At 44.3% G+C, this 144179-nt stretch overlaps 4 protein-coding genes and 2 pseudogenes across 7 annotated transcripts; 4 read left to right on the top strand and 2 right to left on the bottom strand.

Annotated features, from left to right (window-relative positions):
- Nucleotides 1-13429: 13429 nt before the first annotated feature.
- On the top strand, nucleotides 13430-14216 carry LOC309839956 (small ribosomal subunit protein eS4-like; annotated as a pseudogene). The gene has a single exon. The product of its transcript is annotated as a small ribosomal subunit protein eS4-like (transcript).
- Nucleotides 14217-18306: 4090 nt separating this feature from the next.
- On the top strand, nucleotides 18307-19644 carry LOC309840046 (ubiquilin-1-like; annotated as a pseudogene). The gene has a single exon. The product of its transcript is annotated as a ubiquilin-1-like (transcript).
- A 9885-nt stretch (nucleotides 19645-29529) lies between these two features.
- GNL3L (G protein nucleolar 3 like) lies at nucleotides 29530-55591 on the bottom strand. Its single transcript, XM_082681237.1, has 16 exons — nucleotides 55481-55591; nucleotides 53183-53251; nucleotides 46704-46744; nucleotides 45766-45873; nucleotides 44915-45031; nucleotides 44092-44175; nucleotides 43426-43561; nucleotides 42400-42503; nucleotides 40523-40667; nucleotides 38402-38489; nucleotides 37742-37916; nucleotides 37513-37655; nucleotides 37068-37204; nucleotides 35189-35316; nucleotides 31454-31673; nucleotides 29530-29830 (listed from the first exon to the last, which is right to left on the bottom strand). Exons 2-16 carry the CDS (start codon nucleotides 53199-53201, stop codon nucleotides 29748-29750), a joined length of 1728 nt encoding a protein of 575 aa, XP_082537363.1. The 5' UTR covers nucleotides 53202-53251; nucleotides 55481-55591; the 3' UTR covers nucleotides 29530-29747.
- On the top strand, nucleotides 55095-82893 carry LOC309840045 (uncharacterized protein; the record flags this gene model as incomplete). Its single annotated transcript, XM_082682049.1, has 7 exons — nucleotides 55095-55200; nucleotides 55384-55442; nucleotides 55578-55682; nucleotides 56727-56830; nucleotides 57937-58015; nucleotides 81104-81218; nucleotides 81713-82893. The coding sequence occupies 6 exons, from the start codon at nucleotides 55095-55097 to the stop codon at nucleotides 81152-81154; spliced, it is 504 nt and encodes a 167-aa protein (XP_082538175.1). The 3' UTR covers nucleotides 81155-81218; nucleotides 81713-82893.
- Nucleotides 82894-87920: 5027 nt separating this feature from the next.
- On the top strand, nucleotides 87921-123539 carry FGD1 (FYVE, RhoGEF and PH domain containing 1; the record flags this gene model as incomplete). The annotated part of the gene is made up of 18 exons (XM_082681642.1): nucleotides 87921-88227; nucleotides 104260-104433; nucleotides 104738-104915; nucleotides 105041-105479; nucleotides 106765-106854; nucleotides 107541-107689; nucleotides 109063-109219; nucleotides 109325-109463; nucleotides 114703-114761; nucleotides 114907-115053; nucleotides 115446-115538; nucleotides 115701-115780; nucleotides 119413-119443; nucleotides 119956-120057; nucleotides 120432-120557; nucleotides 120734-120895; nucleotides 121932-122075; nucleotides 122612-123539. The coding sequence occupies 18 exons, from the start codon at nucleotides 87921-87923 to the stop codon at nucleotides 122915-122917; spliced, it is 2883 nt and encodes a 960-aa protein (XP_082537768.1). The 3' UTR covers nucleotides 122918-123539.
- On the bottom strand, nucleotides 123540-128469 carry TSR2 (TSR2 ribosome maturation factor). 2 transcript variants are annotated; one of them, XM_082681643.1, is made up of 5 exons: nucleotides 128380-128469; nucleotides 128126-128216; nucleotides 125481-125572; nucleotides 124751-124924; nucleotides 123540-124508 (listed from the first exon to the last, which is right to left on the bottom strand). In XM_082681643.1, exons 1-5 carry the CDS (start codon nucleotides 128461-128463, stop codon nucleotides 124383-124385), a joined length of 567 nt encoding a protein of 188 aa, XP_082537769.1. In that variant the 5' UTR covers nucleotides 128464-128469; the 3' UTR covers nucleotides 123540-124382. The 2 variants fall into 2 exon arrangements, with proteins under 2 accessions (XP_082537769.1, XP_082537770.1); XM_082681644.1 differs by lacking the exon at nucleotides 128126-128216 and having other exon boundaries at nucleotides 128380-128467.
- Nucleotides 128470-144179: the final 15710 nt, after the last annotated feature.

Below are 144179 nucleotides of genomic sequence, written 5' to 3'. Positions count from 1 at the left end.
AAAAGAAGGAAAACGTAAACCACTGACTGGGAAATAATATTTGCAAATTACATATCCAATGACGACTTGTAGCCAGAACTCACAAAACTCAATGCTAAGAAAATAAGTGACACAATTCATATGTGGGCAAAAGACATGAGCAGACACTTCACAAAAGAGGATTATAGGATGACAGATAAGCAGATAAAAAGATGTTCACCATCATTAGCCATTAGAGAACTAAAAGCTAAAACTATGAGTACCACTACACACCTTTTACGATATCTAAAGTAAACAATTATAACAACACCAAGTGCTGGTGAGGATGGAGCAGAACTACAGTTAGCAGAACTATAACTCTCATACCTGCATAGTGGGTGGGCAAAATGGTAGAGCCACTCTGAAACACAGTTTGTCAGTTTCTTACAAATATAATTCGTATCACAAAAAAAAGGATGAAAGGAAACTTTTAGAGGTGATGGGTAAGTTTATTACCTGATCGTGGTGATCATGGGTGTATGAATATGTCCAAACTCATCAAATTGTATACATTAAATGTGTGCCCTTTTAATATCAATTATAGCTCAATAAAGCTGTAAAAAGTTAAACATAAATGTACCATAAGGACCAGCAATCCTAAACCAAGTATTTGCTCCACAAAAATAACAATTCTGTACCTGCAAAAATCTGTACACAAATGTTTGTAAAAGCTCCATTCATAATCCCCATATATTGGGAACAACCCAAATAGCCTTCAATGAGGGAATGTATAAACAAACTGTGGTATATCCATACAATGGAGTACCACTCCAGAATTAAAAGGAATAAAGCATTGTTACATGGAACAAAATTAACTAATCTCAAAGCTGAGTGAAAATAATAGCTGTTCTCAAAAGTCCTATATTCTATTCTGTGATTCCATTTATATACTGACAGAAAACAGACCAGTGGTTGTCAGGATTTAGGAATAGAGGGGAAACATGAAAACAAAGGGATAACACAGGCAGTTTAAGGGGTAATAGAACTGTTCTGTATTCTGATTGTGTTTGTTTTTAACCAATCTATACATTTGAAAATTAATAAAGGAAACCTCAACTAAAATTAAAGTTGGGAATGACTCTCATGCATGCATTATCACTGGCCATCCTTTGCATGCACTGACCTTGATTTGCATGCCCAACAGGAAGAAGCATAAGTTGCACTCCCAAACAGAAAGTACAACTACTTTAGTATCCTGAAGGAAGAATTTTCCTTGCTCAGCAACAGCCCAACCAATAAGGAATGGGTGCAGCTCAGCCAATGAGAAACCATCACCACCATGAACTCCTACTTTTCTCCAATGAACTTTTATTTAGAGCTGTCCCTCTCAACTACGCCTGCTTCCCTATAAAAGCAGCCTCTTTTCCTTTGTTCTCTGGACATGTCTGTGGTTTGACATAGATTGCATGTCTTAAAGTGCAATTAATTGCTGTTTCCCAAATAAAACCCATTTTGCTGGTAAAATAACTTCTGTTTTATTAGTTTTCAGTTAATACATGTTAAAATTCATATGACAGACAAATCTGAAATCCATGAGGTAGTATGCAAAAAATATATTTTAAGGTAAGTCTTTAAATATTGTACTTTATTATTTTACAGCAGTTTTAGGTTCACAGCAAAATTGAGAGGAAGGTACAAAGATTTCACATTCACCTCCTGTCCCCACACATGCGTAGCTTCCCCCACTTTCAACATCACTCACCCGAATTGTACAGTTGTTATAATTGATTAATCTACATTGACACATTATAATCACCCAAAGTCCATAGTTTACCTTTGGGTTCACTCTTGGTGTCATACAATCTATGAGTTTGGGCAAATGTATAATGCCATGTATCTATTATTATAATATCATACAAAGTATTTTTACTTTCCTAAAAATTCTCTTTGTTCCACCTCTTCATTCCTCCCGCCACCCCAACCCCTGGCATACACTGATCTTTTTACTGTCTTCACAGTAAAAATGGAGACAAATGTTGTCTTTTCCAGAATGTCATAAAATTGGAATCATACAGTATGTAGCCTTTTCAGATTGGCTTCTTTCACTTAGCAATATGCATTTGTTTCCTCCATGTCCTTTTATGATTTGATAGCTCATTTCTTTTTATCATTGAATAATTTCCCACTGTCTGAATGTACCACAGTTTATTTATCCATTCACTTACCAAAGGACATCTTGGTTGCTTCCAAGTTTGGATAATTATGAATAAAGCTGCTATAAACATCCATGTGCGGGCTTTTGTGTGGACAAAATTTTCAACTCCTTTTGGGTAAAAACCAAGGAATGTGCTTGCTGGATTATATGGTAAGAGTATGTTTAGTTTTGTAAGAAACTGCCAATCTGTGTTCCAGATTTGGTCGTCCTAATAGGTGGGAAGTGGTATCTCACTGTTGTTTTAATTTGCATTTTCCTGATGACATAGAATGTAAAGCATCATTTCACATGTTTATTCACTATCTGTGTATCTTCTTTGGTAAAGTATCTGTTAAGGTTTGGGGCCCATTTTTAATCAGGTTGTATGTTTTATTATAGGCGAGTTTTAAGAATTATTGGTATATTTAGGATAACAGTCCTTTATCAGTGGTGTTTTTGTAAATATTTTCTCTGTCTGTGGCTTGCCTCCTATTTTTCTTGGCATCTTTCGCAGAACAGAAGATTTTAATTTTAATAAAGTCTTGTTTATTATTTCTTTCATAGATCATTCCTTTAGTGTTTTATCTAAAAAGTCATCACCATACCAAGGTCATCTAGGTTTTCTACTATGTTATGTTCTAAGAGTTTTATAGGTTTACATTATACAATTCGGTCTATGATCCATGTTGAGTTGATTTTTTTTGAACTGTGTAAGGTCTGTGTCTAGATTCATTTTTATGCATGTGGATATCGAGTTTTTCCAGCACCATTTATTGAAGAGACTCTCTTTGCTCTATTTTATTGCATTTGCTCCTTTGTCAAAGATCAGTTGACTATATTTATGCAGGTCTATTTACGGACTCTCTATTCTGTTCCATTTATCTATTTGTCAGTTCTTTCCCTAATATCTCACTCTTGATGACTGTAGCTTTATTGTAGTTCTTGGAGTCAGATGATGTCAATCCTATAATTTTGTTCTCTCCTTCAATATGTGTTGGCTATCCTGGGTCTTTTAACTCTCCATATAAACTTTTTTTGTCCTTTGGCCAGTGGCTTGCAGGATCTTAGTTCCCCAACCAATATTTGAACCCCAAGTCCTAACCACTGGGCCACCAGGGAATTCCCTATAAACTTTTGAATCAGTTTGTCAATATCCATAAAAAAACGTGCTGGGGGCTTCCCTGGTGGCACAGTGGTTGAGAGTCCGCCTGCCGATGCAGGGGATGTGGGTTCATGCCCCAGTCCGGGAGGATCCCACATGCCGCAGAGTGGCTGGGCCCATGAGCCATGGCTGCTGGGACTGCACGTCCAGAGCCTGTGTTCCGCAATGGGAGAGGCCACAGCAGTGAGAGGCCCGCGTACTGGGGAAAAAAAAAAGTGCTGGGATTTTGATTGGGATTGCATTGAATCTATAGATCAATTTCAGAAGCACTGACATCTTGACAATATTAAATATTCCTACCCATGAACATGGACTCTCTCATCATTTATTTAATTCTCTTTTGATTTCATTAACCAGCATTTTATAATTTTTCTCATATAGATCTTGTACATGTTTTGTTAGATTTATATCTAAATATTTAATTTTGGGGAAGCTAATGTAAATGATATTACATTTCTAATTTCAAATTCAACTTATTTGTTGCTGATATGTAGAAAAGAAATTGATTTTTGTACATTAAAATCTTATTCTGCAACCTTACTATAATCAATTATTAGTCCCAAGAGTTTTTTGTTGATTCTTTCAATTATCTACAAAGACTATCATGTTATCTGAAAACACAATTTTATTTCTTCCTTCCCAATCTGTATACATTTTGTTTCCTTTTCTTGTCTTATTGCATTAGCAAAGACTTTCAGAAATGGAATGGTGAGAGAGGAAATCTTTTCCCTGTACCTGATCATAGTGGGAAAGCTTCAAGTTTCTCACCATTAAGTAGGATGTTAGTGATAGATTTTTTCATAGATAGTCCTTATCAAGTTGATAAAGTTCCCCTCTGTTCCTAATTTACTGAGAGTTTATCAGGAATGAGTGCTGGATTTTGTCAAATGTGTTTTCTGCATCTATTGATATGAACATGTGATTTTCTTTTTTAGTTTGTTGATGTGATGGATTTCATTTATCAATTTTCAAACGTTGAACCAGCCTTGCATACCTGGAATAATTTACACATGGTTGCAGTGTATAATTCTTTTTATACCTTGCCGGATTTGATTTGCTAGTATTTTATTGAGAATTTTTGCATCTGTTAAGCCAATATTAAAAATAAAAGTTAAGATAATAGGGTTCAAAATGGCAGCATAAAAAGAGCCTGAACTTACCTCCTCCCAAGGATACAATAAATATACAGCTATATAAGGATCATTCCACCTGAAAAGAATGTGAGAATTGACTTGAGATGTGGGGGCGAGCAGTCACAGCACTATCCCACCACCTTGCTGAAACTAGGGAATGTCTGTTGTTGCAGCACACACACACACACACACACACACACACACACACACACACACACACCGTTCCCTGGCTGGGGAAGGCGAGTATGACAAGTTGCAGTATTATTCCTCTCCCAGCCTAAAGCCAGCTCAACACTTCCCTGCCACCAGGCTGGGTCTTGCAAATATGAGCAGTTGCAGCATTCTCCTACACCTGGCCTAAAGCTGACATGCACTCAGACAAGGCACTCTACTGCTGTGTTGCTGAAGCCTGCAACTGTATGCAGTCATTTTCCCACTGCCTTTATGAAAAAAGGGAACAAGCCCTGCACCATACACTCTCCAGCTTCCTAGCCAAAGTTGTTGGGCATGTACAATTCACAAAAGGGACAGCACTTGATTGCCTGGCCCTGTTGACCAAGAGGGCTGGCATTCCAGAGCTCCATGGGACTGTAACAATCAGAAAGACAGTTCTCAGCAGGCCACCAACACCAGGGTACTGCACAGACAGCAGACTGAAACACAATCTCAGTCTTCCTGTGAAAAAGGCCTATTTACTTAGCCTGGAACTTCACCCTGAAGTAGAGGCTTCAGGTTTCCCACACATCTAGAGGTTAAGGAGGTGCTCCCAGGGTACATAAGCAGGGAGACACCATCCTTGCCCACCCTCTTGGCCTCACTAATGCTCAACAAGGCTCCCCAGAGTGCAACTTATATACTAGTCAGGAGCCCCAATGTTTGTAGCTGTTACCCAGAGGACACCTCCAGGTCTCCTCATCTGGAAGCCAGCAGAGAATACAATTATGGCTCCACTGGAATGTATATATCTGTGTACTTTAAAAGTACTGCCTGAGGGTCTGGCTTCCAATCAGACTGACACTGGGGTTAAATGAGATTCCTTCCCTTGGAACACTGAGAGGTCTCAGTACATCCTCAACATCAGGGGCATATCAAGAATCAATCAGGTGGTATAGACAACTGCAAAGATTTGTGAGACAACCAAGAGCTAGGACGAGGTTGAATGAGAAGGATCATCACCTACACAAGGTCACTCCTTCAAGAATGAGAGAGGTAGCAATATTGCCTAATACATGGAAATAAACATAGAGATCAAAGCAAAGTGAGGAAACAGAAAAATATGTTCAAAATGAAAGAACGAGACAAAACCCTCAGAAATAGATCTTAATGATATGGGAATAAGTAATATAATTTATAAAGAATAAAAATGGGCTTCCCTGGTGGCACAGTGGTTGAGAATATGCCTGCCAATGCAGGGGACATGGGTTTGAACGCTGGTCCAGGAAGATCCCACATACTGTGGAGTAACTAAGACCGTGAGCCACAACTACTGAGCCTGCATTCTAGAGCCCATGCACCACAACTACTGAAGCCTGCGTGCCTAGAACCTATGTTCTGCAACAAGAGAAGCCACCACAATGAGAAACCCATGCACCACAAAGAAGAGTAAACCCTGCTCATGGCAACTAGAGAAAGCCTGTGCACAGCAATGAAGACCCAATGCAGCCAAAAATAAATAAATAATAATAATAATAAAGAAGTGGTGGCCCCTTAAAAAAAAGAATTCAGGGCTTCCCTGGTGGCGCAGTGGTTGGGTGTCCACCTGCTGATGCAGGGGACATGGGTTCATGCCCCGGTCTGGGGGGGTCCCGCATGCCGAGGAGCGGCTGGGCCTGCGGGCCATGGCTGCTGGGCCTGCGCATCCGGGACCTGTGCTCTGTGGCGGGAGGGGCCATGGCAGTGAGAAGCCCACGTACCGCAAAAAAAAAAAAAAAAAAAAAATTCAAAGTGATGGTCATAAAGATTCTCATTGAACTTGGAGAAGAATGGATGAACACAGTGAGAACTTCAAAAAAATTTATAAAATATAAAAAAGAACCAATCAGAGGTGAAAAACACATAACTGAAATGAAAAATACACTAGAGGGAATCAATGGAAGGTTAGATAATACAGAAGAACAGACCAATGATCTGGAAGACAGGGTAGTGGAAATCATCCAATCAGAACAGCAAAAAGAAAACAGAATTCTGTGGAATGAGGATAGTTTAAGGGAACTCTGGGCAACCTCAGGCATACTAACATTTGCATTATAGGGACCTCCAGAAGGAAAAGAAAGAAAGGGGCAGAAAACTTCTTTGTAGAAATAATGGCTGAAAACTTCCCTAACCTGGGGAAAGAAACAGACATCCAAGTATGGAGAGTCCTAAACAAGATGAACCCAAAGAGATCCACACCAAGACACATTACAATTAAAATGCCAAAAGTTAAAAATAAAGAGAATTTTTAAAGCAACAAGTGTAAAACAACTAGTTACATATAAGTGAACCCCCTTAAGATTATCAGTGAATTTTTCAGCAGAAACTTTGCAGGCCAGGAAGAAGTGGCATGATACATTCAAAGTGCTGAAAGGACAAAACTTACACCAAGACTATTCTATTCAGCAAGGTTATCATTCAGAATTGAAGGAGAAATAGTTTGCCAGACAGGCAAAAACTAAACGAATTCATCACCACTAAACCAGCCTTACAAGAAATGATAAAGGGACTTCTTTAAGCAGAATGGAAGAGTCCATAAATAGAAATAAGAAAATATGCAAAAGAGAAAATCTTGGTAAAAACAAATATATAACAAAGCCACTTATAAAGCTAGCATGAAAGGTAAAAAACAAAAGTAGTAATATCAACTAAAAGTACAATAAGTAGTTGAGGGATACACAAAATAAAAAGATTTAAAATAGGCTGTCAAAAACATTAAAAGGGGGAGTAAGTTAAAATATAGTGCTTTTAGAATGCATTTGAATTTAAGCAACTATCAACTTGAAATAATCTGCTTTATATACAGATTGTTAGATATGAACCTCATGGTAACCAAAAACAAAAAACTTATAATAGATACACAAAAAATAAAGAGAAAGGAATCCAAATATAACACTAAAGAAAATCATCAAACCACAAGGGAAGAGAACAAGAGAAATAGAAAAGAACAGAGAAGAACTGCAAAAAAAACAACCAGAAAACAATGAACAAAACGGCAAAAAGTATATACCTCTCAAAAATTAACTTAAATGTAAATGGACTAAATTATCCAACCAAAAGACATGAAGTGGCTAAATGGATTAAAAAACAAGACCCATATATATGCTGCCTACAAGACACTTACTTCAGATGAAAGGACACACACAGATTGAAAGTTAAAGAATGTAAAAAGATCTTCCATGTAAATGGAAACCAAAAGAAAGCTGGAGTAGCTATACTTATATCAGAGAAAATAGACTTTAAGACAAAGACTGCAATAATATACAAATTAGGTCATTAGATAATGATAAAGGAGTCAATCCAACAGGAGGATACACAGGCATACCTCATTTTATTGCCCTTTGTTTATTGTGCTTTACAGACATTGCATTTTTTACAAATCAAAGTTTCGTGACAACCCTGCATTGTCTGATGATGGTCAGCATTTTTTAGTACTTTTTCAAAGATATAATGCTGTTGCACACAGTAGACTACAGTGTAGTGTAAACATGACATTTATATGCACTGGAAAACCAAAAAATTCATGTGACTCACTTTATTGCAATATTCACTTTATTGAAGTGATCTGGAACCAAGCTCACAGTATTTCCAAGGTATGCCTATAATAATTTTAGATATTTATGCACCCAACATAGGAGCACCTATATACAAAGAAATATTAATAGACCTAAAGGGAGAATAAAAAGCAATACATAATTGTAGAGGGCTTTAATACCCCACTTTTATCAATGGATATATCATCCAGACAGAAAATCAACAAGGAAACATTGACCTTAAATGACAAGATGAATTTAACAAAATATACACAACATTCCATCCAAAAGAAACAGAATACACATTCTTCTCAAGAACACATGGAACATTCTCCAGGATACATCATATGTTAGTGCACAAAACCAGTCTTAATAAATTTAAGGGACTTCCCTGGTGGCATAGTGGTTAAGAATCCACCTGCCAATGCAGGGGCACGGGTTTGATCCCTGGTCCAGGAAGATCCCACATGCTGCGGAGAACCTAAGCCCATGTGCCACAACTGCTGAGCCTGCGCATCACAACTACTGAAGCCTGCATGCTCTAGAGCCCGCGTGCCACAACTACTGAGCCCACGTGCCTAGAGCCCATGCTCTGCAACAAGAGAAGCCACTGCAATAAGAAGCCTGCGCACCAAAACAAAGAATAGCCCCCCTCGCCACAACTAGAGAAAGCCCATACGCAGCAATGAAGACCCCACGTAGCCCAAAAAAATAGATAAATAAAATAACTTAAAAAAATAAATTTAAGAAAATTGAAATCATATCAAGCATCTTCTTGGACTATAGAAATCAATTAGAAGAAGAAAAGTGGAAAATTCACAAATAAGTGGAGATTAAACATGTTACTGAAAAGCCAATGAATAAAAGAAAAATTCAATAGAGAAATAAAAAATGCCTTGAGTCAATGAAAATGGAAATACAACATACCAAAACATATGGGCTACAGCAAAAGGAGTTGCAAGAGGGAAATTCATAGAGATAAATGCCTACATCATAAAATAATAAAAAGCTCAAATAAACAACTTAACTTTATACCTCAAGGAACTAGAAAAAAGAAGAACAAATGAAGCCCAAAGTCAGTAGAAGGAAGGAAATAATAAAGATCAGAGTGGAAATAAATGAAATAGAGACTAAAAGGACAATCAAAAAAATCAATAAAATTAAGAGCTCATTCCTTGAAAAGATAAATAAAATTGACAAAATGTTAGCTGCATTCACCAAGAAAAAAAGAGCAAGTCTCAAATAAAATCAGAAATTATAGAGATGTTACAATTGATACCACAGAAATACAAGGATAATAAGAGACTACTATGAAGAATTATATACCAACAAATTGGACAACCTATAGGAAACTGATAAATTCCTAGAAACATACAACCTACCAAGACTGATTTAGGAAGAAACAGAAAATATAAATAGACCAACCACTCCCAAAACATTAAAAGCCCTGGATTAGATGGCTTCGATGGTGAATTCTACCAAACATTTAAATAATAAATACCAATACTTCTCAAACTCTTCTAAAATATAGGAAATGGAGGGGGCAACACATCTAAATGCATTTTTTGAGACCAACATTACCTTAATCTCAAAATTAGACAAGGACACCAAGAAAAGAAAATTACAGTCCAACATTCCTGAGAGACATAGAATCAAAAATCCTCAACAAAGTATTTGCAAACAAAATTCAGCAACACAATAAAAGAATTGTAACCATAATCAAGTGGAATTTTTCCAGAGATCAGTAATGGTTCAACATCCACAAATCAAACAGTATGCCATACCACAGTAACAAAATGAGTGACAAAAATCATATGATCATCTCAAAAGACAGAAAAGACATTTGACAAATTTCAACATACATTTATGATAAAAACTCTCTCTTAACAAGGTGAGTATAGAGGGAATATATCACAACATAATAAAGGCCATAGAAGACAAGTCCATGGCTAACTTCATGCTCAGTGGTGAAAAACTGAAAGCATTTCCTCTAAGGTCAGAAACAAGACAAAGATGCCCACTCTCTTCACTTTTATTCAACATAATATTGGAAGTCCTAACCACAGCAGTCAGACAAGGAAAAGAAATAAATGGAATCAATATTGAAAATGAATAAGTAGAATTGTCACTGTTTGCAGATGAAATGATACTACATAGGGAAAATCCTAAAGACACCACCTAAAAGGGGTGGGATGAACTGGGAAACTGGGATTGACACATATACACTAATATGTATAAAATAGATAACTAATAAGAACCTGCTGTATAGCACAGGGAACTCTACTCAGTGCTCTGTGGTGACCTAAATGAGAAAGAAATCCCCAAGGAGATATATGTATACATATAGCTGATTCACTTCACTGTACAGCAGAAACTAACACAACATTGTAAAGCAACTATACCCCAATTAAAAAAAAAAACACCTAAAAGTTATTAGAAATAATAAATGAATTCAGTAACGTTGCAGGACACACAATTAATACATAGAAGTCAGTTGCCTTTCTATACAATAATGATGAATTATCAGAAAGAGAAATTAATAAAACAAGCCTATTTACAACTGAATCAAAAAGAATTAAATACCTAGGAATAAACCTAACCAAGAAAGTAAAAGACTCATACTTGGAAAACGAATAGGTATTGATGAAAGAAATTGAAGATGACACAAACGGATGGAAAGATATACCATGTTCATGGATTGGAAGAATTAATATTGTTAGGCAGAACACTCTATGACATAAATCACAGCAAGATCCTTTTTGACCCACCTCCTAGAGAAATGGAAATAAAAACAAAAATAAACAAATGGGACCTAATGAAACTTCAAAGCTTTTGCACAGCAAAGGAAACCATAAACAAGACCAAAAGACAACCCTCAGAATGCAAGAAAATATTTGCAAATGAAGCAACTGAAAAAGGATTAAGCTCCAAAATTTACAAGCAGCTCATGCAGCTCAAGCAGCTCAGTATCAAAAAAAAACAAACAACCCAATCCAAAAATGGGCAGAAAACCTAAATAGACATTTCTCTAAAGAAGATATACAGATTTCCAACAAACACATGAAAGAATGCTCAACATCATTAATCATTAGAGAAATGCAAATCAAAACTAAAATGAGATATCATCTCACACCAGTCAGAATGGCCATCATCAAAAAATCTAGAAACAATAAATGCTGGAGAGGGTGTGGAGAAAAGGGAACACTCTTGCACTGTTGGTGGGAATGTAAATTGATACAGCCACTATGGAGAACAGTATGGAGGTTCCTTAAAACACTAAAAATAGAATTACTATACGACCCAGCAATCCCACTACTAGGCATATACCCTGAGAAAACCATAATACAAAAAGAGTCATGTACCAAAATGTTCATTGCAGCTCTATTTACAATAGCCAGGACATGGAAGCAACCTAAATGTCCATCAACAAATGAATGGATAAAGAAGATGTGGCACATATATACAATGGAATATTACTCAGCCATAAAAAGAAACGAAATTGAGTTATTTGTAGTGAGGTGGATGGACCTAGAGTCTGTCACACAGAGTGAAGTAAGTCAGAAAGAGAAAGACAAATACCATATGCTAACACATATATATTGAATCCAAAAAAAACAAAGGTCATGAAGAACCTAGGGGCAAGATGGGAATAAAGATGCAGACCTACTAGAGAATGGACTTGAGGATATGGGGAGGGGGTAGGGTAAGCTGGGACAAAGTGAGAGAGTGGCATGGACATATATACACTACCAAACGTAAAATAGACAGCTAGTGGGAAGCAGCCACATAGCACAGGGAGATCAGCTTGGTGCTTTGTGACCACCTAGAGGGGTGGTATAGGGAGGGTGGGAGGGAGGGAGATGCAAGAGGGAAGAGATATGGGGATATATGTATATGTATAACTGATTCACTTTGTTATAAAGCAGAAACGAACACACCATTGTAAAGCAATTATACTCCAATAAAGATGTTAAAAAAATAAAATAAAGATAATACACCTAATTTTCAGAGGTGAAGAAAGGATTAAATAAGATAATTCATTAAACATTTTTAGTTTTGTGACTATAAAATAAATAATCCATTAAAAAAACTTTCTGTTATAAATAAATAAATAAATAAAGTGGCAGAGCCCAGAGGTTGGCGGGGGGGGGGGGAAGAATTAATATTGTTAAAATGACCATACTACCCAAGATGATCTACAGATTTGATGCAATCCTTATCAAAGTACCAATGAAATATTTCACTGAACTGGAACAAAGGATCCTACAATTTGTATGGCATCACACACAAACTAAAACCCAAGTAGCCAAAACAGTCTGAAAAAGAAGAAAATGCTGGAGGTATCATGCTCCCTGATTTCAAACTATACTAAAAAGCTACACTAATCAAAACAGTATGGTACTGGCACAAAAACAGACACATATATCAATGGAACAGAATAGGGAGCCCAGAAATAAACCCACATTTATATGGTTAATTAGTCTATGACAAAGGAGGCACAAATATGCAATATGAGAAAGACAGCTTCTTCAATAAATGATATAGTTGGAAAAACTATACAGCCATATGCCAAAAAAAAAAAAATCAAACTGGAGTACTTTTTCATACCATGTATAAAAGTAAACTCAAAATGGATTAAAGACTTAAATGTAACCCCTGAAACCATAAAATTCATAGAAGAATCACAGGCAATACATTCTCTGACATTAATCTTAGCAACGTGTTTTTGGATAGGTCTCCTCAGGCAAAGGAAACAATATGGGACTACATCAAAATAAAAAGCTTTTGCACGGTGAAGGAAACTATCAACAAAATGAAACGGAAATGAGAGATTTTGCAAATGATATATCCAACAAGAGGTTAATATGCAAAATATGAAAATAACTCATACAACTCAACATCAAAAAAACAAACAACCCAAGTAAAAAATGGGCATGGGGGCTTCCCTGGTGGAGCAGTGGTTGAGAATCTGCCTGCTAATGCAGGGGACACGGGTTTGAGCCCTGGTCTGGGAGGATCCCACATGCCGTGGAGCAACTAGGCCCGTGAGCCAAAACTACTGAGCCTGCGCGTCTGGAGCCTGTGCTCCGCAACAAGAGAGGCCGCGATAGTGAGAGGCCCGCACACCGCAATGAAGAGTGGCCCCCGCTTGCCACAACTAGAGAAAGCCCTCGCACAGAAACTAAGACCCAACACAGCAAAAATAAATTAATTTTTAAAAAATGGGCATAGGGCTCTTTACGTGCCTAGTGCAGCCATGGCTCATGGTCCCAAGAAGCACCTGAAGCGTGTAGCAGCTCCAAAGCATTGAATGCTGGATAAACTGACTGGTGTGTTTGCTCCTCGTCCATCTACCAGTCCCCACAAGCTAAGGGAATGTCGCCCCCAATCACCTTCCTAAGGAACAGACTTAAGTATGCCCTAACAGGAGATGAAATAAAGAAGATCTGCATGCAGCGTTTCATTTGGATTGATGGCAAGGTCCGCACTGATATAACCTACTGCTGGTTTTATGGATGTCATCAGCATTGACAAGACTGGAGAGAATTTTCGTCTGATCTATGGCACCAAGAGTCGCTTTGCTGTTCATTGTATTACACTTGAGGAGGCCAAGTATAAGCTGTGTAAAGTGAGAAAGATCTTTGTGGGGACAACAGGAATCCCTCATCGGGTGACCCATGATGCTCCCACCATCCACTACCCTGATCCCCTCATCAAGATGAATGACACCATTCAAATTGATTTGGAGACTGTCAAGATTACTGATTTCATCAAATTTGACACTGGTTACCTGTGCATGGTGACTGGAGGTGCTAACCTGGGAAGAATTGGTGTAATCACTAACCGGGCGAGACATCCTGGTTCTTTAGGTGTAGTTCGTGTGAAAGATGCCAGTGGCAACAGCTTTGCCACCCGGCTCTCCAACATTTTCGTTATTGGCAAAGGCAACAAACCATGGATCTCTCTTCCTCATAGAAAGGGTATCCGCCTTACCATTGCTGAGGAGAGAAACGAGACTGGCGGCCAAACACAGCAGTGAATAAAATGAACTCTAAGTGACATGATTGGAAAAGTCTTTGTACTTAAAGATAATACCACATAAAAAAATGGGCATAGGACCTAAATTGATATTTTTCCAAAGAAGACATACATATGGCCAACAGACACATGAGAAGATGCTCAACATCACTAATCATCAGAGAAATGCAAATCAAAATCACAATGAGATACCACCTCACACATGTCAAAATGGCTATTACCAAAAAGACAACAAAATACAAGTGTTGGTGAAGATGTGGAGAAAAGTGAACACTCCAGCACTGTTGGTAGAAATACAAATTGGTGCAGCCAGTGTGGAAAACAGTATGGAAGTTCCTTGAAATTTAAAAATAGAACTGTCATATAATTCAGCAATTCCACTTCAGGGTATTTACCCAAAGAAAACAAAAATACTAATTCAAAAAGTTATGTGCACTTCATGTTTATTGCAGCATTATTTACAATAGCCAAGATAGTAAAGCAACCTAGGTGTCCATCAATTGACAAATGGATAAAGAAGATATGGTATCTCAATAATTAAAAAAGATTTTTTAATACATTGAATTGGATTGAGTTGGATGGAAATGAAAATAAATCATATCGGGCTTCCCTGGTGGTGCAGTGGTTGTGAGTCCGCCTGCCGATGCAGGGGACGCGGGTACATGCCCCTGTCCAGGAAGATCCCACATGCCGCGGAGCGGCTGGGCCCGTGAGCCATGGCTGCTGAGCCTGCACGTCCGGAGCCTGTGCTCCACAATGGAAGACGCCACAACAGTGAGAGGCCCGCGTATCGCAAAAAGAAAATAATAAAATAAATCATATCAAAATTTGAAGAATAAAGCTAACGCAGTGCTAACATGGCTGTTTCCACATTTGTAATCAACCAGTGTAATCCATCACATCAACAGACTAAACAAGAAACATCAAATAATCATATCAATTGATACAGAAAAGTTTTTGATAAAAATTCAACATCCATTCATGATAAAAAAATAATGCTCAGAATAATAGTGATAGACAGAAATTTTCTTAATTTGACATAGAGAATGTAAAAAAGAAACTATAATGTTAAACAAAATGGTGAAAGACAATGTTTTCCCCTAAGATATGGAATAAGGCAAGAATTCCACTTTCACCACTTCAACATTATACTGGAAGTTCTCACCAGTACAATGGGCAAGAAAACAAAATAAAAATCATATATACTGAAAATATAGAAATAAAACTGTCTAAATTTGCAGAAGGCAAAGTAATCTACATAGAAAATCCCAAGATATTCACATATACAAAACCTAGTACAAATAAGTGAGTTCAGCAAGGTAACAGTATACAAGAAAAACATACAGAAATCAAACATATTTCTACATGCTAGCAATGAACATGTGGAACCTAAAATTAAAAATACAATCCCTAAATTCCTATTACAATTGTTCAAAAAATTAAATAGATGTTAACCTAACAAAACACACACAATACTTGTATGCTGAAAACTACAAAACACTGAAGAAAGAAATCAAAGACTTAATTATGTGGGGACATACCATGTTTAAGCTTTAGAAAGCCTATTATAGTAAAAATGTCAATTATCTCCAATTAATACACAGGGTGAATGGAATTCCTATCAAAACCCCAATGCCCAGAAAGATTTTTTAAATATTGAAAAGAAAATTTAAAATTTTATATGAAAAGCTGGGAAATGAGATGTCTAAAGCTCCAATGTATTCCTGGGAATCAGAGTGCCACATACATATGCAGGTCTGTGTTTATGACTAAGGTTGTGTGTACACTGGGGAAATACCTGAGAAAGCCTTAGGCTCTCACCTCTGCCTGTTAATGAGGCTCTGTACTAGTAGGAAGTTAAGGTTAAGACAGAGTTGTAAACTGCCTGATGAGCTGATAAAAGCATGTCCCCAATAAAGACACAGAGCCCCTCAGAAAAGACAAGGAGTGTTACTATTTCCAGACATTTAAAGAATCTCTGTTGGGGGCTTCCCTGCTGGCACAGTGGTTAAGAATCTGCCTGCCAATGCAGGGGACATGGGTTCGAGCCCTGATCCAGGAAAATCCCACATGCCGCAGAGCAACTAAGTCCATGGGCCACAACTACTGAGCCTGCCCTCTAGAGCCCATGAGCCACAACTACTGAAGCTCGCATGCCTAGAGCCCATGCTCCGCAACAAGAGAAGCCACCACAATGAGAAGCCGAGGCACCGCAATGAAGAGTAGCCCCCACTCGCTGCAACTAGAGAAAGCCCGCGAGCAGCAACAAAGACCTAACTCAGCCAAAAATAAATAAATAAATTTATTTTTTTAAAAAACAGGAATCTCTTTTGGTCATTAGCTAACCACTTTGCTCACCAAGCAGAGACTTCAGTGGTCACAGATGACAAAGAATACAGGCTTTACAAAATTAATTCAGAAAAGACACTAAATTAAAAAAAAACAACAAAGAGCAACAAAACACAGGAAAATGAAAGAATCTGACTTCCAGAGTTGCCACATTTTATATATACATACATACATACACACACATATATGTTACTGAGGTAACATTGATTTATAACATTATATAAGTTTCATGTGTACAACATTATATTTCTAATTCTGTATAGCCTACATGCTCACCACCAAAAATTTATTTTCCATCCGGCACCATACAGTTGAACCCCCTTACCCATTTTGCACTACCCCCCCAATACCACCCCCTCTGATAACCACTACTCTGTTTTCTGTATCTATGTATTTGTTTTTGTGTGGTTTGGTTTGTTCATTTATATACACATTGTATTATTGCAAATGTCCAGTTTTCAACAACAACAAAAAAATGAGGCATGCCAAAAACCAAGAAACTATGGTTCATATACAGGAAAAAAGCAATCAGTTGAAACTGTTCCTAGGGAAGCCCAGAGGGTAGACATAAAGATAAATATATTAAATCAACTGTCTTAAATATGTTCAAAGAGCTTAAGGAAGTTATGTGAATAATGTCTAAATACATAAAGAATATCAATAAAGAGATAAAAATTAAACAAAGGAACAAAATTAAAATTCTGGAGCTGTAACGTTAAATACTGAAATACAAAATTCACTAGAGGGATTCAATAGTAGATTTTGGCAGGAACAAAAAAGAATCATCAAAAAAAGATCAATTAGAGTATCCAATCTGAAGAGCAGAAAGAAAAAAGAATGAAGAAAAATGATCCAGACCTAGGAGACCTGTGGGACAGTAATAAACATATCGACATGTGCATAATCGAAGTTTAAGCAAAAGAGGAGGGAAATGGAGAAAAAGAATATTTGAAAAAATAATAGGGGCTTCCCTGGTGGCACAGTGGTTAAGAATCCACCTGCCAATGCAGGACATAGGTTTGAGCCCTGGTCCAGGAAGATCCCACATGCCGTGGAGCAACTAAGCCCATGCGCCACAACTACTGAGCCTACACTCTAGAGCCTGTGAGCCACAACTACTGAGCCCACGTGCTACAACTACTGAAGCCCATGCGCTTAGACCCTGTGCTCCACAACAAGAGAAGCCACTGCAATGAGAAGCCCACGCACCGCAATGAAGAGTAGCCTCCACTCGCCGCAACTAGAGAAAGCCCACACAGAAACGAAGATCCAACACAGCCAAAAATAAATTAAATAAATAAGTTTTTTTAAAAATAGCTAAAACTTCACAAATTTAATCAAATACATGAATCCATACATCCAAGAACCTCAAGGAACTCCAATGAGTTAAACTCAGAGATCCACACCAAGACATTATAATCACATCACTAAAAGATAAAGACAAGAAGAAAATCTTGAAAGCAATAGGAGATAAATGACTCATCATATATAAGGGGTTCTCAATAAAAATTAACAGCCGATTTCTTATCAGATACAAAGGTGATTACATGTTTAAAGTGCTGAGGGCCTGCACTGGAACCCACATCGAGCTCTGTGCCCCCTAGCCTGCCAGGGCGTCCCTGCGCCCAGTTGTCACTGAGGCAGTGTGCCCCACATTCTTTGCTGCCCCGGCCGACCAGCTCAGGTGTTGCCTGGCTCCCCTTGGCTCGCCCACTCCCTCCTGCACACCTGAGGCACTGCTGTCCCATGGCCAAGAATGGTGAAAGTCTCAGCCCCCCAAGCTCCCAGGACAGTGCCACCACTGCCAAAGGTGCCGGCCCCCCTGCCACCGCTGCCTCCACAGAACCCAACATCACAAAAGTCACCCTGAAGACCCTGAAGAAGAAGGAGTACTTCACAGTGTCCAAGAATAGCTCCACCCCCACAGTTCAAGGAAGAAATCTCTAAATGTTTCAAATCACATACCAACCAACTTGTGTTGATATTTGCTGGAAACGTTTTAAAAGATCAAGATACTTTAAGTCAGCATGGAATTCACAATGGACTTATTGTTCACCTCGTCATCAAAACACAAAACAGACCTCAGGATCATTCAGCTCAGCAAAAACACACCAGTGGAAGCAGTGCTACCACATCATCGGCTCCTAATAGTAACTCCACATTTGGTTCTGCTGCTAGCAACCTTTTTGGTTTAGGTGGCCTTAGAGGACTTGCAGGTCTGAGTAGCTTGGGTTTGAATAGTACCAACTTCTTTGAACTACAAAGCCAGGTGCAGCAGCAACTTGTGTCCAGTCCTGAAATAATGGTCCAGATCATGGAGAATCCCTCTGTCCAGAGCATGCTTTCAAATCCTGACCTGATGAGGCAGTTAATTATGGCCAATCCACAAATGCAGCAGTTGATACAGAGAAATCCAGAAAGTAATTATATGTTGAATAATCCAGATATTATGAGACAAACATTGGAACTTGCCAAGAATCCAGCAATGATGCAGGAAATAATGAGAAACCAGGACCGAGCCTTAACCAACCTAGGAAGCATCCCAGAGGATACTACAATGCTTTATGGTGCATGTACCCAGATATTCAGGAACTAATGCTGAGTGCTGCACAAGAACAGTTTGGTGGTAATCCATTTGCTTCCTTAGTGAGCAATATATCCTCAGGTGAAGGTAGTTAACCTTCCCGTACAGAATATAGAGATCGATTACCCAAAACGTGGGCTCCACAGGCTTCTCAGAATTCATCAGCTTCTGAGGGAGGCACTCAGAAGTGCCTGGGAGGCACTAGTGGTAGTGCTGTCAGTGGCACTGCTGGGCAGAGTTCTGTGCCAAATTTGGGGCCTGGAGTAAGAGCTAGTATGTTCAACACACCAGGAATGCAGAGCTTGTTGCAACAAATAACTGAAAACTCACAACTTATGCAAAATATGTTGTCTGCCCCCTACATGAGAAGCATGATGCAGTCACTAAGCCAGAACCCTGATCTTGCTGCACAGATGCAGACTGCTGATAAGTTATTGGCAATGTCAAACCCTAGAGCAACGCAGGCCTTGTTACAGATTCAGCAGGGTTTATGTCTCTAACAATAGGAAACATCAATGAAATTAAAAGCTGGTTCTTTGAAAAGATAAACAAAATTGATAAACCTTTAGCCAGACTCATCAAGAAAAAAAAAGAGAGAGGGCTCAAATCAAAATTAGAAATGAAAAAGGAGAAATTACAACAGACACCACAGAAATACAAAGGATCATAAGAGACTACTATAAGCAACTATATGCCAATAAAATGGACAACCTAGAAGAAATGGACAAATTCTTAGAAAGGTACAATCTCCCAAGACTGAACCAGGAAGAAGTAGAAAATATGAACAGACCAATCACAAGTACTGAAATTGAAACTGATTTTAAAACTCCCAACAAACAAAAGTCCAGGACCAGATGGCTTCACAGGCAAATTCTATCAAATATTTTGAGAAGAGTTAACACCTATCTTCTGGAATTATTCCAAAAAAACTGCAGAGGAATACTCCCAAGCTCATTCTATGAGGTCGCCATCACCCTGATACCAAAACCAGACAAAGATACCACAGAAAAAGAAAATTACAGGCCAATATCACTAACGAACATAGACATAAAAATCCTCATCAAAATACTAGCAAACCGAATTCAACGATACATTAAAAGGATCAGACAACATGATCAAGTGGGATTTATCCCAGGGATGCAAGGATTTTTCAATATATGCAAATCAATCAGTGTGATACACCATATTAAAAAACCGAATACTAAAAACCATATATGATCATCTCAATAGATACAGAAAAAGATTTTGACAATATTCAACACCCATTTATGATAAAAACTCTGCAGAAAGTGGGCATAGAGAGAACACACCTCAACATAATAAAGGCCATATATGACAAAACTACAGCTAACATCATTCTCAATAGTGAAAAGCTGAAACCATTTCCACTAAGATGAGGAACAAGACAAGGATGTCCACTCTCACCACTTTTATTCAACGTAGTTTTGGAAGTTCTAGTGATGGCAATCAGAGAAGAAAAAGAAATAAAAGGAATTCAAATTGGAAAAGAAGAAGTAAAACTGTCACTGCTTGCAGATGACATGATACTATACATAGAAAATCCTAAAGATGCTATCAGAAAACTACAAGAGCTCATCAATGAATTTGGTAAAGTTGCAGGATACAAAATTAATACACAGAAATCTCTTGCATTTCTATACAATAACAGCAAAAGATCAGAAACAGAACTTAAAGAAACGATCCCATTTACCATTGCATCAAAAAGAATAAAATACCTAGGAATAAACCTACCTAAGGAGACAAAAGACCTGTACTCTGAAAACTATAAGAAGCTGATAAAAGAAATCGAAGATGACACAAACAGATGGAAAGATTGTGTTCTTGGATTGGAAGAATCAATATTGTCAAAATGACTATATTACCCAAAGCAATCTACAGATTCAGTGCAATCCCTATCAAATTACCAATGGCATTTTTCACAGAACTAGATCAAAAAATCTTAAAATTTGTATGGAGACACAAAAGACCCCATATAGCCAAAGCAATCTTGATCTGGAGGAATCCTGCTCCCTGACCTCAGACTATACTACAAAGTTACAGTCATCAAAAGAGTATGGTACTGGCACAAAAATAGAAATATAGATCAATGGAACAGGATAGAAAGCCCAAAGATAAACCCACACACCTATGGTCACCTAATCTAGGACAAAGGAGGCAAAAATATACAATGGAGAAAAGACAGCCTCTTCAATAAATGGTGCTGGGAAAACTGGACAGCTACATGTAAAAGAATGAAATTAGAACACTTCCTAACACCATACACAAAAATAAACTCAAAATGAATTAAGGACTTAAGTCTAAGACCAGATACTATAAACTCTAGAGGAAAAACATAGGCTGGACACTCTTTGACATAAATTGCAGCAATATTTTTTTGGAATCATCTCCTAGAGTAATGGAAACAAAAACGAAAATAAACAAATGAGACCTAATTAAATTTAAAAGCTTTTGCACAGCAAAGGAAACCATAAACAAAGCAAAAAGACAACATATGGAATGGGAGAAAATATTTGAAAACAATGCAACCAGCAAGGGATTAATCTTTAAAATATACAAACAGTTCATACAGCTTAATATCAAAAAAACAAGCAAACAATCCAATCAAATAATGGACAGAAAACCTAAATAGACATTTCTCAAAAAAAGACACACAGATAGCCAAGAAGCACATGAAAAGATGCTCAACATCGCTAATTATTAGAGAAAAGCAAATCAAAACCACAGTGAGGTATCACCTCACACCAGTCAGAATAGCCATCATCAAAAAGTCTACAAACAATAAATGCTGGAGAGGGTGGAGAAAAAGGAACCCTCCTACACTCTTGGCGGGAACGTAAATTGGTACAGCCACTATGGAGAATAGTATGGAAGTTCCTTAAAAGATTAAAAATAGAGTTACCATATGATCCTGCAATCCCACTCCTGGGCATATATCTGGTGAAAATTCTAACTCGAAAAGATACATGCACCCCTATGTAGCACTATTTACAATAACCAAGACGTAGAAGTAATGTAAATGTGTATCAACAGATGAATGGATAAAGAAGATGTGGTATATATATACAATGGAATATTACTCCACCATTAAAATAATAAAATAGGGACTTCCCTGGTGGCGCAGTGGTTAAGAATCCACCTGCCAATGCAGGGGACACGGGTTCAATGCCTGGTCCGGGAAGATCCCACATACCGCAGAGCAACTAAGCCTGTGTGCCACAACTACTGAGCCTGCGCTCTAGAGCCCATGAGCCACAACTACTGAGCCCGTGTGCCACAACTACTGAAGCCCACGCACCTAAAGCCCACGCTCCGCAACAAGAGAAGCCACCACAATGAGAAGCCCGCACACTGCAATGAAGAGTAGCCCCCACTCACCACAACTAGAGAAAGCCCATGAACAGCAATGAAGACCCAACGCAGCCAAAAAAATAAATTAAATAAATAAATTTTTTAAAAAAGAATAATGCCATTTGCAGCAACATGGATGGACCTAGAGATTATTATATTAAGTGAAGTAAGTCAGTCAGAGTAAGACAAATATCATGTGATATCAGTTATCTGTGGAATCTAAAGAAATCATACAAACTTATTTATAAAACAGAAATAGATGTAGGAAACAAACTTATGGTTACCAGAGGGGATAGCGGGGCGGGGGAGATAAATTAGGAGTTTGGGATTAACATATACACAGTACTATATAAAATAGGTAAACAAGGACCTACTGTATAGCACAGGGAACTATATTGAATACCTGTAATAACCCACGATGGAACAGAATCTGAAAAAGAATATATATATATATATATATATGTATAACTGAATCACTTTGCCGTACACCTAAAACTAACACAACATTGTAAATTAACTGTATTTAAATTTTAAAAAAAAGAAAAGAAGGGCTTCCCTGGTGGCGCAGTGGTTGAGAGTCTGCCTGCCGATGCAGGGGACACGGGTTCATGCCCCGGTCTGGGAAGATCCCACATGCTGCGGAGCGGCTGGGCCCATGAGCCATGGCCGCTGAGCCTGCACGTCCAGAGCCTGTGCTCCGCAACGGGAGAGGCCACAACAGTGAGAGACCCGCGTACCACAAAAAAAAAAAAAAAAAGAAAGAAAGAAAACCTTTAAAAAAATCTTGAAGATAGGAACAAATTTAAAAAGAGAACAAAAAAGAAAAATTAAAACAATCTTTATTCACAGAGAACATGATTATCTATGTAGAAAGTATAATGAAATCTAGAAAAAAGCTACTAGAACTAAGTAGGTTTAGCAAGGTTTCAGGATATAGTATCTATATACAGAAACCAATTGTATATGTATATACAATTTTGGCCGTGCCGTGAGGCATGTGGTATCTTAGTTCCCCAACCAGGGATTGAACCCGTGTCCTCTCTGCATTGGGAGTGCACAGTCTTAACCAATGGACCGCCAGGGAAGTCCCACAATTGTATCTTTATATACTAACAGTGAATGACTGGAAATTCACTGCTACAATTGTATTTTTATATACTAGCCGTGAATGACTGGGAATTGAAAATTTTAAAATACCATTTATAATAGCATCCAAAAATATGAAATAAGTGGGGATAAATCTGAAAAAATGTGATAGACCTGTACACTGAAAACTATAAAAAAATATTGCTGAGAAAAATTAAAGGCCTAAATAAATGGAGGAATACATCTTGTTCATGAGCCAAAGACTCAATATTGTTAAGAGGTCAATTCTTCCCCCACTTTAATCTATAGATTCAATGCAATCCCAACCAAATCCCAGCAGACTCTTTTGTAGAAATAGACAAGCTGATTCTAAAATTCATGTGGAAATTCAAAAGACCCCCAAAGAGCCAAAACAATCCTGAGAAACAACAAAATTGAAGGCCTAAGACTATCTGATCTCCCAAATTATTATACAGCTACAGTAATCAAAACAGTGTAATACTGGCATAAAGGTAGACAAATACATCAATGGAACATAACAGAGGGCCCAGAAATAAACCCACGCATATATAGACAATTGATTTTTGACAAAAGCAATGCAATGGAGAAAGGATAGCCTTCTCAACACACACTGCTAGAAAAACTGGGTAACTATATGCTAAAAAAAAAAAAAAAAGAACGTGGTGCCATACCTTGTGCCATATACAAAAATTAACCGCAAATGGCTCATGGACCTAAATGTAAAGCCTAAAACTATAAAACTCATAAAAGGGAACATAGGAGAAAACCTTTGTAATCTTATGTTAGACGAAGATTCCTTAGATATGACACCAAAAGCATATTCCATAGAAGAATAAAATAATAAATTAAACTTCATCAAAGGGAAGGGGGGATGGGATGAACTGGGGGCTTGGGATTCACATATATACACTACTATGTATAAAATAGATAACTAATGAGAACCTACTGTATAGCACAGGGAACTCTATTCAATGCTCTGCGGTGAACTAAACGGGAAGGAAATCTAAAAAAGAGTGGATATATGTATACATATAACTGATTCGCTTTGCTGTACCTCAGAAACTAACACAACATTGTAAAGAAACTATACGCCAATAAAAAAATTTTTTAAGCTTCATCAAAATTTAAAATGTCTTCTCTTCAAAAGACACTGTTTAGATAAAGAATAGAGTTGAGAAAACTGGATATCCACATGCAAAAGAATGAAGTTGGACACTTTCCTTATACCATACATAAAAACTCAAAATAGATCAAAGATCGAAATGTAAGAGCAAAAACTACAACACTTTTAGAAATAAACATAGGCAGAAAGCTTCATGACATTGGATTTGGCAATGATTTTTTGTGTATGACACCAAAAGTACAGGCAACAAAAGAAAAAACTTAACTATATCCAAATTTAAAACTATGCATTGAAGGACACAATCAACAGAATGAAAAGGCAATCCAGGAGATGGGAGTAAATATTTGCAAATCATATCTGATAAGGAGTTAATATGCAGAATATATAAAGAACTTCTACAACTCAACAATAAGAAAATTTTTTAATGGGTGAAGAAGATATACAGATGACCAATAAGCACAAGAAAAGATGCTCAACATCACTAATCATTAGGGAAATGCAAATCAAAATCACATATCACTTCACACCCTTTAGGATGATGAAAGAAAAAGAAGGAAGGGAGGGAAGGAGGGAGGAAAGGAAGGGGAAGAAAGAGAAAGGAAGGGAAGAAAAAGTGTTGGTGAGGATGTGGGGAAACCGGAATCCTAGAGCACTCTTGTTGGGAACATAAGATGGTGCAGTCTCTACAGAAAATAGTATGGCAGTTCCTCAAAAAATTAAAAGTGAGTTACCATATGATCCAGCAATCCCATTCTTGGGTATATACCCTAAAGAATTAAAAGCAGGGACTCAAATAGATATTTGTTTACCCATACTTAAAGCAGCATTATTCACAATAGCCAAAAGGTAAAAGCAACCCAAGTGTCCATCAATGGGTAAATGGATAAACAAAATATGGTGTACACTACAATGGAATATTATTTAGCCTTAAAAAGGAAATTCTGCCACATGCTACAACATGTATGAACCTTGAAGACATTATGCTAAGTGAAATAAGCTAGTCACAGAAGGAGAGATACTGTATGATTCCACTTATATGAGGTACCAAGAGTAATCAAATTCAGAGGCAGAAAGTAGAATGGTGGTTGTCAGGGGCTGCGGGAAGGATGAATTAGTGTTTAGATGGTAGACTTTCAGTTATGCAAGATGAAAGGAGTTCTGAAGATGGATTGTGGTGATGGTTGCACAAATGTGAATAAATTTAATGCCACTCTATACTTAAAAATGGTTAAGATGGTAAATTTTATATGTATTTTACCACAATATTTTTTTAAATTTTAAATGTTTTAAAAGCTTTTTCAGGGGACTTCCCTGATAGTCCAGTGGTTAAGACTCTGGGCTTCCACTGCAGGGGGCAGGGGTTCAATCCCTGGTTGGGGAGCTAAGATCCCGCATGCTGTGTGGCCATAAATGAAAAGCTTTTTCAGAATGAAAAAAGACACTTTTTAAAGAATGAAAAGACAAGCCACAGACTGGAGAAAAAATGTTACAAAACATACATATATCTGATAAAGAATTTTTATCCAATTATATGTAGAATTCTCAAAACTCAATAATAAAATGAGCAACCCAATACAAAATGTGCGAGAGTTGAACATTTTACCAAAGAAGATATTTGGATGGCACATGAAAATACTCTCAAATCATTAGTCAGTAGAAAAATGCAAATCAAAACTACAATGAGATACCACTACATCCTACTAGATTAGCTAATGTCAAAAAACTGACAATGCCAGCTGCTGGAAAATGTGTGGAGAATTTTCACACACTGATGGGAATGCCAAATGGTAGAGCTACTTTGAGAAAGTTTAGCAGTTTCTGAGCCTGTTAAACATATACTTACCATATATCCCAGCAAACCAACTCTAAGTATTTAAAGAAATGAAAACACAAAAAAATCCATGCAAATGTTTACAGCAGGTTTATTTGTAATCACCCAAACCTGCAAACAACCCAATGTCCCTTCAACTGGGGAATGGATAAACTAATGGTGGTACATCCATACAATGGAGTGTAACTCAGATAAGGAACTACTGATAAACCCAATAATGTAGATGAATCTCAAATGTGCTTAGTGAAAGAAGCCAGTCTCAAAAGGCTACATATTGTATAATTCCATCTATATGACATTCTCCAAAAGATAAAACTATAGGGACAAAGAACAAATCAGGGTTGCCAGGAGTTAAGAGGTAGGGAGGTTTTTACTATAAAGTAGCAGGGATGAATTTGACGGGGGAGAGCAGAGGGTAATAGAACTGTTCTATACCTTGATTGTGTTGGTTACACAACTCTATGCATTTTTCAAAGCTTATAGAACTGTACACCAGAGGTTATCTTATTCTAAGTACACCAGAGGTTATTTTATTCTATACCTATAGGCATAAAATAAGCCTACATGCTGTATGATTCTTTTTACATGACATTCACACGAAGGCAAAACTATAGGGACAGAAAAAAGATCGGGGGCTCCCAGAATCTGAGGGTGGGGGTAGGGGTTGACTACAAAGAGTTCCAAGAGTTTTGGGGGTGATGTAAACTATACCTTGATAGTGATGGTAGTTCACTACTGTATACATTTGTCCAAACTCACAGAACTTACACTATAAAGGGTGAACTTTATTGTATATAAATTATACTTAAAAAAAAAAAGCAAGAGGGAAAAGACTCGAAAAATAGCATTGTAAAAAACTTGTGATAGGGCTTCCCTGGTGGCGCAGTGGTTAAGAATCCGCCTGCCAATGCAGGGGACACGGGTTCGAGCCCTGGTCCAGGAAGGTCCCACATGTCGCAGAGCAACTAAGCCTGTGCACCGCAACTACTGAGCCTGTGCTCTAGAGCCCGTGGGCCACAACTACTGAGCCCGCATGCCACAACTACTGAAGCCCGTACACCTGCAGCCTGTGCTCTGCAACAAGAGAAGCCACTGCAAGGAGAAGCCCACACACCACAACGAAGAGTAGCCCCCGCTCACTGCAACTAGAGAAAGCCCACACGCAGCAACAAAGACCCAACTCAGCCATAAATAAATAAATAAATAAATGATTTTTTTAAAAAAAGCAGAAAAAAAACTTGTGATATGCTGTAGAAAATCTGGAATCCCAAATTCTTATCCTGACATGACTACTTTAATTCTTCTGTTTGACTTGGGCCAAATTTTGTTCCCATGATGTTTCTTACTCAACGAGATACCTCTTATTCCTAGTATTTAGTTACCAGTATCTCTTAGGAGTATTAGAAAATATTTTTAAAGTTAAATTATGAATTGCCATGTGGTTATAAAATGGCATTAGCTGTCCTGGTATGCAATTTTTCATTGTAGCACTATTATCTATCAGGAGATTTTGATACGATAGTGTAAAGTAAGTTGGACCCCATTAAAGAGTATTTGGAGTGGCATTTTATCAAGGCCCTATTTTTTAAAGCCAAAAAAAGAGAGAATGTATTTAAAAGACTTGATAACAGAGGCTGGCACACCGTAGGTACTTAATGTTAAGGAGGCAGTACAATGCAGAGGAAAGGGACTGCATAATGTTTTTATCACACCTGGGTTCCAATCCTGGCACCACCACTTAATATGTTGTTTTGGGTACTTCCTGACAACTTTGAGCCTATTTATCTTTCATATGGGGAGACTAACCTCTTACTGGCAGAGCTGTATTGAAGGCTAAAGAAGGTAACAGGTTTTCAGGGTCTGGTTCAGTTTGTGCTCAAGCAGTATGTAATTCTCCCCTCTGGCTGCCCCAGAATGCAGAAGTGGTCTGCACTTCCCTGCCAACCATCCTGCAACCAAGGGCCTATCAGGCCATCACACGGTTCCAGTCTCAGGATTTGAATAGGGTGACAGCAAGAGAGGCAAGGCTAAGAAGTGGCTGTGGATCCACAGATGATGTGGAAGTTTGGGGTGGGGGGCAAAGCCTGCAATCTAACACCCATTCCCTTCAAACATGTCCAGTCTCAGGTAGACTGCTAGGAACTGAGGTCCTATGCATAACCCAAACAACCCCTGGTAAAGTAAGATACTGTGTTTCTGTTGCCATCATTTACCCTAGTCCCTTTCTGAGGGGCCCTGACACTGCCTGGGTCTTTTTCTGATGGAGTATGCTCCCCCAGAAGAGGTGGCTAATATTTTTATGGGGTATAATGTCTTCTAGACACCAGAAAAGGAGTTTGCTGGTATACCCCTGATATAGCAGCTCTTGAGGATGCAGCCTATGAATAAATGATACTGGAACTCTTTTGAATCATGGAATTCAAATGCTGGTGCTGGGTGAGACGGGGTCACACAATGACGGGTCCCAGCCAGAGTGCTTCAGTTCAAGCAATTCCAACTCACAGTCTGCCCAGAAATGCCCCACAGCAGCAACCTACCAAGAGGTACCTTTCTTCCCCTTTGTGTAAACAGGCAGTGCTTACCACACCTCAGCACCAGCCAGGCTTGTGTGTTGTCTTCTTTCCTCTATTCTATCCCTAAACCCTTCCAGAGACTCAGAAGGCTCATCACTGTTCCCCCTACTCCTGCTGCCACCCAAGCGAGGATCTGTGGGCTTGGGTGGGAGGAAGATGCGTGACCTGCAGCCCATTGCAGGGATGGCGTGCTGCTGAGCTTTGTTGTAGACTGGTAAAGAAATCATCACCCCCCCCACCACCGAGGAAGCCCCAGATCTACGAGCAGCCTAGCCTCCAGTTGCATGTTTAGCTCTCCAAGAGCGTTTTGTGAGGGGTCGGCCCTCCAACCAGCCCAACCTATAAGGTGGGGGATAAATTGTTAGCATAAGGGATCTGCTGATAATTTTTTTTTAATTTCTCTTGAAAACAGAGTACAGATTAAATAAGGGTATTGGGTTTGTCAGTTTCAGACACTTGGGACTTTTTTTTCCCGGAGAATGGAGGGAAGGGGGGTTGGGGGAAGGGGCTCTTTTAATTTCAGGGAGAAGCAAACCATTTCATCTGTTATTTCCACTGGAACTGATGCTTGGAGTGGGGGAAGGAGGTGAGATCAGTGGATCAGTCACCAGCACTGTCATCAGCATTGCCAGAGAGGTCAAGGGCGGACATCATGGAATCAGACAGCTTGCTGGCGAGTTTATCTGCAGATGGAGAAAAATGGGCAGTCACTTGGTGGCTGGCTTGCCAACAGGAAGCCTGCAGGAGCTAGCCTACATTTACCTTGGTCTGCACCAAACTCCCAAACTGGCTCCCTAACCGCCCCCTCCCCACCCAACACTAAACAAAACAACTGGTGAGCTAATGGCAGCCACTGCTCAGCCTCACAGGAAGACCCATTTGTCTACCTATGAAATGATCACCCCAAAATAGCTTGTATCTCAGAGTGTCAGAGTACTGAGCTTCAAGTATTTTTCTCTTCCTAGTATCAAAACAGCTGTTTTCTTTTACTGTGTTGAACTTACTAGCACTCTGCCATGACCCTCAAAGCTCTCACGGCAAAGGGGCAGGATGGCAGTAGGGGCTTTGAGCCTGAATGCTCACCTCCATCCTCCAGCCACACCTTATTGTTCCTCAGGATTCCCCTCAGACATCACCTCCTTCTGGAAGCCTTCTCTGATCACCCCTACCCCACCACGACCTCCAGGCTGGGTTAGGTTCCCGCACTGTGCTTTCTATGTCTTCACAGTGATCACTTTGTGTTGCCAATGTCTGTTTTCTCGTCTCCTCCCCACTCCTCAATAAGACCAGCAGTTCAAGAGCAATTCATCTCTGTATTCCCAGGACTCAGCGTGGAATCAGGCCAAGAGCGAATGGTTATGAACATAGTCTAGTTCAAAGAACAGGGCTCATGGGATCAGTCAAATCTAGGTTTGCATTTTGGCCCCATCAAATACCTTGAGTGTGTCACTTAATGTCTCTGGGCCCCAGTTTCCTCACTTAACAAATGAGAATAAGACTTTTGCAATGAGTTAGTGAAAATTAGTATAGCATGAAGACCTAAATGGACCAGCCATACAGCAGACCACCATTGAAATGAAGGGAGAAGTTCTTTTGTGAATTGATGGGGAAATATCTATAATATATATTGAGTGGAAAAATGATGTGGCAAAACTATATGTTCAGGAGACTAGCCTCTGTCTACAAAAAGAGAACAAAGAATATACAGATATTTGCCTGTGTACCTATCTCAGGAATGAGATACAAGAAATTAACTGGTTGCCTCTGGAGGGATGCCTGAAAGACTGCGGGATTGGAAGGAGACATTTTATTGTATATTCTTTTGTACCCTTTGGATTTTGAATATATCGCCTATTGATAAAGTAAACATATATTGATAAAGTAAACATATATAGCCTTAACACATAGAAAGCAGGTGATAAATAAATGGTGGGTATTTGATACATAAAACTAGGCCAGTGGTTCTCCAAGTGTGGTTCCCAGAGGAGCAACATCACCACTAACTGGCAACAAGTTAGAAACACAAATTCTCAGCGCCCTGCCACCCACCCACCCAAGGTCCAACTACTCAGTTAGAAACTCTGGGGGTGGGTCCCAGAAACCTGTGTTTTAATAAGCCCTCCAGGCAATTCTAATACAAGCTAAAGTTTGAGAACCACTGTGCTAGCAGGTAAGTCTCCTAACCCCTCCCTGCCCCCTAACCCTGGCCCGGGGCTGGACACGTGGAGATGCTCATTCAGGAGCCCCTAATTAAGGCCTCAGGTAGGTTCTTTTTGGAGCACAGGGGTGTGGTCAAGTGCCCCTACCTGTACGCTTCTGGAGCTTCTTTTTATTCTTCAGGGCAGATGCCAGAGCCTGGCCCTGCTGCAGGGGGTCTGTCTCCATGATCCTCTGTAGCATCGGGCGGTGGTCCACTGGGCAGACATCCACTGAGCTGTTGTTCCTGGGGTGAAGGTCCACATTGCGCTTAGCCCACCCCATCTGATGACGGTTTGGATTGGTGCAATACCCAGTGAGATCTCCGATCTGGGGAAAGAAAGGACAACAGTGAGGTCTGGGCCCCCAGAGTACCTCCAAAGACTTCTGCAGAGGAGGCAAGGACAGGCTTGCATAAGAACAGGAGCCTTGGAGCCACACAGAACTAATAAGCTTCAAGTCTGGCTCCACCACAGACTAGCAGGTGCTTAGTTATCCTTTCAGCCACAATTTGCTCATCTGTCAAATAAGGGTGGAGAGTAGGTAGCTTGCATGGCTTTTACAAGAATAAAATGAAAAAGCAGAATTACTTGTCAATGACAATTGGTATTCAATGATTCTTTGTTCAAGTGACCCTTCAAGGTCTTACTCAATTTAACAAATATGTTCTGACACCAATTTTGTGCCTAGCTCTGTATGGGGAAATGTTGGAGAAATGGCTCGGATGCAGTCCCACCTTCAGGAAGCAACCAGGCTAAAGAGGAAAAAACCCAACCACACCTCAAGTTAGAATGTAGTAAGTGCCCACCAAAGAAATGCAGCGTAAGTGACAGAGGCTGAGGGGATGGTGGTGGTCAACATACTTCTGCTAATGGAAGGGTCATTCCTGACTGAACACTGGAAAAGCAGAGAGCATACCTGGGCACCCAAAAGGGTGTCTATTTGGCTGTAACAGAAGGTACATGTGGTCAGTAAAAGGTAATATTGAAAGGAAGCTCACTATGTGCCACGTACCTTTCTAAGCATACACATATATGTGTGTGTTATACATATACATACATATGTATATGTATACATGTACTCACACACACCTGTGTATTAACTCATTTAATCCTTGCAACAATGTCTTTGACAAACAAGGCACATAAGGTCACACAGCTAGTAAGCAGTAGAATAAATGAGAACCCAAGCAGTCAGGATTCTGTATGTATGGCTACCTGCTACACAGTGGGTAAAAGGCAAGGCTACCACACTGTACAACTATGGGGTTGCGGGGGTGGGAGGGGGCACCATTTACAACATAGCACTCCTAAATGGAGTTGTGCAATTGAGTGGCCCTACTCAGGGCCCTGAACCTGAGCCTAGAATTTGCAGTATGGAGTAGGGAACTACTGCTGGTCCTTGAGGAAAAATGGTATGTTCTGGGGCTTATGGGCTCAGTGAGAAATATCAGGGGATGGCCTTAAACTCACAACTTTAAACTGATTTTCCTGTAAGCACTGGGGGGACTTTCGAAACTATGTGAAGATGGGAATGGCGTGATTCCTACCACTGCCCCAATGCAGGCCTCATCATTTCTTACAGAGCTCAGGCAACAGTTTCCTTCCTGGACTTCTTACCTCCACTCTGGCTCCTTTCTTTCCAACTTGATTTTTACCCCAGCCACTGGAGTGATAGTTCTAATACATAAACTTGACCATGTTGCTTCCCTGCTTAAGAAACTCTTCCAGATATTATATAGCCATCAAAAATGAACGACAGAGGATTTCCCTGGTGGTCCAGTGGTTAAGAATCCGCCTTCCAATGCAGGGGACGTGGGTTCAATCCCTGGTCGGGGAACTGAGATCTCACATGCCGCGGGGCAACTAAGCCCACGTGCCACAACTACTTAGCCCCCGCATGCCACAACTAGAGAGAAGCCCTCGCGCTGCAACGAAGAACCCACATACCACAGTGAGGATCCCGTGTGCCACAACTAAGACCCGATGCAGCCAAATAAATAATTTTCTTTTTTAAAAATGAAGGACTGTTCTTTAAGTAATCATGTGGAACAATCTACAAGATGAATTTGTAAGTGAAATAAGCAATGTGCAGAACAATAAAAACAGCATACGACTATTTGAATTGAAATAGATCTGTTGGGACTCCCCTGGTGGCTCAGTGGTTAAGAATCCGCCTGCCAATGCAGGGGGCATGGGTTGGAGCCCTGGTCCGGGAAGATCCCACATGCCACGGAGCAACTAAGCCTGTGTGCCACAACTACTGAGCCTGCGCTCTACAGCCCGCAAGACAAATACTGAAGCCTGCACACTTAGAGCCCATGCTCCACAACAAGAGAAACCACTACAGTGAGAAGCCCATGTACTGCAACGAAGAGTAGTCCTCACTCACCACAACTAGAGAAAGCCCACACACAGCAATGAAGACCCAACACAGACATAAATTAATAAATAAATAAAATTTTTTTAAAAAGCATTGAAATAGATCTGTTATCTGCTTTTATATATATATGTATGTATAAAGATGGAGTAGCTCTGAAAGGACACTCAGGAGGGGGCAGGGTGGCTGGGAGAGAGAAGCAGGAGAGAGATTTACTTTTACTGTATACCCTTTACCTTTCCTTTTTTTTTTTGGCCACGCCACACAGCTTGTGGGATCTTAGTTCCCCGACCAGAGATTGAACCCAGGCCCTCAGCAGTGAAAGCGTGGAGTCCTAACCACTGGACCGCCAGGGAATATCCTACCTTTTCAATTTTATACCATGTACCTAATCAAAAAAATATCTTAAATAAACAAAATGGGAAAAAAATTTTAAACCCTTTGCCTCCCCTCCCCCACAAAACATAAACAACTTTCAGTGTTTACCTATTACCCATGGTTTAAAGTCAAACTCAAGGCCTTCAATGATCTGACACCAGATTCATCTTTCCCTGCCTCTACCCTCACTCCAGTCACCTCAGACCACTAGTGATTTCTGCAAAATAACACGCTCTCACCCTTTTGGGTCTTGGCACGCGCACTGGCTGAGCCCCTGACCACAGGTTGCTGCCCCCCTTGCCCAGAGAATTCCTCAACCTTCAAGACGTGGCACAAGCATCAAGGCCCCCTGGAATACTTCCCTGACCCACAAGTAGTATAGGTTAGTTAGGGCCCTTAGATCCATGCTTTTCCAACCTCTGCCCCCAACCCCAGCCTGTGTGTCTCCCATCACAGTGTAGATATCCGTGGTTGAAACCACTAAACTGTGACCTCTCGAAGGGCAGCGATGGGGGACTGGCGGACATAGAGGCTGAAAAAGCCTCCAGAGATCATAGCAGAGCATATCTACTTGATCCTGGGGAGCCATGAAAGGGCAGGTGACCTTTGGGACCTGCCATATGGAACAAATGTCCAGGTGGGAGACAACTGGAAGGTTAGGCTAGGGTTACAGGAATGGTAGGAATAGAAAGAGGCCAAGAGCATCTCTTAAGATTTAGGCAGGAGAAGCCACAGACTTGGTGACTGACTGTATATAGGATCCAGGATACTAGTTAGAAGGAAGGAAGAATCAGGGTTGCCCAGGTTTGTAACTTGAAGAAGCGGGTGGATAGACAGGGATCCTGCTCTCTAGGCTAGAGCTGGGCTGGGAAAGCTACTTGAGAGAGCATGCCTCCTCCTCGGACCTGCCATTGCTTGGCAAAGGATGCACCCTGCCTAGCACCCAGGGAGCCCACAAGGTATGAATGAATAACCCGCATCTCCCCAGTATTATAGGCGGACCTTGTGGGAGCCAGGTGGAAGGGACTGACCATTTCCCAGAGCCCGGGGTAGAGGAGAGTGTTCCCATGAAGAAAGAGAACAGGTACCTTATACACCGTGGTTTTATTTTCCATGGCATCTGCTATTTTCACCATAGGAGAATGGAGCCACTTGATCTCCATTTCGAGCGGGTCCATGTCACCCAACAGCTCATCAGGTTCTCCAGTGGCCAAGCCTTTAACACAATAAATACCACTGTCAGGGCCCTGGCTCCTCCCTGCTACTAGCCCCCTGGTCAGGCCTCAGTGGAAAGGATATGTGGACGCTGCCCAGGGTAGTCAGGAGGGAAGGCTCTTTTATTCCTGCTGGGAGGCCACATGACAAAGGATTCAAGATGTGGGTTTTGCAGTAGGGTACTCGCCTGCTGGGAGCTGGTCTTGGAGCCTCAGCTTCCTCATCTGGAAAATGAGAATGCCACAAGCCCTATAACAAAGGGCTGCTGTGAATTACAGCAGAGGGTACCTGAAATGCACTGGCCTGAGACACTGCTCTGTAAATGGCAGCTACTGGGATTCCCTCCCCAGGACCGGGCCTCTCTCCCTCTCTCTCTGGTGCCTTGCCTAGAGCTGGCCTCCAGTGCAAACCACAAATGTGTCCATTGCCCTGGGCCTCTAATCCCTAATCTTCAAGATTCAACACTAGGGCAACTAGGAAATTCTCACTATTAACCACTCCCTCTTCTCAATTTCCGGGACCTCTATCTTTTGCCAAAGTACATTCTCACTGCCAGAGCCCTGCTTGCCCTCACACACAGCCAGAGTCAAGCATCATCATAAAAATGTGAGCACTAATTCCTCCCAGCTACCCACTTAATAGAAAAGCAAAGTTCAGAAAAAGGGCTGACTTGCCCAAAGCCACATGGGGGTAGGCAAGCCTCTTGTCCTCATTTGTAATCCAAGCACACTAAAAGGCCCAGAGAAGGAAAGCTACTGGCCCTCAAGAGAAACAGGGTAACTAGAAGCCAGGCCAGCCAAGGCTTTCTCCACTACCCCAGAGTGTCCACAGACAGGCCCAGAGATCACCGGGTACCTTCCTTGGGTGGGATAGAGAAGAAAGGAGCCATCAACCAGAGCTGCAGATGGTAGAGTATCTGAAGAGAACAAACTTCCTACAGGAGTTTCTGAAAGTCATACCTCTATACCTCAACAAATAACCATCTTAATAACAGCTAATATTTACCAAGCATGTACTATATGCCAGGCAGTGTTTTTACATATCAAATAAGTCTTCACAACTATCTTATCAGGTGGGTGCTACTGTCCCCATTTTACAGATGACATCATTGGACATGGAGAGCTTAAGAACTTGTACAGCACCACACAGCACTCAAATTTTAATCCAGGCAGTCCATTCTTTTAACCACTTAGATACTGAGTTGGGAGAATCTTCAAAACAAGGCAAGAGAGCTAGTTTGAATGCCACGTCTGCCTGTCAATGACCATGCACCATTTAGCAAATATCACCTTTCTGTGTCTCAGATGCCTCACCTGCCAATGTGGATAAAAGTAAAAATCTAGAAATGGACATGCAATGGCTGTGACAAAACCTGGAGCAAAATGAGAGAAGGGGTTTTTGAGAGGAGTATCTCAGTCCACTCCAGGCCTCAAGAGATGGGGAAAGGAACCTCACACTTCGTAAATACCTCACCATGTTCCAGGTACTTTGCTGATTTTTTTCCTATCTACAAAGAGCCCACAACCAGCTGCCTCCCTACCCCACCCCACCCCCATATTCCCATGACCCAGATTACAATTCTCCACCTTGTGGGAAAAGACATTAAGGTTAAAGCTAGTTAAACAGTTTTCCCCAAGTCAGAGTAGAGCCAGAGCAGGGGGAGGTCAAATGTAGGACCTGTTGTCAGGTCTGTGTGGCTCTACTAGGGCAGGACCAGGTGCCAGGCAGGCCAACCTACTCGCCCTTACTTACATTCCATGGTGTCCTCATTGGCCTGCTCAGTATCCTCAATGTCGAAGACCTCAGTCATCTCCTTAACGATCTCAGCACTGAGATGGGCAGGCAGAGTGTGGGTGGAGGGTGGGAGTGTATAGAAGCTGATCTTCCCGCTGAATTGGGAGGTGGGAAGAAATTGGTGATCTCATTAAGACAACAAATGACCAATCAAAGAGAGAATGAGTTCTCAGGTCAGAAACAGTGAGGGTCAACTAGAAAACCCAGACAGTTGCTTCTGAACAAGAGGTTGAGCTGCTGGATAATCACTGGGCATAAGTTGCCAAGCAGGATGTGACCTGGTGCCTTGGACTTCCCTACCCAAGAAGTTAGGCTGCCCCGCCGCTGCAGTGAACACAGATGATCCCCTTCGTGGAGCCTGACTCCCAGCAGGCTTCACCCTTACACCTAGCCCCCTCCTCACCTCACCCAGTCAGCCAGGACAGCTTTGGCTGCCTGCTCCTGACTGTATATGCCCCCCTTCTTCTTCTTCCCCAAGCGGTGGGCCACTGCAGTCAGAAAGTGCTCAGTGGTCTGGAACCCAGAGACACCGTAATAGCTGGAAATCTGGTGAAGAGAGGAAGAAGAGAAATTATGAGGAAGAACGAAGGGCCCTTGGAGCAGGGTAGGGCATAAGCAAGAGGCCCGCGTACCTCCTCCAGGTTGCAGCGCTGAAGAATGGTCTCCACTGGGGTCACAGGATCCGCCAGCTTCTGCACATGAATGCAGTTGCACAGGATGGTGCCCACCTCCGAGTTGGGTCCTGGGACAATGCCCGGGGCATCCAGCAGCCTGATGAATTTGTCCAGGTAGACCTCCTGCATGAACCTGGGGTGGGAGAGGGGAGATATGAGGACACAGGACGGTGATAAGCCCAGATGTGCCTGGCATCCTCTAGGCTCCAAGCACCCAGTTGAGAGAAGGGGTGGGACAGATGGCACACAGGTGAAGGTGGAGAGATATGGGGTCTGATTCCAGTCTAGCCTCCACCACCGGGGACTGAGCTGCAGGACCACAGGCAAGCTTCTGACTCTCTGAGCCTGTTGCTTCACCGAGGAAGTGGAGCTGCTTATTCAGAGCCCAATCTTGCATGGTGTCGGGAGGCTTCAAGGAGCTAAGTGGGGGAAACACCCAGCTGGGTGCCTGACCCACAGCCAGGGTGTGCCAGGTAAATGAGGGCTATTAGTGAGACTCCCATGCCCAGGGAAGAATCAAAGGCTGGTCCAAGATAAGGGACAGGGGCTGAAGGCGTGGGAGTTGGGGGAATGGTAGGGTGAAGGATCTGTGAAGTGGGGGAGCAGGCAGGTGCTTACTTGGTGACCCCAGGAACGGCTCCCACACTGCACGCACGGCTGCGCTTCAGGCTATTGATCAGGCTGCTCTTCCCAACATTGGGAAGGCCTACAAAGGAGCAGCAGATGGCTCAGGGCAGGAAGGGTCCTCAAGAATATCTGGGACAGCCTGTGTGTGGGAGGCCCAGGCAGGGGCAGTGTGACCAGGCCATGGGGGAGCCAAAAACAGAGCCTGGCCTCCTGCCTTCCCATCCAAGGCCCTGACCAACCCCCTCCATGGTCTTTCTACCCCTCTCCTCCATATGTGAGCAACCTGGCTAGACGTGTCCCTCTTTCTAGATGTGGCACTCACCTCCTACCTACAAACAGCCTGGGAAAGACGCTCAAAGCAAGGCCTCTGTGACAAAATCCAGTGGAGGGTGGACACTGGGAAATGTTGTAAGACAGAATCATCCATCCTGATATATAATTCACCTGGCAGGGGGTGGGGGGAGCTCATCTCCAGATGTCAGTCTCTGAGCAGCTTTCTGCCTGTGGTGCGTGTTTTTTTGTTTGGGCATCTGTGAGCACCTCTCAGCCTATGGATGTCTTTGTCTATTTCTTCCTCACTGGGTCTCTCATTCCCACCATTCTCTTTCTCTGTGTGCTAGAACTTACACATGTACTGCTCCCTCACAGATGTGCCTGTGTATATATCCCTCATGTATAGAAGTCTCTGTATATCTTCTGTCTCTTGGTTGTTCTCATTCTAAATACCACTGCTTTTCCCATTTCTGTCTTTCTCACTCCATCTTTTTCTCTATCACATCTTTCTTTGTCTGTGTATCTCTGTGTATCTAAGCACCTCTTTCTCTGCCGGTTTGTCTCACTGTATCTCATTCTGGCCATTGTCCTTTCTCTCTAATTCTCCCCACCCCACCAATTCTACCTCTTTGTAATTCCCTCTATGTCAGCTCCTCTCAGCTCTTTCTGTACATGTTCCTTCTCTCCATGGGCTTGTCTCTCTACATGTATGTCCTTCCGTACGTGTTCCACTGTGTCTCTTTTTCTCTGTGCCTCCCTAATGCCCTCTGTATCTCTATTTCTCTATATATACATATATATCCGTCTCATCATAGACGTGTATCTGTCTCTGTGACTCTGGGGCGTGACTATGTCTGAGGGTCGAGTGTATCCGGGCACGTGTCTCTCCGTGGCTCTATTTCATTGGGGAGGGGAAGCGGAGTTGGGTGAGTGTATGGGAAGAGCTTGGTCTGCATGTATTTTGCCTCTGGGTCTGTACATGTCTCCATACATGTGGATGTGTACATGTGTTTGTGGATCTGTATGTGTGCATAGGTCTGGGGGTGCATTCCTCTGTGTCTGCATCTTTGTTCCTGCCTCTATGTGTATCTCCCTCTGAATCTCTCTCTATCCCTGTGTTTGACTCACTCATTCTTTCCTTGGGTATACATGTCTGCCTCTCTACTTACATGGGAGGGTCTCTAGCCCTCTTATGTTTCTCTGCAAGTCTCTGCGCACACTTCTTTGTGATCATATCTCCCTCTCTCTGCATGCCTCTGTCATTCACATCTGTCTTCCCTTTCCACTCCCCACCAATCCCACCATTTGGCTTCTCAAATCTTCTGTGTCTACTCAGGTATGCAAATCTATACCTTTTTCTCAGTATCCACCTTCACTTCCTCTCCCTGCGGGTCTATCTCTGCCTCTCTCAATTTCCCTGTTCCCTTCCCACCAGCCTTCCCTCAGTACCCTGGGTTCCAGGTTTGAGCCTCAGCTCTGCCTTGTCTCACCCAGGGCTGAGCCCTACAAGTCCCTTTCCCTCCTCTGAGCCCCAGTGTTCTTATCTATGAAAGGGAGGTGTTCACCCCTCCCTCCCACAGCTCTGGTAGAATGAGATGAGGCCAACTCCAAGCCCGGCCCCGCACTTTTGGTCCATGGTTCTAACACTCAAACCATGGTGGTGATCCTGAGTATGCCTTCCCACGTCCACCTATCCAAATTACAAATCACAAGACCCTTCCTGAACAGTTCCTCTCCTTCCCCCACAAAAGTAACATGAAGTTCCCAGAATCCTTTGCCCCAATGAAGCCCCTGCACAAGGAAGAAGCCTGGGTCCCATGACCTCCCCCGAGGCCTTACCCACAACGCCCACACGGATATGGGTGCGCACTTCACCCAGGCGGCAATAGTTCCCCAGAACCCTCATGAGATTTTCAGCTCCAAAGCAGGCTTTGCTTTTCAGCAGTGACTCAGAGGCTTGATCCACTGGCACACTGCAGCGATTCTGGAAAATGAGGGGTATTATAGAAGAGGCATCAGGTGGGAGATGTGGTCTCAGCTCAGATTTCCAACTTTCAGGGCCGCCTCCCTGTGATCACTGAAACCCCCAGCCTGAAGCAGAGGGCTTCTCACATAGGCCCTGAATACCTGCCATTTCCCTGCTTCCACAAGGCCTATTTTTCCACTGTCTTTGCACCTCCAGTCTTCTCTGTCCCTGCCTGTCTCTTGCCTCCCTCAGCAGGGGCAGGATAGCATCCTTGCCTCTAGGCAGGCCAGGTTTGAGTTCAGCTCTGCCTCTCACAGGCGTGTGCCTGGCAAATTCTGATTTCATTCTCTGGGCCTCAGTGAACCTCGCCTACACAGTGGGGACGTTTGCCTCCCTGTCTGTGGAGAGAAGAGATGGTGCCTGGCCCACATAAAGTCTACCTTCCCTTGATTCCTCACACAGGTCAAGGTCATTTCGGCCTCCATCTCCTTACTCCTGATGCTACCTCCTCTGCCTACAATGCCCTTTCGGCTCTTCTTCTGTCCTTACTTACCTACCACAGTACTTCAAAATAGGAATTGACTTAAATATCTATTAATAAGAAACAGATTAAGGAGCTATATCCTTGAAGTGGAACACAAATGAAAGAAAACTGTTAAAAAAGGATGCTTATCACATTTTTGCCAAGAAAAAGGCCAAAAAATTATAAAGGAGATATCATGTTTCTCCCAGATGAATAAAGATTTAAATGTTTAATGATATCAAATATTGGCAAGGGTGTAGGGAAATAAGCCCTCTCACACATTCATCTATCCCATTAGTGGGAAGATAAATTGGTACAGCCACTGAGGGGTGGGGGTGGAGGAGGTGGGGTGCTGGGGAGCAATTTGTCAGTGACTAGGAAAATGTAAAATGCAAAAAGCCTATGACCCAGCCACTCTACCTCTCAGTGCCCAACCTACACAAACACTTGCCCACTAGCCAAGACGTGTAAGAGTACATGTTGTAGTACTGGTTATAATGATAAAAAAAATTGGAAACTAATTTTATTTAGCATCAAAAAGGTAGAACTCTATAGAAAGATCTTCAAGGAAAAAAAAAACAAAATGCAGGATGACATATATGATACTCGTTAACACTATTTTCTCTTTATAAACACATCCACATATAATATAAAGCACAGAAAAACATCTGGAAGGATACACACCAAACTAACAATGGTGGTTACTTCTGGATATGGATAAAAGAGTTTGGAATTAGAGGTACCAGCGTAAGGATATTCAAGCTTCCATCTATACAGTTGACCCTTAAACAACACGGGTTTGAACAGCACAGGTCCATTTATACGCAAATTTTTTCACTAGTAAATACTATAGTACTACATGATTCGCAGTTGGTTGAATCTGCAGATACAGAACTGCAGATATGAAGGGCCAACTATAAGTTATACACAGATTTTCCATTGTGCAGAAGGTGGATGTCCCTAACCCCTGTTTAGTTCAAGGGTCAACTGTAATTGTTTTTATTTTTTCTACTTTATTTTTTTAAATAAATAAGTTTTATACCTGGTACAAAATTGAAAAAACAAATGTCCCCCAGGACCCAGTTTCTCTCCATCAAAGCAACAAATGTTTCTGTATACTTTAATATCTTACATTGAAAACACATTTCTATGTTAATGATATAATTAGAAAACAGTGTAGCCCCAGGCTACCCTGAAAGAGGCTAGATGTCCCTGGCCCCAGCTTACCAGGTTTTTGACCTGATGCTGGGTGCTAGCCTTGAAAGCCACAATTGGCAGTTCATTCCGAAGGTATTCCAGCCACTTCTCCACAACCTCCTTGGGGACCAGGTCTGGGGAAAATAGGAACAGAGAGGACTGGAAAGGAGAACATCACCTCGATGGCTCACTCTAAAGATGCAGCCACCCACATCCAAGACTTGGCCCACCTCCTGCCAACAGATATCTCCCTAGCACTGACAGTCCCTGTCCAGTCCCCAGGTTAGAGTTAGAAAGGACAGTCTAGTCTAGGGGACCAGTTGGCCCTCCCTGAGGAGACCTGTTTCCTCAAGGAGAATGGGTAAACAGCTCTATGGTCCTAGATGCCTTCCTTCCAGACCAGGGGGCCCAGGGTACCAGAGGCCTCCCAAAGACAGTGCTTCCCACCCCTCCCTGGATCATTCTAGGTTGGGCCAAATGTCAAGAATAACCTTGACAAAAATGGCTACCATTTATGAAGAACTGAACATGTATGTACCAAGCACTTTATCATTAATTCTCCAACAATCCTATGAGATTGGGACAATCACAGCCCATTTTACACCTAGAGAAACAGAAGCTCTCAGGTGACATGACTTGTCCAAGATCCCAGAGAAAACAGACAGCAAAACTGGGATGAGACCCAGACCTGAGTGACTCGTGAGCCGATGTGCTCTTCTGCCCCAGTGTCCGGGTTCCAGCTTGGGAGAAAAGAGGAACTCTCCAGGGTTGGCCAGTCACAGATAAAGCTCAAAATGGCAAAAACAGGGGACTGAAAGGCAGACAGGCTTTAACTCCATTCCCAACTTCTGCTGTACTGTGTGTGTGGTGTGTGTGTGTTTAGACAAGTGACTTCACCTCTCAAATCCCTGGCTTTAAAAACTCAAACAAGAATTCCTACCTTGCACAACTGTTATGGATACCACTGAGTTGCTGGGTGTCAGGGTCTGGTCCAAGCTAGTTTTTCAACAAGTCCTGGTCCCTGCCTTGCCTTACCCAATACTGCCCAATACCCACCAATCTTGTTCAAGACCAGGACCAGCTTCTTGTTGCCTTCTGCCCGCAGGACAGTCTCCTCCATTTGGAAGCAGCGGCAGCCCAATGGGTCCCTGGCATCCAGTACTTCTAGAATCACATCAGAGTATTCCACCACCTGCAGGGCAGGGAATGAGGGATGAAGGCAGGGAAAGAACTGGGTAGCAATCAACAGGCCCATGAAAGAAGAGGTCTCCATCTTAGGAAAAACAGAAGCAGAGAGGAGACAGCACTGGATTGATGCCCTCCCTAAAGGGCCTTAAGAAATGCGCCCCCGGGACTTCCCTGGTGGTGCAGTGGTTAAGAATCTGCCTGCCAATGCAGGGGACACGGGTTCAAGCCCTGGTCCAGGAAGATCACACATGCCGCAGAGCAACTAAGCCTGAGCGCCACAACTACTGAGCCTGCACTCTAGAGCCCACAAGCCACAACTACTGAGCCCGTGTGCCACAACTACTGAAGCCCACATGCCTAGAGCCTGTGCTCTGCAATAAGAGAAGCCACCACAATGAGAAGCCCACGCACTGCAACCAAGAGCAGTCCCCGCTCGCTACAACTAGAGAAAGCCCACGCACAGCAACAAAGACCCAATGCAGTCAAAAAATAAATAAATGAATAAAAATTTTTTAAAAAAATGGGCCTCCATACCTTACGGAACTCCTTGTAATAAGCCTTCCTTGTGGCCTCATCATCCAACTGAGGAAACATATTTAATTCCTCCAAAACTTCCTCCTAAAGGGAAAAAAAGACAATGGTCCAGGGGAGGAAAGAGAGTGAGAGCTGTCTTTGGCAACCATGGGAGGCTGGGAGAGCCATGTGAGTCCCAGCCCACCAAAGAGCAGCTTGTATCAGCCAACAAAGCCAGGAACTAGAAGAAGAAAGGATAGACCCACATGGTCCATGTGTGTGCCTATTTGTAAGTGTGTGTTTGAGCACCAGCTAGAGGCCTGGGATTGCACCTGAGTGTATAAGGGAGGAATGTAAGAGGGAGGTATAAGTGAGAAAAACAATCTATGGGGAATGTGGGATGGAGGAAGCAAAATGTGTACTTTATATTAGAAAAGGAACTTTAAGTTGGAAAGTATATATTCTGTGAGATGAGACTATATGCCAGAAAGGCAGTAAGAGGTCCTAGAAAGAAGACTCTTCTCTTAACTTTCCCCTCACGTTCTCATTCCTTCTCTCCCCCTGTTCCCTAGTCCAACGCCTCCCCACTCCCAGACCCCAGTCTTTGGGTTCCAGCTTGGGAGAAAGGACCTAACCAGGGTTGTCCAGTCACAGATAAGGCTCTTCACCTCCCTCTCACCCTCCCTCCATGTCCCTACTGTTTCCCGTCTTCTCTGAACTGATTCTCTACTCCCCCTCCAACAATCTCACACCCTTCCTCTTTCCTTTTCACAGATCAATGGCAAAAGATGCTTTTGAGCAAACCCACACCAGTCCTACCCAGGGGCAAAGACTGCTCTCTTACCTTGCGCTCAAACTCCTCCTGGCGTCGCAGGACATCCTGACAATAGCTTTCAATGGTCCTGCGTCGGTGTCTCTCTTGCTCCCGGGCAGCCTGCTGCTTCTCCCTCATCTCCTCAACCTAACAAGTGAACGCACACCAGGGCTGTAGCTGACTAGGTCTGCAGTCTAAGGGAGGGATGGAAGACCAAGAGTAACAGGGAGCAGGTGACAGAGGGAGAAAACAGTGTGACATGGCACAGGTGGGAGGAGCAGGGATACAGGAAGGGAGAAGATATGACAGCAAGAGATAAGGGGTTTGAGAGAAAGAAAAAGACAAAGAGATGAAGGAAGGGAAAGTATGGCAGACACTAATACAAGGAAGATATGTGAAGCTGAGAGAGAATGTGTTCTAAGTAGCGGGAAGCACTTAAGACCAGAGAGGAAAAGAAAACAAGGTCCTGGGATGCTCCATCATTTACAGAGCAGCAAGAGACAGCAGAAAAGAAAGGACATCCAGGAGAGTGAGATGACAGGAAAGCCAAAGTGAGAGTGTTTCAAAAAAAAAATCATGGTCTCAAATGCTGAGAATTTGAATAACATGAGGGAAGAAAGTTATCCATGAGTCTGATACCAGAGAACATGCTGGTGAGGCTGGCAGGGGTCATTCCAGTGGAGCAATGAGAACATAAACCAGACAGCCATGGACTGGGAGGTGAGCAAATGGACACTAAATCAAGTATCAAGGCAACTGCCCTCTCTTCCCCTTTCCACAAACAGCCTCAACAACCCTAACAGTTCTGGCCTTTGCCTTTCAACATTTCTGTAGACCTGGCAGTCAAGCCAGGCCCTCTCTCTCCAAGGGAAAGGGCTTACCCTCTTCTTCTTTAATTCAGCCTCCCGATTGGCATGATCATTGGAGTGAACAAACTGGGGAGCGGAGGCCACTTTGGTGGCTGCTTTCTTCCCATTCTGCTTTGCAGGCTGGTCACCACACAACAGGGAAAAAATGAACAGACTTAATGAACACATGGAAATCACCCTTCCCAGCGGGTGTTAAAGCTGCTCAGAAGTGTAGTTGTTGGGGGAAAGAGGAGAGAAGCAAACAAAAAGGGCTCTGTCCCCAGAGGTCTGCCCATCTGACTAGAAAAAGACCCTTCTTCCCCTAGCCAGGCAGGGACGTGCAGCCCTTGGAACAACAGTAACAGCATCACCTAGGCACTAGAAATACCAATTATCAGATGCCAAGACAGATCTACCAAATCAGAAACTCAAGGGTAGAGCCCAGCAATCTGTGTTTTAACCAGCCCTCCAGGTGATTCTGGAGGGCTAGTTAAAGTTGGAGAACCGCTGCTCTGACCCAAGTCCTACGTGTCCACAACTTTCCCAGCAGGACCAGAAGATCCAGGAGCTGGGGCCAAAGACTGTTTGAACCTCCCTCCTCTCCATGAGCAATAGGGACTTGGGAATTAGACAGACTCAAGTCCTAGCTGTGCTACCTTGAACCTAAGAACTTTCTCACTGAGGCTCAGTTTCTTCATCTAAAAAACAGGATGATGACAATCCCTAACCAAGGTAAACCAAGCACAAAGCAGTACATGGCTTGTGGTGGGAACTTAATAAATGCTGCTGCTTCTCTGCTGAAGCCACCCAGAGAGGGAGGGAAAGCCAGATCTACTGATTCCAATGCAGTGCTCTGTTTGGAGTCACCCAATATCTACCTGGTTTTGTGGGCCTCTTCTAGGGTGGGTAACCTGTTCCTGACCTTGTCGTCAACAATGGGTATACCTTACCTGAGCGTGGAACCAACTTACCTTCTTGCAGCCTTTGGAACTTTTACCTGGCTTTTTATTTTCTAAAGAAAGAAAAAAAAGCCATCATCCACCTACCCAACATTTGTTGAACCTTAATGGAGGTCAGGCCACACTGGGAACCTAAGGAAGCCTCAGACACCATGTCTGTCTAGGCGCACAAGACAGACACGGAGCTGGCAGCAACAGTGTCAGAGGAGGTACTGGATATAAATGTTCGGGGTATTCAGTGCAAACTGAAACAATTCTTAAGGGAATCCTGTGAAGAGAGCAACTTGAAGGTGCGCTTCTGACTCCTTTCTCTCTTCCAACTTCTAGCTGGGGCAGCTCAACAATTTTGGCACCAGGCTGAGGTGGGGGGCTGGTAGCATGGGAAAGTGATCTGAGGGTTAGGGTTAGAGTTAGGGACCCTGGTTAGTCCCTGGTTAGGGACTCTGAGGAGTCCCAGCCAGCTAAGCCAGAGTAGATGCCCTCAGCACATGGGGAGAGAACTGTCCCTTCCTGCTGACCCTGCTCATGTCATTGCCTCCAAAGGGAATTGCGCTACACAGCTAAACTGCAACCTCCCTTTGATTTAAGGAGGAGAGAGTTCACCTTCTACAATCACGCCTTAACAAAGCCCAGCAACTTAAGGGGCCTCTTCCCACTTCAATGAGGAGTCCCGTCTGTCATCTCCTTCACAGCTGGCCTCTCAGAAAGAATGGCTTCCCTTAATTCTCACCATTTGCAAGGGGGCTAAAGGAATTCTTACAGGGGGAGGTTCTGGAAGGTCAGGATATATGCTACAAACAAATATAGGAGCAGCTTGAGATTATCAGAGAACAGGCTCCCCAATCACACTAGGTGGTTCACGCCAAAGCAGAGTTAATGTAGGAAACAGAGGAGTTAAATACTACTGCAGGACTTCCCTGGTGGCACAGTGGTTAAGAATCTGCCTGCCAACGCAGGGGACACAGGTTCGAGCCCTGGTCTGGGAAGATCCCACATGCTGCAGAGCAACTGAGGCCGTGTGCCACAACTACTAAGCCTGTGCCCTAGAGCCCATGCTCTGCAACAAGAAGCCCCTGCAATGAGAAGCCCGCACACCACAACGAAGAGTAGCCCCCACTTGCTGCAACCAGAGAGTAGCCCCCACTTGCCGCAACCAGAGGAAAGCCCATGCGAGGCAACAAAGACGCAACACAGCCAAAAAAAAATTTTTTTAATAAATTAATTAAATAAATAAATACTACTGCAAGTTCTTAAAGAGATTCAAGAAGATACTTCAAATGAACTGTGTGAGAAAAAGATTCCCAAAATTTGATATTGAATAAAAATTCAATTGATGTAGTGAAAAACAGAACAGACATCACTAATAACCAAATTAATAAGCTAGAAGGCCAAGGGAAGAGCTTGCTTAAAACAGGACAAAAATCCAAAGAAAAGTAAAAACAGGGGCTTCCCTGGTGGCGCAGTGGTTGGGAGTCCTCCTGCCGGTGTGGGGTACTCGGGTTCGGGCCCTGGTCCGGGAGGATCCCACATGCCCCGGAGCGGCTGAGCCCGCGAGCCACAACTGCTGGGCCCGCACGCCACAACTTAAAAAAAAAAAAAAATGTAAAAACAGAAAATGGAGAATGGACTCAGGAGAGCTAGTATCTAAATTAACAGGAGTTCCAGAAAGAGAAAAGATACAAATGGAGAAGCAATTATTTTTTAAAATAATAGATGAAAGTTTCCCAAGTTGAAAACAGGACTGAGGCTTCAGACTAGAAAGGCGCATGGAGCATCAAGATTAACAAAAGACATATGCCCTAGGCATACACTGATGAAATTTCTGAACTCCAAGGATAAAGAGAAAATCTTGTAAACTTCCAAACAGAAGGCATTCCCAACAAATGTGAGAGAAGCAGACAGCCTTCTCAAATCCACAATTCTGAACACTTAAGACAGAAGAATAACCATTACAAAGTACTGAGACAAGGGACCGTGTTCCAAGCTAAATTCCTATAACTGATCAATATTTCACTCTTACGTGAAGGTAAAAGACAGACATGTGCAAAGATTACCACCTGTGTTCCCTTTCTGGTAAAACTACTTGAGGAAGTATACCAGCAAAAATAAGTATAAAATCATGCTAAAGGTCTCACTTTGGAAGAGTAGGGCAAAAATAGTTATTTAACTTTGGTAAAGTGATAAAAAAAATTTAGTTATGCTTGATATAAATATGAATGCAATTACCAACGTAATTTTAAGTCCTGGTGGAGGATTTCTTTTTAACTTGTTAAACTTTTTAAAAGTAATAAGGGAATAAGAAGAAACAAACAAAAAATATAAAATAAGATGGTAAAAATCAGACCAAACATATTAGTTATCATAATGAATGTGAATGGGCCTAATTTCCCCATAACAAAAAAAAAATCAGATCCCAAGTCTCCTTTTCTTCCAAAGTACTCATGTTACAATGAAAAGAATGTGAGGTTTGGAAGGAACCAGGTCTGGCCATTTTACTCAACAATTTCCATCGGCCTAACTTCCCTGGAAAATGAGGGCCTGCACTGGATACAGGCACACGATGAAAGAAAATACATCACTTAAAGTGGCGAAAAACGTCTGCTTCAGAGAGGAGAAGGAGAGGGGAGGAGAAGCGAGGAAGAGGGTAGGGGTGCAGTCACCACTCACAACACTGCAACACCCAGGAGCCACTGTTACTGTTTTTTAATAGCTTCAGAGAGAAAACAGCTACCATTTTTTAGCCAGCCATACCTAGGTTCCTGTTCTGGCTCAATAACTACCTAGCTATATGACCTTGAAGAATTTCCTTAAATCTCTCTGACCACCAATATCTCCATCCACCAACTCTCATATCAATACTCAAAGGTGGATCTCTCCATTCATCCATCATCTCCCATACTCTCACCCCACTACATCCCTGTATCCCCAGCCTGGCAGTGACTCTGCCCCCATCCTCCATCTACCCCTGCATCCGACTTCCCACTATGCCCTCTGAAACTCCCACTTAGGAGATCAGCACTCCCCTAATTCTTCCATCTTTTCTTGGGAACAATTCCTCAACCTCCTGCCTTAATAGAGACTCAGCTCTCCCCTGAGGACACTGCTTCACCTGCAGGCTTGAAAGGTGGCTATTAGTTTATATTAACATGAATACCTTGGAGCCAGTAGGTGCAGGAGGTATCTTGCAGACTCACCACTGCCAAACCAATTTCTCCCTCTTGTTAAAAAAGAGGGGGGAGGGGGGAATCCTACTTTTTTTTTGAGACTGCTGCTATGCCTGTCACCTATGAGTAACTTTTCCTCTTTTACTGAAGCACCTAGCTCATAGCTTTTTTTTTCTTAATTATCTTTTTTTAATTTTTGGCTGCATTGGGTCTTCGTTGCTGCACGTGGGCTTTCTCTAGTTGCAGCGAGCGGAGGCTACTCTTCACTGTGGTGCACAGGCTTCTCATTGCGGTGGCTCCTCTTGTTGCAGAATACAGGCTCTAGGTGCACAGGCTTCAGTAGTTGCAGCATGTGGGCTCAGCAGTTGGGGCACGCAGGCCCTAGAGTGCACAGGCTTCGGTAGTTGTGGCACGCGGGCTCTAGAGTGCAGGCTCAGTAGTTGTGGTGCACGGGCTTAGTTGCTCCGAGGCATGTGGGAATCTTCCTGGACCAGGGATTGAACCCGTGTCCCCTGCACTGGCAGGCAGATTCTTAACCACTGCGCCACCAGGGAAGTCCATAGCTTTACTTTCAACTGAACTCCTGCCATCATCAACCTGGGCAACTTTGGTGATCACTGGGCCCCTTCCAATGCTCAGGTTTCCCACTTCCTTGACATCCCCATTCCATGTAGCCACCTGCCCACGCATTGCATTGGTGACATCTATGATCATCATCTATAACTGCTTGTACTTCAGAAAGCAATCTCAGACACCCCTCTCAACTATCTTCAAGCACATTTGTTCAACCTCCTAGAGACTTCCAAAACACTGGCGCCACTCGGTTCTTTATTCAACGGCCACCCTATTTCCCTCCCTGTGCAGCTTACATTCCAGTCTGTCATTACGATGGATTACATACCTGTGCCACCAATCATTGATGGTTGTAAATCTTTTAAATGATAAAACGTACCCTCCTTTTTAATAGCCATTCAAAAACGTACAACAGTTGAAACTGTATGTGAACACTCTTTCTAGGGCTTCTCAATAACCTTCCCAGATTTAATCATTATCATTACCATTTGGGTCCAAGGTATCTCTAGCCCAGGGTGCAGGGAGCTGCACCATGAAGCACCTCCCCCATCTTCCGCTGCAATCATCCTAGTTAGTCTGATCAAGACTTCAGTTGCAATTTAACAGTGAAAGTCTTTGTTTTGTGTGCACATGTAAAGTTTTTCTATTTAATTTAATGTTCACCATTTTCCCACTAATGCAGATATGTATGATTGTTCTTTAACAGGTAATACAGTCAGATGGTTCCAAAGTAAAACCATGTCAGATGTAGAAAACAAACTTATGGTCACCAGTGGGGAAAGCGGGGGAGATAAACTGGGAGATTGGGACTGACATATACACACTACTATATATAAAATAGATAACTAATAACGACCTACTGTATAGCATAGAGAACTCTACTCAATACTCTGTAATGGCCTATGTTGGAAAAGAATCTAGAAAAGAGTGGATATATGTATAAGTATAACTGATTTCCTTTGCTGTACACCTGAAAGTAACACAACATTGTAAATCAACTACACTCCAATAAAAATTATGAAAAATAAATAAAAATAAAACCATGTATTCTGAGAGATCTCCCTCCCACACTTGTCCCTAGCCACTGCAGTCCCCTCACCACAAGAAACCACTTTATTAGTTTGTGATGCATCATTCAGTTTCTTTATGCAAATACAAATTTATATTCTTATTTCCCTCCATTTTCTCCCAGGGAAGGTAACATACTATGTACTCCTGTCAGCAATTTGCTTTTTTCACTTAACAAATCCTGGAGATCTTTCCATCTAACAGTTTTTCCATATAATAGTCTTTCCATATACTACTTCCTCATTTTTTTAAACTGCCAGGGTTCCTTTGTATGCATACACTCTATTTCACCAGGTAATTATTGTTTTTCATCACTATTAATAATTCTATTACCAATAAAAATTAATTAAAAAATAATACTTCTATTATTATCTTGTATTTGATATTCTTAAATAGAGTATAACTACTTTTGTTCACTTTTCTTGTGTTACGTGAAAAAATGATTATTTGCTTTTGGTATTAACATAACCAAAGTCTGATTCTTGATGAAATTTTTATGATTATATAAAGTAAGTGAATTTTTTTTCACCAAGCCCTACATAGGCAGGGCCACAATTCACACAGAATACAAGGCCACTGGGTTGCACAATTCTCATCCAGTCTATCCAGTGTGCTATCCAAATGTTATCATTTTCTGCTTGGGCCATAGCAGGATAAAGGCAGGGAAGCACAGAACCAGACCTGTCCTACTGCCTTTGCCTTCCCTCTTTTAAGGAAGAGTCCATGTATCACATTTGTCTTCTCCCTCTAGGCTGTAAGCATCATGGTGGGAGGAGGGGAGGATTGAGTTAGCACTATTAATTGAGACATTCTAGTGCCTGGCATACAGTAAGTGCCAAATAGCTATGCCTGGTCATGCTGGGCCCTTGGGACACAAAGATGAACCAGATGTCAGTGAGAAGTTAACAGTGTTGTGAAAGAGACAGACCCAATCATAGAGTCAACAGCCCTGGTTCCTGTGGGTACACAGACAAGTAGAAACCAAGGGAGGAGGTTAACAGGAGGGATTCCCAGAGGAAATGATGTATAAGTTGAAATCTGAAAAACAAGCAAGAGTTATCCCATTAAAGGATGAGAAGGAAAGGGAAAGAGTCCTGAAGGCAGAAAGAACAGCAATGTATCCACACTGTCTGTTTCATAGGTAAGAAAAATCCAAAGCTCAAGAGAGATCAGACAATAATTCAGTGGCAGACAGTGTATGCATCCTCTGAGGGGCTAAACTCCAAAGAGAAATGAAGGCTGAATCTTTAAAGCTAATACTTACAGACCACTTATTATGTGCCAGGCACTGTTCTAAGTGTTCTACCTATTTTAATTCATTAAATCCTCACAACAACACTGGTAGGCAAATACTATTACTGACTGGACAATTTACAAATACTGTGCGTCTGGACAATTTTTTTTTTCTTTTTTTTTGCGGTACACGGGCCTCTCGCTGTTGTGGCCTCTCCCGTTGTGGAGTACAGGCTCCGGACGCGCAGGCTCAGCGGCCATGGCTCACGGGCCCAGCCGCTCCACAGCATGTGGGATCTTCCCGGACCGGGGCACGAACCTGTGTCCCCTGCATCGGCAGGAGGACTCTCAACCACTGCGCCACCAGGGAAGCTCCATTCTGGGAAATTTTTTAAAATACTATGAATATTCATTAAAGCTTAGGATTGGGAAGAAGTGGTAAAAGAAACTCACTGTGTCTAAGTTTCACCATGATGACTAGCTTGAAAGCAGGTAGATTCAAATCTGCAGGCTTTTTTTTTCCTGTTGGAATGAGAGAAGAACCAATTTGAAGACAGAGAGAGGAACCACAATGCTATAAGCCCCTTCTGAGCTCCCTGAAGGCAAAATAAAATGTTAAAGAACATGATAAGGAAGCCCTAACAATTAGAGGAATCTGAGAGAAGGGGTTATACTGGAGCTGGCACCTGGTATGGCTGAGTATAATTAATTATAATAATAATATTACAGGGAAGGTAGTGTCACACTACCCAATGGGAAATTAGGTCTAAACCTCTCTTCCTGGGTGGAGTCAGTGCCTCAGTGCATCAGATATAGGATACCCCAGGTAAGGGACTAGCACTAAACCTCTCTAAGGGGAGAGTGGTATGCAAGGACAATCTGTTTCTACAAAGGGTATTAACTGCACCTCTTTTCCCCAAATAGGGGGTTCTCATTTACCCTGGAAGTGGGAGGAAAAGACATATCCCAGGAATCTACCCTGGGGAAAAGGGACCTCAGAATAGGGCTTTTTATCTGTATGTCTATGTGGACTGAGGTCAGTGCAAAATCTTGGGGGAGGGGGGAAAAATGTGCACCTGTATGTATGGCTGGGGTCTGTTCCTTGGTGACAGGGGGGAGGAGGGCAGGATGCCTTTTGTCACTCTACTCCAGGATACAGAGGAACTAGATAAACCGGCACAGTGGCTGTGTGCATCTCCGCTGCATGGGAGAGGAGCACAAGTCTACATCTGTAAGTTGTGCAGGGACCGGGGCTGGGGGGTACTTTGAATCACTTTATCCTAGGGAGGGCCATGAGATGGGACTGATATACCAATCTCCACTACAAGGTGACATTAGTGCCATGCTAACAAAGGGGGGAATTATGCAGCTTTGCATGAATGGGGTCTGCACCTTGCCCGCAGTGGGTTACTCTAGCCCCTTCCATGGGAGACGGGATGGGGCACGATCTGTTTATCTCGTGTACGGGTTGAAGTCAGCAGCGTGTTAATATTGAAGGAAAAGGACCTCTGGTTCTCTGCATGGGGGAGGGGGGAATGCAGCTATACATTCAATGGAACGGCCCTTACAGTAGGTGGGGGGGGGGTCCTGTGGGTTTTTTTCCTGGATAGGGAGAAAAAGATCTGAGCTCCTCTACCTCGGATAAGGGGGTAGCCCATATGCACGCACTATGGGGTGATCAGTGATGTCACTGCTTCTCAACATTGGAGGGCACCTCTCTGCTCCCTTGGGGTCTCTCCTTTCCTACAGTTGGTGATTCTAAATCCTTGGGGAAGGGGGGAGAGGAGGGATGATCTGTGTCTACCTAAAAAAGAGAATAAATCTGAGCCCTTCTTCCCCGGGTACCCCAGGAGAGGCAGTTCTGACTGTCTCTTCATGGGTTAAGGTCTGCTGTTGTTTGCTGCAGGGCATTTTTGGGTCAAGCCTTTACAAATTCAGTATGCCAGCACCTGGGGAGGAGGTGGTGAGATCTGATTTTCCATAATGGGGACTCACTCTAGCCTAGAAGGGGTAAATCTGCGTGCTTCTCTGTGGGATGAGACTTGTGCCTCCAAACACATAGGGAGGGGTGGTCTACCGCCTCTGCAGGAGCGGGGGCGAGACATCGGTCAATTAGTTACACGGGGGCGAGGTAGGGAGGTCTCTAGGTCTTGACGCTAAGGGAAGGAGGCTCACTCCTCTGTATATTAAAATTTCGGAGCTCCTCTATTCTGGTCGTCAGGCGGGGGTGGGGGTAAATACATCAAAGCCTCTGCCTAAGGGAAAAGGTGTGCGCTGAGGTGGATCTGTGTGCCTTAGCGCCAGTAGAAATCTGCGCCGTTCAGCCTCGTGAGGAGGGAGATGTGTCTCTTTACGGGTGGGGTCGATGTCGCCACACCTTCGGGGTGTCCACGCCTGTCTACACCGGGAAAATACGGAATGGAACCTCACTACCCTAAAAGGAGGAGGGCACTCGACGCTTCTCCACACAAGTGGGGTCTGTAACTCTCCATACAGTGTGTCCAGGGGTCTATACCTGTCCAGATGAGGTGCGTCCGTGCCCCTCTACCCCGCAAGAATGTGTTTGGGCGCATGTCCACAGGCGAGCAATCCCTGCCTCTCATCCGGGCCCTTCTACCCTGGAAGGAGCCCGACTCTTCACCTCTCTATTCCAGGGCAGAGGGCGCCTCGGGTTTCACCTGAAATAGTTGATCCTTTCGGCGCGGCGGGCTGGGTGAGCGCTCACCACGAAAAAAGAGAGTCGTGCCTTACCTCCACTTCCGGCGAAGATCTGAGAAGAGAAGACAGTACAACACTGTCAGCCCACAGACTGCGCTCGCAGCATTAGACTTCGACTTCCGGATCCCAGCCTCGCTGTGAGCGTACCCGGGGGCGGGGCTTAGGATTGACAGCTCGCTCCCTCCCGTCCCTTCCCCGGGGCCGCGCTGGCCCCGCCTCCCGGACGCTCCGTAAGGTAAGGAAATAGCCGAGCAGGGGAGGCGGCGAGGCGGCGAGGCGGCGAGGGGGGGAGGCGGGGAGGCGGCAGCGGTTCGTTGGCTGGTGTGGGCATATAACCTACTTGTAAGACAAGTTCTTGTCTGCGGGCCTCTGCCTGGCCCTAAATATGTATGTTCTCGAATCTTAGTGACCAAGTGATCGCCAAGGCCGCATCAGACAAGGGTGGGGGGGTCGGTGCCTTTGTCTACAACGGAAGATGGCGACGGGTAGGGTGTGAGAAAATGGCCGCCAGGGTCACATGTTTTGCTGAGTATACCCACCTGAAATGACTAGGTTAGCTGCTCCCAGCAACCGTCCCGGCTTGCGGGGTCCCAGAGGAACCCTGAGGGAGTCACTCAGAGCTCTTTCTGCTGCAGCGCAGATCCACGGCCAGGCCTACAGACGGAAGAACTGGAAGCCTCTCCCACCCATTTGCCTTCTTGCCCTCCTCCTCCCTCCCTCCCTCCCTCAGGCCCCAGAGCAGAGTCCGCTGGAGGGAATGGATTTACCTCTGGAGTGGGGGCAAGTAAGAGTTTCTTCAGAAGCCATCTCAGGGAGCTCCTGACCTGGCTGGAGAATGAGGTCTCCCCCTTAAAAAAATAATTATTAGTCTGAAAATGTCTTCTTCCTGATAACTTAGTTCCAGCCACTCCTCTTCCTCTAGCCTAAACTTTGGGGTGAGGCCGAGCCCCTGTACCCCAAGGATATCAACCTCTAGCATATCCAGGCAGAAAATGACTCCCTCTGCCTACTCCTACCTCTTACGTACGAAGGACTCACTGCCCCTACATCCATGGAAGGCTTCTAAACTCTTACCCTAGAGAAACACAACTCCTCTGGACCCCAAACCAGCCCTAGCCACCTTCACCTTCCCCCCTGCATTAGCAAATTCTTCCTTTTTCTTTAAGACCTAACTCTTGTCGCTTCTATGAACTTTCCCAGCTGAGAGAGAAACTCAGAGCACCTTGTTGCATTTATCACTTAGTATTATAATCATTTATGTGGCTGTATCTCCTCACAGGAGAGTGAACTCCCTGAGACTAGGAGCCATCTATCTTCGCGCCCTCAGCAGGACCCAGCACAAGACTGGTACAAGGCACGCTTCAGCAAATGTTTGTTAAACGGGTAAGTTTACGGGCCTACACCACAAATCAATGGGAAATGGACATTTTAGTAGATAGTGCTGGGAAATTTGGCTCACCATAACGAGAAAAATAAAACTGGATCCCTATTTATTTCCACATGAGAGGGTGGAGAATATCTTTGTGACCTAGGACTGTGGAAGGACTTTTTAAACAAAGTCCGAAATGCACAAACCATGAGGAAAAAATTTGTGATGAAGTCTTTGATAGGAATGAAAATGGGTATTACTACTTTGGAAAACAATTAAGAATAGTTAAAGATGGCCCTGGGACCCAGCAATTCTGTTAGAGATGTGTGTGTGTGTGTGTGTGTGTGTGTGTGTGTGTGTGTGTATATATATGTATGTTAAGTCCTAGAGAAATTCTTAAACATATGCACAAGGAGGCATGTGCAAGAATATTCATTGCAAAATAAAGATAAAAGGAAAACAATCAAGAAAAGAATATTCATCACAGAACTGTTAGTAATAGAGAAAAAAATCTCAACAATCTAAAAGTTCACCAAAAGGAGAATAAATAAATAGTGGTGTAGCCACACAACAGACTACTATATACAACAGTAAAAAAAAAATGAACCAGAATTGGTTATATCAATCCAGATTAATTTCAGAAACATACTGCTGTGATAAAATGCAAGTTGTGGAAGGATACATGATGTGTGAGACCATTTATATAGATTTTTTAAAACTAGAAAACAGTGCACTATGTTGTTTATCAATTACATAGCTATGTAAACAATATTTTTTAAACAAAGGAATTAAACACCAAATGCAGAATGGTGATTACCTCTGGGGAACAAAATGAGAGAAAAATACACAGGGGACTTTGTCTAATATTTTATCTGGGTAATAGGTACATGGGTGTGTGCTATATTATTCTTCATACTTATTTGTATGCCTGAAGTATTTCATATTTTTTTAGAAAGACTGTGAGGATCTATAACAAAATTAATGGTGTCTAAATCTAGATCAGTGGTTCTCAAACCTGGGCTGCAGCAGAATCACTTGGGAGAGCTTGTTAAAATACCAGATGCTGGGCCCCACACCCAGAATTGTGTTTTAGTTAAGTCTGTATTGCATTTCTAACAAGTTCTCAGGTGGTGGTGGTGATGAAGAAGAAGAAGAAGAAAATGATGATGACGATGAAGCTGCTGCTGCTGCTAGTCCAGGTACCACATTTTGAGAACTGCTGACAGAGAAAATGAAATTATCAATGAATTTAGTTTTCTTCATTGTGCTTTTCTTTGTTTTCCATGTATTCAATGAGTGAGTGTTACTTTAGGGAGAGGTCTTTGTTGTTTTTTAAATTCTCTTTCATCTCTACTTCCCACTCTCATTTCCTTCATGTAGGCAAGCATTTTAAAGTGTTTTATGCATATCTTTTTGTTTATATGTGTTCTTGGAAAATATGTATTGTTGTTTTACATGCATGTATTTCCCCAAAATTTTCATTTTTCCATTTTTCAAAATTCAGAACAGTTGAAAAAATAGTACAATGAAAGCCCATACACTCTTAATATTTTGCCAAATTTGTTCTACTTCTCTTTATATGTATATGTGTACATCTTCTTGCAGGCAGTATAACAGCTCACCCCTAAAAACTTCAGCACTCATCTACTAGAATAAGGACATTCTCCTGCATAACCACAATACTGTTATCACACCTAAGAAAACTTACTAATTCAATAATACCATCAAAGATACCCTATATACAAATTTTCCAATTGAGCCCAAAATGTTCTTAGACCTGCTCTGATTTTTTGATCCCAGTATCTAATTAAGGTTTGTGTATTACGTTTGGTTGTTTTAGCACTTTAACCTCTTTTAATCTAAAATAGTACCCCTAGATTTTTTGTGTGTTTGAGATTACACCAATACTTTTCAAGAGTCCAGGCCAGTTTCTTATAGAATATCCCACAGAATATCTGGATTCATCTGCTCTTTCCACATGAAAGGTTAAATTATTAATTATATAAACTTATTAATTATATAATTGTATATAATTATATGTAATTATGTATATTATGTATATAATATATATTATATATCTAATTATATCTAATTATATAATTTTATATATTAAATATATATATAATTATATATAATTATATAATTATATAATTATATATAATTATATAATTATGATTATATAAATTATATAAACCATTATTCAGGTTAAATAATTTTAGCAATAACAGGACATAGAGGATACCGCTTACTTCATATTGTATCTTCTCAGGAGGCACTTAATACCAGGTTGGCCCACGGTGGAGAATATTTTGTGTCTGTGCATTTTTTTTTATATCTTTATTGGATTGCTTTACAATGGTGTGTTAGTTTCTGCTTTATAACAAACTGAATCAGTTGTACATATACATATGTTCCCATATCTCTTCCCTCTTGCATCTCCCTCCCTCCCACCCTCCCTATCCCACCTCTCTAGGTGGTCAAAAAGCACCGAGCTCATCTCCCTGTGCTATGCAGCTGCTTCCCACTAGCTATCTATTTTACATTTGGTAGTGTATATATGTCCATGCCACTCTCTCGCTTTATCACAGCTTACCCTTCCCCCTCCCCATATCCTCAAGTCCATTCTCTAGTAGGCCTGTGGCTTTATTCCTGTCTTACCCCTAGGTTCTTCATGACCTTTTTTTTCCTTAAATTCCATATATATGTGTTAGCATACGGTATTTGTCTTTCTCTTTCTGACTTACTTCACTCTGTATGACAGACTCAAGGTCCATACACCTCATTACAAATACATCAGTCTTGTTTCTTTTTATGGCTGAGTAATATTCCATTGTATATATGTGCCACATCTTCTTTATCCATTCATCCAATGATGGACACTTAGGTTGTTTCCATGTCCTGGCTATTGTAAATAGAGCTGCAATGCACATTTTGGTACATGACTCTTTCTGAATTTTGGTTTCTCAGGGTATATGCCCAGTAGTGGGATTGCTGGGTCATATGGTAGTTCTATTTGTAGTTTTTTAAGGAACCTCCATACTGTTCTCCATAGGGGCTGTACCAATTCACATTCCCACCAGCAGTGCAAGAGTGTTCTCTTTTCTCCACACCCTCTCCAGCATTTATTGTTTCTAGATTTTTTGATGATGGCCATTCTGACTGGTGTGAGATGATATTTCATTGTAGCTTTGATTTGCATTTCTCTAATGATTAATGATGTTGAGCATTCTTTCATGTGTTTGTTGGCAGTCTGTATATCTTCTTTGGAGAAATGTCTATTTAGGTCTTCTGCCCATCTTTGGATTGAGTTGTTTGTTTTTTTGTTATTGAGCTGCATGAGCTCCTTGTAAATTTTGGAGATTAATCCTTTGTCAGTTGCTTCCTTTGCAAATATTTTCTCCCATTCTGAGGGTTGTCTTTTGGTCTTGTTTATGGCTTCCTTTGCTGTGCAAAAGCTTTGAAGTTTCATTAGGTCCCATTTGTTTATTTTTGTTTTTATTTCCATTTCTCTAGGAGGTGGGTCAAAAAGGATCTTGCTGTGATTCATGTCTTAGAGTGTTCTGCCTATGTTTTCCTCTAAGAGTTTGATAGTTTCTGGCCTTACATTTAGGTCTTTAATCCATTTTGAGCTTATTTTTGTGTATGGTGTTAGAGAGTGATCTAATCTCATACTTTTAAATGTACCTGTCCAGTTTTCCCAGCACCACTTATTGAAGAGACTGTCCTTTCTCCACTGTACATTCCTGCCTACTTTATCAAAGACAAGGTGGCCATATGTGCGTGGGTTTATCTCTGGGCTTTCTATCCTGTTCCATTGATCTATCTTTCTGTTTTTGTGCCAGTACCATACTGTCTTGATTGCTGTAGCTTTGTAGTATAGCCTGAAGTCAGGGAGCCTGATTCCACCAGCTCCGTTTTTCGTTCTCAAGATTGCTTTGGCTATTCGGGGTCTTTTGTGTTTCCATACAAATTGTGAATTTTTTTGTTCTAGTTCTGTGAAAAATGCCAGTAGTAGTTTGATAGGGATTGCACTGAATCTGTAGATTGCTTTGGGTAGTAGAGTCATTTTCACAATGTTGATTCTTCCAATCCAAGAACATGGTATATCTCTCCATCTATTTGTATCATCTTTAATTTCTTTCACCAGTGTTTTATAATTTTCTGCATACAGGTCTTTTGTCTCCTTAGGTAGGTTTATTCCTAGATATTTTATTCTTTTTGTTGCAATGGTAAATGGAAATGTTTTCTTGATTTCACTTTCAGATTTTTCATCATTAGTGTATAGGAATGTCAGAGATTTCTGTGCATTAATTTTGTATCTGGCTACTTTACCAAATTCATTGATTAGCTCTAGTAGTTTTCTGGTAGCATCTTTAGGATTCTCTATGTATAGTATCATGTCATCTGCAAACAGTGACAGCTTTACCACTTCTTTTCCGATTTGGATTCCTTTTATTTCCTTTTCTTCTCTGATTGCTGTGGCCAAAACTTCCAAAACTATGTTGAATAAGAGTGGTGAGAGTGGGCAACCTTGTCTTGTTCCTGATCTTAGTGGAAATGCTTTCAGTTTTTCACCATTGAGGACGATGTTGGCTGTGGGTTTGTCATATATGGCCTTTATTATGTTGAGGAAAGTTCCCTCTATGCCTACTTTCTCCAGGGATTTTATCATAAATGGGTGTTGAATTTTGTCAAAAGCTTTCTCTGCATCTATTGAGATGATCATATGGTTTTTCTCCTTCAATTTGTTAATATGGTGTATCATGTTGATTGATTTGCATATATTGAATCCTTGCATTCCTGGAATAAACCCCACTTCACCATGGTGTGTGATCCTTCTAATGTGCTGTTGGATTCTGTTTGCTAGTATTTTGTTGAGGATTTTTGCATCTATGTTCATCAGTGATATTGGCCTGTAGTTTTCCTTCTTGGTGACATCCTTGTCTGGTTTTCGTATCAAGGTGATGATGACCATGTAGAATGAGTTTCAGAGTGTTCCTCCCTCTGCTATATTTTGGAAGAGTTTGAGAAGGATACACGTGAGCTCTTCTCTAAATGTTTGATAGAATTCGCCTGTGAAGCCATCTGGTCCTAGGCTTTTGTTTGTTGGAAGATTTTTTTTTTTTTAACATCTTTATTGGGGTATAATTGCTTTACAATGGTGTGTTAGTTTCTGCTTTATAACAAAGTGAATCAGTCATACATAAACATATGTTCCCATATGTCTTCCCTCTTGCATCTCCCTCCCTCCCACCCTCCCTATGTTGGAAGATTTTTAATCACAGTTTCAATTTCAGTGTTTGTGATTGGTCTGTTCATATTTTGTATTTCTTCCTGATTCAGTCTTGGCAGGTTATGCATTTCTAAGAATCTGTCCATTTCTTCCAGGTTGTCCATTTTATTGGCATAGAGTTGCTTGTAGTAATCGCTCATGATCTTTTTTATTTCTGTAGTGTCTGTTGTTACTTCTCCTTTTTCATTTCTAATTCTATTGATTTGAGTCTTCTCCCTTTTTTTCTTGATGAGTCTGGCTAATGGTTTATAAATTTTGTTTATCTTCTCAAAGAGCCAGCTTTTAGTTTTATTCATCTTTGCTATCATTTCCTTCATTTCTTTTTCATTTATTTCTGATCGGATTTTTAGGATTTCTTTCCTTCTGCTAACTTTGAGGTTTTTCTGTTCTTCTCTAATTGCTTTAGGTGCAAGGTTAGGTTGTTTATTCGAGATGTTTCCTGTTTCTTAAGGTAGGATTGTATCGCTATAAACTTCCCTCTTAGAACTGCTTTTGCTGCATCCCATAGGTTTTGGGCTGTCGTGTCTCCATTGTCGTTTGTTTTTAGGTATTTTTTTATTTCCTCTTTCATTTCTTCAGTGATCACTTCATTATTAAGTAGTGTATTGTTTAGCCTCCATGTGTTTGTATTTTTTACAGATCTTTTCCTGTAATTGATATCTAGTCTCATTGCGTTGTGGTTGGAAAAGATACTTGATACAATTTCAATTTTCTTAAGTTTACCAAGGCTTTATTTCTGACCCAAGGTATGATCTATCCTGGAGAATGTTCCTTGAGCACTTGAGAAAAATGTGTATTCTGTTGTTTTTGGATGTAATGTCCTATAAATATCAATTAAATCCATCTTGTTTAATGTATCATTTAAAGCTTGTGTTTCCTTATTTATTTTCATTTTGGATGATGTGTCCATTGGTGAAAGTGGGGTGTTAAAGTCCCCTACTATGAATGTGTTACTGTCGATTTCCCCTTTGATGGCTGTTAGTATTTGCCTTATGTATTGAGATGCTCCTATGTTGGGTGCATAAATATTTACAATTGTTATATCTTCTTCTTGGATCGATCCCTTGATCATTATGTAGTGTCCTTCTTTGGCTCTTGTAATAGTCTTTATTTTAAAGTCTATTTTGTATGATATGAGAATTGCTACTCCAGCTTTCTTTTGGTTTCCATTTGCATGGAATATCTTTTTCCATCCCCTCACTTTCAGTCTGTATGTGTCTCTAGGTCTGAAGTGGGTCTCTTGTAGAGAGCATATATATGGGTCTTGTTTTTGTATCCATTCAGCCAATGTGTGTCTTTTGGTGGGAGTATTTAGTCCATTTACATTTAAGGTAATTATCGATATGTATGTTCCTATTCCCATTTTCTAAATTGTTTTTGGTTCGTTATTGTAGGTAGGTCTTTTGCTTTTCTTGTGTTTCTTGCCTAGAGAAGTTCCTTTAGCATTTGTTGTAAAGCTGGTTTGGTGGTGCTGAACTCTCTCAGCTTTTGTTTGTCTGTAAAGGTTTAATTTCTCCATCAAATCTGAATGAGATCCTTGCTGGGTAGAGTCATCTTGGTTGCAGGTTTTTCTCATCACTTTAAATATGTCCTGCCAGTCCTTTCTGGCTTGCAGAGTTTCTGCTGAAAGATCAGCTGTTAACCTTATGGGCATTCCCTTGTGTGTTATTTGTTGTTTTTCCCTTGCTGCTTTTAATATGTTTTCTTTGTATTTCATTTATGACAGTTTGATTAATATGTGTCTTGGCGTATTTCTCCTTGGATTTATCCTGTATGGGACTCTCTGTGCTTCCTGGACTTGATTAACTATTTCCTTTCCCATATTAGGGAAGTTTCAACTATAATCTCTTCAAATATTTTCTCAGTCCCTTTCTTTTTCTCTTCTTCTTCTGGAACCCTTATAATTCGAATGTTGGTGCATTTAATGTTGTCCCAGAGGTCTCTGAGACTGTCCTCAGTTCTTTTCATTCTTTTTTCTTTATTCTGCTCTGCAGTAGTTATTTCCACTATTTTATCTTCCAGGTCACTTATCCGTTCTTCTGCCTCAGTTATTCTGCTATTGATCCCATCTCGAGTATTTTTCATTTCATTTTTACTGTGTTGTTCATCGTTGCTTGTTTCATCTTTAGTTCTTCTAGGTCCTTGTTAAATGTTTCTTGCATTTTGTCTATTCTATTTCCAAGATTTTGGATCATCTTTACTATCATTATTCTGCATTCTTTTTCAGGTAGACTGCCTATTTCCTCTTCATTTGTTAGGTCTGGTGGGTTTTTATCTTGCTCCTTCATCTGCTGTGTGTTTTTCTGTCTTTTCATTTTGCTTATCTTACTGTGTTTGGGATCTCATTTTTTCAGGCTGCAGGTTCGTAGTTCCCGTCGTTTTTGGTGTCTGTCCCCAGTGGCTAAAATTGGTTCAGTGGGTAGTGTAGGCTTCCTGGTGGAGGGGACTAGTTCCTGTGTTCTGGTGGATGAGGCTGGATCTTGTCTTTCTGGTGGGCAGGTCCACGTCTGGTGGTGTGTTTTGGGGTGTCTGTGGACTTACTATGATTTTAGGCAGCCTCTCTGCTAATGGGTGGGGTTGTGTTCCTGTCTTTCTAGTTGTTTGGCATAGGGTGTCCAGCACTGTAGCTTGCTGGTCGTTCAGTGAAGCTGGGTGCTCATGTTGAGATGGAGATCTCTGGGAGATTTTCACTGTTCGATAATATTTGGAGCTGGGAAGTCTCTTGTGGACCAGTGTCCTGAAGTTGGCTCTCCCACCTCAGAGGTACAGCACTGACTCCTGGCTGCAGCACCAAGAGCCTTTCATCCACGTGGCTCAGAATAAAAGGGAGAAAAAGAAGAAAAGAAAGAAAGAAAGAGAGAGAGAAAGAGAGGGAGAGAGAGAAAGAAAGAAAGAAAGGAAGGAAGGAAGGAAGGAGGGAACGGAGGAAGGAAGGGGGTAAAATAAAATAAAGTAAGATAAAATAAAATAAAATAAATTTTTTTAAAAAGTAAATAAAAAAACAAAAAGAAAACAGACCGACAGAACCCCAAATGGTGACAGCAAAGCTATACAGACAAAATCTCACACAGAAGCATACACACTCGCAAAAAGAGGAAAAGGGGAAAAATAATAAATCTTGCTCTCAAGGTCCACGTCCTCAATTTGGGATGATTTGTTGTCTATTCATATATTCCACAGATGCAGGGTACATCACGTTGCTGGTGGAGATTTAATCCGCTGCTGCTGAGGCTGCTGGGAGAGATTTTCCTTTCCTTTCTTGGTTCGCACAGCTCCTGGGGCTCAGCTTTGGATTTGGCCCCGCCTCTTCGTGTAGGTCGCTGGAGGCTGTCTGTTCTTCACTCAGACAGGACGGGGTTAAAGAAGCTACTGACTTGGGAGCTCTGGCTCACTCAGGCCGGGGGGAGGGAGGGGTACGGAGTGCGGGGTGAGCCTGCAGCAGCAAAGGCCAACGGGACGTTGCACCAGCCTGAGGCCCGCCGTGCGTTCTCCCAGGGAAGTTGGCCCTGGATCCCGGGACCCTGGCAGTGGCGGGCTGCACAGGCTCCCCAGAAGGGAGGTATGGATAGTGACCTGTGCTTGCACACAGGCTTCTTGGTGGCGGCAGCAGCAGCAGCCTTAGCTTCTCATGCCCATCTCTGGGGTCCGCGCTGTTATCCGCGGCTCGCCCCCGTCTCTGGAGCTCTTTTAAGCAGCGCTCTTAATCCCCTCTCCTCGCGCACCAGGAAACAAAGAGGGAAGAAAACGTCTCTTGCCTCTTTGGCAGGTCCAGACTTTTCCCCGGACTCCCTCCTGGCTAACCATGTTGCACTAACCCCTTCAGGCTGTGTTCACGCTGCCAGTCCTCTCCCTGGGCTCCGACTGAAGCCGGAGCCTCAGCTCCCAGCCCCACTCGCCCCGGCAGGTGAGCAGACAAGCTTCTCGGGCTGGTGAGTTCCGGTCGGCACCTATCCTCTGTGCGGGAATCTCTCCGCTTTGCTCTCTGCACCCCTGTTGCTGTGCTCTCCTCCGTGGCTCCAAAGCTTCCCCCCTCCGCCACCTGCAGTCTCTGCCCGCGAAGGGGCTTCCTAGTGTGTGGAAACCTTTCCTCCTTCACAGCTCCCTCGCACTGGTGCAGGTCCCGTCCCTGTTCTTTTGTCTCTGTTTATTCTTTTTTCTTTTGTCCTACTCAGGTATGTGGGGAGTTTCTTGCCTTTTGGGAGGTCTGAGGTCTTCTGCCAGCATTCAGTAGGTGTTCTGTAGGAGTTGTCCCACGTGTAGATGTATTTCCGGTGTATCTGTGGGGAGGAAGGTGATCTCCATGCCTTATTCTTCCCCCATCTTCCTCCGACCCCCTCACCTTTAGGTTTTAATCCATTTAGAATCCACGCTCATTTGTGGTGATAGGTAGGTATGCAATTTTATTTTTTCCACATAGTGAGCCACATTTCCCACCACCAAATACTAAACAATCCTTCCTTTTTCATTGATTTACCATGCCACCTTTGTCGTATATTATGAAACATACACAGGTCTGTTTCTGTTCTTGTACTAATACCACCTATTTTTTTAATATTTTGTAACGTATCTTAAATCTGATAGGGCAAGTCCCCTCCTCTTTAGTCTTCTTTTGGGTTGTCTTAACTATAACTCTGCATAAATCTTCAAAAGATTTTATCAAGCTCTTCAAAAAAACAACTGTAATTTTGATTAGAATTGCACTGAATTTATAGACTAATTTGGGAGAGTTGACACTATCAAAATATTAACTTGTCCCATCCAAGATCATGGAATATCTCCTCATTTGTTCAGTTCACCTTCTACCTGTGCTCTTTATTAAGAGTTTAAAGTTTTCTCTTTAGAATTTTTGTGTTTTTACTAATTTAATTCCTAGTGACTTTACAGTTTTAGTTACTATTCTGAATATTTTTATTTTTTGAATAGATAATATACACGCATTTTGAATAGCAAAACTATATAAAAATTATACTTTGAGAATTGTCACTCATCTTTGTCCATTCTACCCAGTTGCCACCATACACACCGCCCACAGTTACCAGTTTTATTCATTTATTTTTTTATTCTTCCAGTGTCTCTTTATGCAGATACAAACAAGTATAAATGTATATCGTATTCCATCTCCCTCTTTCTTACACAAAAGGTGACATACTATACATACAGTTATACATGTTGCTTTTTTCACGTGATACATCCTGCAGGTCCTTGCATATCAGAGCATTAGAAAGTTTCCACTACATAGAAAATCATGTAGTATGACTTGAAACTGTTGAGAGCTGAGAAACCGTTACATTATGTGGATGTGTAATAGTTTATTTAATGACTGCAATACCCTACTGATGGATGTTCAGGGTATTTTCAGTCCTTTGGTATTACAAATGGTGCCATGATGAATAGACATTTCATATGTATGCAGATATTTCTATAGGATAAATTCTAAGAATCACATTTATAACTTTGGTAGATATTGCCAAAATTTCCCTCCGTAGGTGTACCATTTTTCACTTACCACCCATGTATGAGTTTATGTGTTTCACCACCACCTCGCTCAGAAAGTGTATCATTAAAGACTTTCGGATTTTTGCCAATGTGATAGGTGAGAAACAGTATCTCACTGTAGTTTTAATTGACATTTCTTTTATGATGAGTGAGGTTGAGCATCTTTTCATATGTTTAAGGGTCATTTTTGGCTTTTCCTGTGAGTTGTCTATTTATATGCTCTGTTTATTTTCTCGATTTCTACAAGCTTGTTATATAATTAGAGAAATTAGACCTTTGTGAATGATATCAGTTGTCAGTATTTTTTTCCCAGTTTGTTGTTCTTTTGACTTTGCTAATGGATATTTTCCAAGCAAATTTTACTTTATTTTTATGTAAACAAGTTTATGTTTTCTTTTATGGATTCTAGATTTTGATTTGTACTTTTGTGATAGATTGCATTAATGGCCCCAATTTTTTATGTGTCTTCACACCCTTTGGTAGTGCCCTCCCATAGTGACTGAGTTTGGCCATATAATTTACTTCAACCAACAGGATAGTAGCAAATTTGATATAAGCAGAGACTTGAGAAAGCTCTTGCATATTCTGCTTCCTCTCTTGGACCCGTGCCACTGCTGTGAGAACATACCTAGGCTAGTCTGCTGGAGGGATGTGAGAGACATATAGAAATGAGCCTGGTCCTCCCAGCCAAGGCATCCTATAGCAGCCAACCTCCAGCCAAGCCACCAACTTAGTGCAGATACATGAGCTGGCAGAGTTGAGATCAACAGAGCCTGATCCAGTGCATAGAACCTCTCAGCTGACCATAGACTCTGTCTAAGTTTGGGTATCTAAATATTCATTTTGGTTTTTTATAGAGAATTATTGTAGCAATAGTCCCCCATCATTGTTCTTCCTTTTCAGAGATATTCTGGCTGTGCTTGTTCGTTATTTTTCCATTTGATCTTTAATTCAGCTTGTCTAGTTTCAGAAAAAGAAAAAATATGGTATTTTTAATTAGCTTATACTAAATTTATAAATTAATTTTACATCTTTATGATTTTGAGTCTTCCTATTTAAGAAAATGGGGTGCCTTTCTATTTGTTTCTTCAGAGTGTTACAAATGTTTTCTCTTGAAGGATTTAGACATTTCTTGTTAAGTTTGTTTCTAGGTATTTGCTGTAGACTGAATGTTTGTGTCTGCCCCCACCCCCCAAATTTTACGTTGAAACCTAACCCCCAATGTGATAGTGTTTGGAGGTAGGACCTTTGGCAGGTGATTAGATCATGAGATTGGAGCCCTCATGACTGGGATTAGTGCCCTTATAAAAGAGACCCAAGAGAGCTCCCTTTCCACTCCTGCCATGTGAGGACACAGCAAGAAGATGGCTGTCTATAAACCAGGAAGTGGGCCCTCCCCAGACATAAAATCTTTGAGTGTCTTGATCTTGGACTTCCCAGCCTCTAGAACTGTGAATAATAAATTTCAGTTGTTTATAAGCCAACCAGTCTGTGGTATTCTGTTATAGCAGCCGCAACAGACTAAGACATTATTTTGTCTTTTTTGTTGCTATGATAAATGAAGCCTTCTCTTCCATATGTCTTCTAACTGAATGATTTCTATATATTAATTTTATATCCTGCTACCTTGCTGAGTTCTCTTGTTTGTAATAGTTTTCTATTGGTTTGCTTGGGTTTTCTGGCTCTACAGTCTTATTTATAAGGAATGATAGCTTTACCTCCTCCATTCCAATTGTAATTTCTAATTTCTTTTTCTTTTCTAATCACAATGCTTTTGCTACCTCCAATATAATGTTAAATTGTAGTGGAGAGAGTAGATACCCTTGTGAGTTTAGCATATAAATGCTACTAGTGTTTCCTGGTTAAGTGAAGTGCAGGATTGCTGGATTTGGGGATGGATGGATGGATAGATAGATAGAGAAAGAGGCAGACATAATTATATTAAGGAAGAAATTTTTATAAAGAATTTTTTGTAAAGAATGGGTATTGAATTTTGTCAAATGGTTCTTTGGCATCTCTGGAAATGATGATATGATTTTTCTCCTTAGATTCAACAATATGTTAGATTGTATTAATGGATTTCCTAATATTGAATGATTTTTGCATTCTTGAAAATAAACTCCACATAGTCAGGGATTCTGTTTGCTAATATTTAGGATTTTGCATCGATATTCATAAGTGAAGATTGGTTTATATCATTTTCTTTTTCTTGTGAAATCTTTGTTAGATCTTGATATCAATGTTATACTCACTTCATAAAAAGAATATGAAGGTGTTCCTTCTTTATCTAGGATCAGGAAAATAAAAATAGCATTCAAATGATCTGCTTTTCAGTGTTAGCAGACTTCCCCTGTGAAATCATCATGGCCCAGTGCTTTGGGGGGAAAGTAGCTCTTTATAACTTTTTCTGTTTCTTCCATGGAAATTGGTCTATATGGACTTTTCTCTTTTAGAGTTTTGGTAAATTATATTTTCCTAGGATGTTTTCCATTTCTTCAAGGTCTTTAAAACGATTTGCATAGAGTTGCATGAGGAAGTCCTTCCTAATGTTTAAAATGTCCTCTTGCTATGGTTATGTCCAACTTTTCATTTCCTGGTTTGTGTCTTTGTGCTTTCTCCTTTTTTTTGATTATTATTTAATGGCTTATTTATTTCTTTTTAACAGAATTGGTTAATCTATTTATTTATTAGTTCTACTGTTACCTGTTTCCTAACGCCTTTATTTGAGCTTTTCTCTTTGTTAATTCTTTCCTTCTGTTCCCCGTAAGTTTATTCTGTTTCTCTTTTCACTAACTTTCTGAGTTGGGTTCATTTAATTTTTTCCCTTGTTTTTAGTATAAGTATTTTGAGGCAATGAACTTTTCTCTGACTGCTGCTTTATCTGTACCCATAGATTCTGATATGTAATGTTTTCATTATTATTATTGTCTAGAAATTCAGCAATTTTGGTTTGAGTTTGCCCTTTGACCCAAGAATTGTTTGACAGAGAGTTTTTATATATTCAGATGGAAGATCTTTTTTACATTGATTTCTGCCTTTATCCAGTTGTGATCAGAGAACATTGTCAGTATTAGTTCTACCTTTTGGAATTTATTGAGATTTTCTTCTTGGCCTAATATTGATTTTGTTGTTTAGGTTTTCTGTATTCTTACTGGGTTTTTGTTGCTGTTGTTGTTCATTTGATCTGTCCTGGAATGAGAAAGGTGAGTTAAATTTCTCCTTAGTTTGTTTCAATCTATTATCTATTTCTCCTTGTATCTCTTAATATTTCAGCTTTGTGAAAGTTGCTATGTTATTTGATACAAAAATACTCATAACTTTATATTTTCATTGTGAATTGTGGCCTTTTTTGTCTCAATTCTTTTTTGTAATAAGCTTTTTATTTCAGAATAATTTTAGTTTTATAGAACCCTTCATCTAGTTGCCTCTCATGTTAATATCTTATATGACTACATCTGAGAAAACTAAGAGATTAGCATTAGTACATTGCTATTAACTAAACTCCTGACTATTCAGATTTCACCAGTTTTTCCACTAATATCCTTTTTCTGTTCCAGGCTCCAAACCAGAATCCCACATTGCATTTAGTCATCATATCTCCTCCAACCTGTGGACAGTTCCTTAGTCTTTCCTTTTCATGACATTGACAGTCAATTAATGCCTTTCATTCTGACTTTCTAACTTGGCTGATAATTAAGATTACAACCTCTGCTTTCTTTATTTGCATTTGACTGGTATACCTTTGCCCTTCTATTTTTAACCTCTCTGAATCTGTTTTAGTTGACTCTCTTGAATACAGTAGTTGAGTTTTGCTCAGGGATCCAATACAAAAATGTTTTTCTTTAAATAGATGAGCTAAGCCCATTTATATTTATCGATACAAAAGATGTTTGGTGTTAATATTATCACATTAAGTTTTATTTTCTTTTTTAGCTATATTTTTATATATTAAATTCATGTTACTATGTAGTCTATTTTGTTTGTTTTTTATCAGTTAACACTCAATTTTTTTGTTTTATTTTTTGAATTTATGAATTTTATTTATTTTTTTATACAGCAGGTTCTTATTAGTTATCCATTTTATACATACTAGTGTATATATGTCAATCCCAATCTCCCTATTCATCACAACACCACCATGCCCCTGCCACTTTCCCGCCTTGGTGTCCATATGTTTGTTCTCTACATCTGTGTCTCTATTTCTGCCCTGCAAACTGGTTCATCTGTACCATTTTTCTACATTCCACACATATGTGTTAATATATGATATTTGTTTTTCTCTTTCTGACCTACTTCACTCTATATGACAGTCTGTAGATCCATCCACGTCTCTACAAGTGACCCAATGTCGTTCCTTTTTATGGCTCAGTAATATTCCCTTGTATATATGCACCACATCTTCTTTATCCATTCGTCTGTCGATGGGCATTTAGGTTGCTTCCATGACTTGGCTATTGTAAATAGTGCTGCAGTGAACATTGGGGTGCATGTGTCTTTTTGAATTATGCTTTTCTCTGGGTATATGCCTAGTATGCCTAGTATATATATGCTGCTGTATCATATGGTAATTCTATTTTGAGTTTTTTAAGGAACCTCCATACTGTTCTCCATACTGGCTATATCAATTTACATTCCCACAGCAGTGCAAGAGGGTTCCCTTTTCTCCACACCCTCTCCAGCATTTGTTGTTTGTAGATTTTCTGATGATGCCCATGCTAACTGGTGTGAGATGATACCTCATTGTAGTTTTGATTTGCATTTCTCTAATAATTAGTGATGTTGAGCAGCTTTTCATGTGCTTCTTGGCCATCTGTATGTCTTCTTTAGAGAAATGTCTATTCAGGTCTTCTGCCCAGTTTCGGACTGGGTTGTTTGTTTTTTTAATATTGAGCGGCATGAGCTGTTTATATATTTTGAAGATTAATCCTTTGTCCGTTGATTCATTTGCAAATATTTTCTCCCATTCTGAGGGTTGTCTTTTCGTCTTGTTTGTAGTTTCCATTGCTTTGCAAAAGCTTTTAAGTTTCATTAGGTCCCATTTGTTTATTTTTGTTTTTATTTCCATTACTATAGGAGGTGGATCAAAAAAGATGGTGCTGTGATTTATGTCAAAGAGTGTTCTTCCTATGTTTTCCTCTAACAGTTTTATAGCGTCCGGTCTTACATTTAGGCCTCTAATCCATTTTGAGTTTATTTTTGTGTATGATGTTAGGGAGCATTCTAATTTCATTCTTTTACATGTAGCTGTCCAGTTTTCCCAGCACCACTTATTGAATGGTGGTCTTATTGAAGACTGTCTTTTAAACATTGTATATCCTTGCCTCCTTTGTCATAGATTAGTTGACCATAGGTTCATGGGTTGATCTTTGGGCTTTCTATCCTGTTCCATGGATCTATATTTCTGTTTTTGTGCCAGTACCATATTATCTTGATTACTGTAGCTTTGTAGTATGGTCTGAAGTCAAGGAGTCTGATTCCTCCAGCTCCATTGTTTTTCCTCAAGACTGCTTTGGCTAGGGCTTCCCTGGTGGCGCAGTGGTTAAGAATCCACCTGCCAATACAGGGGACATGGGTTTGAGCCCTGGTCCGGGAAGATCCCACATGCCACAGAGCAACTAAGCCCATGCACCACAACTACCGAGCCTGCGCTCTAGAGCTGCGAGCCACAACTACTGAGCCTGCGTGCTGCAACTACTGAAGCCTGCACGCCTAGAGCCCGTGCTCCGCAACAGGAGACGCCACCACAATGAGAAACCTGTGCACCGCAAGGAAGAGTAACCCCCACTTGCTACAACAGGAGAAAAGCCCACACGCAGCAACAAAGACCCAACGCAGCCAAAAATTAAATAAATTAATTTAAAAAAAAAAGACTGCTTTGGCTATTCGGGGTCTTTTGTGTCTCCATACAAATTTTAAGATTTTTTGTTCTAGTTCTGTAAAAACTGCCATTGGTAATTTGATAGGGATTGCATTGAATCTATAGATTGCTTTGGGTAGTATAGTCATTTTCACAGTATTAATTCTTCCAATCCAAGAGCATGGTATATCTCTCCATCTGTTGGTATCATCTTTAATTTCTTTCATCAGTGTCTTATAGTTTTCTGCATACAGGTCTTTTGTCTCCCTAGGTAGGTTTATTCCTAGGTATTTTATTCTTTTTGTTGCAGTGGTAAATGGGAAGTTTCCTTAATTTCGCTTTCAGATTTTTCATCATTAGTGTACAGGAATGCAAGAGATTTCTGTGCATTAATTTTGTATCCTGCAACTTTACCAGATTCATTGATTAACTCTAGTAGTTTTCTGGTGGCATCTTTATGATTCTCTATGTATATAGTATCATGTCATCTGCAAACAGTGACAGTTTTATTTCTTCTTTTCCAATTTGTATTCCTTTTATTTCTTTTTCTTCTCTGATTGCCATGGCTAGGACTTCCAAAACTATGTTGAATAATAGTGGCGAGAGTGGACATCCTTGTCTTGTTCCTGATCTTAGAGGAAATGCTTTCACTTTTTCACCATTGAGAATGATGTCTGCTGTGGGTTTGTCATATATGGCCTTTATTATGTTGAGGTATGTTCCCTCTATGCCCACTGTCTGGTGAGTTTTTACCATAAATTGGTGTTGAATTTTGTCAAAAGCTTTTTCTGCGTCTGTTGAGATGATCATATGGTTTTTTTCTTCAATTTGTTAATATGGTGTTTCACATAGATTGATTTGCATATATTGAAGAATCCTTGCATCCCTGGGGTAAATCCCACCTGATCATGGTGTATGATCCTTTTAATGTGTTGTTGGATTCTGTTTGCTAGCTTTTTGTTGAGGATTTTTGCATCTGTATTCATCAGTGATATTGGTCTGTAATTTTTTGTTTGGTAGTGTCTTTGTCTAGTTTTGGTATCAGGGTGATGGTGGCCTCGTAGAATGAGTTTTGGAGTGTTCCTTCCTCTGCACTTTTTTTGGAAGAGTTTGAGAAGGATGGGTGTTAGCTCTTCTCTAAATGTTTGATAGACTTCTCCCGTGAAGCCATCTGGTTCTAGACTTTTGTTTGTTGGAAGATTTTTAATCACAGTTTCAATTTCATTACTTGTGATTGGTGCATTCATATTTTCTATTTCTTCCTGGTTCGGTCTTGGAAGGTTATACCTTTCTAAGAATTTCTCCATTTCTTCCAGGTTGTCCATTTTATTGGCATAGAGTTGCTTGTAGTAGTCTCTTAGGATGCTTTGTATTTCTGCAGTGTCTGTTGTAACTTCTTTTTAATTTCTAATTTTATTGATTTGAGTCCTCTCCCTTTTTTTCTTGATGAGTCTGGCTAATGGTGTATCAATTTTGTTTATCTTCTCAAAAAACCAGCTTTTAGTTTTATTGATCTTTGCTATTGTTTTCTTTGTTTTTATTTCATTTATTTCTGCTCTGTTCTTTATTATTTCTTTCCTTCTACTAACTTTGGGTTTTGTTTGTTCTTCTTTCTCTAGTTCCTTTAGGTGTGAGGTTAGGTTGTTTATTTGAGATTTTTCTTGTTTCTTGAGGTAGGCTTGTATTGCCATAAACTTCCCTCTTAGAACTGCTTTTGCTGCATTCCATAGATTTTGAGTCGTCGTGTCTCCATTGTCATTTGTTTCTAGGTATTTTTTGATTTCCTCTTTGATTTCTTCAGTGATCTCTTGGTTGTTTAGTAATGTATTATTTATCCTTCATGTGTTTGTGTTTTTTACGTTTTTTTTCCCTGTAATTCATTTCTAATCTCATAGCGTTGTGGTCAGAAAAGATGCTTGATATGATTTCAATTTTCTTATATTGACTGAGGCTTGATTCGTGACCCAAGATGTGATCTATCCTGGAGAATGTTCCATGTGCACTTGAAAAGAAAGTGTAATCTGCTGTTTTTGGATGGAATGTCCTATAAATATCAATTAAATCTATCTGGTCTATTGTGTCATTTCAAGCTTGTGTTTCCTTATTAATTTTCTGTTTGGATGATCTGTCCATTGGTGTAAGTGAGGTGTTAAAGTCCCCCACTCTTATTGTGTTACTTTTGATTTCCTCTTTTAGAGCTGTTAGCAGTTGCCTTATGTATTGAGGTGCTCCTATGTTGGGTGCATATATATTTATAATTGTTATATCTTTTCCTTGGATTGATCCCTTGATCATTATGTAGTGTCCTTCCTTGTCTCTTATAACATTTTTATTTTAAAGTCTATTTTGTCTGATATGAGTATTGCTACTCCAGCTTTCTTTTGATTTCCATTTGCATGGAATATCTTTCTCCATCCCCTCACTTTCAGTCTGTATGTGTCCCTAGGTCTGATGTGGGTCTCTTGTAGACAGCATATATATGGGTCTTGTTTTTGTATCCATTCAGTTAGCCTGTGTCTTTTGGTTGGAGCATTTAATCGATTCATGTTTAAGGTAATTTTATGTATGTTCCTGTGACCATTTTCTTAATTGTTATGGGTTTGTTTTTATAGGTCCTTTTCTCCTCTTGTGTTTCCCACTTAGAAAAGTTCCTTTAGCATTTGTTGTAGAGCTGGTTTGGTGGTGCTGAATTCTCTTAGCTTTTGCTTGTCTGTAAAGCTTTTCATTTCTCCATCGAATCTGAATGAGATTCTTGCCAGGTAGAGTAATCTTGGTTGAAGATTCTTCCCTTTCATTACGTTAAATATATAATGCCACTCCCTTCTGACTTGTAGTTTCTGCTGAGAAATCAGCTGTTAACCTTATGGGAGTTCCCTTGTATGTTATTTGTCATTTTTCCCTTGCTGCTTTGAATAATTTTTCTTTGTCTTTAATTTTTGCCAATTTGATTACTATGTGTCTCGGTGTGTATCTCCTTGGATTTATTCTGTATGTTACCTGCTGAGCTTCCTGGACTTGGGTGGCTATTTGCTTTCCCATGTTAGGGAACTTTTCGACTATAATCTCTTCAAATATTTTCTCGGTTCCTTTCTCTCTCTCTTCTCCTTCTGGGACCCCTATAATGCGAATGTTGTTGTGTTTAATGTTGTCCCAGAGGTCTCTTAGGCTGTCTCGATTTCTTTTCATTCTTTTTTCTTTATTCTGTTCCATGGCAGTGAGTTCCACCATTCTGTCTTCTAGGTCACTTATCTGTTCTTCTGCCTCATTTATTCTGCTATTGATTCCTTCTAGTGTATTTTTTATTTCAGTTATTGTATTGTTCATCTCTGTTTGTTTGTTCTTTAATTCTTCTAGGTGTTTTTTCTTTAGTTCTTCTAGGTCTTTGTTAAACATTTCTTGCATCTTCTCTCTCTTTACCTCCGTTCTTTTTCCAAGTTCCTCGATCATCTTCACTATCATTATTCTGAATTCTTTTCCTGGAAGGTTTCCTACCTCCACTTCATTTAGTTGTTTTTCTGAGGTTTTATCTTGTTCCTTCATCTGGTACATAGCCCTCTGCCTTTTCATCTTGTCTATCTTTCTGTGAATGTGGTTTTTTTCTCATTTTTTTTTAGTTGTCCTGACATTTAGAAAAGTTTATACTTTGGTCTAGTGATTAATTTTAGGTATCTTATTTTTTCTAGTTGTTTATTGCTAATGTAAAGAAATGTTATTGATTTTTATAAGTTGATTTTGTACCTGGCAACCTTGCTGAAATCTTTTTAATTCTAATAGTATGTCAGTTGAATCTGTTGGTTTTATCTCTTCTCTTCCAGTCCTTACACGTCTCATTTCTTTTTCTCCCTTTATAGTATTAAACAAGACTTCCAGTTCTATGTTAAACAGTAGTTGGTGAGGGTAAGTATCTAGTCTTATTCTTAATCTTCAAGGAAATGCATCTTAAGTTTCTCCATTTTCTGCAAAGTATACTGTAAAATTTTGGTATGTAACCTTCACCAAGTTAAGAAATTTGCCTTCTATTCATATTTTTTAAAGAGTTTTCATCGTAAGTAGGCATGTAACATAATTTTCCTATATTAATTGAGATACTCATATGATTATTATCCCTTAGTCTATTCATGTGGTAAATTACATTGATAGATTTTTCTGAGTTTGAGTGCATTCTCCTTGCATTCTTGGAATTAACTCCATTTGATTGTGATGTATTTTTTAAATACTGTTGGATTCGATTAGCTAATATTTAATTTACGATTTATGCATCTATATTCATAAGTGAAATGAGCCTATAATTTTCTTTAATTGTCCTTATCTGTTTTTAAAATCAAGACTTCAAGATTTTACTAGACAAATAAAATGAGCTAGGCAGCTTTCTCTCCTTTTCTATTTTCTGGAATAACTTGTATAAGAAGAGAAGTAACTCCTGAGAGTCCCGCACACTATACCTGTAAATCCATCTGGGCCTGGATTTGGGGGGAAGCGATGTCCTTACCTACCATTTCAGTTTCATTAATGCCTAGTGGTCTATTCACGTTCTCTACTTCCTATGCCATTTTTATCACTTTATATTTTTCTAGGAAAAAAACTTTATCTAGATGTTTTCAATTATTTCTATCTAGTACCTAGCAGTCAGGTTTCTGGCTTGAGTACTTGGTGGTGCCTTCACAGAGAGGGGGGCACAAGAGGAGCGGCATGTCTGTTATTTGGGGGCCAGAGGAAGTTTGGCTACCTCTACACTTTCAGCAAAGCAATGGCTATATGTGATTCTCTGTTGCTTTGGATATTTGTGATTATGTATGAATGTGCACACTTCTATAAAGGTGTGTTTTTTATACATGATGCTCTGGTGTGTTTCTGTTTATATGAAAATGTCAGGCTGAAAAAGAACAATTTTTCTATGTAATTATTTTTCTGTATCTGTTTGCATGGGTCCGTGAGCTGTGACGGGGGTATTTCCATGGTTCTCTCAATGTCCCTGTGTACATAAGCATCTCTGCCAGCTGGTAATTCATTCTGTGTGCTTTTCCATGTCTTGGAGTGTCTGCAACTGTGAGGGTTCTTGATTCTATGTGTATCTATATGTCTCTGCACATGTCTGCATCTCTGAGGGTGGGGGATTATGTATGCATCTCTGTGTTTTACTGTAGAAATATATGTATGCAGTGCACATGCTACGTGGCAAGTTCAGACTCTCCAAGTCTGGAAGAAACATTACAACAGGAAATGCTCTGGATTCCAGCTTCCGGATGGAATTTCACTCAGAAAAATACCCCTTCCTGGTCCTCCCAATAACTGCAGCATTCTTTGTCTTTCTTAAAGAGGCTGAGTTGAGGGGGTTTATGCTAACCTTGACCTCAGAGGCCACGTCGTTCAGGAGGATTTGGCAGAGCCATGAAATTCCACACCCTGCCACTTGCCTCTTGCCAGGCCTACTGCTTCCTCCTAAACCCTTTTATAGCTCCACATTATCTACCAGACCAATTCCAATCTAAATTGTCCAGAGAGGCCAGAAGAAGACACAGGGAGATGAGGAGAAAGAAACAGAATAAGATTTTTATAAAGAAATAGATAAACAAAGATAGATATGGGAACAGGGGGATAGAGAAATGAGAACAAGGATATAAAGAGACAGAGACCAAGAAATAGGGCCTGAATGATAGGAACAGATAGTCAGAATGGTGATAAAGAAGCAAAGAAGTTTGGGGACAGAGAGATATACAGACAGATGGAATGGGCAGGGTAGAAAAAGAGGGACTGACAGAAATGAGGCTGGAATGTAGGGAGAGAGAGAGATGGGGACAGAGACACAGATTGGGGTCAGAAAGGCAGTTACATAAAACATGAGGATAGAGACACAGAGATGATAACAGCCAGGTGGATAGAGAGAGACACAGAGATGATAACAGCCAGGTAGATAAAGAGAGTGACTGGGATTAGATAGACAAAGATAGAAACGGAGATGGTGTTGAGGAGGAAGAGGTTGATGATATAGAAGTTAATATTTTTTAATTGAAGTATAGTTGATTTACAATGTTTCAGGTGTACAGCAAAGTGATTCAATTATATATATATGTAAATATATAGGTATATAAAGTCTTTTTCATATTCTTTTCCATTATAGGTTATTACAAGATATTGAATACAGTTCCCTGTGCTATAGTAGGTCCTTGTTATTTATTTTTAGGAGCTAATATTTTTGAGCATTTCTTATATTTGAGGCATGGTTCTATAAGCTGTACATGTGTTAGTTCATTTAATGCTCTTGGTAACACTGAAGCAGGTACTGTTATCAGCCCTGTTTTACAGATGAGGACACTGAGGCACAGCAAGTCAGCAGCACAACTAGGATTGGAATCCAAACAATCTAACACCAGAGGCCATACTCTTGACTACTCTGTCAGTGACAGAGAGATACAGACAGACAGGGATCTGGGGACAAGATGGCAAACAGATGAAACACACATAGGGACAGAAAGATGGAAACAAGAGACAGGCACATGAGGAGAGCCACCCAGCAAGAGAGATGGTAACAGAGGTAGAAAAGGGGTGATAGATGAGGAGAGACTCAAAGAGGGAAACAAGGGCAAGAAGACCAACATAGGGGTATGTGTGTGAGAGAGAAACAAAGAGAATGTAAATGTTAGTTGTGAGGGGGTGGGAGGCTGGGGTGAAGACAGAGACTGGAACAGAAAGGTGAGAATAGAAATAGAGAAAGATAGGTGGGGAACAGAGACGGATGAATGCAGCAACATAAATACAAAGATGAGAACTGGGAGACAGGCAGAGATAAGATAAATAGGTACAGAGTGTTGGAGACAGGGGGGTGGACAGAAAAGAGGCCAAGGAGCCAAAGGAAATTGAAAGAGAAGCAGAAAAGACAGAAATTTTGGAACACAGATTCAGAAACAGATGAGGTAGAGTAATATGGTATTATATATGTGAGGATGGAGACACAGACCAAGAGGAGAACCATAAGTTAGATGGGGACAGGATGGAGACAAGGCAACCCCCAACAGAGGCAATGGAGAGAGAGTGAGAGCAAGAGCAAGAAGGGGAGAGATTGAGAGAGAATAGGAGAGATAGGAAAGAGAAACCACCAGAGAGATGTAAACAGAAAGACAAGAAAGAGCAAAATAAGAGAGATGGGAGACATCTGAAAGGTGGTGACAGTGATGGTGAACTGGGGTGACAGTAAAAATTAAAAGAAATAGAGGCACAGAATGAAATAATTTTGATTCAACAACCACTCACAAGTCTTGGATATATCAGGGCTGGCACTGGGCCGTGTGGTACCCAATAGGCTGTGAGCTCAGGAAGGCAGGGCCTGGGCCTTTGTTATGCAATACTGTATCCTCCACCTACAGTATACTCCCAATCATGTGGAGGGCTACCATTTATTAAACATTAGGTACTGGGGACTGTGCATGCGTTTCATGGATTATGTTATTGAATCCTCACAACTCTGATGTAGTAGGTATTATTATCATCCCCAGTTTACAGATGGGGAAACTGAGACTTAGAGCAATGAGTAACTTACCCAGGGTCACACAGAGGAGCTAGGAGTGAAGCCCCAGCCTGGACCAATGGTAGAGTATGTCATGAACCAAGGATTAGGATGAACCCTGTTCTTTCTGTACACCCAAGGTGCAAAAAATCAAATTCCAGTCTGCCTGCCTCCAAGGCCTACATGTTTGACCACCATACCACACTGCTCCAGTGAAGACTCACTCACAGACTGATGGAAGACTGCTGAACCAAGGTAAGTGTGTCCTGACTCCTTACCCTCTGGAGCTCCCTCTATCTAGCGAAGGAGGATGACCTGGCTACCTCAGAGAGAGTGAGAAAAGTCCTGTGAGTGACAGGAATAAAGCCCTGTGGGAGAACCTCGGCCAGGGAAAATCAGAGGATGCTTCCTGGAGGAGAAAGTAGGTCAAAGAGGCCAAAGACAGATTTACAGAGAGGTCAGTGAAGCTTCAGGGTCCCTCATTTGTTTCTTCCAAGACCCTGCTTAACAATCAGCGAAAAATCAAAGAGTACTGAAGATGTGTACTCTTCACTCTATAAGAAAATTGAAATGCCCTGACATCTTACAGCTCATATATGAAAGAAACTAAACAGGTTTTCCCAAATTTGACAATAGTCCTAAAACTACATTATCGTAAAGCTGAAACTTTTCTAAACTATCAATAGTAAAAAATTTCTATCAACCATGCTATTAAGAAAGACTGACTAATATTTCTATTCTCTCTACAGAAAAATGATCTTATCTCATGCTTCAGTGACAAAATAAAAGCCATCAGACATGGGAGAATTGTTCCAGGACCTTCATCTTCCCACCACTGAATCTCTAAACCTCCCAGTATCTGTATTCATCTTTTGTTTCATTCCTTCCTGTTACAATGAAGGGCCTGAGGACCTCTCCTCTCTGAGGCCCAGTGCCTCAGATCCCAGCTCCTCCTTTCCCTTCCATTATTCCCTTTCTCTTCTGTGTTGCCATCCAGTCCCTCTCTATGGTCTCTGGGTCTTTCCCAGCAGCAAACAAGCATAGTCTAGTATCTCCCATCTTAGAAAAATCATTCTTTGCCCCTCCTCCTACCATCAACTTAGCTCTCTGGGCTCTGTTCCCATTCACAGCCATGTTTCACAAGGAAATCGCCTACACACCTAGCTCCACTTCAGCAGGATCGGGGGCAGTGTTTTATTCCCTCTGACCTCAGGGAGGGTCCTGTAACAATCTACCCTCCCACCAGCACTCTATCCAATTATTCCTGCTTTTTAAATTTTATTTATTTTTCATGATAATACATTATAAATTTTATAATATACATATCTGTACAGTTCGAATAAATTATAAAACAAATACCTATGTACCTGTACCCATCACCCAGCTTCAAAAACAAATCATTTCTGAATGACAAAACCCGCCATGTAGCCCTCCCCAGTCACATCTCCTTCCCCTCCCTGAGGTAACCAGTGTCATTTTTCATGCCTTGCTTTTTTGTATGGTTTTACAACATATTACTGCATCCATATATTGTATAATTTTGACTGTTGTTCAACTTTATATAAACATTCTTTCATGACTTTTTTGAATCAGTATTAGGTTTCCTGAGTTTTATCCATGTTGATACATGTAGCTGGAGTTCATTCATTTATTTAATTATAGTATTCCATTGTATAAATATGTCTCAATTTATTCATCTTATTTTCTTGTTTCTGTTTCTTGCTGTTTCAAACAGGCTTTGGTGGGCTTCCCTGGTGGTGCAGTGATTGAGAGTTCGCCTGCTGATGCAGGGGACACGGGTTCATGCCCCAGTCCGGGAAGATCCCACATGCCGCGGAGTGGCTGGGCCCATGAGCCATGGCCGCTGGGCCTGCGCGTCCAGAGCCTGTGCTCCGCAACGGGAGAGGCCACAACAGTGAGAGGCCCGCGCACCGCCAAAAAAATTAAAAATAAAAAATAAAAATAAAAAAAAACAAACAGGCTTTGGTGAACACTCTTGTAGTGTCTCCCAGTATACACATGTGAGGATTTCTCTAGGGGAGCAATTCTCAAACTTTCTGGTCTCAGGACTTGCTTTACATTCTTAAAAATCACTGCAGACCCTAAAAAGCTTTGGTGTATGTGGGTTATACCAATTGATACTTGCTGTATTAGAAATTAAAACTGAGAAAGCTTAAATATATTAATTTTAAAATAATAAGCCAATTACATTTAACAAAAGTAACATTTTTATGAAAAATAACTATATTTTCCAAAACAAAAAGAATATAGTGAGAAGAGTGGCATTGTTTTACATTTTTGCAAATCTCTTTACTGTATGGCTTAATAGAAGACAGCTGGATTCTCATATCTGCTTCTGCATTCAATCTGTGATATTACATGTCATGTAGCCTCTGGAAAACTCCACTCTACGTACTTGAGAGAATGAGAGTAAAAGAAGCAAATAACATCTTTCTAGTATTATGGTTTTGGCTCCCCCAACCCCCATCCCTGCCCTCAGGATCCCCAGACCACATTGTGGGAACTACCGCTCTGGGATAGACACCTAAAATTGCTGGACCTAGAGTATGTGCATAGTTCAGCTTTACTAGAAAATGGCCAACATTTTCTAGAGTGGTTGTATCAGTTTACACTCCTACCAATGGTGTATCCATCCACTCTTCATCCATTCTGGTTTTCACCCCACCACTCCTCCAAAACTACTTATATCAAGGTCACTACCAACACCCATATTGCCGTATCCAATGGACCCTTTTCAATCCTCATTTTAGTTGACTTCTCAGCACTCTTAAAACATCCCTGACACATCGCTAGTTATGTCCCTATCTCTTTACCTCTTTTCAGTCTCTTTGCCACCTCCTACTCCTTCATTCAACCTCTAAACTTGAAATGAGAATCTCAGAGCTCAGTCATGGATCCTCTTCCTTTCTCTTTGTTCCGTCTCTGACTTCTTCTCTCGTGGTTTTTTAATGCTATCTCTATACTGCCAACTCTCATTTATATCTGAAACCAGACCTCTCTGGGATGTACAATATATACCATTATCTGCTTGACTTCTTCCTTTGGCTATTTCAAGGGCATGTAAAACTGAACTCTTGATCTTCCCCTGAAAACCTGTTCCTCTTTCTGTCTTCCTCATCTCGATGAATGACCTGGCCTCACATCACCAGGTCCCTGGGAGGTATCCTTGATTCCTCCCTCTCCCTCCCACCTGCAAGCCACCACACCAAGCCCTTTCAATTCTAAATATCTTTCAAATCTACCTCTCTTCATCTCCACCTCTGCCACCTTAGTCCACTCACCGTCATCTCTGATTGCAGTAGACTCCTAATCTTGTCCACCTCCAATCCAATCCACAACAGCCAAAGTAATCTCTTTAAACATTAACTATACCATGTCAATTCCAAGCTTAAAACCTTTCAATGCAGTGTATTTCAGCATTTGGGGGTTAGGAAGTATCTACAAAAGAGATACTATTTCATCATGATCATATATGATGCAAACTGAGACATGCTTACCCTTCCTACATAATCCTATGATACGTTCTGATATTTTCTATTTTCTCAAGTCGATTTCAGTACCTTCTGCAGTTTGACCCACATTTAAAAGCACTGCTTCAGTACCTTTTTATTGCTCATAGTATAAGATCTATTCTCCTCACCATGGCCTATAAAGCCCAACATAAGTTGGCTTCTGCCTGCCTACCTCCTCAACCTCACATCCCATACCTCTTGCCCTCAGCTCACTATGCTCCAGCCACACTGGCCTTCCTGCAGTTCCTAAGTATACCCTTTCCCTTTCTTCCCAGGGCCTTCTCACTTGCTGTGGCCTCTGCCTGGGACACTTTTGCCTCCACTCTTCATGGGCTAACTCCCATTCCTTTACTCACCTTAAGTATCAGCCTTGCCTGAATCTCAGGCTAAATTGCCCCCACCTGTTATTCTCTTTCCTCTCACCCTGTTCCAACTCTTTATAGCCTTATCACAATTTGTAATTTTGTGTGTTTATATGTTTTAATTATGTATTTGTTTACCTCAAGTCCTCTCCAGCGCCAGACTGAAATTCTGAGGGCCGAGTTTGTTTTCCATGATCTTTTTCATGTCTGTCTTATTCACCACTGCATAAGTAGTGCCTCATGTGGTGCCTGGCCCAAAGTGTGTGCTCAAAAGGCATTCATCAAATGAGCAGAGATCTGAAGAACAAATGAAATGGAACTGGGGAGATGTGGACAGAATTTCTTGCAGATGCAACAGCATATGCAAAGACTCCAAAGCTAGACATAAGGAACAGTCTAATAATTTCAGCTTTGACTCAAGCATGGAGTCTGGAAAGGCTGGTGGTGGTCAAATCATGAAGAGCCCAGCTTGACTTTGCCTGTTGAGGAAGGTAGTTTTCCTTTGGAGCAAGTGGGGGACTCATTGAAGGATTCTAAACGTGAGAGTGATATGATTTTGGTTTACCTTTTCAAAAGATCATACTGCCTACAGTGAAGAGACTAGATTCCAGGGAATAAGACTAAAACAGGGAGGTTGTGACAGTATTCAGGTTAGAAATGGTGCTGGCCTAGATTAGGGTAGTAGCAGCAGAAATAAGAGACTACGTAAATTTGGGAGATATGCAGGAGATAAAAATGACAGGACTTGGTGATTGCATGGGAGTGGAGGAGAAAGAAGAGGGGTATAGCTCAGGTTTCTGCCTTGACTAGGGTCATTCGCTAAGGTAAGGCACAAAGAAGGACAAAAAGGCTGGGAGGAGGATACCTTGAGTTGGAGAGAAGCTGAGGCTTTAGGTGTCTCCAGGGTATTCAGGTAGAGTTATCTGTCTATTAACCCGCTGAACGCATAGGTCAGGAGAAGTACCTGGACTTGTATCAATTTGGGAGTCATCAGAAAAGAAATGATAGTTGAAACCATGAGAATGAATGTAATAATCATAGGAAAGAGCAGAGAGAAGAGAGCTCAGGCCAAAACCTAAAGAGCACCAGCATTTAAGAGTTGGACAAGGAGGAGTCTGGAAAGTAAAAAGGAGTTACCAAGGAAGCAGGAGAAAACTGAGAGTGTGGTGTCATGGAAGTGGTTTAAGGAGGAGGGAGTGGTCACTAGTGCCAAATGCTACCAAGAAGTCAGGTAAGATAACCTCTGAATAGATTCTATTGGATTTAGTGACATGGGCCATGGCAGACCTTGATAAGAGAGCAGTATCAGGCAAATAGTAGAGGCAGATTGGAGTGGGTTGAAAGATAAGTGGGAAGTGGGAAAATTAAGACAGTTAAGTGTAGGCGACTCTTGAGACGTTTATAGAGGGAAGAGAGGGAGGTGGTTGGAGAGGGAGATTTTTTGGTAATTTTTAGATGGAAGAGACCTGAGTATGTTTAAATGCTGTTGGGAAGGAACAAGGGACAGATTCTGTAGGTTTGGTGGCAAGAAGGAAAGAACTTCCTTTTTGGTGACTTCTGTTTACTCTGTGAAGTAGGTGGGGTCATCTGCTGAGGGTCAGGGGACAGATGGAGAAGTTAGGGGTTTGAGGAGAAGGGAGGTTAGAAATGGCTGTTGCAGAGCATGAGAGAGAAGGCTGTCCGGGAATGCATAGTAGGGTTGTGGGTCAGCACCGAGGGCCTGGTAGAAGCTGGGGACCATGAGTTTATAGTGGCACAAATCTGTGAGGTTGAATAGTTTTCTCCAGCAGTGTTTAGCTGCCTGGGCACAGGCATGGAAAAGGCGGACAGTTGGACTGATTCAAGGTTGGAATGCTGCCAGGCAGATGCGACAATCCTGGAAACTGAGGCTATTGGCCAAAGAGTGGCGAAGTAAAGAACCATGAGGTCTGGTCTGAGCTGCGTGAAGAGTATCAAAGGCAAGTCCCCTACGAGCCAAGCCCTAGGGAAACTCTGGAACATGTGGAAAGGTTGCTGGAAAAGAGATTGAACGATGAGCAGAGGGAGGCAGAACTGAGATGTGACAGAAAGGCAGATTTGGGGGTTTGAGCCCGTAGACTTGACTGAGCGGGACCAGGGGGAGATGGGGAGGACAGGCTGAGGGGTAATTTTTAAGAAGAAGGAGTGCCTTGAAGGCGGTCGCAGTGAGAATTGAGGCCGGCCGAAGTGAGGAGGCGTGGCCAGGCGCAAATCCCGGGCGAGGGGGCGGGGCCCGGGCAACTGGGTCCCAGCGCCGCTGTGGCTGCGGCTGCCTCAGCGACTGCTCCCGCCTCCCCACCCCCCTTCCCCGGGCTCCTTCCCGCCCGCCGCCGCGGAGACCCAGGCCAAGGCTGGGGAGGACGGCAGAGCCGGGCCCAGGCTGTGCCCCTGCCCCCGCCGCTGGAGCATCGTCGGGAGGCATTGGCTGAGGGGGAAACCCCCAGCCCGAGCGCGCGGCGCACACACGCGCCCCCCGCCACCGCCATCCTCTCCTCCCTCCCTCCCTCCCCTTCCCTCTCCTCTCCTCCCCTCCGCCCCCCAGCCTCCGCTGCGGCGGGAGGAAGAACCTTTTCCGACCAGCCAGGAGAGCCCAGATCGATTCCCATCTGGGGAGAAAGAAGAGAACACGCACTCGGAACAGACCGGCCGCTCGCCCCGGGGCTACGGAAGTGGCTCGCCTCTCACGAGAGAGCCCGCGCCGAGCGCTACCCCCCGACCCTCACCCAGCCGCTGCCGCATAGACAGCGCTCCCCAGCGGGCCCCCAGCCCCGCCGAGCCCACTCCCAGCGCGGGGCCCGGGCCGGCGATGCCTGGCACCGCAGCGGCGGTGGCCGCGGCTGCTGCTGGTACTGCCACCGCTGCCACGGCTGCTGGCCCGGGCCCGGGCCGGGGGCTCGAGTCTCCGCAGTGGGGCTGAGCCCGCAGCCCCGCCCCCCGAGCCTGAGGCCGCTGCTCCGCCGGGCGCCGGGCCTCCTCCGCCCGCGCCTACGCCCCAGGAGCTGGAGCCAAGCGGGGAGCCCGGGCCCCGCGCCCAGGCCCGGACCATGCACGGCCACCGAGCCCCGGGGGGCGCTGGGCCTTCCGAGCCCGAACACCCAACCGCGAACTCCCCCAGCGCCGCGCCACCGGCCTATGCCGACTCGGACCCTGGAGCCTCGGAGCCTGCACTGCCGGTGCCCAGGGGATCAGGCTCGGCTCTCGGAAGCCTCTTGGATCCCCAGTTTGCCGGACCCTCGGACGCCAGTCTGGGCGTCGCTCCAGGCCCCCGGGTCTTGCCCTGCGGCCCCAGTCCACAGCACCACCGGGCCCTGCGCTTCTCCTACCACCTGGAGGGCTCGCAACCCCGGCCTGGTGAGTGATCGAGAAAGCATGGGAGCCCGAGCCATGGGCCTGGGAGCGGGTTCTTGTTCTCGGGCCCTTTAAGCCCCACCTCTGGGCCGGCCCGCTCACCCCAGCCCTTCGTCTCTTCTCAACCCGCAACCCCTTCCCTCGCTCCTCGGCCTTCGTCTAATTCTTTCAACCCCGGCCCCCCCCTCCCGCCTCCTCTCTGTCCCCTGTGCCCCCTCAATCCTTCCGACCCTCTTCTCTTCTATCTGCTGAGGCTAATGGGAGAGGGAGCACTCTAAGAAAAAGGGGCTGGATTGCAAGGCAGTAAAAAGGGGGTTTGTTTGGGGGAATGGGAGAAAAGAACGAGTCTCCCATTTGCCAAGCGCCTACATTGTGCTAGGCACTGGGTGCTTTACATGGGTTTTCATTTCATCTTCAGGAGCCTCCTGTGAAGTAAGTATCATTAGACCCATTTTGTACGGGAGGAAACTGAGGCTCAAAGAAATTAAGTAACTTGCCCAAGGTTACACAGCTAGTATAGAGACAGGATTCCAAACCAGATCTGTTTGAGTCCAAAGTCTATGGTCTTTCTGCTTCCCAAACTGAGGTTGGAGACCATGAAAGTAAAGCCAAGCCTTCTGCTTATGTGATTTTCTCCTGTACTGTTCGGCAGCTCTGGAGTATGAGTGGAAAAAAAAAAAGAGGGATGGTGGATTGATCCAAGGTTGGGGTTTTGCCAGGTGTATGTGGCAGGAGGACAAGGGAAGGAGGGAGTAGAAGGTGCTGATGAGAGACAAAGGTGGAAGAGGTGGGCCTTGGGGGTCAAGTTGGAGGGAAGGGCTGGAGGGACTGGTAGGCAGGGAGACAGCAGAAAGGTGGTGATGGGGGGAGGCAGAAGCCAGTTGTAGCAGAGCTGCAGAGGTGCAGGGCTTTAATAAGGTTGTTTGTGAGGCGAAGTCAGGATGCTTGAACTTGGATTTGCAGAGGTGGAGCAGCTCTAGGTCAGGCTGGGGCCACAGGCCACTGCCTGGAGAGACCTTTGCACTGCACAGAACTGAGTGTCTGAGGAGTCCAGCAGGGCCTCCCCCATCTGGGGACATCCCATGTGGACCTGAGCCCGGGAGCCATGGAGGAAGAGCAGTACCTTCCCCTGGGCAACACTTGAAGTAGCTGTTGAGCCTCTGGGACCTCCCAGGGTCCACATCCCAGGCTTCTCAGGTTTGGGGGGACTGTGGCCCAGTACCAGGTAGCATTAGTAAAGCATAAAAGTATGGGCAACATGTGCCCCTTGCTGCTCTTGTGACCTTGGGCTAGTTGTGGAACCTCTGGGAGTTCTCAGGGGCTCCCTCAGTGTGGGCTGGAGATAACCAGCTGACAACAGGCCTTTAACGCCCTGCCCTGCATGTTGCTCTTGCTGACTTTCCAAACTCCCCTTGACAGACACTGTGTGGAGCAGGTTACTCACCCACTTTACTGCAGCACCTTCTTTCAGATCCCAAAACATGCCACAAGCACTCCCACCTCAGGGCTTTTGCATCTGCTTTCCCCTCTGCCTGGCAGCTCTTCCCCCTGCTCTCTACCTGGCTTGTTTCTTATCTTTCAGGTCTCAGCTCAGATGTCACCTCCTCTGAGAGACCTTCCCTGATCACTTTAGGTAGGGGCCCTTGTGGGTCTCTATCGAAATTGCCACTGCACTTCCATCCTTGTGTTTAGTACATATGCAGTTATCTTATTCTATGTGTCTACTTATTTATTGCCTGTCTTCCTCAACTAGAATATGAGCTCCGTGAGGGCAAGGGGATTATATCTGTTTTGTTCACCGTTGTATCCCCAGCAACTAGCATAGTGCCTAGCTCAATAAATCCTTGAACAAATGCCTGAACAGATAAGAAGGGATCACATAGTAGGCCCTCAGTAACCATTGTCTAAGAGAAGGACAACTGAGCTCCTGCCCTCCAGATACTCTTGGTATGGGAGTCAGTAGCTGGGCAGCATCTAGGCCCCTGGTCTCTGGCCTCTGATCAATACACAGCAGTGATTCTTTCTATTCCATCAGTCCTTCCAAATTACAATCAAAATACCCATCCTGAACCACTCCCCTCCTCCCCCCAAAAAGCAGCACAAAGTTCCTACGATCCTTTTTCCCAATGAAGTCCCTGCCTCTCGAATTGGTGGGTGTCTTTTTCTTTCTTTCACTTCAAGTTGAGGAGTGGGAATAAGAAGGGTGTCAGGGAAGGACCTGGCCTCCCATCTAACCATTCCTAACTGACTCACTGTGGAACCCTGGGTGAGTGACTTCCCTTCTCTGAGCCTCAATTTCCTCATCTAGAGAATGCCATGAGAAGTCTATGAGATACTGGTTGCAAAGCCTGCAGAATGAAATAAAATTTAAAAAAAAATAAGAGAAAAACCTTCTGAAGAAGAGGCGGAGGAATTACTCAGGCCCTGGCAAGACAAGCGCTGGGCCATGTGATTCACAGCAGCATGGGGCGTGAGAGCCCGCCACCCCCACTGCCCAGCCAGCCCAGGGGTAGGCACAAGTGACTTGCTTCTCTCTCCACAGGACTTGCCTATAATTGGCCCAAAGAGGACAGGGTTGGTAGTTGCAGGGTGTGTGTGTGTGTGTGTGAGAGAGAGAGAGAGAGAGAGAGAGAGAGAGAGTCAATTAAAGGATTGAAACATTTTAGTCCACATGTTAAGATTTCCGTGTGCCTCCCCGCTTCCTCCCTCAGACTGCTGAGGCCTTTATAGAATCACCATCCTTAGGGGCAGTGGCCCATCCTGGTGGGGGGGATGGTTTTTAAAATAATATATCTTATCCATGTAAAAGCTTTGAATTGCTTCAAAGTGCTTTCTCTTTTAGTTACCCTGATTCCTAGTGGGGGGTTGGTTGATTGTTTTTATGCCCATTTCCCGGTTTGATAAAACCTAAGGCCTTATTGGGTTACTGAGATAACTAAACTCTGAGATACCAGAGAGGGCTTTGAGAGAGTCAGAAAGGAGTTCCCAAGTGTAGGTTTGCTCATAGAGATTTGGGGGAAGCCCTGCTCTCTTCCTCAGCTTTGGGAATATCTTTCCAGATGCTGATTGGGGGATAGCTTGGGACTTGACCCTAGCTCAGTCAAAGGAGTTGCACCTGGTGTTAAAGCCTTTTCGTGGGTAGTGGAAGGACTCAGCCTGTTGAGGGGGGCAGCAAGAGGGGCTGGCTCCTTCTGATTTGGAGCCTGGGCCATCATCTGACACTCTTAGAGTAAGAATTGGAGCTGGAAAGGCCCCTAGTCACCGTCTGGCCCTGGGTTTCCTATACTGGATGAACATCAGAATCCCCCTTGTTGACTTTGAAAAAATAAATGTGATTCCCAGACTCTACCTCAAAGCTCCAGGATCTTAGGGTTGCAACCCAGGAATCTATTTTGAAAGCTCCTCAGGTGATTCTGATGTATAGCCTAGAGTGGGAACCATCCTTGAGCTGGGACAGTGGAGACTCTGAGAGGCAGTTTAGCTGCGGTCCTACAGTGAGTCAGCATCATTAGGATACCACATCAGCCTCCACTCTGAGGCCCTCTCCCCAGGGCCTTGTGTGGGCCTCCCACCATAACTCCCAACCCTGAAGGGAGGCATGGGATCTAAGCTAAAGGGAGTGAGTCAACCTCTCACCCACATACGCACAAACACTGGCAGCCTCAGTTTACCCTTTATGCCTAGCTCTTATGTATGGCTGCCATTTGGCAATTTAAGCTGGAAGGCAGTTACAGTTCTGGGACTCTAGGCAGAGGAAACGCTGGCATCAGCAGCACTCAGCACAGGGCGTGGCCCAAAGGAAGGGCTCTAGAGGGGTGCCAGCAAGGTTTGCAGAGCTAGGAGGAACATAGCAGTTCAGGTAGGAAGTTCAGTGGGAGCAAAGGCACTGAGACATGAGGCATCCTCGGACAGGGGCTGGTATTGGGAGAAGTAGAGAGATAAGGCTGGTGAAGGGACTTTATCCTGAGGGCAAAGGGGAACCTTTGAAGGGGAATGATGTGCTCAGATATGGGTGTTTGAGAAATCCCCACGGCTGTATGTGGAGAGTGGATGGTAGGGGCACAAGAGTGGAGTCAGAGACCGGCAGGTAGGGGTCACAGTCATCCCAGCAAGAGGTGATAGTAGCTTGGGTTAGAGTGATGGCAGGTGAGGAAGGTAAGATCTGAGAGATATTTTGGTGCTAACATGGACAGATCTTGGTGGTGTCTTGGATGTAGAGGCCGAGGAAGAAGGAAAAGTCCAGGATGAGTCTGGGTTGTTTTCTGAAACCAACTATGGTGACCTGGTGGATGCTGGTGGGGCCACCTACTTGCAAGAGAAGGAGCAGGTTTGGGGGGAGATACTGATGTACGTTTGAAACCTGTTGCATTTGAAAGGCCTGGGGGGGCATCCGGGTGGCGAGCAGGGGCTACTCTTCGTTGTGGTGCGCGGGCTTCTCTTGCTGCAGAGCACGGGCTCTAGGGCGTGTGGGCTTCAGGAGTTGTGGCTCGCCGGCTCAGTAGTTGTGGCTCACGGACTGTAGAGTGCAGCCTCAGTAGTTGTGGCTCACGGGCTCAGTTGCTCTGCGGCATGTGGGATCTTCCTGGACCAGGGCTCGAACCCGTGTCCCCTGCATTGGCAGGTGGATTCTTAACCACTGCACCACCAGGGAAGCCCCAGTCCCATCCTTGAAGACATAGATAGTGAGGTCAGATAGTGAGGTCAGCAGAGTCACCCAAACTTTGCCTTAGAAATGTCATTTGGGGGTGGGGTGGGGGGAGGAGCAGTTTTTAAAGTATATTTGCATAAAGCTGAGACCCATTTCACATATACCCAGGGTAGTGGCTGCTGCAAAGAACGGAGGGAGTACTGAAAAGCAAATCAAACATTGGTGAAGTAAATTCCTGTGGCTCCTTCCATGTTTTCCCTGTTGAGGGCATCCTGAGAGACCATAGAGGGAGGTTGCTCATGGAAAGGAGAAGAGGGGACTCTTGACAGGAGGGAGTGGTGGGCTCTGCTGGTGATTTTTGGAGAGCAGCAGTTTGAGATTCCAGGGGAGTGTCTGGGAAAAGACCCTGATTTGGTTTCTAGTCAGCTGGGGCCTCCCAAACAAACACAGCAAAGTGTAAAGACTGGGTAGCTGCAAAAAGGACTTCTCCAGACAGGACTAAAAGAATTGAAGTTTCCAGCTGCAGATGGTTGGCACCCCCATTCCTCGGCCCTTTCACGTGCCTCTGCCCCTAGGGGACAGCCTGGCTGGGGCTACTTGCTCCTTCAAGGGTGAGCGGCAGCTACCAGTGCTCCAGACAGATGCCAGCCATGGTATTCTGGGGACCAGTTAGCTAAATGCCTTAGGCAGATGTGGAGCTGGCCAGATGCTGGCTGGGTGGGGCTAGGACCTGTCTGGAATGAGGACAGGAAGTGCACTCTGCCGTTGCCCAGCCCAGAAGTGTTAAGTGCCCTCATCTGGAGAGAGCAGACATCCTTGGAGCAGTGAGTCCAGCCTCTCCAGGCTCCAGTACCCAGTTCCTTCGACCTGGAAGGCATCACACCTCCAAAAGGTACCTCAAAACACAGAGGGCTGGAGACAAGGATGAGGGCAATAGCAGAAGGCACCTCTGCACTCCTGACTCTGCCCTTGGTTCACTGTGCCCTCAGGCTTCCCTTCCCACCTCAAGGCCTTCGTTTCCCCATTTGTAACATCAAGGACCTGTTCATCGCATTTGTCTGGCATATAGTAGGGCATCCTTAAGTACTTGGTGAGCAGATAAGGGAGAGTGCAAGAGGGGAAGAAGGAGGACATTTCTTCATTTAACAAATGTTTATTGAGTACCTACTTTGTGCTTGGCCCTGTGTGAATTGCTGGGTGGGCAACAAAAGGCAGGCTCAGTCCCTGTCCTCCTGGAGCTCCTTTCTAGCAGGGAAGACATACATGACAGGTAATTCCAAGCACAGATGCTGAAGGAACAGATGAGGAGGGGGCAGGCAGGGAAAAGAGGACACTTGAGCTGAGATCCCATGGATAAATAGTCCAGAGGTAAGGAAAAGCAGAAAAGCTGTTCAGGCCCACGAGAATGACATGTGCCAAAGCCCCAGGCAGAGGAGAGCACTTTCGAGGAACAGACAAGAGGCCTTTGTGACTGGAGGGTGGGGGTGGGGGTGGGTGTGGGGAAGTGTTTTCAGGCTGGGCCTTACTTGTCCCTAAGCTCAGGAGTTTGGAGTTTACCCCCGAGGCAAGGGGAGCCCTTCACCGGGCTACAGAAATTGAAGGGGATTGTATTTTCATAACCTGGTTGTGGTGTGGAGAATACCTTGTAGAGGGCCCTGAGGATGGGAGGAAGACCCGTTAGGAGGCTGGAGTGGGAAAAATAGTCTATGGATTCCTGCCCTCCTAAGAATTTGAGTCTGTAGGACTTGGGGTCTGGCTGGATGTGTGAGTTAAGGGAGCAGGGGGAGTCGTGGAGAAAGCCCAGCCTCTGGCTTAGGGAACTGGGTGGCTGGAGGTGCCATTCCTGGGGTGGGGAAACAGGAGGAAGAGCCACTAGGGGCTGGGATAGAGCTGGGTTTTAAGATGCACTGAGTCTGAGGAGCTTGAAAAAGGGTCAGTGCCCAGTAGGCGTCAATTGTGTCCATCTGGGCCCCAGACTAAGGACAGGAGGGTGAGGGGCACAGGTGTGTGGCTGAGGCCCAGAGAGGGAACTGAAGGCTTTTCCCGTTGCTGGAGGCTTTCAGCGCTCCGCAGCACCTCCCCGTGGCCTGTGCAGAGAAGGGGTTAAGTCAGGGAGGGAAGGCGCCTGTAGAAAGCGGGAAAGGCAGGACTGGCAGCGCTGGCCCCAAGGAGCTGAAGCTGGCATAGAAGCCCTTCTGCCTGGGCCTGCTAGGCCCTCGCCGCCGCCCACGCCACTGCCTTCAACTTCACCTTCACCTTCTCTGCCCCCCTCTCCAGCTTCTTCCCTGCTCCCCAGGCGGGGCCTCCCAGCCTAATGCGTTCCAGGTGTAGCTGCGGCCCCCTCCCCCACCCGGGGCGCAGGGGAGGGGGCAGGGAAGGTGCTGGGCTCTTTCATTCTGCATCTCTTAGGGGCTCCAAGTCTCCAGATCTCCCTGACAGCTTCTGTCTCTGGAGAATTCCTTCAGGGATCTCTGTTTGGGCCCCATGTCCCTGTCAGGGGCAGGCAGTGGTGAGAGCCCCCCAGACCCAGCTCTGCCACTTTCTAGTTTCATGTGATCCTGAGCGAATCACCTCACCCCTCTGAGCGTCGGTTTTCTCATCTACAAAATGGGGTTAGCATCCCCACCTCCTAGGGTTGTTAGGATTAAATGCCACAGGTAGAGCAGAGCACTGGGCATGGCACATTGTAGCCATGTTCAACAAGTGGCCCTGGTCTGCTCTTTTTGTCCCCTTGCCTCTTTGGGCCTGCATCCCTCACTGTCTCTGTCTCCCTTCTGACTCGCCCCCGCCCATTTTTTCCTGTCTCCCTCTCTAGCTGTCCGATTTTCTGGGTCTCTGTAGTTTTCCTGTCTTCTTCCTCCTTGTTTTTGTCTCAGTCTCTCTCGGTCCTTTTCCGTCATGATCTTTCTGTGTTGCCAACTCTCAGTTTTGACCAGGCCTCGGTGTGGGGGCAGGGGGAGGGGGGAGGGGTGGGTGTTGGGGGCTCTGGGGTCACACACAGCAGGGGTCAGAGGGGCCATCCCCTAGCGGCTTTGTCCTCAGGAGGAGGGAAATCACAGCCAGCGTGGCAGCCCCAGCACTGGGTAATTACTGCCCCCAGTGCTCCCAGCTGCAGCTCCACTCCCTTCCCTTCCTGTCCTCTGAAGTCCCCAGCCCCTCCCTGGGGGTGGAGCTACCACCCCCAGCCTTCTCTGGCCTCAGGTCCAGAGATGCTGGGAGGAGGTGGCCAGGCTCTCAACAGCAATCAAGCAACTGGAAGAGAGATGGGCTGTCTGTGCTCCCATGTGGCTGTGTGTGTGTGTGTGTGTGTGTGTGTGTGTGTGTGTGTACGTGCGCATGCGTGCACATGTGCCTGGCTGCCTCGCTGTCTTTGTCCCCATGGGTCTGTTTTGTGTATATCTTAATGTTCTTGTTTCTGTATATCCATGTGTATGTTTGAGTGTGTGTCATTATATATCCATGTGTGTCTATGTGTGTCTTTGGGTCTGTATATGTTATGTGTTCCTGTGTTATGACACCTTGGCTCTAAGCCCCTGGGGCATTTCCAGATGTTTCTGCGTGTGTGTCTCTGTATGTAGACTCTGTGTGTGTGTGTGTGTGTGTGTTTCTGTGCCAGTGCCTGCCTCTGCATGGCCCCTATGGGTCTGTATCTTGGTGGTAGTGGTTGGTGGAGAAGGAGGGTGCCTGCCTGTCTTTTGGCTTTTTCTGCCCCTTCCTCCTGTTCTTACAAACCCAAGACCCTGGTCACTGTGCCCTTCAAACACACTCTTCACCTCCCCACCCCTAGTATCCACACCGTTGCTCACTTTTCTTCCCTTGCCTGCAGGACTGTGCCCAGTCTATCTACACCTGAAAAAACAACCTGGATGGCCAAACTCAAAAACCATTTCCTTTAGAAAGTTCTCTGACCTCCCCCCCCACCGCCCCCAATGTGATTTCTTTCGCAATTCAGCAAACATTGACTGAGGATGTGCTCTGTGACTCTGGACACAGACACACTTGGGATCCAGTCTCAGTTCAACCACTTCTAGCTGTGTATCCTCAGGCAAGTTATTTTGTTTCTCTGTGCCTCAGTTTCCTCATCTGTAAAATGGAGCTAATAGCATACAGGGTTGTTAGGAGGATGCCCTGCAGGAAAGCATCAACAAAATGCCTGGTGCAGAGTAGGAGCTCAACAAACAGTTGAATCCTCATACCTTATATCCTCCACAAAAAACTGAACACCTTGAGTTCCAGAGAGTTCTAAAAGTTCTTGCAGTCTCCTGCTTTTTTCACCAGGCATCCTGCACAAGGCAGAAGACCAGACAGAACGAAAGGCAGATTCCAGTTCACGGAACTGCTGACAAGTATTGCATGAGCCAGCTCCCTGAGAGTGCTCAGGCCCAGAAGAGACTGGGCCCTTCCAGGGGGTAGAGGAGGGACCCCAAAGCTGCTGCCCTAGGGCCAGAGCACATCAGATAGAGCAGGAGGTAAATGGCAGAGGTGGAAGGGACCTTAAGGACCATCTAACTCAGGTATTGCAAGTTGCAAACTGGTGGCCCACAAGTTTAATTTGACTCAAAAGTTTCATGTGGCCTACTCACTGTTTTTAAAATTAGGGGATTTCACATAAAAGCCTGGATTTCTGATTCTCTTGAAATATTGGAAGACCTGAAAATGCAGGGCCCCCATTACTGCAATTAGATAGATAGACAATTAGATAGAGGGGAGAAGCTGCCATCCCTACTTTAAGTGAGACATGCGCTCTCCAGTTTACCCCCGTCTTCACCATCCCCTATTGCATTATACTGTCTCATTTTACAAAAAGGTCCTCACTTTACACAAGGGTCCACACTTCACAAAAATGTTCTTCACTTTACATAGGAGCCTCATTTTACAAAAGAGTTCCTCCGTTTTACAGAACAGTCTTGTATTTTGTCAAAGGGTCCTTCATTTACAGACATCATCCATTTTACAAAAGGGTCTTTATAGAACTCTCCTCACTTTACAGAATGTCCCTCCACTTTGAAGAAAGCGCCTCCATATTGCAGAAACTTTCCCTTTGCAGAAGGAGCCTTCTTTTTATCCAAAAGACCTTCATTTTACAGAAAGTTTCTCCAGTTTTCAAGAGGGAACATTCTAGGAAGCTCCTTACTTGCCAGAATGGCTCCCACTTTCCAAAAATGCCTTCACTCTGCAAAAGGTGCCTCCATTTTTCTGCAGAGTCCTTATGTTCATAAGACCAGTCCACTTCAAGGAAGGGATCTTCAGGCTAGCCACAGGGTTCCTATAGACAGCTCCCCCTGCATTTCTCATTCTTGACAGAGCTTTGTGTTTAAATTTTCAGAAAGAACATCTGCCAGGCCAAGCAAGTTTGGCTGCAAAGGTGGAGCAGGGCAGCTGGGCTGGACCTCACATTCAAGGGGCAGGTGGGAAGAGGTGGGGCAGCTACTCCACCTTTATCCTCTGCTTTTTTCTCAAGCTAAGGGACTTCCCTTCCCCCCCCCAGCCCCCCCACGGAGCTGGCTGCCCAAAGGACACTTTCTTATTTGCTGTTCTTTCTTCTCCACTCCCTCTGCTCCTTTTCCCCACCCCACCCCACCCCCAGGAATTCAACTGTCCTAGGGGCCTACCTCTCAGCCTGGAGGCTGAGGGCTGCTGGGAGAACCGTGCACTGGGGGTCTGGAGGCCTGAGTGCTAGGGCTGGCTTCTGCCCACAATAGCATCTCACCAGTTCCTCACAATGAGAAGCACACACATATTCTCCCCATTTTGCAGATGGGGGAAATCGGGGTCCAGAGTTGTGAAGCGATTCCCCATGTCACCAGGGCGTTAGTGGCTGAGGTCCAGTCTGGGGTCCTATTAGCTGTCTTGAGATTAAGCCAAGGCTAAAGCTGGGAGAAGGGAGAGGGGGTGCTGCTGGCCAGGGATGGGGAGAGCTGGGAGCTGAAATTCTCGGAAAGAGGTAAGGGTCCAGTTCCAGTGGTAAAGTCATTGTCCTCAAACTCAGCTAGATGGTAGACCTACTCTGCCAGTAAGCTCAGAAGCACATGCTCAAGGGCACCTGCCAGGCAGGGGCATGAAGCTACCAGAAACAATTTTTGGAATGAGTTTGCTATTTCACTAACAGTAAGTTGTCATGGGAAAATTCCAAACTCTGTTATACTTCTTGACACTTATTTTGTGGTTTTGTTTGGTTTCTATATTTGAACTGAATTTGAATGGGGGATGGGATACCATTGTCTTTTCTCTGCCATTCCGCCTCTAGTAGGAATCCCGCCCTGATCTGAGAAGCTGCCAAGGAGAGTGGGGCTGGATTCTGTGTCCATCTCTGGCTGGGTTTGCACACGTTTCTCAGTGTGTTGATAGCTTTGTGTTGGGTTGCAGCCTGTGGTCTGTGGGTTTATGTATCTGTGTGCATAGTTTTGTGTCTTTGTGGATGTGCGGTTCTGTTGGCTTTCAAGTTCAAGCCACATTGCTCTGTGGGTGGGGGAGCACTATGCTCTTTCCCTTCTTTGTCTCATGGACTCCTCAAAACCAGGGAGCTGTGATTATTATCCTATTTTCCACACAAGGAAACTGAGGCTCAGATAGATGGAGAGGCTTGCCCAGGGTCACACAGCTAGTAAGTGAGGGTGTTGGGATTTAACTGAGGTCTGTGTTACTCCTGAGCCAGATGTTCCTAGTGAAGGCTTCACAACACCTTAACCCATGCAGTCTGGTCAGTGAATGTGATCATGCCACCCTTCTTTGGAATGGTCAAGTACCACAGGTTTTTAATTATTGACTTTGTTTTTTTAATAAATAAGACCAGATTCAAGGTGATCCCTGAAATAATGTCACTGTCATAAGCATTCAGGTGCCCATTGCAGGGAAATTGGGTAGAGCCCACAGCTTGCCTGGTGCCACCTCGGAGGCCTGGCTCCACCTCATTCACTAGAATCCCTTCTTGACTAGGGCTTCTGGAGTTCACCCCCAAAAAAGTACAGTTAGATTTGAATTTCAGATGTACAACAAAAAATTTTTAGTATAGCATAATACATTTTTAGTATGCATGAGGCATGCTTATACTAAGAAATTATTCATTGCTTATCTGAAAGTCAAACATAACTGAGCATCCTGTATTTTATCTGGCCATCCTGTCCCTGGCCTCTCCCTCCCCTGAGCTTCCCAGTCCCGACAGGCTGACCCCTTTGCACTTCCTGAGCCGCACTTAGCTTTTCCTGAATGAGAGTTTCTTGTCTTTGAGATTGGGAGCTCCCTCAGGGTCAGGATCAAGATTGCCCTTCGGCCTGCTGAGGAGCCTGTCAGAGGGCGCACCCCACGCCCACAGCAGAGCCAGGGCCACACCCAGGCATCCTGGGGTGCCCAGGGCGTGTTTCCCATCAGTGACAAGAGACGCCTGAGTATGGCTGTGTGTACACACCCTGTGCCAAGCGTGTTGCATGTGGATGTGTGAGCAGCTTTGTGGTTCTCACCAGGTCTTTGCGGTTTTCTCCACCCCCACCCCAGACCAGGGATCGAACCCGTGCCCCCTGCATTGGAAGCATTTGGTGGTGTGACTTTCGTGGCGGGGAGGGAGATGCCCTTTGTGGCCTCTGTTCTAATGCCAGTGGTCAAGGGGGCAGTGCTGGTGGAAGACCTTGTCAGGTGTGTGGGTGTGAGTGTCGATGTACGTTCATGTGTAAGAGAGAATGTTGTGGATTATCAACCATAAAAAATGGACTGGAGGACTTCCCTGGTGGTCCAGTGGTTAAGACTCCACACTTCCACTGCCAGGGGCGCAAGTTCCATCCCTGGTCGGGGAACTAAGATCCTACATGCGGAGCAGCTTGGCCAAAAAAATTAAATTAAATGTAAAAAAATGGACTGGAGAAAATCAATGCAGGACTTAAGGGGTGTGGGGATGGGATAGGGAAGTGGGAAGGGCTGTGATATCTAGGGGAGGGGAAGGACCTCCCTTCAGAGCTCCCTGAGGGCAGAGATAGGATTTTCAACTCCCCTAGCACAGAATCTACCAGGCTCAGAGCAGAGCTCAGAAGTATTGGGGCAACTAAACTAAGCTGAAGGAAGCCAGGGAGTTTAGCAGGGTCTTGAGGGGCCATAAAGAACCAGCTGGGAAGCTTCTATTTTCCCCATGGGCAATGGGGAGTCATGGAAGGTTCTTGCGCAGATAAGTGGCATGACCTGAGCTGGAGGTCCATCTAGCCACCCGAAGGGAGCAAGACCTGGGGCCAAGGGGGCCACTAAGGGGAAACATAGGAGGAAACAGGGAAATGTAGGCAGAGGGACAGGGAGGGGGAGCCCTGCAATAGGAGAGAGATGGATCTTGAATCTTCTTCCCTCAGTGGAGCCCTGCCTGGTTCTTGGCCAGGCCTAGGCTCCTGAACTGAAGCCCTGTTGTCATAATCTGTGGGCAGGCTTGGGGGTGTTGCTCTTACTAGCCGCACTAGCTCATGACTTTCGGAAGCACTGACGCGCACCTCTGCCCCTCTAGATTCCCCTCTTTCCGAGCTTCCTCTTGGAGAGCAGGGTTAAGAAATCCAGTCTCAGATCAGTCTGCTACAAGTCTGTCACTGACTTGCTGTGTGACCTCGGGCAAGTCACTGCCCCTCTCGCTGCCTTCATCTCTTCATTAGAAACTGGGCTGACAGTCCCTGCCCCTCTCACCTGGGAATCCAGGATGTCCCCGAATATTTGAATCCCATTCTGCATGGCTGCCTGCAAGGAGGCAGAGAGAAAGGAGGGGCAGGCCCATCTGTGCGCTCCCAGGTGAGGTGGGTGAGGAGGGAGCAGAGAGTGGGCCAGAGCAAGGCCACAGAGGGTGGCATGGTCACCCTATCCCTGGGACAAGCAGTGGAGAGAGGGAGAGGCCCCAACTAGGGGCCCCACTGCCCTGTACCGACTGGGTGGGAGGGCTTGCCCAGGGAGGCCTGCCTGCTTTGAGCTGTGGAGACAGGGCCAGGTGGGCGCCTCCAGGCCCAAGGAGGCAGACAAGGGGCACCTGGGACCCTGGCACCTATGTGTGTAACCCTGAGAGGGGTCTCTGCACGGTGGGGTGCCTGGCTTTGCTCTCTGGATCTCTGGTCCTTTCAGCTGCTCTCTGTGTCTCACTTTCTCTAGCCATATTGTCTCTCGAACTATGTCTCTGCCTGTGCCGCCCTCCAGGTGATTCATCCCCCTCAACCCCAAGCCCAGGGGGAGGACAGGGCAGGACCAGGCCAGGATGTGCTGAGCAGGGCAGGGTAAGCAGCCCAGCTGAGCTGAGAGGAGCACCTTCTCCCTCCCAGCCAGGGCCCTGCCTGCTCAGGTGGGAAAGGAAGTAAGGAAACTGCACCCAAAGCCAGGTACAGAGTGAGGGTGGGGGCCTCAGCCTGTGGCCTGGGGCACCTTGTTCCTTCAGGGCTAGGAGGGGACCATGGCCTGAGGCCCCTGGGGCCTTTGCGACTGGATTGTGGCCTGGATGGAGTCAGAGACCCTGGGAAGCTGCTGGAACCCTGTGGGTTGGGCTACTCCCTTCCCTCCAGGACTGGGAGAGCTAAAATTCCCCGCTGTTCTTTCTGCCTGTGACCCGGTAGGGTATCTTTGTGTTGTAGCTGTATGTTTTTGCAACAGAGGCCGCATGTGAAACCATGACTATTTAGACCACAAGGCAAGTGTCATGTGGGTGTGTATACCTGAGCCCCTAAGACCCAGGGACTCCATGGACATGTTTGTTTCATGAGTATGACATAGTAAATTATGCCATGTGTCTGTGATTGTGTGTCTGTGTTTCTGGGTACATGCTGGCATGTGACTTTGTGCTGTTTTGCCACTGTGCAAGGTTGTGTCTGACACGGTATAATGACCCTGTGTGGCTATAGTCTTGTCAATGTGTGAACCGTTTGCAGGTGTGTGAACCTGCAACACCATATCCTGTTTATGACACCCTGTGGCCCTGCAATTGTGAGGTACAGGATAAATGGCACTGTATATCTTTGTGACTCGGTGGAACCATATTTGAAGAGTATGTAAGTGGGTATATGATGGTAAGTGGTTGGGTGATTGTTGTATGAGGCTGTGTGTGAAATTGTAGATTTGTCACTGTGTGACTTGCATCTTTGTGACTGTGCATGGCCACGTTTGCTGGTGCATGTGATACCATGAGGCTGTGTGATAATATGTGAAGTTGTGACTGTGGGTCTTTGTGACTATGTGTGACCAGGCTTTCAGAAGCATGATTGCACATGATTGGATGTTTGAACTTGTGCGGCCCCAAAGTTAAGTGAAACAGTGTAAATAACCCCATGTGTCTCTGTGACTGGGTGGGCCCACTTGTGACTGGTCATGTATGAGACTGTGTGACACAGGTTAACAGACTCTCTGTGGCTGTGAGAGGCCACGTGGCTGTGGCACAGCAAAACTGGCACCATATGTGGTTGGGAGCTCTGGGGGCTCTTGGCTGCCACTCACCCTCTCGTCCTCACACCTGTTTGCCTGCATCCTTCCCTACAACAGCTTTTCATGGTTCCCTTCTGCCCACAGGGTAGTCACCCAGCTTCTCAGACTGCCATGCAGGGCTTGCCCTCTCTACTCTACTCTTTCCCCTCCCCTTCTTCTCTATCATCTGAGACCCACCACAGCTCCCTGCCCATCCAGGCCACACTCCTTCCCTTAGGACATGCCATCCCTTGGTGCGGGGGGGGGGGGGGGTTGTTCCTCACACCTCCCAGATTGAATCTTCTCTCCCCAGTGTGACCATCATCTCCCCCAGGCCCAAAGACAAAGGTAGGTAGGGAGCCCACAGTGAAAGAAGAGGGACAGTGCAAAAAGGCCTCCCTTTTCTGAATTTTTTTGCCTGTTTAAAGCTGTTCCTATGACCTGAACTCTGGGTGCTGGCTGTGTGTTTGTGTGTGTAGGTGTGGAAATAGAGGATAGTACAGATTAGTGAGAAGCTGGCATTTTAAGAAGCAAAACTTTTGTTCATGAAATATAATTTCATCATTTTTAGCTATATAAAACCATAGAAAAGGAAGTCCAGATATCCTCAGGACCTTAAGAAAAAAGGTGAAGAATGGTTTAGGCTCAGCATCTCACTGTGGCTAAATAAACAAGAGTGCAAGCATGTACACAAACCATAGGCTGCTCGTGCTCACCCCCAGCCTGGTTAAACTCCCTAATAATAATGCCTGCTGACATACAAGAAATCAATGTACTAATCACAAAGAACTCTTGTCTGTTACTGAAAACAGCCAGCCACAACCCTGGGCCTGGCTCCCCGTCTGACGGCTGAGGTAAAGCTTCCCAGAAAGGCAGTGTGGCCAGGAAAGGGGCTCAGGAAAACCCGATATCACAGGTACCTGCTAAGACATACAGCTTCCCAGTTGGGGTAATCAGTTGCTTCACACCCAGTTTCTCCCTTTCTGCAGGGCTGCACCAGGGAAACCGTATCCTGGTTAAAAGTTTGTCCCTTGACCCTGGCCAGAGCCTTGAGCCTCATCCAGAAGGTCCCCAGCGACTTCGCTCAGACCCAGGTCCCCCCACTGAAACCCCCAGCCAGCGTCCTTCACCACTGAAGCGGGCACCGGGCCCAAAGCCACAGGGTAAGTGGGTCCAGAGAGGGGCAGAAGAATGGCCCATGAGAGGGGACACAGGAGGGGAAAGGTTGGCCAGTGGGAGAGGAGAAGGCTTGTTAGAAGGACAGGAAGCACTGTGGTCTAGGGGCAAAGGGCTGAGACCTGGGGCTAACATGTGCATACTGGCATCTCACCTCAGGCCTGCTCTGTGCCTACCTCAGGCAAAGGTACAGACTGGGGGTTTGTGGAGGGGCCTGTGGTCTGGCTATGACAGCCAACTCCAAACTCAGCCCATTGGGATCTCCCCTCTTTTTCCCATCCATCTCTCTAGTCCCCCCAAAGCCCAGCTACCTGCAGATGCCCCGGATGCCCCCACCACCTGAGCCCATCCCACCCCCGCCATCACGCCCACTGCCTGCAGACCCTCGAGTAGCCAAAGGCCTGGCCTCCAGGGCAGAGGCCAGCCTCAGTTCTGCAGCAGTATCCTCACTGATTGAGAAATTTGAAAGGTGAGTCTGGTCCCCAGGGGACCCTGTGGGGGTAGGGTGGGCCTGGGATAGAAAGGACAGTTGTAAGACAGGCCTCTCAGTCAAGCTCATACCCTGCCTTCATGTGTGTCCACCACCCACCTCAGAGAGCCTGTGATTGTTGCCTCGGATAGGCCAGCCCCTGGCCCCAGCCCAGGTCCCGCAGAGCCAGCCATGTTGCCACAGCCACCCCTGCAGCCACCAGTGCCCCAGCTCCCCGAGGGCGAGGCCTCCCGCTGCCTGTTCCTGCTGGCTCCCGGGCCCCGGGACGGCGAGAAGGTGCCCAATCGGGACAGCGGTATTGACAGCATCAGCTCACCATCCAACAGCGAGGAGACCTGCTTCATCAGTGATGATGGGCCCCCCAGCCACAGCCTCTGCCCTGGGCTCCCTGCCCTGGCCAGTGTCCCTGTTGCTTTGGCCGACCCCCACCGACCCAGCTCCCAGGAGGTCGATAGTGACCTGGAGGAGGAGGATGACGAGGAGGAGGATGAGAAGGACAGAGAAATCCCAGTGCCCCCGATGGAGAGACAAGAGTCTGTGGAGGTACTGACCCACGTTCACCGAGAGGCAGGACTGTGTGGAGAAATCAGGAGCCTGGCTTTTACACTTGATTCTTCCCCCAGCTCAGTATTTCTTGAAACAGGGCATTGTTTCCACTTGGAATGTTTGGCTTCCCTGGTCTCCTGGTACTAAATATCAGTAGCAGACCTGTACGCTGTCCCCCCATCACTGTAAATACAAAAATGACCATGGACAGTTCCAAATGCCCACTAGGAAAATTGTTCTACCCTCATCCAAGAACCACTAGCTGGACCTCAGTTTTTCCATCTTGAAGATGGGCATCATCGTTAGGGATCTTTAAAGTCCTGTTCCAACTGGAAAATCCCCAGATTCAGTAGCTATGTGACATTGGGCAAGTCTCTGCTGCCCCACCACAGCCTCAGTTTCCTTATTTGTAAAATGGAAAGTTTCACATCCAGAGAGACTTCCAGACAGCTGGCCTCCGGAGGGCCACAAGAGCTTAGAGCCCCCTAGGAACCTGAGGCTGTGGACAAAGGCTCTCAGCAGCAGGAATCCCTTTCTGTGCCCCAGCAGCCTAACACTGCTTCCAAAGGCATCCTTGCACTTAATTAGGTTGCAGCCAGAATACCTGCTCCGCCAGAACCCGGCTCAAATGTGGGGGCCGAGGTCTGGGACTCAGCAAATATGTGTCCAGTGAACAGGCAAGTGGCCCAACAGGCAATGAGTTTTATACATTTTTATACTTTTGGGTTTTCCTCACACCCCAGGTACTCAGTAAGCCTTTGCTGACAGTGAACTGAGTTGGTGAATAAATAACATTTATAGTCTATTTAATCCATAGTCTAATATGTTTTATTTATATTAAATGATTTTGTTTTCTCAATTACAAATGGACTTAGGTCCTATTATTATCTGTATATGTAGATGAAGAGACTTAAATACAGAGCATTTATACAACTTATGCAGGCTAGTAAATGTCAGAGCTAGGATTTGGACCCAGAAAGTCTGACTTTCCAGCCCACACCTTAACCACTACACTATGCTGAGTGAATAGAGGGAGCAGATGGCTGGGTGAATGAGTGACCGAATGAGGAGTGCACGGCATCAGAATTGAGGGGTGACCTTTACGAAACACGGGGAAGTTAGGGGTGAACCTGTGGGGCTTATGGGTTCAGGGATGGGAGGTAGGGTTATCTCGGGGTGGCATTAGGCTTAGAGTAGCATTTGCACTATCTGAGAATTCTGGGGGTTTTGTGAAGATTAGGGTACAGGATGATGGACCAGCAGTTGCCTCTTCTCTCTGCAGTTGACTGTGCAGCAGAAGGTGTTCCACATTGCCAATGAGCTCCTGCAAACCGAGAAAGCCTATGTTTCCAGGCTCCACCTCCTGGATCAGGTGAATGGTCCCTCAGGGGTGCTGGGGCACCAGGACCTGGTAGGCGGGTGCCAAGGAGGAAGTAATAGGACCTGAGCCCAACCCTACCATTGGGGCCAGAATCTAGAGTTTGGTAAGGCTCCCCTCTGACCTTGACCCCCATCCTATCCCTGAAGCCAACTCTGATTCATGACCCCAAGCTTGATCTTTGTATCAACCCTCATTCCTAAACCTGGGTAGGTATACCAGCCCTGACTGCAACTCTGACCCAGATCCTGAATTAACCCCTGGCCGTGAACCACACTCTGAACCTCATTCTAACCCTGGACCTATTCCTGACCCCCAAACCCACTAGAATCCCTAAGGGTAGGAATTTTTGTCTGCTTTGTTCACTGCCTGGCACACAGTAGACACTCAAAAATATTTGTTAAATGAATGGATCTAATTCCAAACTTCTCTCTGATCCTGACCCTGATCCTGACTTCTCATTGTTCCAGTGCCTACCTTCAGATCCTAACCTTGACAACCTGAAATCCAACCCCACATTATAAGCCAAACTCCATTCCCTCACTCCTCAGTCTCAAGATCAGTGCTGATCCCAAAACTCCACAGAGCTGCCCAAAGACACTGCCCTCACCTGCCAGTTGCCCCTTGCCCAGCTAAGCCCCAGGCCCCACTGGGCTGATCTCTCCTGCCCTGCCCCATAGGTGTTCTGCGCCCGGCTGCTGGAAGAAGCTCGGAACCGCAGTTCCTTCCCGGCTGACGTCGTCCATGGCATCTTCTCTAACATCTGCTCCATCTATTGCTTCCACCAACAGTTCCTGCTGCCTGAGCTAGAGAAGCGCATGGAGGAATGGTGAGGGGCCCCAGACCTAGGCTGCCCGCCTTCCTGTCCACTTGCCTGCAGAGCCCAGGCCAGATGTGTGCACGAGAGTTCATTCCTGCCTGCCCTCTCCCCTCACCACCTTTCACAGAAAGAATCAGGCCTAAGCTCTGCTTTCTAGGCTCTCCCAATCTATAATGAAAGACAGATCAGGACTCAGAAAATTACAACAGAATAATAGCAAAGCTCTAAAGAGTATGAGGTTAGGAGCCAAACTCGCTGGGGTCAAATTCCAGTTCTGCCTCTTGCCAGCTTTATGATGTTAAGCTAGTTTCTTAAATTACTCTGCTTCAGTTTCCTCAGCTGTGAAATGAGGGTAATAGTAATAGCCTACCTTGTAGGGTTATTTTAAGGATTAAATGAGTTGATACATGTAGAGAGCTTAAAACAGTACTTGGTATGTAATAAGTGCTAAATGAATGTGAGCTATTGTTTTTTTTGTTGTTTTGTTTGTTTTTGTTTGTTTTTATCAGTGCTATGATAGAGCTGAGAATGGGAGGCTGTGGGAATCCAGATAAAGGGACCAAAACTAGCCTGGGGGTTAAAGAAGGATTCAGGAAGGAGGTGAGATCTGAGCTGAGTCCTGAGGTAGAAGGGCAAGGTTCATAGGCAGTCTCCTGGCTTCCAAGCTCTCCTCTTCCAATTCATCCTTTAGCGTCTATACCACCTGCCATAATGGTCTTTCTGAACAACAATCAGACCATGTCACTTCCTGATTAAATCATCTCCATGCTCCCCACACCCACAGGATAAAGCGTGTCTGTGTGACCACAGACGGCTGGCATGAAGTCACTTCCTACATCTCCCCAACTACTATGACCCCTGAGGGCTGAACCAGGGCTGGTTCTCATGTCTCCCCCAGCAGACTGTGACCAATGAAGGCTGGGACCAGGTTTGGTCCTCTGTGTCCTCCAGTAGACTGTGACTCCTGAGGAGTGCAACCAGGCCTGGTTACTTTGCCCTCCCCTACCTGACAGTGACCCTCTCAGGGCTCAGCTAAGTGTGACTCATTTGTGTCCCCAGAATCACCCAGCACAAGGCTGGGCACAGAATCAAAAAGCAGTGTATGAAGTGGCCCTTGCAGTAAGGTCAGAGCGGGTATTCCAGGACGTGTCATCCCTTGTGCTCAAGGCAGGGCAGAGTTGGGGTGGGTGGCAGCCCAGGCTGTGGTCTCAGGTCAAACTGAGCCTTTTGGCCTACTTTGTGTATAATATAAGCAGCATTTCCAAAGGAGCAGACTGGCTGAGAGGTAGATTTCCAGGACTGAGATAAGACCGGCCTACAGGGTGGGGGCATTGTGGGGGACAAGAATCAGCAGGACCACATCAGCCCCTGTTTCCCCCTAGGGACCGCTACCCACGCATTGGAGACATCCTGCAGAAGCTGGCACCCTTCCTCAAGATGTATGGCGAGTATGTGAAGAACTTTGACCGGGCCGTGGAGCTGGTCAACACCTGGACAGAGCGCTCTACCCAGTTTAAAGTGATCATCCATGAGGTGCAGGTAAGCAGTGAAGCTGGTTGGGGCCGACTGGGGTGGACAGGTCTGCAGGGACCCAGTCAAGGGTCTTTGGCCAGACCTGAACCCTCCTGCTTCTGCCTGTCACAGAAGGAGGAAGCCTGTGGCAACCTGACCTTGCAGCACCACATGCTGGAGCCTGTGCAGCGCATCCCCCGTTATGAGCTGCTTCTCAAGGACTATCTGTTAAAGCTGCCCCATGGCTCCCCGGACAGCAAGGATGCCCAAAGTGAGTGCACACAACGGGCCCTGCCCCCCCCCACCCCAAGACTTAACTCACAGGGTCAGCCTTCCATTGCCACGTAATTGAGATCTCAGAATAGGACCTCCAAACTGAAAGGCCCACCTTGAGGGTCCAGAATGAGACCCCAGGATGAACCTCCAGGTTGAGATCTCTACCTGAGTACCCAGACAGAACATTCAGGAGTCCCCCCTCAGTCTGAAGTTCCCAACTGGAACTCCAGAGTTTGAGGGGCATACCCAGAAAGATCCCCTAAAGGGAGCCATCTGTTTCCTAGGTTGAGACCCCAAGGCTGACCCCTTGACTTGTCCTCAAACGAAGTTGTCCCAAGTGCAAAATGAAACTGAGTCTAAACCCCCAGGGACTGAGCCACCAGGCTAAGAGCCCAGACTGACCCTCTCAGGCCAAGTCCTCTTTACTGAATCTCCACAGCTGAGCTCCCCAGAAAGAGGCTTGTCTCATCAAACCCCTGACTTTCCATCCTCCACATTAGAGCTTCACTCCGTATCCACCAGCCACTACCCAGAATGACCCTCCCAAAAGAACCCCCATGTCTGATCAGAACCCCACAGAATCACCTCTCCAGAACTGAGCACCTCAGACTGGACTCCATATTTTCTGCCTCCCAGATTTGGATCTCTAGGCTGAGATACCACCTCCTTAGACAAGTACTCACACACTGAACCACTAGAAAAGTGTTTCATTCTGATTTCTTCAGTATGAGACCCACTCCTCAGGGTCACACCCCAAAGAGTGCTGCCCAGAGTCTCCCCAACTTTCTCTCCCCAGACTGTTACTTCCATTCATTCCTTCATTAATATAACAGCTATTTACTGAGCACCTCGGTGTTCTGTGCATTGTCCTAGGCACATGGGACATGGAGGTGAACAAGACAGACAAGGTCCTTGATCTCAGGGAGTGTGTATTATACTCGGGGAGATAGTAGACAAAAGTCATAAATACACTGGAGAACATTAGATAGGTGCTATGTGTGATTCAGAGAATAAGAGGGTAATGTGACAGTGACTGGGGGGTCAACTTTAGATTGGGTGGCCTCTCAGAATAGAGGATATTTGAGTCAACTCTGAATAAGAAGAAGGGAGCCACGTGCTGAGTAGGGAGGAGTATGTTCCAGGCAGAGGCAACAGCAGGTGCAGAGTTCCTAAGGGGGGGTGGGGGTGGGGCAGGGGGCGGCAGCTTGCATATCTCTGGACCAACAAGAGGACCAGTGTGACATGAGCATGACCAGTGAAGGTAGAATGGTGGAAGAAATAGGGCTGGAGACAGGAGCAAGACTTTGAAGGCCAAGATGAGGAGATGGATTTTATTCTGAGTGCAGTGGGTAGCCATGGCAAGGTTTTGATTAGGATCACTTGAGGAGCCAGAAAGGGAGCCGAGAGACCAGTTAGAAGCCTTTTGCAATAATCTGAGTGGGAAAGGTTGGCTTGATGAGAATGGTAGCAGTGGAAGTAGTGAGAAATGGTTGGATTCAGAATATATTATATTTGAAAGTAGCACTGAAAGAACTAGGGTGAATGGGTGTGGGGCTTGGGAGAAAGAGTCTCAAGAATGACTTGCATGCATATTTTTGGCTGGTGGTGATGGTTCCTGAGATGAGTTTAGGACTTTGATTTGGAGTTAGATGAGCCTAGAATCCCAGGGAGAGAGATTTGGATGTCACTAGCACAGGGATAGTGTGCAAAGCCATGAGGCTGGCCATAGTCACCAAGGGATTGAGTGTAAATGGAGAAGAAAAGGGGGCCAAGGACAAAGCTGAGGGAGGTGGAATCAGCAAAGGAGACTTAGAAGGAATAGCCCTAAAGGTAGGAGGAAAACCAAGAAAATGTGGGGTCCTGGAAGCCACAAGGGTCGGGAGCAGACAGTTGTGTCCACTGCTGTGTCCACTTCCTAAACTGAGCCCCTTGCACCCCACCAGATGGGGCACTTTGCTACCAAGCCTGGACTTCTAGAAAGAGCTAGAACACTAGAAAATTTGATAGCTGAACTCTACAAACAGACCTCTGCAGACTAAGTGCCTTAGTCCTTTCCCCGAAATGAGAATCCCCACTGAGGTATCAGGATGAACTATAAAACCTAAACCTCTAGAAAAAGCCTTCCAGACTGACTACCTGGGTTGAGCCCCATAGACTGACATCTCCAACCTGAGCCCTCAGGCTGAACCCAGTTTGAGGTCCCAGTTATAGATCCCCCACACTGGTTTCCCCAAACTAACATCCCCAGACTGAGTTTCCAAAATGCTCTCCCCACCCGGGGTGCTGAGAGTGGGTTCCCAGTCACAGCCCTCGGCCTGAGGTCCCAGAGGGAGATTCCCCCAAAAGAGCTTCCCAGTCTCATCTCCTTAGCCACCATTTTATAGACAGGTATTGCCAAACTGAGCACCCTAGATTACCCCCCGCCATTTACTGTCGCTCAGACTGAGACTTCTAGCTTGACCCCAAAAGAATGACTCTCCAGATGATGATGATACCTACCTCATAGAATTGTTTTGAGGATAAATGAGATGATCCAGGTGACGCTATTAGCACAGTACCTGGCACATGGTAAAGACTCAATAAATGTTAGTTGTTTTTATTACTGAATGCCCTGACTGATGCCCTCCATACTGAATGCCCCTAAAATCAGCCCCCAGATTGAGTTCACCTAACTTAGGTTCCTGTTTTATACCAATCTCAGCCCTATCTGAGTCCCTAGAATGAACTTCAGAGCTTGAGCTTGGCCAGCTGAGCTCCCCACATTGAGCCCAAAGATGAACCCCCCAGAAAGAACTTCCCAATCCAGTTTTCTGAGCTGCTCAGTATGAAAATCTCTGAATGAGAGCCAGCCTGAGATGTGCTCACTAAGCTCCCCAGCCCAAGATCTTAAGCTGACCTCTCTATTTTTTTTTACCCCTCAAGACTCAAATCCCCAGGTAGAGCCCCAGAAAGTACCTCCAGGTCTGAGCCCCCACTGAATCCTGGTTCCCCAGACTGACTCCCCCACTTTCTACTTCCCAGACTGAACTCTGGAGCCTGGACCCTAGACTCCCCAAACCAGGCCAGCTGGAACTCCTGGCCTGAGCAGCCTACCCTGAGCCCAAGACTGAACTCAAACCAAGATCCCAGACTGCCAAGCCCAGACCAGGCCCACCAGAGCTTCCAGACCAAGCTCCTACACAAAGCTCCCCAAAGCGCACTCCCTAGCCTGAACCCCCAAGTGAAATCCTGGACTGAAATCCCCACACTGAATCCCCAGACAGAGCCTGCACACACTGGATCCCTGTAAATGCCAGTCTGTACCTCACACAATACACTTTGATAGCAAAGCGGTCTGAGCCCAGCGGCCTCCACAGGCCTGAACTTATATGCCCACAGCTTGCCAGAGTCTTCTTCCTGTCCCCTTCCCGGGGCACTGCCTACCTCCACAACCCAGCATGCCCGTTGCCCTGGGGTAGGGGAGATGCAGAATGTGTGGGAGAAAGGGCAGCTCTGATGTCAGCTCTGCTGCCTCCCAGGCAGATAGCCTAGGGCCGGCACCTCTTCTCTCTGTCTCAATATCCTCATTGGACAAACAGGGCACATAGGGTTGTTGTGACAATTGAATGATGGCATGCAAAGCATCTGTTCAGGAGCCCAGGAGAGGATGGTGAGAACTTGGCCCCATCCTAGGGAGCTCCTAGTCTGCTGAGGGATGCAGATATATAAATACACAATGGATACGTAGTGTGACTGGTGGGACAGAGGGGAGCAAAGGGGAAGGTGGAAATCCAGACAGTATCCTAATCCAGCCTGGGAACTCAGGGCAGGCTTATAGGAGGAGGTGAGCTGAATTCAGAAGACTGAGTTGGCCAGGTGAAGCAAGACAGGACATGTTTAGAGAGGTGCAAGTGGAGAAAGCTGGAGAGGTCAACAGAAGCCAGATCACCAAGGGCCTTGAATGCCAGGCTAAAGGACTGGGTCTTTACCCTGAAGGCAAAGGGAAACCACTGACAGATTTGAACAGAGGAGTGACAGCAAGCTGTATGTGAGAATGCTCCCTCTGGCAGCTAGGATGGAAAAGGGCTGGGAGGTTGGAGATGCACCTGAAAGGCCTGAACTGGGTTAGGGGCCACAGATCTTGAGCACCAAGACTTGGTCATGGAGGTCATTTTCCATGGTCATTTTCCTTGGTCATTTTCCCCTAGGAAAATAACACTTGGTTTGCCAACCATGTGGACCCTCTTCAGAAGCACCTGTGCTCCTCCATTACAGGCATATTTTCTGAGTGGGAAAATACAGCACCGTGCAGACAAGAGAGGGGTGCAGTGCAGCTGGGCCTCAAGCATGGGCAAGATTTGTTAGTGTGTGGAGATGCATAGGGACTTATTTCGTTTTTTTTCTGATACCTGGTCACAATAGGAAATATGGAAATACAGGAAAGCTGAAAGAGGCAGGGAAGAAAATCACCTATGATACGAGACTCCAGAGAATAAGCGTGAGGAACATTTTGACATATTTTCTTCCTGGTGTTTTTTATACACGTATATTTGTGAAATTGAGATCATTTGGTATATACAAGTTTGTATCCTTTCCTTTTCTTAAAATGTCCTGAGCATTTCATAGATTATGAAAAACCCTACCAAAGCATCATTTGCAAAGGTTGTTTAGTATTGCATTATATGAATGCACATTTATTTAACTGGGTTGTTTCTGGTTTGACACTGTTGTAAACACCACGGCAATGAAAGTGTATTTGTACATAAAACGTGTATTTTCTTAGTATAGATTCCTATAATCAGAATTATTGAGACAAAGAATAGGATCATCTCTTTGCTTCATCTGACTTTTTTGTGATTATAAAAGTAATATGTGTTCTCTGTCAAAAATATGGAAAAAGAAGACAATAAAAATCACCCATAGTCCCATCATCCAGAGACAACTTGTTAAACATGGGTATATTTCCTTCCAGTTACATGTGTAACTATTATTGTTGTTTTTTTAATGGTAATAATAATCTTAAGCTTGTGTTTTATTGGCTGCCAGCTATTTCATGTCCTGTGATTCTGCTATTGTGGCATTAATTGAGTCAGTTTCTGATTTTAAGTGATGTTGCTATGGACATCTTTGAGGCTGGCACTTTCTGGAATGGGAAGGGTGTGGTCAGGCCAGGAGGAGGTATTCAGGGAGCAAAGAAGCTCCCAAGAGCCTTTTCTCTGCTAGCCCCCCCATCTGACCTCCCACTCTGCCCGCAGAGTCTCTGGAGCTGATAGCCACAGCAGCAGAGCACTCTAATGCTGCCATCCGCAAAATGGTGAGTGGTCCTTCTAACCCCTGCCCTTCCTTGGCCAAGCCACCTATCTCGATCTCCGTTCTGGGGTGGGGGGCTTGCGACTTGTGGACATCTGAGGGGAGGCCAGCACCCCAAACCCTGCCTTTTATTCACTGTCTCCTGCCAGGAACGAATGCACAAGCTGCTGAAGGTATATGAGCTGCTAGGGGGTGAGGAAGACATTGTCAGCCCCACTAAAGAGCTCATAAAAGAAGGCCACATCCTTAAGCTGTCAGCAAAGAATGGGACCACTCAAGACCGATACCTCATACTAGTAAGTGCCACGGGTAGGGGTGCATGCCCCCCACCCCTGCCCGCCACATTGACCTGGTACTCACTCAAGGCTATACTTCCTGCTCTCCATTCTTTCCTCTACTAACTCATTGTATTTTCACTACCTTTACTGGGAATTTTTTTTCTCTCTACTTTACAGATAATGTAACTAAGACTTAGAGAGAAGTGACTTGCCCAAGGCCACCCAACTAGGAAGGGACTCCCATGCCTAGGCTCTTTCCTTGCAACCTTTGTGCCCAGTCTGGACTGTGTTTTCTCCACCTATTGCCTTGAGTCCCTAGCAGTAAAGCTTCGGGAGTAATAACGGAAGGGAGCTGGGCCACACCCCTTGTGGGTCCTCCACACATACATCTGAAACCTTTTCCTTCCTAGTTCAACGACCGCCTCCTTTACTGTGTGCCCAGGCTGCGGCTCCTTGGCCAGAAGTTTAGCGTGCGGGCACGCATCGATGTAGATGGCATGGAGGTGAGCACCAGGAGGTGGGAAATGGGGACCTGGAGTGGGGCCTTGGTGCTGGGAGGAACAAAGACATTCTGACTTTGACCCCAAGTGTGTGCATATGTGCAGGGGGCGAGGGCCCTGTAGAGCTCAGTAGGCCTCACCAAGCCCCTTTCTCTCTCCATTCAGCTAAAGGAAAGCTCCAACCTCAATCTGCCTCGGACCTTCCTGGTGTCAGGAAAGCAGCGCTCCCTGGAGCTCCAGGCTAGGTACTTGCCCTTGCCTATATCTTCCCTCCAGCCCCCTCTTCCCTTCAGATATGCTGAGGCATTCTAGGCCTAGTGCCAGGGCAGAGGATACCTCCCTAGAGGAGAGATTGTTCCAGAGAAAGGGTGGGTACCTTTCCCCAAAGATGCTTGCTCTTCTGATGGGTTTTGTTAGAGGAGAGGGAAGAATGAGATAGTAAACCAAACATAAATAACAACAGCACAAATAGTTTATTGCAGATTCAGAGATTTAAGAGAAATAACAACCAAATGCAATGCTTGGTCCATGATAGGAGTCTGGTTTGAGAAAAACAGCCCTAAAAGACATTTGCAAGACAATAGGGAAAATCCTAACTGTGAACTGGGCATCAGCTATCAGGGAATTATTGCTAACTGTCTCAGGTGTGATAATGGTATAGGAGGATATAGGAGAATGGCCTTGTTTTTTGTTTTTGTTTTTTCTTGCGGTACGTGGGCCTCTCACTGCTGTGGCCTCTCCCGTTGCGGAGCACAGGCTCCGGATGCGCAGGCTCAGCGGCCATGGCTTACGGGCCTAGCCGCTCTGCGGCATGTGGGATCTTCCCGGACCAGGGCACGAACCCATGTCCCCTGCATCGGCAGGCGGACTCACAACCACCGCACCACCAGGGAAGCCCCAGGGCCTTGTTTTTTGGTGATGCATGCTGATGATTTAGTATCGTGATATCTGTAACTTATTTTTAAATGATTTATCAACCAAAAAATATATACATATACACACATATCTACATATATAAATATATATTAATATATACATATATATGAAATAAATATAGCAAAATATTTTTAAAATTTGCATCTATATAGTGGGTATATATTTAATGTACTTGTGTTATCCTATCTACTTTTCTGTATGCTTGAAACTTTTCATAATAAGAAAATTTTAAATAACAACGAATTTTAAAATAATGCCTAGCTATTTAACAAAGGGGCCTTCATATCCATTCTCTACTTGAATGATTATAATAATAGTTCACATTTAATGAAGACTTGCTCTTATGCCAGGCACAGTTTTTGTTTTGTTTTGTTTTAATTTTTATTTATTTATTTATTTATGTCTGTGTTGGGTCTTCGTTGCAGTGCACGGGCTTCTCATTGCTGTGGCTTCTCTTGTTGCAGAGCACGGGCTCTAGGTGTATGGGCTCCAGTAGTTGTGGCACACGGGCTCAGTAGTTGTGGCTCACAGGCTCTAGAGAGCAGGCTCAGTAGTTGTGGCGCACGGGCTTAGTTGCTCCGCGGCATGTGGGATCTTCCCGGACCAGGGCTCGAACCTGTGTCCTCTGCATTGGCAGGCGGATTCTTAACCACTGTGCCACCAGGGAAGTCCCTGCCAGGCACAGTTTTAAGTTGATTTTAACTTAAACAATTTAAGTTTAAATTCACTAGTCAGATTCTTAAAACAATCCTTGAAGTAGCCACTGTTACCATCAACCTCACTTTACAGATGAGGAAACTGAGGCACAGAAGAGTTATGCACCTTGCCCAAGATCCCACAGCTAAAAAGAAGCAGAGCAGGAATTGGAGCTCATGCTGCCTTCTGAGGGCCCAGGTGATAGGGTATCGAGGCCATGGTCAGGGCCAGCGAGTGGATGCACATGGGTAGATTATCTGCTTCTGACAGGCTGCAAGGAATTAAGAAATGAGAGTCAGAACCCTCATTGCTGGAACTGTGTGGAGGCAGGAGAGTGAGATGAATGTGGGCTAGAGGGTGTCGTCCTGGAAGATGAGAGAAGGGAGTTAGGTTTGATGCTCTGAGAGACTGAGAGAGCATCTCAGAGGCCTGTGGCCAGGAAAGTGAGAACAAAGGCAACAACGGGCACTTCCAGGGGAGGGCAGGTGTGGGGCCCAGTCAGGCCTCAGCAGAGCCTAAGTGATAAGCCACGTGACTGGGATGAGTCTTCTGCTGGGAGGCTGGGAAGGAGGGGGCTGCAGAGGGATGCTGGGCCCAGAAGGGTGCACCGAGCAGTGTAGGGTTTCCTCCTAGTGGCAGAGGGAAGGCATGGAGCATTTGCTTTGCAGTTGCTTTTACTGCCCTTTAAAAAGTTGTTTTTAATGAAAATTTTCAAATATCCAGAGAAGTAGAAATACAACAAATACCCATATGCCCACCATTTAGACAACTGATTCTCAACTTTAGTGACACAGGAATCAGCTGAGGAGCTTTTAAAAAATACTGATGTCTGGGACCCACCCCTGGAGACTTTGGTTTAATATGTCTGGGGTATAGCCTGAACATGGGGAGTTTTAAAAGCTCCCCAGATGATTTTAACGTGTGCACCAGGGTTTAGAACCACTGACTTAGGAATCAGTATATATTTTTGCCTTCCTTCCCCAACTCTCTGGTCTGCCCTGCAGTCTCCAAGGCCTCCACCCTGGTGCAGGCCCATCAACTGCTCACTAGGAGTAGGACCAGCTTCATGGCTGACTCCTGCCTGGCCTCTTCTAATTTTTAGTTGCTCCGTGGCATGTGGGAGCCTGCCTTCTTTTTTTTTTAAATCCAAACAAATTTAATAAGTACCATATCTAATGACTTTATCAAGATCACCAGATATATGGTTGATATAAAAATTAATTATATTTCTACATACTAGCAACAATTAGAAAATAAAATTAGAAAAATAATGTTCTTTACAATCATATCAAAAGTATCAAATACCCAGAAACAAATTTAATGAAATAGTTTCAAGACCTCTACCCTGAAAGCCATAAAATTTTGCTGAGAGACATTTAAAAGGAACTAAATGACTGAGAGATTTAGCATTTCATGTACTGAAATATTCAATATTGCTAGGACTATGATGATCTCAAATTGATCTACAGCTTCAGTTCCAATCAAAATCTCAGTAGATTTTTTTGTGTGTAAAAGTTGACATACTGATTCTAAATATATATGGAAATGCAATGAACCTAGCATAGCCGGACCAATCTTGATGACAAAGTTTGAAGATTTACATTACCAGATTTCAAGACTTAGCAAAAAACTACTAAAAAGTGTTTTATGGCAGAAGGATATAAATTAGACAGACTGAACAGTCCAAAAATAGATGCATACATATATGGACACTTAAAGACAAAAGCAGTAAATACAGTTCATGAGGGAAATTATGTAGAGAAATTAGATATCTCTATGGAACAATATGAAGCAGCCTTATAAACTTTGATGGATAATAACATACTATTTAAAGCTTAAACAAAAAGCAACTCACACTGATTGAGCACCTAGTGTATCAAGGATTGTGCTGGGAACTTTACAGATCACCTCAGCCCCATTTTCCTTCTGTCACAGCACTGATCCCCCTGTATTGTCCCTGTCTCCCCCTCTAGACCGTGAGCTCCTTCCTTGATGGTAGGGTCCTCTCTGAGGCCCAAGTTCCTAGCACAGGGTCTGGAGAGTATTAATAACTGTTGAATAAATAAACTCAGATAGGTTATATGACTTGCCTAAGGTCACAAGTGATAAGTGAAGGAGAAAAGGGTCAAACTCACATCTTTCCAACTCCAAAACACCTGCTCTTTACCACTACAATTGCTTTTGGTTGGCCTGCCTAACCCAACATCTTTCTTTCCCCCTGCCCCCACCACCTTCCCTACCCAAGGACTGAGGAGGAGAAGAAAGACTGGGTCCAGGTAACATCCAAGAAGGCTTTGTGGTAGGGGGCTGGAAGAGTATTAACAGGTCTTCAAGGGGGTGGTGGGCTCTCCCCTAAAATTCACATCTCACCAGAATGGGCCTGGACACCTGCCTTCCAATAAACTTTACCATCCCCTTTTCACAGATAAGCAAACTGAGGTCCAGAGGTTAAGCAGAAACTAACCAATTCTTCCTTTAGAAAGCTGGCTCCTCTGAGGGTGTAACCCCAGTGAGTTAAGCCCTGTAAAACCTTAATCCCAGATAGTAATAGCCAGGAAGGCCTTTTGTGGTTTTTCAGCCCCTGATCCCCCTCCCCCACTTCACAAATATAAGAACTGAGACCTGGATTTGGGAAGGGACTTGCCCAAGGTCATACACCTAGCAAGGGGTAGAGCTGGGCCTAGAACCCAACTTTTCTGACTCCAAGCTAGGTTATAGGAAGGTTGAAGTAAGGGTGGAAATGGGTGAGTTTTGAGGTGTTCTGACCTCTTCTTACACCTCCTCCCAGGCCATCAACTCTACCCTCCTGAAGCATGAACAGACGCTGGAGACCTTCAAACTGTTGAACTCCACAAACAGGGAAGATGAAGACACACCCCCCAACTCTCCGGTAAGAGTCCCCACCCCCTCCTCCTGCACCGGGACCCCCTCCGGGCCTCCAGGTGCCCACCTTACCTTGTGATGCTCCTCTCCCCTTCCCAGAGGGTAAAGACCAGAGAGGCAGTACATGACCTCAGAAGCACAGTCTTCTTTTGGTAGGGCCACAGAGAAATCATTGGGCAAACAATGCTCAGAAAGTAGACGTGACTGGTCGTCAGTCGCACAGTGAGGTAGAGCAGAGCCAGGACTCAAAGGCAGGTCTTCTGAATGTATCTGCTGCCTCCCAGTGATGATCCAAGCCTTGGGGCAGGGGCAGGGGCAAGGGCTGGATGGACTGGACTGGGGAGTAGCTGTCTCTGACCTGAGCCCTGGCCCTCTCTCCAGAATGTGGATCTTGGGAAGCGGGCACCTACGCCCATCCGGGAAAAGGAAGTCACCATGTGCATGCGCTGCCAGGAGCCCTTCAATTCCATCACCAAACGCAGGCACCACTGCAAGGCCTGCGGGCATGTGAGTGCTGGGAGGCAGGGGCAGAGCTAGGGAGGGGACAGGCTGGCAGCCCAAAGGCCCACTTCTAAATGGGCACTCTCTAAGTGGGGGGAGGCTGTGAGTCTGCTGTGGGAGTTGGTACACTGAAGGGGAAGGCCCGCTGGAATCAGGCTGTTCTTACCCACTTGCCACCCCAGGTGGTTTGTGGGAAGTGCTCTGAGTTCCGGGCCCGCCTTGTCTATGACAACAACCGCTCCAACCGTGTGTGCACTGACTGCTACGTGGCCTTGCATGGGGTGCCCGGGAGCAGCCCAGCCTGCAGCCAGCATACACCCCAGCGCCGGAGGTCCATCCTGGAGGTAAGAGCCAAGCCCCCCAACTAACCCACCCACACTGACCACATGGGCCCCAGCCACCCACGCAGTGGTGGCTGAGGCCTGGGCATCTCTGAAATCGTAGTACCGTGTGTATCCACTGAACAAGTGACCCAGGCTTGGAGTGAGTAAAATGAGTATGAGTGAATGAAAGAGTAATTTTTATTTAAGTGCTTTATTCTTCACAGTAACTTACCTATCAATGCTATTCCTATTCCTGTTTTACAAATGAGGAAACTGAGGCCCTGGGAGGTTATTTGCTCATGTTACACAGTGAGTGGCAGCTTTCTTATTACAAAGTAGGATATATGCACTGAAGAAAGTTAGACAATATAAACAAAAATACCGTATTCCTTTGACCCAGAGATTACCACCATTAATGCTTATGCTTCCTATCTTTCTAGATGCACGCACATACACACACTTTTGCTTTTTAAATGAGGTATTTATTTTATTTAACGCTTAAAGAAAGCTAACTCTGTGCCAGGCACTCTTCTAAGCGCTTTGTATGTATTAATTCATCTAATCCTTACAACAGCCCTATATGCTCTCCTTCCAAGTCAATATATTTCCATCTAGGGCTGGGATTCTGGGACTGACTGCCTTACCCACCCACCCAACCCCTTAACCACAACGCTAGGTTGCTTCTCGCTGAGTGCAGGGAATGCATGTGATGAAAGATGAAAAAAAAGATGAAGTGTAAATGCATAAATGACTTGAGGAATAAATGGACTGATGGAAGAATGCCTGACTGGCATTTAGGTGCCCCCACTGAGAGCTACACACCCCTCCCAGCAACTCTTAGAGGCAGCAGCCATGGCCCAAATCTGGCAGACAAGCCTGGCTTTGAATCTCGACTCTGACTGAGTGACAACAGGCAAATCACTCCTGCCACCTGAGCTTCAGCATCCTCCTCTGAGACATGGAAATAGCAATGCCTATGCTGAGGGGGTGTTGAAGCCAAGAGGAGCCAGGCTAGGCCTCCTATCAACATTGATGCCCCCCATGTCTCTGGCCACAGAAACAGGCCTCAGTGGCTGCGGAGAACAGCGTCATCTGCAGCTTCCTGCACTACATGGAGAAGGGCGGGAAAGGCTGGCACAAGGCCTGGTTTGTGGTCCCTGAGAACGAACCCTTGGTGCTGTACATCTACGGAGCCCCTCAGGTGTGCATCCTACTCCTTTGGGTCCTTTCAGCCACCTGGCAAAACCAGGCTGCCCTCCTTTCACATGAGTCCTTCACCTCTCCTTGACCTTGGAAGATAGGGTGAACCTAAGGAGAAATCAGAAGCCCCCACCCTTGTGAGACAAAGACTGGCTAGAGACAAGGAGTGACTGTGGGTCAACTTATGTAGAGAAAAGTCGGTGACTTGTGGGAGGGCTAGCTTCTTGGAGGAAGCTGTAGTGGAGACAAGGCACTGCTTAATCCAATTTGGAATGGGGAAGATGCAGATGGGGGGCAACAGCCCAAAGGCTGGAAAACATTATATGCTAAAGAGACTAGCCCACCTGGTTTGGGGTGTGGAAGGAAAGAGGTATTTGAACCAGCCTGCGTTCTAGCCCCAGTTCAGACATTTTCCTGTTGCTCAGTGAAGCCACATAAGGTTCTTGAGCAAGGGAAGAAAAAGAGGGGTTTAGCAGATACAAAACCAGTGAGAAGCCCAACCCCTAGGTGACCCCTGGCTTTGTCCCTGTCCCCCAGGATGTGAAAGCCCAGCGCAGCCTGCCCCTCATTGGCTTTGAGGTGGGGCCTCCTGAGGCTGGGGAACGGCCTGACAGACGGCATGTCTTCAAGATCACCCAGAGCCACCTGAGCTGGTACTTCAGTCCTGAGACAGAGGAGCTGCAGCGGCGCTGGATGGCTGTGCTTGGCCGGGCAGGCCGTGGGGACACGTTCTGCCCAGGGCCCACACTGTCTGAGGACAGAGAGATGGAGGAGGCACCAGTGGCAGCTTCAGGAGCCACGGCAGAACCCTCTGAAGCCCCCCAGACCCGAGACAAGACCTAGAGGGTTTGTGGGTAACTGGGGCCCCCTGCCCCACACTCTAGCTGCCCATGTCCAATTGAGGGCCCCAGCCCGCTCTCTCCCAGCTCAGTCAATACTTGAACTCCCATCATGGGCACTTTCAATCCTGAATGCTGGGTCTTGGGTTTTTTAATTCATCTTTTCACAAAACCTGGGCTTTTAAAACAAATATTCCTACAGTGATGTTAAATTTTTTAAACCCTGTCCTCCAGGGAGGGTGGGAGCTGTTGCTAGACCTGCCTGAATTAGGCCATTTCCCCCTAACCCCTCAATACCCTACAGATCCTGCCTCCACCCAATTCCCCCCAAAGCACCAGAGGCAGGAGATCTGGATTCAAGTGCCAGCTCTGCCACTGACCCCATGGTCCTGGCCCACCCCTGCCCCCTCAACCAGTGTCTTCACATGTATGATGCTACATGGGGTGGTGACCTCCTGCCTCTCCCACGGCTTACAGCTTCTACCTGGCCCCAGGCTACCCAGTATTTTATCGTCCAGACCCATGGCAGGGCCACCGGGCAGGACAGGGGAACGGGGGTGGGGGTGGGGGACGGGGAGGACAGTGAATACTCTTTGTTTTGTTTTTTAAAGAAAAATACAGTTTATTTCAGGCTTACGGAAACGTTCAGAGCGCTGCTGTGCTCCATTCGTCCGTTTGTTTGTCCAAAGTACCAGGCTGCTGGGGTGGGCCCAGAAACTGCTCCCTTGCTGAGCTCTGAAGCTCAGCTCCCAGAAGGCTGATTCCAAGACTACTCACAGGTCAAGCCACAAATTAAACAATAAGGTATTATTTATTGAGGTCTTAAGCCTCATCCCTGGACTTCAATGGGATGAGGAGTTTGAAAAGAGGTTGAAGGAGACAGAAAACAAAGCCCCAGGTCCCCCGAGCTCACTGCCTAGACAAGGTCTTAGACATCCTGAAGGAGCCCAGGGCTGGACACTGGGCTGCAGGAAGGAAGCATTCCTGGGAGGTTCCAATTTCTGGGCAGGGGCATACAGCTGCTCTGTGTGGGGGCAGGGGGAAGCGAGGGAGAGGTACCACAGCTACTTCCGTTCACATCATCAACTAACCATGAGCAAGCTCATCTTAACATTCCTTATCCAGCGGGAATACTGGTTCTCCTGTTGGTCCTCTCCCTTCACACATCCACCTGTCTACTACCAGCCAGCGTTTAGCTTTTCCTCTAGTCACGCCCATACCCACTCATCCCTCCCTCTTCACACTGACTGCACCCAAGTGGCACTTTGCTGGGAAACCAGGCCTCATCACTCAGACCACCCCAAGACCAAAGACCCTTGGGCTCTTCTTCCCTGGAAGGAGCTGGACAGGGGAATGGGAGAGGGTGGAGATGGGGTAACCAGTCCAGAGGTCCATGACCCTCCAAAAAACCCCTACAAACAAGCCCCAAACAACTAGCAAACAAGGACCCAGACTATTTCCAGCCCCACTCATTTCTTTCTCCGGACAATGGTCCAGCCATCCTCCACTATCTCCTCTTCCTTAATAGTCTGGGAGTCTGGACCAGGCTGGGGGCAGACCCCATCTGTAGCTGCCCCATCATTCGTAGCTGCGACCTGGAGGAGAAATACAAGAGAGAGCTAAATACAACACCTCCCAACTGTGGCCAATGGAAACCCAGGCTCTCCCAGCTTTGCCAGGACTGGCTGTGTGACCTTAGGAAAGTTTCCTGCCCTCTCTGGATAATACAACCACCACCACCATCACCACCACCCCCATCACTTCCCTGTGAAACTAGCTGATCTTCCAGAAGACTGAAAATATCTGCATCTCCACACCCAAGAGGCACCCCCTTCACCTCCATCTCCTCCACGCTGTTTGCATCATCATCCTCATCAGTCTCTCTGGCTGTCGTCAGTGCGGTGGCTCTGACCTTGCACTTTCTTTGGGTGATGAGAGAGGCCATCTCCTTCAGAGCAGCCCTATCACCCCTCTGGAAGTGGTGGAACATGGTCTGTAGCTGCTGGCTCACCTACCAAGAAAACATTCAACCAGCTTGGATTTTCTAGAGAACCTACAATATAACCAGCCCGTGTTTGCAGCAAGAGTGGGGAGGGGTCTGGAACTTTCCAGAAGAGAATGGGTCTCTTTCCTCTCCAAGGAGTTCACTAATGAAGCAACCACATATGAAGGGCTCAGTAAGGGTCTGAAGCATTGAAGGAGGGCCTCCTAGCAGGGAAGGCACTAGAACTGGGTTTGAAAGGTGGAAGACGTAAAAAGGGAAGGCAATCCCAGCGGGGGCAGTTATGTTAACCAGAGCAGGGGTGGAAATGTACCTGGCCTGATGTGTCCTTGAGATGGGGGTGACGAACAGACCTAGCTGAGAATGATGTATAGAGAGAAATAGAAGAGGCAAGATTTGAAAAGCCTGGGAAGACTAGACTCAGGCAATAGGGAGTCATAGAACGTTCTTGCACAGGACTCAAGAAAAGAATGGTTACAGCCAAGAGCATTGGTCTAAAACAGACAGCTAGGGAGAAGAAAGGCTGCAGGCAGGGAGACAGCAGTTGTATCCACGATATGCTCACCTGGGGCAGACTCCCATCCTCCACAACCGTATCAAACTCGTTTGTCATTAGCTCCCCGAGGAAGTCCTCCACCTCATCTAGCTCCAAGTCAGCTGAGTAGGAAAGGATAGGGTCCTCTGATCAAAGACCAGCCAACTTCATCACCCCTGCCCACTACCCTTCAATACCTACTTAGTGGATCCACATCTGGTTGGTGGGTAAAGGTTCAGTGAGCCTTTTATTTGCTAAAGTGCTCTACTTTCCAGGTTTTAACATGATTTTTAAAAAGAAAAAACCAAACACTAAATAAAATACCTAATTTCGAATCTCCTGCATTCTACTAAGCCCTCTATTCCTGCAGCATTCCATCCACACTCGCCATCTTTCATCTGGCCTATTTTAACCGGCCTCCTCTCTATGTGACCTTGAGCATGTGACTCATCTCCAAGCCTCAGGTTTCTCATCTGCAAAGTGATGTTAATAGTAACCTCCTTGAAGGTCTGTTATGAGAAGTCACCCAAACAATGCCTAGCACAGGGGAGACCCATAATCCATGTTCACTTCCATCACTCAAGGGCTGAAGTTTTTGAAATGTAGAGACTCTTCCCAGCTGTTGTTCCACCGACACAGGAGGCCATAGACCAATGGCATAGGTAAGAAGAAATGGATGTAAGTACTTGCCACAATGAAATCATCACAGCCTTGACCTAACATCCTATCGTGTTACTTTGGCTAAGACTCTTGGCTTCAGTTACCTTATAGGCCCATGCTCTACTTTTTCTGAATTAGAGAATAACTCAAGAAAGTCTTCCACAAAGCTCCTTGCTCTCTCTTCCCTCTGGGAGAGCTCATTCACCCCCTTGGCTTTCCCTAACACTCTAATATCCCCCAAATCTGTCTCCAACCCAGACTACTCTCCACCTGTTTCACAGGTGCCTCAGACCCTCCATATCCAAAGCCAGATTCATCATCTTACCCTGTAAACCTACTTCTCATTCTCCAGCGTTCTTCTATACCATGAAAGGCACCTAAGCCACCCAGCGACTCAAACCTGAAACCTGCCCCCCTTCCCCTCCCCCTCTACAGCCAAACAATTTCCTTAGGGCCACGCCTTCTTGTCCATGACTATTGCCAGTGCCCTAGTTCAGGCCTCATCATTTTCTAGACAGAAACAGCTTCCTCATCAGTCTTTCCCTCTCCAGTCCATGCTCCACACTGACTACTTTCTAGCCAGAAAACCCCATCGTTTTAGATCCCGCTCATGAATTTTTAATCACCTACTGCAGTGTTTCATGTTCTGCTTCTGAGAAATAACTGTCCTGCTGGGTTTTAAGGGAAGCTATTCACAGAAAACTAATGGGAACCAAAGGTAAACAGCTTTCTTTTTGGTGATTCTTAACCTTATCCAAGCCTTTAATATGTTAATGATTACTGTGACTCTTAAGTAAGAAACTGAAGAAAAGAGCTTTTCTTATATAATTTGACTGGAGAAGGTTTTTCTTCGCTGAACATCTAACAGAACTAGTCTTCCAACGCATGCATTTTGGCAAACACTAGCTTAAAGGACAAAAATCAAAGGCCCATAAGACCTTCCGTGTCTCACCCCTTTCCAAGGTCCTCTCCAACCCCCATTCTCCACCACTCCTCCCTTCCACACACCCACAAGCACACACACACCGTTACTCTAACACTGAGCTCCCCGCCACTTTCCAAATATAACACATAATCTCCTCATACCACAGGACTTATTTTTGAGTGCTACTCTCTCTGCCTCCCCCACCTAGTTAACTCCTTCTCATCCCTTAAGATTCAGCCCAATCACCACCACCCCCTAACGATCTCCAAAAGACGCCTCCTTCCCAGTCTCACATTACCCAAGCACCGAGCTCCTCTTTACTAGAACACCTATCACCCTATGTGTAAACGCCTATTTACTTATCTGGATCCCTCACTAGATGGTAAACTTGAGAGAAAGGACACTGCCTAATGTCATCTTCAAGACTAAAAAACTATATGAAAAATTCTGTAAAAATCATACTTTGCAAAAGACTCCCTGCAGGGCCCCTTATTCTTAACGACCCTCAAGACACACCAAAGATGTAGATCTCTGCTGTCCACAAAAGTCAAATGTGGTTACTGAGCACTTAAAGTGTGGCTAGACCAAAAACATGAGATGTGCTAAAACTGAAAAATACCCACCAGATTTTGAAAACGTAATGCTAAAAAAAATGTAAAACATCTCATTAATAATGTTTTATACTGACTACATGTCGAAGTATTTTGGATATGTTGAGTTAAATAACATTAATTTCATCTGCTTCTTTTTACTTTATTCAAGTGGCTGCTGAAAAATTTTAAATTACGTGATGCGACTAGCATTGTATTTCTATTGGACTGCGCTGGTGGATACTTTTATATCCATTTTACAAATTATGAAACTGAGTCTCAGGGGAGTAAACCGACTTGTCCAGCCTGATACCCTGAGTCAATGGCACGGCCCGTAAGGCATTCGAACTCAGGATTCTGACTCCAAAGCCTGCATTCATTCCACCTCGCCCTCAGGTACCAACCGACAATTGCTCAAGAGGAAGTGCCGACTCACTAGGATCGGCCTCCTCCTTCCCACGCCCCACAGAGACACGTCCTAGCGCCTCACATTCACTCACCATTGCGGAAGAAGTACTCCTCCACTGCACCCCCCAGCCACTCAGCCTTCTCCTGGCTGTGCACACCCCCGAAGCCGTTCTCCACAGCGATCTGCGAACACAGGCCCAAGCCCACCACGTCAGCCCGGGAGCCGGACTACGGGGGCGCAGGAGGCCGCTGCTTACACCGCCCAACCAAGCCTCCGGCGGCTCGCCGGACCAACTCCTGTTGTGCCCCGGTCTTTAACCTTTGTCCCAGCATTGGCCCCGCTCACCTGCAAGGCGGGCCAGGCCTCCAGCGCCGCGCGGACAGCAACCCCGAAGAGCGCTCGCAAATCTTCAGCAGCGCCCGCCATCATCCGGCCGCGGAGCATGTGACGTCCAGGCGGGCCAATACCAGCGCAGCACCGCCCAGGCAGAAGGAGTCGGAAGCCGAGCCTGAGAACGCAGATTCGCCTTTCCGCAGACCTGGCAGCAAGACTAGAGCAATAGAAAAGTCTGTCGAGCAATCGATGACACCACCGCGTCACTCACATGTAATAAATCTAAGGAAGCCAGGAGCGGAGGGCGGCTGAGGCCATGAGTTCCGGACCCATGGGTACTACGCAGAAAAGATGTGGGGAACTTATTAAAGATGCACGTTTCAGGCCCTAGGACAGAAGCAACCTCACGTAGCATTGCCTAAAAATCTGCATTTAATAATGCATCCTAACATCTTATAGAACACTCCACCCAATAACAGCAGAATACACATTTTTCTGAAGTGCACGTGGAGCATTTTCCAGGACAGACTATATGTTAAGTCTAAAGCAGGCCTCAATAGATTTAAAAGGATTGAAATCATACAAAGTACATTCTCTGACCACAATGGAGTGAAATTAGAAGTCAATAACGGAAAGACATTTGTGAAATTCACAAATATGTGGATATTAACACACTTCTAAATAACAAATGGGTCAAAGAAAAAAATCACAAGAGAAATAAGACATCTTGAAATGACTTGAAAGCTAAAGCACAGCACACCAAACTTTATGAGGTGCAGCCAAAGCAATGCTTAAATGGAATTTTATAGCTGTAAACGTCCCTATTAAAAAAGAAGAAAGATCTTAAATGAATAACCTGAACTTCCCCCTTAGGAAACTAGAAAAAGAAGAACAGAGTAATCCCAAAGCAAGCAGAAGGAAGGAAATAATAAAAATTGGAGAGGAAATAAATGTAACAGAAAATAGAAAAACAACAGAGAAAATCAGTAAAACCAAAACTCAGTCTTTTTAAGAAAGATCAACAAAATTGACAAACTTTTTGCTACATTAACTAAGTAAAAAATAGAGAAGATTCAAATTACTGAAATGAGGAATGAAAGAGGTGACATCACTACCAACTAGTCAAAAAAGCCCATATGTTGCATGGTATCGTTTATATGAAATGTACAGAACAAGCAAATCTATGGAGACAGAAAATAGATTAATGGTTGCCTAAGGATAAAGGAAGGGGGAAAATGTGGCCTGACTCCTAATGAGTATAGGGTTTCTTTTAGGGGCAATGAAAATGTTCTAAAATTAGATGTGGTGATATCTGCTGTTAGGGCCTGAGTTGTGTCCCGCCCCCAACCCCATTCATACGTTGAAGCCCTAAGCCCCAGAATGTGGTTGTATTTGGAGGCAGAGCCTTTAAAGAGGTAATTAAGGTAAAATGAGGCCATGTGGGTGCACCCTAGTCCAATATGATTGGTGTCCTTATAAGAAGAGGAGATTATGGCCCAGCGGTTAGGACTCAGTGCTTCCACTGCAGGGGACACAGGGGGTTCAATCCCTGGTCAGGGAACTAAGATGCCACAAGACGCATGGTGTGGCCAAAAAAAAAGAGATTAGGACAGAGAAACCAGACGCATGCACAGAGAGATGACCATGTGAACACACATCTGCAAGATGAGGAAAAAGGCCTCAGAAGAAACCAAACCTGCCAACACCTTGATCTCAAACTTCTAGCTTCTAGAGCTTTGAGAAAATAAAGTTTTGTTGTTAAAGCCACCAGTCTGTAGTATTTTGTTATGGCAGCCCTAGCAAACTAATATAGTTTCACAACTCTGAAAATATACTAAAAACCATTTAATTGTACATTTTAAATGGGTGAAGCTTATGGTATATAAATAATATCTCAATAAAGCTGTTTTTAGAAAAGTATTATAGGTGATTCCCTCTCACAGCAAAGGTTGCAAACTTCGGACAAGTCCATGTTAACAAACAGTACTGATACTTCTGTGTCTGGCCCTGTGCTTAGTGCTGCTGGGTCATGGGGTTTGGTCAGATGCTCAAGGAGCTTACAGTCTGGCATGCAAGATTTTCCAAGGACCATAGAGTATGATCAGTGCTCAGGGTGAATGCAGATTTTTGAAAGGCCTGAGGCAGATAGAATTTTGCAAGCTGTTTTTAAGAAAAACAGTACAAATTTAGGGATGAAAGTGAGTATTGGTTTAGATTTATAAAAGAAATTTTAAAATTTACAAATTCCAATTTTAAAAAAAACTGACAAATGCCACAAACATCCTCAAAACTAGAGAAATAAAATATTTTTATTAATTGCCTGACTAATCTCTCTACTAATTTTTCCTTTTTTTTTTTTTTGGTTGCAAACACTTTGATATCCTCCTGTAAGTAAATGACAATTATTTTATAATAACATTTTCAAGAGAGAATAAAAAGAATTCGATTGAATTCAATTCCATTCGGTTGATCAAAATATTTTGTTATTGGTAGTTTAGAAAAATTTCAACTTCACAGCTTGTTATTAGTAACACAAAATTTAAGATTGTTGTTAAATTTGGGAAAACTTCTATTTAGTTTCGTTTACATGTAAGCTGTAAAATTTCATGGTATTTTGACTGTTCTTGTGCAGTGACAAATCTTAAGTACTTCTCAAATTGACAATGCTCAACACCCAGGGACTTGGAAGTGGTCTGTGTAAGTGTGAAGTGCGGAGGCTTAAACTTTATTAGTTCTATGATAAATCCATCTCTGTGCAATGCTAGAGGAGAAAGGATCACAGGAGCCCATGGGAGTCCAGCAGAGGGTGTTCCTGATACAGCCTTGGGGATTATGGCAAGCCTCTGAGAGAGAATGCCTCAGACTTAAAGTTTGAGAGGAATTTTGCCAGGTGATGGGGAGTTTGTGTAGATGAGGGTAAGGGTGTGTTTCTAAAGAAAGAAAGAGCCTTTCATGCTGAGGAAACAATCTATACAAAGAAACAGAAGCAGGGAACAACATGGTGTGTGATGATAATCATGAGCATTCCCAGACTGATAATCTCAGGAGGCATAAACTCCTACGGGGCTCTAGAGACTCATTCCTGCAGACTCAGCAATTTAAATTGAGTTCAAAGAAGCCCAGACGAAGAAACTGAGATTAAGCACTTGCGTGTGAGTTCCCAGGGCCTCAAAGTTACGTACGTGGAGAGAGTAGGTAAGATTCCGGTTACCAGTTGCAGTGTGTGTGTCTTGAGTTTTCCCACACCACCAAGCAATTCTTCAATATCAGCTGGGTGTCCTACAATTCAACTCAGTTCTGATACTATCTACCTGGAGATAGTGTCAGGTTCCACAGGTTAAGGGCTCAGTCACACAAGACTGCCCCCACCACAGACGCCAGTCACCAAGTCCAGGTTGTCACCTGTGCTTCTGACCCACAGGCCCACAGGTCAGAGTTCCAACGCCCCCCCCCAACTAGAGCGGCTCACAGAGCTCAAAGAAACATTTTACTTACTAGATTATCAGTTTATTATAAAAGGATATAACTCAGGAACAGCCAGATGGAAGAGATTCATAGGACAAGCCATGTGGGAAGGGTCAAGGGGCTTCCAAGCTCTCTGAGCATGCCACTCTCCTGGCATCTCTGCGTGTTCATCAACTCTGAAGCTCTCAGAATCTGTTCTTTTGGGGTTTTATGGAGGCTTCAGTACAGAGGCACGATTGATTAGATTATTGGTCATTAGTGATTGAACTCAAACTCCAGCACCTCTCCCCTCCTAGAGGTGGAGGGGAGGGACTGAAAGTGCCAAACCTCTAATCCCCGTGGTTGGCGCCACAGACAACCAGCCCCCATACTTAGTTACCTAGGGGCTTTCCAAACATCTCTTCATTAACGTAACAAAAGACACTTTTTATCACTCTCATCTCAGAGGAAATTTCAAAGGTTGTAGGAGCTCTGTGTCAGGAATGGGTTGAAGACCCAATTTGTATTTCTTATTATAAATCACAATATCACAGTAGGCCCGCTGGAAATTCCCACACAGGGAACCCAATTCTGGGCTCCAACAAACCAAGGCCACTGAATGAATCCTGAGATTTCGTCTTGAGACTGAAGTGCAAAGCTGAGTGTACTAAGATTTCACCTTTTCTGTGACTTGAACCCATCTAGCAATCTGGTGAAGCCAATATACCTCTTGCCAGAAAAATGTTTTTAAGTGCATAAACTAAAATATAGAATTACAAAGGAAACCAATTATATTAAAATAGCAAAATAATATAAAAATTAATTGTAATATACATTTTTGGGGGGCCATGCCGTGCATCTTGTGGGATCCTAGTTCCCCAACCAGGGATCGAACCCAGGACCTGGCATTGAAAGCACTGAGTCCTAACCACTGGACTGCCAGGGAATTCCCAGTATACATATTTCTTTATTAATGCATTAAATACCATGATCTACTAATGAAACAGGAGGGAAGAGGGAAGGGCACAACCTTTAAAAGAATGACAGCAGTTGATGACATAACATAAACTGGTTAGAACCAATTAGGTCCACGATGGCAGAATATTCGACTTCCAGTAGATCTTGAGCCTCATTATACACTCATTGTAATACAGTGCCATGATAGTTCTGAGGCCAACCCTAAAAGGCCAAAAAGTGGGCGGTGGCCCAATTCCTGGAAATCTCCGCCCCCTTCCCCCCAAAATAGTTAGAATAATCCTCCTGTTCATTAGCCTATGAAATTACCCAGCCCATAAGAACTAACCATGCGGGGGACTTCCCCGGTGGTCCAGTGGGTAAGATTCCATGCTCCCAGTGCAGGGGGCCTGGGTCTGATCCCTGGTCAGGGAACTAGATCCCGCACGCATGCTGCAACTAAGAGCCCGCATGCCACAGCGAAGATCCCACGTGCTGCAACTAAGACCCCGGGCAGCCAAAATAAAATAAATAAATAGATAAATATATAAAAAAAAAACTAACCACCCCATATTTCAGGGCCTCTCGCCTTCTGAGATGGCCTACAGTCCGTCTGTGGAGTGTTTCTCCCAAGGCCATTCCCCTTTTTGAGACAGACTGCATTCTGTCTATGGAATGTGTACCTCTCTAAATAAATCTGCTTCTTACCTATCACTTTGTCTCTTACTGAATTCTTTCTGCGATGAGACATAAAGAACCTGAGCTCCAATAAGTCCTGAGACCAGGTGTGTGATCTCAATTAAAAGACTGTAGGTTTTGTCTGGGTTCAAGTCCTGGCACGAGGGTTCAAGTCCCAACATCAGGCGCACAGTTTCACTAACAGGTTAAATGACTACTGTGATTTCAAATTAATGATGAATGTAAACAATACTTTAAGAGATCTGCTATGAGAAATATCTGTGTATTGGTGACAAAGTCATATGTACTGCTAATACTACTGTGGTCGGTTGCCTACTTTCATTATTGAAAGAAATGTCAAGTTTCAGTGGAGGTTGGTGAAAATAAGATGTGTTTTTCTAGCATCCAAATACACAGACACTCCAAATTCTATGCATGAAACTTTATAAATCCATGAATCCCAGGTTAAATATTCCTAGACCCTACTCTAGAGGGAACATTTCAGGCTAGCTTAGACCTTCAGATGAAGATGATCAGATTGATGTATCAAAGACTGAACTCCCAAAACTTAAACCAAAATTCAGTCCCCAGCATGAGACCTCAGGCAGAGCTCCAAGATTGAAATGCGGGTTGAACTGCCAAACTGAACTGCTAGCGTGTAAATGCAGAGAGTGCTTCCAGATGAAACTTTTCAGACTAGGACCCCTCTTAGGATTCCAAGACAGAGCCCACCAGACAGAAATCCCCAGGTAAGGTCTTCACATTGAGATACCCTACGCATGACTCCTCGGGCTAAAATACCCCAGACTGAGCCCCCAGTATCTGAGCCTCCCGAAGTTGGCCAGACCCGCCACCCAGACAGAGCCTTGAGCCTAGCACTCTCTTGGTGAGAGACTCAGTCATATCTGAGACCAAAAATCAGGCTCCCATATTGAATCCTCAGGTGTCTCAAGAGTGAACTGTCAACATTTAAACCCTCAAAGTCAGGTTCCCCATAATGAACCTCTAGGCAGAGCCATAGGACTAAGACCTCAAGCTTAACTCCTTGAAGGAGAATGGGGGTGGTATCTTGGAAGTGAGCCCAAACTGAGTTCCCAGAAGGACCCCTCACACACTGAGGCCACAAATATGCCCCCACTGAAAATACAGACTGAGTCCACATTCTGAAACAGATTCCCTCAGACTGAAAACCTAATGTCTGAGGTCCCAAATAACACACCCAGAATGAGCCCTAGAGGGAATCCCCAGAGAGAACAAGTATGCATCCCATGGTAACCATGAGAATGCATCTCATAGACTTTAAACTTCAGGATGCATAATTGATCAAGAGCCCCAGTTTCTGTGTTCTGAATTCCCCTCATTTGTGCAGAGACCATACTTCCCACGAGCTACTCCCAGCCAATGACTGAGTGTGGTATGGATACTTGGGTGACTTTGGTTCGAGGAATCCCACACAGCCTTGCCAAAACTCCCTTGCACTGCACAGCAGTCTAGGACACTTTCACTCAACCTTCCCTCTTTCTCTCCTTAGTCTGGGTCAGACTGCATTATGTTCCAATGGCTCTCCCAGCCTTCCATGGCACCCACCCCATTTTCTCTCATTGGCATTTCCCCTGATAAAATTGTTGCTCACTTTTGTGACACTAATCCCATCTTAGTGTCTGCTTCTCAGAACTAACACAAGCTCCCAGGCATGAGACTGTGAGGTTAATTGCTCCAGACTGAGCTGCCACTGTCTGAGACCCACAACTCCCATTTTCAGAATAAGTCTACAGATTGAGATCAGAAGCCAGCATGCTCCCAGATGAGCTTCCAAGGTCTCAGCCTCAAACTGATAACCCAGTCTGAGTCCTCAGGTTTGTATGGAAGAGGGAGCAACCCAGGTGGACCCCAAAGGCTGCCAGATGGAACTCCCACTCTGAAAACTTTAGGCTTATGTTCACAGAATTAGCTGCCAAGACTGAGCGCCCAGTCTAAGTGCCCCAGAATGAGCTCCTCTTAACTGACCCCCTGAGAAAGCTCCCACACAGCCCCCAGACTGAGCTACCAATGTCTGAGCTTTCAAGACACATGCCAAAAAATGAATCCTCAGACAAGTATCCAGAGAGGGGGTCCTAACAATCCAGACTGAGGACCCTACCCTGAATCTGAAAAGTGATGACTGAAGGCTAATCCCCAAAACTTAGCTGGTTTCCTTAGATTGAACCTCTAACCTCTGGGCCCACAAAACAAACCCAAAGCCCAGAATGAAGCACCAGACTGGTGATACAGAAGCTCAGACAGACCCTGGACTGAGTCCCCAGATAGAACCCCAAGAATCAGACTCCTAGACTGAACTCTATTTTTTCTTTTTTCTTTTTTTTTTTTTTGGCCACACAACGTGGCATGCGAGATCTTAGTTCCCCAACCAGGGATCAAACCCGCGCCCACTGCGGTGGAAGTATGGAATCTTAACCACTGGACCACCAGGGAAGACCCTGAACTCTCATACTGAAGTACTAGAATGACCCCCAGTCTGAGCACCCCCAGACTAAGCCCCTTGTAAAATGAAAACCAAGAATGGGATTCTATAGACTGAATCTACCATATTGTCTACAGATTCAGAAGTTGAACTGAAGCCTTTAGAGTAAGTTTCTAGACCAAGGTCCCCTAACTGTGATCATGAAACTGATTCCCCAGAATGAACTTCCAATCTTTTAGACTCTAAATTCATACCCCCAGAATTAGTACCCAAAACTGTATCCACAGAACCAGGGGCTCAGACTGAGAAACCCAGGATGAGACACCTGTGTAGCAAGACTGCTAGCTTAACACTCCAATTTACATTCTCCCTTTCCTCCTTTAGAACAGAATCCATGTTTTTAGCTGAGTGGGCAAGAGTCCAGCTAAAAGACTACATTTCCTAGTCTTTCTTGCAACTGGGTACAGCCATGTGATACACGCTTTGGCCAAGGAGATTTAAATGGAATAGAGGGGCAGTTCCTTGGGATTGTTTTTACCTGAGAGAAATAAAAGCTTTTGCCTTGTTCAAGCCATCCTTATAAGGTGGTTTTCTGTTGCTTGCAATCACATCTTTGATGAGATGCTGAGCCCTCCCGGGCGGGGGTGGGAGGGTGATGTCTGAGTCACAGTGAGTCAGCACTCTAAACCCAAATCCTCATGCTGAGCACCCAACAGTGAATGATCCAGATAGAGCTCCTGAGTGACCAGTACCATGAGACTGATCCCTGATACTAAGTTAGCAGTGCCTGAGCCCCTAGACAGGCAACAATAAGGTAGGTGACCAAACAGTTTCCAGGTCAAACCCCCAAAATGATATCCCCAGAACAAATACCCTGCCTGAGCTCCCTGAAGAAGTTCCCCAGGTTGTGTACAAGAGATTTAGTTTGCAGAATGAAGTTTCAGATCCCCATACTGAGGCCACACTGAGCCCTCCACCAAAATGAATCTCAGAGTACATCAGAGTAACATCAGAATAAACTGTTAGATGGAGCACCAGTCTCTCACATCCAGAGTGAGCCCCTTGACTGTGCCTGGTAGCCTGAGTACCCCAGTTGATGAGTCCAAATTGAGTTCTCCAGAGTATAATTCCCAGATAGAGCTCCCTGAAACTGATCTGTCAAACTAAGGTCCCAACTTGGAGTCCCTCGGGCTAAGACTCCAGATTGACTTATATGCAATGATAGCCCTAGGTGGTCCACTTGGGTTGTTCAGATTGAACCCAAATATAGGTGTGCATAGTGACTGCCTGGACTAGACCCCTGAACTGATTCTTTCAGATTGAAATCTTCAGACTAAACCCCTATACTGAAACTGAGATAACCAGTGACAATATTGAAACTTATCTGAGCCCGATGTTCCTGGAAAGCAGCTTGGTCCAAAAATTCTCCCTCTCTTTTGTGCTCTGAGAAAGGGCAAAGGACTTCCCTGCTCCCGTGTAGTCCAAGATAAGGCTCAGCTCCACCTTTCTTCAGTGACTCAGATAAGACCTGTCTCTCTCATTCCTCATCACTCCATAAAGCTCCCAGACCGTCTACCCTTGTCTACTTGCCTCCATAGAATCCCAGTCTCCCTTCATATTCTTTGAGACATTTCTCCATAGTGTACAGTTTCTCTATTGTACTATCCTGAATAAAATCATCTCCTTAATTGTCCAGTGCATTTTGTCCTTCACACCAATCTCAGTCCCCACACTGAAGTACTCAGATCCTCAGAGAAACTGCCTCACTCATTCATTCATTCATTAACCAAATATTGATTGAGTGCTGAATGTGTGCCAGGCACTGCACTAAGCACTGGGGAGCTAACATGACAGACAAAGGTTCTGCTTTCACAGGGCTTACAATGTGAATGAAGATAACAGAGGGGGGAGGAAGAGTTTTTAGTAGGATGGTCATGGAAAGAGCCTCTGTGGATATAACATTTAAGCTGTGCTCTTAAGGAGGAGATGGAGGACAAGGAAAACGGTTCCAAGAAAAGGAACAACAGGCACAAAGGCCAGGGAAACAGAACTTAGTATGGGATGGAAAGAGCTACAGGAGATGAGGTGGGTGACACCAGCAAGGGCCTTGTTAGTCATGGTAAGAAGTTTGAATTTTATTTGAAATGCAGTGGAAAATGTTCTATGCAGGGTGATAAAATGATGTGATTTACTTTTTTTGAAAGACGACCCTACCTACTTGTGTGGAGAAGGAATTATAAAGGGGCAAAAGTGGAAGCAGAGAGACGATTGGGAAACTATTATAATAATTCAGACAAGACACAGTGGTGGTTTGGCATAGGTTAGTGATAGTGGAGACAGAGAGATGCGGACAAATTCAAGTTAAATTTTAGAGATAAAACCAATAGTACTCCATAATAAGTACTATTGAGTGTGGAGGAGATGAGGGAAAGGGATGATTCTCAGCTTTATTTTTTGGCCGCGCCCTGCAGCTTACAGGATTTTGAACCCTCGCACTCAGCAGTGAAAGCACGGAGTCCTAACCACTGGACTACCAGGGAATTCCTGATTCTTGGCTTTCTGAGTAGCTGGTAATTGTGTTGTAGGGAAAATGGGGCACAAGAGGACGGTCATGTCCCAGGTCTCTGGTGAGTCCCTGGGACAGGCTGCCAAGTGAGGGTCCTTGGATTCATGTAGGAAAGAATACAAGAGCAAGCCATAGCAAAGTGAAAGCGGGTTTATTTAGAGAGATGCACACTCCACAGACAGAGTGTGGGCCATCTCAGAAGGCAAGAGCAACCTGAAGTGGGGGGGGTTAGTTTTTATGGGCTGGGTAATTTCATAGGCTAACAAGTGGGAGGAATATTCTAACTATCTTGGAGAAGGGGTGGGGATTCCCAGGAGTTAGGGTGCCACCCACTTTTTAGCCTTTAATGGTTGGCCTCATAACTGTCGTGGCACCAGTGGGTGTGTCATTTAACATATGCTGATGTATTACAATGAGAATACAGTGAGGCTCAAGGTCCACTGGAAGTCAAATTTTCCACCATCTTGAGCCTAGTTCTCACCAGTTTATATCATATCCTCAACGGCTATGTCATTCCTTTAAAAGTTGTGTTCTGCACCCCTTCTCTCCTGTCTCAGTTATACTGAGATAGGGAAAGGAAGCAGGAAGAACAGACTTGGGGGAAATATCAAGATTTCTGTTTTAGACACGGTCAATTTGAGGAGCCTGTGAGATATTCAAGTGCAGATGATAAGGGGGCAATTGGGTCTACAAGCTTAGAGAATGTCAACATTTAGAAGTCAGCAAAGGAGAATGAGAAGAAATAGACATGTTTCAAGAAGGGGGAATTGGTTGACAGCGTCAGATGCCACTGGAGGACAAGTAGTATGAGAGGAAAGTATCTGTCAGATTTGACAACACAAAGTCTTTCATGACTTTGACAAGAGCAGCTTTCACGGAGCGGTACAAAACTAGACTGCAGTTAGTTGAAGAGTGAAAGGGAGGTGAAGTGGAGAAATCAGTGTGTAATGCATGTCTTGGGAAGTTTTGCTGTGAAAGAAACAGAGAACTATGCATAGCAGGAAGAGCTTGTGGAATTCAAGGGGGACTCTTAAAATGGTAGATGATAGAGCACATGCATGCACTGATGGGAATAGCCGAAAAGAGGAGAAACTGGTGATGCAAGAGAGATGGGAGTGACTGAAAGAGTGAAGTCCTTGAGTGGGTGGGAGGAGTCTTAAAGCAGAGGTAGAGGGACTGGTCTTTGACTTGAGGAGGGACAGTTTCTCCATGTGACAAGACAGAAGAGGAAGTTGTGTATCCAGAGGATTGTAGATCTGGTGGTGAGATAAGGAAATTCCCATTTGAATATATCTATCTTCTTAGTGAAGGGTGATGTGAGGCCATCAGCTAAAGGTGAGGACAGAGGCTGGGTTGTGGGAGGTTTGGGAGGAGAAGATAAAGTATGAAATAGTTCTGAGAGTGGGGAAGTGAGCAGAGCAGGATTGCTATGCTATTAATGCCCATTTGAGGTCCACAACCAATAATTTAGGACTTCCCTGGTGGCACAGTTGTTAAGAATCCGCCTGCCAATGCAGGGAACACAGGTTCGAACCCTGGTCTGGGAAGATCCCACATGCCGCAGAAGATCCCACATGCTGCGGAGCAACTAAGCCCGTGCACCACAACTACTTAGCCTGCACTCTAGAGCCCGTGAGCCACAACTACTGAGCCCGTGCACCACAACTACTGAAGCCCACGTGCCTAGAGCCTGAGCTCCGCAACAAGAGAAGCCACTGCAATGAGAAGCCCATGCACAGCAATGAAGAGTAGCCCCCGCTCTCCGCAACTAAGAAAGCCCGCGCGCAGCAAGAAAGACCCAACACAGCCAAAAATAAATAAATTAAAATAAATAAAATTTTAAAAACCACAATAATTTAGAGTGAAATTAATTGACTTGTGTGGTTTTTGGTTTTCTCTAATAACATTCAGCTGCTCTGATACCGATGCAGAGTAGGTGGGGCATTGTGACTAACCTGGGTTATGTTTGGCCAAGTCAGTATAAAGATGGGATAGGGGAGCTGTATTAGTTTTTTTCACTGCATAACAAATTACCACAAACTTAGAGGCTTAAAACAACATGCATTTATCATCTCACAGTTTCTATGTGTCAGGAGTCTGGGAACAAATTAGCTGGGTCTTCTCCTTCAGGATCTCATTAGGCTCCAGTACAGATGTCAACTGGAGCTGCAGTCCCATCAGAGTCTTGACTAGGTAAAATATCCACTTCCATGCTCCCTCAGGTTCTTGGAAGAATTCATCTCCTTGAAGCTCTAGGACTGAAGTCTTCATTTTCTTTTTCTTTTTTTTGTTTTTTTTTTGTTCTTTTTTTATTTATTTTTTTTTCTGTTTTTAATTTCTCTTTTCCTTTTTTTGTTTTTTGTTTGTTTTATTTTTATTATTTTTTATTTGTTTTTTGGCTTTTGAAGTCCTCATTTTCTTTTTTTTTTTTCTGCGGCACGCAGGCCTCTCACCGCTGTGGCCTCTCCCCTTGCGGAGCACAGGCTCCAGACGCGCAGGCTCAGCGGCCACGGCTCACAGGCCCAGCCGCTCCGCGGCACGCAGGATCCTCCCGGACCGGGGCACAAACCCGTGTCCCCTGCATCAGCAAGCGGACTCTCAACCACTGCGCCACCAGGGAAGCCCCTGAAATCCTCATTTCCTTGCTAGCTTTCAGGCAGGGATAGCTCTCTCAGCTGCTAGAAGCCAAGTTCCTCACCATTTGGTCCTTTCCATTGGCCCTCTCACAACATGACAGCTTACTCCTGCAAAGGTAGCAAGAGAAAGTCTCTCTAACTCCAGTCTGATAAGATGGAGTCTTAGGGAAGTGACATCCTATCACTTTTGCCATACTCTATTGGCTAGAAGCAAGTCACAGGTTCTGTTCAACTCACAGGTTCTGCTCAAAGGGAAGGAATTGCACAGGGCATGAACACCAGGTGGTGGGGATTACTAGAGGTCACTTTAGGGTCTGTCACCACAAGGGCTAGAATAGTAAGGATGTTTGCAAGGGAGTGATTATAATGATGGATAATGAAACCTAAGCTGGGTGTATTAGTTTTCTATTGCTACAGAACATATTGCCACAAACTTAGCAACTTAAAACAACACATGTTTACTATCTCACAGTTTCCATATGTTAGCAGTCCAGACACAGCTTATCGGGATTCTTTGTTCAGGTTCTCACAAGTTGCATGCAAGATATTGGCCAAGGCCACGGTCTCATATGAGGCCACATATCATTTCATATTCTCTTCTAAGCTCACATGGTTCTTGTTAGAATTTAGTTTTTTTTGTGGTTGTAAAACCGAGGACCACAGATCCTCGGGTCTGCCTGAAATTACCTGCCATGCAGCCCTCTCAACAGGAAGTTCACAGCCTAGTAACTTATCTCTTCAAGGCCAGCAGCTGAGTTCCTTGCATGGTAACAAGATGGAGCCATAATATACATACGGATAGATAGATAGATAGATAGATAGATAGATAGATAGATAGATAGATAGATAGATATAGATATTCTCCCATCACATTTGCCATACTCTATTGGTTAGAAGCAAGTCGCAAGTCCTGCTTATACTTTAGAGAGGGGATTATATAGGGCAAAATACCAGGGGATAGAGATCATGGGGGTCATCTCAAAATTCTGCCTATCACACTAGTTAAGGAAGTAAGCGAGGACATGAGAAGAGTGAGGGGCAGTGAAAAGGTGATGGAGTGAAAGAATCAGAGGTTGAGATGAGATTGAAGAATTCTTATGCAGGGCAGGTACGAGAGTAAATCAGCTAGAGGACCAGGAAATGATGATTAGAGTGGTATGTTTGAAAATGAAATTTGGGGAGGAGTTTCCTTTTTTGCTGAGGACAAGGGCTAGGCTGTGACCATGGAAGTATGAGGCTGAAGTGGCTGAAGGACAAGGTTAGAAATGAGGAGGTCAGAACACTGAGAGGCCAGGATGGTGGATGGGTCATCTACATCTAAGACTTGGCCTGCCATAAGAGCCTTATAAACTGAGCCCTGCCCCCCAAATGGAGCCCTCAAACTGAGATCCTAGAGTCCCACAGATTTCATGCCCCTCAGATAAAGCCCCCAGATTATACTGAGAAGCTCACATCGGCCTGAGTAAATTCCCAGGGAGAGGCAATGCCCTTTGTTTGTCCTTTTCCTTACATAAAAGCTCCTGCCCTGAGTACCCACCTGGGTTTCACACAATGTTTTATCTGTTTCCCTCCACCTCTGTCAAGCTAACAGCCTCTCATCCTATGCTGTCTCATCCTTATCCAGCCACCCCTACTCACCCCCTCCGCACACCTACTCCAGGGAGATGCAGCAGATAAGGCTGCTACTAGCCCATACGGTGCTGTTCTCTGAATAGAGTGAAAAAGACACTCCCCTGGGTGGACAAATTAGAAACATGAGCCCCTTCTTCCAGATAGGCACAGGTTTACAAAGGGGCAGCAGGCTTGTTGAGTGGATCACAGGCTAGATTTCAGCTCAGCCCCAATCCTCTGGACTGGGCACCTTTGTACAATGCATAAAATGCACAACAATATACAGCAGCCAAGGCAGCATGTGTAGGGGAAATGACCAGTGTAAGGTCAACCTCAGCTCTGCCACCTCCTAGCTAGGCAAGCTAGGGACAGCCACCTCCATTGTCTGAGCATGTTTCCTTGTTGGACAAATGGGACATAATCATACCTATTCTACAGGGTTGTTGTGAGGATTAAAGGAGTTAATTTATGCAAAATATCTGATGAGGAGTCCTGGAGAGGGCTGTGGGACCTGGGCCCTGCCCTAAGGAGCACTCAGTTTAATAGTGTATGTGACCCCTTGTGGGCAGGGACCACCTCTGTTCAGATAGTCTAACACTCATTCCTCCACTGTACTTCCTTTTCTGCAAATGGTCTGTTCATATCCCTTGCTTATTCTTCTACTGGAATGTCAGGGTTTTGTACCCAGGGATGCAAAGATAGAAGAAATGATTGGTGCTTATTCATGCACTCTAGGAATGGTATCTGGGGGAAACTGTTAATTTTTTTGCTATTATCAGGTTCCCTTGGTAGCTGAATGGCTTCTGTCTATCTAGCCTTCCTTTCAATCCAGTGAGTTCTCCCCCAGCCTTGAAATAATTCCATTTTTGCTTAAGGTAGCCAGGGCCACTTTCTGTTACTTGCAAGCAAAGACTTCTTATCAAAAATCACAGTTATAAGAGAGGAGATGAGGTTGGGCTGGACTTCTGCCAACCTTACAAGAATGATTTTGAGAGGAAACTCTTACATATATCATTCTGAATACTAATGAATGAAGTCTTACAGATTCAAGTTTTGCTCCCTATGAGTGAACTCTAATAAATTACTATGTGATATAAGATAATAAGCCTATTATAAACAAAAGTTAAAGTGGACATAATACCTCATATTATTTGCTCTCAGAAAATTTCTGGAGCCTTGGAAGCAGAGTCATTTGGGCAAAATGTTGGGCAGGCAGGAACCACTGATTGTGAAAACAGTGTGGAGAAGCAAAACTCATCCATTTTTTTGCTTCATCCACTATGGAATCTGCTCCATTCCAAATATGGCCCTAGATGGAAATCCCATAAGAGTGTTCCATTACTTGCCTGGGAGAAACCAGAGCTGAACAGTTCCTGGAATTCCCAGCTGCTGGGCCTCATCCACAATAATGCTTATGTCCTCAGACATTCATTCCATCTCTGGGAACCAGGGATTTCATATG

The sequence above is a fragment of the Grampus griseus genome (assembly GCF_964374135.1).
Source record: "Grampus griseus genome assembly, chromosome: X".
In the NCBI taxonomy this organism is placed as follows: Eukaryota; Metazoa; Chordata; class Mammalia; order Artiodactyla; family Delphinidae; genus Grampus; species Grampus griseus.
Note: the sequence above shows the minus strand (reverse complement) of the source record. Positions and strands in the feature narration are given on the sequence as shown.

Excerpts from the sequence above, each read along its gene's own strand:
- GNL3L (XM_082681237.1), bottom strand. Across the intron at positions 37,656-37,741 it reads AGCGCTGCAACCTGGAGGAG|ATTTCCAGCTATTACGGTGT; the intron begins GTACGCGGGCCT and ends TCTCTTCACCAG. Across the intron at positions 29,831-31,453 it reads GAAGCTCCAGAAGCGTACAG|ATAAACTCGCCAGCAAGCTG; the intron begins GTAGGGGCACTT and ends CTCCATCTGCAG.
- TSR2 (XM_082681643.1), bottom strand. The coding sequence starts at position 128,463 with ATGATGGCGGGCGCTGCTGAAGATTTGCGAGCGCTCTTCGGGGTTGCT. Across the intron at positions 125,573-128,125 it reads GGAGTACTTCTTCCGCAATG|CTGACTTGGAGCTAGATGAG; the intron begins GTGAGTGAATGT and ends TTTCCTACTCAG. Across the intron at positions 124,925-125,480 it reads AGGATGGGAGTCTGCCCCAG|GTGAGCCAGCAGCTACAGAC; the intron begins GTGAGCATATCG and ends TTTTCTTGGTAG.